Raw genomic sequence first — 144,179 nt, forward strand, 5'->3', positions numbered from 1 at the left:
GTGGGGCACACGGATGCATGATGGAAGTGGGGGGCACAGGATGCATGATAGGAATGGGGGCACAGGATGCATGATGGGAGTGAGGGGCACAGGATGCATGATTGGAGTGAGGGGCACAGGATGCATGATTGGAGTGAGGGGCACAGGATGCATGATCGCAGTGGGGCACAGAACGCATGATGGGAGTGAGGGGCACAGGATGCATGATCACAGTGGGGCACAGGACGCATGATGGGAGTGGGGCAAAGGACCCATGATGGCAGTGGGGCACAGGACCTGCTGTTTCATTAGCCACCATCCTGCTAAGATTTCCTGAGATACTGGGTGAGGGCGCTATAACAACTGCCAGGAGAGAGGTGGGAGCTCGCTGCAGAGCTGAACATTTTAAGGTGTGGTGTTTTGTGTTTCCCAGCTTGTAGGACAGGGAAGAAAACTGCTGAGTGTACTTTCTGAAACCATTTCTGGATGGCGTCCCAGCGGGAGCGTGGCACGTCCCGGGCCCCGCAGGCCTATCTGACAGTGTTGATTTCGATAAAGCAGAAACACAAGCCCCCCCCCCAATTTTCCAGATGGTCCTGTGGACGGCTGTATATCCATCCCCCCTCAAGCATGACAATATTTATTATACAATTATCTCTCTAAATCCCGTAAAAGACGAACACTAGTGCGTGAACGCTGCCAGATTCCCATTTTATTTCCCGGTTGCTGTGATCAGTCTCCCCGAATTATTTCTGTTTACTTTCCTTTGCGATGGATGGAAGGAATGCATCTCTTGTGGTTACTCTTTGATCTCCGCATAAATGTGCAAAGCGTAAAGTCCTGGTGCCAGAAGAATTCACGAGCCCCAGACGCTGCTTGTGTGACCTTAATGCCGTAATGCCGAGGTGGGTGATGGAGCCTGGGAAATGGCCTCCGAAAACAAAAGTGAGTATAGCAGCAACAATGCAATGTGGCATCTGAAAGCTGACACCAACCTGCCCGTCATACTCCTATCTGTACCACCAGATTTGCATTAGTCTGGTCTGTGGTAGGGGACAAACAACTATGGAAACCACACTGAAATCCAACATAAGTCTATGGTGGCGGTCTAGCACTGCCCTCATCATTTATGACATAACAGGTGTGAACAGAGACATAGGCCAGTCTACACAGAGACTATTACCATGTCACAATAATTGCAGCTAATAAAAGAGAATAGGGTCATGTTGCCACTTTGGAGGAATTGTGGGGCTGCAGTGGTGACCACTTACGGTCACCACTGCAAAAGTCTGTTGTTCTGTCCGCAAATGCGGGCACGCAATTGCGGACAGAACATAGAACCAATTGTATTCAATGGCCCCGTTGACACATCTGTACGTGTGTACGGGGCCATGTGTGTACGGATCGCTACACTAATGAAGTGGCAATGCAGTGCTCCGTGAGGTACAGAGCACTACAGATGCACATTTGTAGTGCGGGCCGCGGCCGCGGGTCCGCAGTCACAGGCTGCTCTACAGATGTGTAAATATAGCCTTACTCTCATTGGCTAAAATACAAAGAATAACATTTGTGTACAGCTTACTGCCTTGTGCTGAACAATACCACAGGCAGAGGAGCAGACAGGGGATGAATACAGCTGTTGCTCACCGTTCTGCAGCAGCCCTGGGCAGGGAACTGGCAGGAAAACAATGATGGATAGCAATGCACTTTGGGAGTCGTAGTAGTTAGTATAGTGAGAGCACCTTGTAGGGGACAGGACTGGATACACACAAAACAATGCGTATATGCTATATACGTCTCCTGTACCCCCATAACACTGAGGACTTGTGTCTTCCCCACACAAAAGTCTTGATTTATCTAGTTAGTCACCATGCTGTACCTAACAACACTTCTCCCCTACCAGGTCACCTGCTACGGTCACCTGACACATACACCATCTATAAACCGATCGACCACTCCATGCTAGAGGCTGAGAAAACAGCGGATAGACACAGACTACACTGAGTGAGGTACATAGTGGAAGAAGCAGGGTCTCCAGCAGTACAGAGGATTTCAGGAATAGTGTGTGCAGATGTTCTAGGAGACAGGGACCTGTACAAAAATGATTTAGCCTGGAGCATACAGAACAGAAAGGTAAGAAGACAGAAAGAGGTACACAGCAGCAGGATCAGACAGCCAGTTACACAGCGGAAGCAGCACAGAGTACTTAAGGAGATTTTATACTGATCTTCATGTCTATGCAAAATAACTATATAATATAGGGATTAGAGGGATAAAAAAAAAAAAAACATGAAGTGCAGCCACTATGAGGCAGTGGGGAGTGTGCACACCTGGTGTGTGCATCCGTCCAGCAGTCACCTTGTGAGGATCTGTATATAACACAGTCCCCAGAGAAGTGAAACAAATACAGAGAGGAATGAAAGTTACACCCTGCTCTGGGTCACCCGAGGACACGTGACTACTGCAAACTACACGGAGATCCATCCTCATACACCCCCTATCTTTATAAAGTTTATATAGATCCAGGAGCTGAAATCGTAGTTCCACACTCCAACTCCGACACACTCTGGCAAACATTGTCTCTATTCACCTGCAGCAAGCATGGGTATTGAAAATTAAACAAAGTATAATAGAAAGTGGGAAAACATTTCATAACGCAAACTACAACTCCCAGTATGCCCTGTGTCAAGTAGTGTAGCCCTACTGTATATCGGTGGCATATATATCATGTATATAGAAGGCGGTGCATTCCACCGTTACCCCCTTTCCCCCAACCTATTCCCAGATGTTGTGAAACTACAACTCTCAGCGTGTCCAATTTATTATTCTAGCGTTCCCCAGTAAGTGGTTCGCCAGCTGTTGTATCATGATGGGGCTTGTAATGTTGGGGCTTGGGGTCATGATGGGACTTGTAACACCTGGAGTACCACCATGGCCACCCTCCTAACCCCCCCAGACCCCTCCATACAGTACAAGTAAAGGCCCAGCCTGTAACCCCCCATCAGCAGACACCAGCATGGGAAGAGTTAACCGGTGGCTGTGAAAAATAGATGGGACTGGCGTGTAATGCGGCTCATTTCCCCGAACATATAACCCCGGCCTGTGAAGAACACGTAAACAGGAGCGTTACACAAGAGCGCCCTTTGTTCTCTGCGGTTGGAGAAGGATTTATTACAATCTTCATAAAATCGCTGAACATTATGTCTCCTGTGATTATGGAGGAGCTGGAGGCCTGTAAAACCTGAGATTTATAGCCCCGCCGGCAACCGGGGCAACCGTACACCGAGCCACAAGAGCAGCCACATAGGTAAGTCACTGACCACCGGGGGGGGGGGGGGGAGGCTACTGTTCTCACCAGATGTCTCTCTGCTAGGACTGTCTCATCAGATGCCCCTCTGCTAGGACTGTCTCATCATATGTCTCTCTGCTAGGAATGTTTCATCGGATGTCTCTCTGCTAGGACTGTCTCATCAGCTGTCTCCCTGCTAGGACTGTGTCATCAGATGCCCCTCTACTAGGACTGTCTCATCAGATGTCTCCCTGCCCCCATGCTTTATACTGCAGCTTTACTAGGACTGTCTCATCGGATGTCTCTCTGCCCCCCCATGCTTTATACTGCAGCTTTGCTAGGACTCTCTCATCAGATGTCTTTCTGCTAGGACTGTCTCATCAGATGCCTCTCTGCTAGGACTGTCTCATCAGATGTATCTCTGCTAGGAATGTTTCATCAGATGTCTCTCTGCTAGGACTGTCTCATCAGCTGTCTCCTTGCTAGGACTGTGTCATCAGATGTCTTTCTGCTAGGACTGTCTCATCAGACATCTCTGACTAGACATGCTAAGACTCTTATCAGATGTCTCTCTGTCTGCCATGCTTTATACTGCAGTTCTGCTAGGACTGTCATCAGACGCAGCTCTGTCCCTTATGCCCACTTTACCCACTCCTGATATTACTACTCCCGCTCCCACCACTACTGCTGCTACTACTCCCCATACTACTAATATAAAGAAAGTTTAGCATGTCGGGGAGAGAGGATAAAGTATCTTAATAGGAGGAGAAAGAGGCATTTTTTTCTGATAAGATAAATTACTGTTTCTTTTATTTGCTTACACTACTGATTTACATGACCTTTGTCAAAACAATTGACCATTTAAACAACAGTTCATTTTCTGATGACATATTTCTTTAATTATATGGATTTTCTAGGAAATACCAATACTTTGCCCTACAGCTCCGAGTGGAATAAACCACAGTTCAGTTGTCACATCTACCAATTGGCGTTGCTGTGTTGCACTTCTGACAACGTCCTGCTTAGCCAATTGCACACATAGGGGAGAGCCTGCTCTTCTATAGCTCTATACACCACCCTTAGTGGCAGCAGCACAGAGGACATTATACAGCAGTTGAGAACCTGGAAATCTTTTGAAAAAGACAGATTAACACAGGACCAGAAGATATACCAGCTGTAGGGCTGGGGACGTGGCCACTACACTGGTAAGTATATGGTTGGCACAGGGCTGAGTATTGGGCTTTCCTGTGAAACATCGTAAATGCAAACATAAAGGAGAAGTCACCCTCAGGGTAATGGATAATAAAACCAGTCAGAGATAGAAAATCACTCAGCTCAGTGCCGGGTGTTGGATGCACTTACTGTTCTACTCGGGGGGACAGTAGAGTTTAGGAAACACTTGTGTCGCTTCTGCATCTTCAAAGCTAACAGACAACAACGCCACATCCTCTCCAGGATCTTCATTAGCGTCCTGAGGAGGGAAAGATACAGAACGTCACACAGAATGCATCATGTCTGTTATTTTATATACCTGTCTATCTATATATCTATCTATCTATCTCCTATCTCACATATACGACTATCTATCTCACATATCCATCCATCCATCCATCCAAAGAATGGTGAAAAAAAGGTAGCGGGTTTTTATTTGCTCATGAAACAACAGTGCAACGTTTCAGCTCTGTCAATGAGACCTTTTTTCAACCACTGCTTAAATCGCATCTGGATTACAATTAAAGTAATATCTCAATTATAAAGCTGTGGATAGATAACACAGGATCCCATATTGACAACAGGTAATTAGAGTAACTCATATAGCACACCTCCAACACTCTTGCATAGAGGTCAGCTGTTGACAGGCACAGCTTACCTCACAGGTCACAGAGCATGCCTATAACACTCTCCTATAGAAATCAGTGTGTAATGGTGCTGCGGGGTCTACGGACCCTCCCCTCTCCTTCTCCTCCACAGAGTCTTATGTAGGTGCCCTCCTCTATCTACACTTATCTGAGCTTTCCTCCCTAATCTATAGACTTTGTGATCTGCCCTCCCTGATAACTTGGATGCATTTCCCTTTTCATTTGCTGATCTGCTTTGTATATCCCCCCCCCCCCCCCCCGCTGCTACCTCTAACAATAAGAGAAGGGAGCGGTACAGAGAGAGAGACGGCTAGGAGCAGCTATGTTAAGGTGTTACACATTTTCTACAACAGTAAAAAAAAAAAAATAATAATAATTAAAAAAAAAAATAATTATATATATATATATATATATATATATATTGTGGCATGGTGGGGCTGTAAGAGGCAGTTCTATGCCTCTGGAGGTGGGAATTGGAGTTAAGGTGGAGCTCCTGGTCCAGATACTCCACTCCAGCCCTAGAGCTAATTAGGCTCTGAAACCACCTGGTGGAGCTCTATTAGAGACTCCAGAGCTTTTCAGGTGATGGCTCCCAGGTGAAGACTCCAGGGTGGGAGAACACAGGCAGTGCTAGGCCTGTGGGAGCTGCAGACAAGTCTGGGTGAGACCAGTGGAGCTGGTGATATTGAGCATTAGGCTCATAAGTGACAGCTAGGGAAGCTGTGGTGTTAGTCAGTGGCTAGACGGCCTAGGCTTTATTTTATTGGCAGTGTTGCCTATGTCTTGTGTTTTCTTTGAACTGATAAATAAAGCTGACTTGAGGTCAGTATAAAGCATACAGCGCTGACTGGACTGCAATTTGTGATGTGCCAACCGTCTCAGGCCAGGAGATGGCGATCCCAGCAAGTGAGTAACCCCCAGATTGTCACAATATATATATATATATATATATATATATATATATATATATATATATATAAATAATATATAAAGTCCTACATGTAAAGTTATTTAGGAAGCAAATAAAAAGTAGAAAAAAAAAATTTAATTGCAATGGCGTCCATAGCCTTTACGTGTAAGAAATCAAGAGACAACTGTGACAGATCCTGCGTCAGAGGAGATGCTGTCAAACCATTTGACATAAATCCTGGAACATATGCCACTGCTGAAGACGACAACGTCAATGCCAGGAAATTATGACGGCAAAGACAGGCAGGTATAGGATGTATATGACTGCTGATGCGATATGGTGGGCTTGTGGAATGCATCCGCACATTCCCAGCAGTGCCGGCCAGACAGACGCTGCATAACTGGCTAATCCCACACAGCCGCTGTAATGTACAGGGAAATATCACTGAGGAGGATAGAAGTCCAAAAACATCAGGTCATCTACTCCAGTCACATCTAAAGCTGCGCACTGTGTTCTGATGACTGCTAAATAAAGGCAAAAGAAAAGATATGATGATTTGACTCATCTATCTATCTATCGATCTTCTATCTATCTATCTATCCATCTTATATTTGTCTCATATCTATGGGGTGTTGTATACGATAAAGCCCCACAAAGTGAGTGAACCCCTGGTGACCTGTATATTGTGCAGCGCAGGTCACAGGACAAAATCCCACCTACTGGAAGATTGCTCCTCACTTACTGGAAGCGGGGATTACTGACAGCGGCGCCTGCTCCCGGGCATAGAGCTAAAACATCTGCTCCACACAGTCACAATAGCTCTAAATCCATCCCTGACACAAAAGAGCATGACCGTCAGCGGGTATGAGGACCCCCGAGTGTGGACACTGACCAAATCCTGTATACACACTGACATAACACCACAGCTCACACTGCTGCAGGGCTGACACATACAAAAGACTTTACACCTTTAGAGGAGTCACCACACTGGACAATCACTGTTTCTTGGAAGATCCCTTAAAGGGGTACTCTGGCAAAAATCTTTTTTCTTTTAAATTAACTGGTTTCAGAAAGTTATACAGATTTTCAATTTACTTCTATTTAAAAATCTCAAGTCTTCCCATACTTATTAGCTGCTGTATGTCCTGCAGGAAGTGGTGTTTTCTTTTCAGTCTGACACTGTGAACTCTGCTGCCACCTCTGTCTGAGAGACAGGAACTGTCCAGAGCAAGAGAGGTTTTCTATGGAGATTTGCCACTACTTCAAACAGTCTCTGACTTGGACAGAGGTGGCAGCAGAGAGCACTGTGTCAGACTGGAAAGAAAACACCACTTCCTACAGGACATACAGCAGCTAATAAGTATGTAAAGGCTTAAGATTTTTAAATAGAAGTAAATGAAAAATCTATATAAAATTCTAAAACAAGTTGATATGAAAGAAAAAGTTTTTTCGCTGGATAACCCCTTTTAAATATAAAATGATCAAAAGAGTCCACCTCCCGCAAACCCCCATGCTGTGATCTTCAGCGATCATCTGTAATTTGTGGGGAAACCTGGCAGTCTCCCTGATGCGCCACCATAGGAGTGATGTAGTATTACACAGTGCGGTCTGATATCACAGTCCATAAAAGCTGAGCTGTGATTGGTTGTTATTTGTCCTCCTTGGGCCCAGAACTCCCCTAGCTGTGGTGTGTCCACCAAATCCCCCGCCACCCCAATCCCCATATATGACAGCTTGGCAATTAAAGGAAAACTCCGGCGCTGATTAAAAAAAAAAAAAAATAAATAAAAACCTGAACTAAAGCTCCGGTTGGTGGCTTCTTTTTTTTTTTCACTTCCTGGTTTGGGCTTTCCCATGATGCACTTTGTCTCCTGTGATGTCTATGACTCTGTAGAACTGTTAGATGGCTTACAGCTTGCTCAGCCAATCAGACCTAAGCAACCTGAGCCATCCGACAAAGGGAGGCTGGCCTAACAGGGTTTAGACCCGCCTCCCTCTTGATGACATCATTGTCACAAAATGGCTGCCACAGAGCAGCCTGGTGACAACAGTCATTAGGTAAGAATGAGTTTACTTCACTTCCTGGTGGCGGGTTGAGGGGGGAAAAGATAGGTGATTGAAGCATATTACAAAATTATAAAACTTTGTAATGTGTTTCAATTACTGGGGAAAAGATTTTCGCCGGAGTACCCCTTTAACTCTCGGCATCTGAAGAAGTTGGATGCTGCCCTAAGGCTGCCAGGAGACCATAGGCTGTATCCATGTTTTCTAGAACTCCCTAGAGCAGCATCCAACTTCTCCAGATGCCGGGAGTTGAATGCTAAGCATTGAGGTTCAACATGGACACTTTTCTGAAGTTCGCTGTACACTAACCAGCAGCAGAACTTGTAAGGTGTGAGGTGCGGCCTACATGGATGGGACTTGTTTTTCCAGCATATCTCACAGAAGATCAACTGGATTGACATGCCAGGATACAAGGTTTCCATCACGGTTGCCATTTTGTTTTCTTTCCATAGTGCATCCTGATGCCATCCCATCCCCAGGCCACATGATAGAGCAGTGATTTTCAACTAGTGGTGCCGCGACACATGGTCAGGTGTGCCGCGGGGAAAGCTCCCCAAACTATGGTGCCCCTGTGAAACAGGAGAAAACAATGGGGGAGAGAAGCAGGGGGGAGAGAAGTTTGGTGGAGGAGAAGTAGGGGGGAGAGAAGCACAGGAGAAGCAGGGGGGAGAAGTATGGTGGAGAGAAGCACAAGAGAGAAGCAGGGGGGAGAGAAGCAGGGGGGAGAGAAGCACAGGAGAGAAGTAGGGGGGAGAAGTATGGTGGAGAGAAGCACAGGAGAGAAGTAGGGGGGGAGAAGTATGGTGGAGAGAAGCACAGGAGAGAAGTAGGGGGGAGAAGTATGGTGGAGAGAAGCACAGGAGAGAAGTAGCGGGGAAAGTATGGTGGAGAGAAGCACAGGAGAGAAGTAGCGGGGAGAAGTATGGTGGAGAGAAGCACAGGAGAGAAGCACAGGGGGGAGAAGAAAACAGGCCCAGGTTTCACACTGAGTGAGTATAAATACATTTAGAATCTATATTATTAACTATATGTATAATATGTACTGTTTTAGTGTTATTTTGTGCCATTTTGGTTGGTGGTGTGCCCCGGGATTTTTTAAGTATAAAAAGTGTGCCGCGGCTCAAAAAAGGTTGAAAATCACTGTGATAGAGAACATGATCCATCAGACCAGATGCCTTCCTCCGTTGCTCTATACTGCATTCTGATGCCCACTCTAGACACTTTTGGGGGTGGACAGGGGTTACTTGGGTTCTGACTGGTCTCACGGGTGCAACACACTGCAAGCTGCCATGTCCTGTGTGATCTGAGGCGACCCTCATTCGCAGAGGTGGGACTGGTACCTGAAAGCTGATTATGACTTGGACTACTCCTTTAAAGGGAACCATTCACCCCGTGGCCCGGGCAGAAACTGACATAAAGGTCAATATACTTACCACATCGCTCCCGATGCCGTCCCGGATCCCGTTGTTGACACGGAGAAATCGCCGATTCTTCTTCTCGTGCCCATTATGGTAATGAGCGCCGCCGGGTCCGAAGTCCAGCCTTCTCCCGCCTCCGACACTTGATTGACGCCGGGTCCTCTTCTTCTTCGTCTTCTTTCTTTTCGCCGGATCCCGCGCAGGCGCCGTGACAGTTGTTTTCGGCGCATGCGCAGTTCACAATTGAAGCCGCTCCGCAGCCTCACTGTTTACTGTGCGTGCGCCGATTGTCTCGAACACGTATCCTGTTTACCGCGCAGGCGCAGAAGAGGTGACAAGACCATCGCAGCGGCGCCTGCGCGGGAATTCGTCAGAAGACTGAAGACGTCAATCAAGTTCCAGGAGGCGTGGATGGGCGGCGACGAGAAGAGGACCTCATGAATAAGTTGGACTCGTCCGTCGTTTCCTATGGACGTTGGACTCATCTCAGCTCATTACCATAATGGGCGGGAGAAGAAGAATCGGCAATTTCTCAGTATCAACAACAGGATCCGGGACGGGACTGGGAGCGATGTGGTAAGTATATTGACCTTTCTGTCACTGTATGTCAGTTTCTGCCGGGGCCACGGGGTGAATGGTTCCCTTTAAGGAGTGATGTCTGGGCTGTATACACACTGGCATATGAGCTAGTGGTAAAGTTGACTGCGTGGGGAGGGACATTTGCTGAAATAGCAATAAACAGCGCGCTGGGTGATATTTCAACATTCTCAGCATTAAAAACAAGTGTGCGGCCAAACCGGGCGGAGGATTTATTTACTTATTAGAGTCCTGACACATTTCCCACCTTCTCTATATTTAGACTTGGCAGCGCGTCGGTTTGTGGTTACAGCTTGGATGGGGTTATGTGGAGTTACGCTACCTGACGGGGCTCGCCATGGATGACGGTGGGGGACAGGCCAGATGGAAAGACGGGATGCCCTGGGTCAGGTTTTCAGGATTTCCTCACTGTTATAGGTCACAGGTGTTCTCGCTCTATGGGACATCCTTACATCAGGACTTTTATGGGGGGTTTTGTCACTTTTTATACAAAATGTAGCAAAAAAAAAAAAGTGATTAAAGGAGAAGTCTAAAGAAAATTTTTAGTTATACAAATCCCCAATATACACTTATTATGGGAAATGCTTCTTTCCCTGCACTTACTACTGCATCAAGGCTTCACTTTCTGGATAACATGATGATGTCACGACCCGACTCCCAGAGCTGTGCGGGCTGTGGCTGCAGGAGAGGATGATGGCAGAGGGATGCTCAGTGTCACTCCAGTGCCTTGTGTCCCTCAGTGTCCCTCTGCCATCATCCTCTGGCTTTAACCCTGACTGCTTGTGGCTCCTTTGATAGAGAAATTGAAGCTGAAAACATCAAGTTGGTAACCTTCTCAGTGATGACGGATGTACTAGAGCTGATGGAGTATTATCTGTGACTCCCATCGACCCCATCTGAGTGGACACAAGCTAGATAGTAAGTTCAGCACTGCTGCATTTGCACATTAGCTTAGCTGTGATTGTGGGGAACACCGAGAACAGGTTCATATAGGACCCCCCACCTGCACATCCGTCAAGACAACAACTCTTCTAAAGCCCCCATTCCACGGGGCGACTACGAAGCCTGTGTGTGGGGGGGGGCTGGGGTTCACAGGGAGCTGCGGGCTGCCTGGGTGATCGCTTGATCATCCGGGCAGCCCATAGCATATAGCAGCGGTCTGCTGCCGCTGCCCCTAATCCATTGAGCGACGGCAGCAGATCGTTGCTGTATGAGTCGTTTGTCTTTCAACAATGTTGAAAGACAAATGACTACAACGATCAGCCGAATACGGACGATAATCGTTCTGTGTAATAGGGTCTTAAGTTAAAGTCATTTGAGAGGTCTTAAACCCAGTGCAGTCTAAACTTGTGATATGTGCACATGATGTGTCCCAGTCCTGAGTGTTATAACCAGAGAAAGCATGTGGCCACAAGCTTCAATTCCCGGCTGGACACCATATCTGACTTGGAAGCTCGTGACTGCGCAACTTACCAGATCATGGCAGATCTCAGGACCCAATGCAATCTGGACGACATGCCAAAACACTTTGAAGGAGTCATCTACCCTACAAAAACCTATGGCCTACCCTCAAGATAGGCTATCGATATTAGATTTGAGGGTGAGCAGCACCTGACTCACTTCACATTAGCTGTCTAAGTGGGCAGGTCCCATTCAAGTAAAAGGCTGCAGTACCTTGCACTGTCACTAGGGACAGTAGGGGAACACATGGACCAGCACAAGTAAACAGTGAAGAGGCACAAAGCCCCTGAAATCCCTGATCCGTAGAAATGTCAGAATAAGGACCTTAGCTAGAAACAGGCTGGATATCCCCGAAATCATGCTTCTAGATCTTCAAACGCCCCCCTCATGAAAACACCGTATGTTACAGAATTCAGAAAGGCACAAAGTCATCAGCCTCTCCTAGTAGTGCATCTTCTCTCAGTAGTGCAGTAGTGCTTACACCCTGCAGTTTCCTACAGTAAGAAATTAAAACGAAGTCTACAACATACAATAAAAGGGGCAGTCCAGGTGAGAAGACCCAATGTCATACAACCTATTAGGGGGTCCTCTGTTCAGGATCCTCATCCATAGGTCAGAGTGGAGAGAAGTTGCAGAGATCATCTGTTTCTATGTAGGACCTATCCTGTAGTATTACACAGGCAGTGATGTCAATGGGCACGTGTAATGCTCCATTTCACCTGTGGTGGCGCTGCAGGGAACCAAACTGCCAGGTTTCCCCACAAATCACAGCTGATGTGGAGGATATCCCATGATCAGGGAAAAGTGGAGTGATTGTCCTTTAAACTGTCTCTCTCGCATTTTCTTCCGTTCGGCTCCTTTAAGACACTGGGAGGAGCTTGTCTCCAGTTGTCTGTCATCTGAGGACAGCGGCAACGGCGGGATAATAATCTGCTCTGTGATTGTATCTGACTGATAGGAGCAGATTTTTATGTGCAGCACATGAGCAAAGTGCAGCGATAAACCCTGTGCTTAAGTGTTGCTACCAGTTAACCCTTTTTCCAGGGGGATAGAAGAGGGGAATAGCACGCTTTTCACATGGGTTTCTACTGATGCACTTCTGGTTTAGTCATACACTGAACCCCATTCACTTACAGATATACTTACTATACAGATTTGTAAATTACTTCTATATAAAAATCTCCAGTCTTCCAGTCTTCAGCTACTGTATGCCCTGCAGGAAGTGGTGTATTCTTTCCAGTCTGACACAGTGCTCTCTGCTGCCACCTCTGTCCATGTCAGGAACTGTCCAGAGCAGTAGCAAATCCCCATAGAAAACCTCTCCAGCTCTGGAGAGTTCCTGACATGGACAGAGGTGGCAGCAGAAAGCAGTGTGCCAGACTGGAAAGAATACACCACTTCCTGCAGGGCATATAGCTGCTGAGAAGTACTGGAAGACTGGAGATTTTTATATAAAAGTAATGTACAAATCTGTATACCTTTCTGACACCAGTTGATTCAGAAATTTTTTTTTCGGTGGAGTACCCCTTTAATAAAAACCTTAAACCCTGCTCCTCCGCAATACGCAGAGACAAGTTAGTCAGGAGCTCCCAGACGTGACCGCCTTGTAGCAGCCTCCACAGTCAATCATTGATACATTTAATGGATCTCTCTGGGGTTACGTCTCTTGAATAATATTCCTCGTGTCGGGACAGGCATCTCCGGGACCCACCCTGTAATCTGTAAGGACGGCCGGAGCCGAGTGTTTGCTCTGCCTCTACTGAAACCTGAGAAAATCCTTCAGAAAACAATGAACTCTTCAGCTTTCTTTGAGGACATAAGATACAATTTTTTAACAAAATATTAGGTCATGGGAGGCGGTGGGAAAACATGGGAACCCTAGGAAAAGTGCCCAAATTATTCGTATTCAATGGGAATCTACACCATTGTTCACACTTTGGGATCTTCAGCAAAGAAACATTGTTCAGTAAAGTTGCATTCTTCAAGAAACAGCGCCACCCCTGTCCTCAGGTTGTGAGTGGTATTGCATTTTCTATTACATGGTTAACCAATCCTGCCTAAATCACTAGGTTAGGAAGCTAGTCATGCAATGTATATGGCCGCTTAAAATGGGTTATCCTAAGATTAATACATAGACTTTATCCACAGGAAAGGAGATAAAGAACTGATGGTTTGGAGTCCGACATCTGGGATAGTCAAGAGAATGTCCACAGAGTGAGCAGAGGGGCTTTATGGTGAATACCCTGAAAAGTAAATGTATGATTTATTGATGTACAGAACAATATGGTAGAAAGAAAAAGACCCAAATGGTGGAGAGAAAAAGACTCTGTTAACTTATAGGAAATGAATCAAGGGGATTTCTCTATCTGATAGCAGACCTTGTGTTTTATTACTACACACAATCGTTCCCTATAGGATATTAATGGAAAATTCCACTAAGCTTATCAGTGGAGCCTGGATAAATATACCTGTGTACATTACAAAAGTTACATAAGGCGGGGCTATGTACGTATCTCAGCCTGAGAATGGAGCCGCCATGATGTCATTGAGAGCCAAGGTCAGTGGAGATACCTTGGGGGATGCTGGTATATTCTGCCACGTGACATAAAGACGGACTTAGTTATCAAATGTGTGAAGTGCAAATGTATCTGTACAGGAGATGTATCTTGAATACAGCCTATCCATCACTAGAGATCAGCGATGACGTCACTGAGAATACAGCCTATCCATCACTAGAGATCAGTGACATCACTGAGAATATAGCCTATCCATCACTAGAGATCAGCAGTGATATCACTGAGAATATAGCCTATCCACCACTAGAGATCAGCAGTGACATCACTGAGAATATAGCCTATCCATCACTAGAGATCAGTGGTGATATGACTGAGAATACAGCCTATCCATCACTAGAGATCAGTGACATCACTGAGAATACAGCCTATCCATCACTAGAGATCAGCAGTGATATCACTGAGAATATAGCCTATCCATCACTAGAGATCAGCAGTGATATCACTGAGAATATAGCCTATCCACCACTAGAGATCAGCAGTGACATCACTGAGAATATAGCCTATCCATCACTAGAGAACAGCAGTGACATCACTGAGAATACAGCCTATCCATCACTAGAGATCAGAGACATTACTGAGAATACAGTCTATCCACCACTAGAGATCAGAGGTGACATCACTGAGAATACAGCATATCCATCACTAGAGATCAGCGGTGACATCACTGAGAATACAGCCTATCCATCACTAGAGATCAGTGACATCACTGAGAATACAGCCTATCCACCACTAGAGATCAGCGGTGACATCACTGAGAATAATTTTATAAGATCAGTGATGGAAATACCTATGGATGTAACCTATCCATTCACCAGCAGTGACATCACTCAGCCTATTCATTTACCAGATCTGTGACATCACTAAATACAAACTAATGAGAAAGATATCACTGCAAGAAACTATAACAGAAACATTTCAGATCTGAATATCCATTAATGGTTGTTCCCCTTTAAACCCACCTGGGAAATTATAGTGAAATGCGATGATCAGCAAATATTACAGCCCTGTGAAATAGCGACGTGATGTCATCTTTACCACCCAGGCTGCTAAGCTTCATTTACCCAAACAGAGACATGAGGAGGAAGTAACAGTATGTATGATGAGGATAGGTTTCCCTATAAGCAACAAGGGGAAGGGGAATTTTGGGAGCCTTTCAGATCAGATATTCCTCCGGTTACACAATGTCTGCTTTCTGTCTCACATCACCTGATCAGCAGGAGACACAGACACTTACCTGAGCGGGGACGAGGACAGTGAACACATTATCAGAGGTTAGGGGCTTTTATACAGTTCTGAAACGATCACTGTGAATTCATGTTCACAATGAATTTTCTCCATATTTTTTTTTAATTAAGCTGGTGGTAAGTGTCCATCACTGGAGATCAGCAGTGACATCACTAAGAATACAGCCTATCCATCACTGGAGATCAGCAGTGACATCACTGAGAATACAGCCTATCCATCACTAGAGATCAGCCGGTGACATCACTGAGAATACAGCCTATCCACCACTCGAGATCAGCGGTGACATCACTGAGAATACAGCCTATCCACCACTAGAGATCAGCGGTGACATCACTGAGAATACAGCCAATCCATCACTCGAGATCAGCGGTGACATCACTGAGAATACAGCGTATCCATCACTGGAGATCAGCAGTGACATTACTGAGAATACAGCCTATCCATCACTAGAGATTAGTGGTGACATCACTGAGAATACAGCCTATCCACCACTAGAGATCAGCGGTGACATCACTGAGAATACAGCCTATCCATCACTAGAGATCAGTGGTGACATCACTGAGAATACAGCCTATCCATCAGTAGAGATCAGCAGGGACATCACTGAGAATACAGCCTATCCATCACTAGAGATCAGCGGTGACATCACTGAGAATACAGCCTATCCATCACTAGAGATCAGCAGTGACATCACTGAGAATACAGCCTATCCATCACTAGAGATCAGCAGTGACATCAATAAAAAAGGCAGCAATTCACTAGAGATCAGCGGTGACATCACTAAAAATAAAGCTTAAAAGGGACTACCCAGTTTTTTACATAAACTTCCATGTTCAGTAATGGTGAGACCCCTAACTTACGGGCAGACTAGACTGACCCAGTGGTCTTTTTCTGCCGACAATCTTCTAGGTTTCTATTTCCATCTGATAGTAGGTAACTACAGGCCACTGCACTGTATGACACAGGCGGTGCATTATCACGCCTCAAGCATGTCAAAAGTTCACTATGAAAGGGTTATTATACCGCCACTTCTTTTCAAGTCTGTAAACAATAGTGACTGCAGAGAGGAGACATTGATGTTTACCCTGGTAATAAAGCCGCACATACTGAGACAATTACCGAGCGCCGCAAGTCAGCAAATGAGCGGCCGCCCCGGACGGGTTACTCAAACAATGCGGGATACTAATACTTCACTATAACCATGAGATCAACACCGAGCGCTCCTCATCCCCACTCACAGTGTACCAGATGTACTCAAATGGCAGAGAGTGCTTCAGGAAGATGAATGGTGGGAAACAAACAATGGGCAAGAGTCCGAAAGTCGTGTGTACTCTTATTATGTATCCAGAAAGGTGAAAAAGTTACATTAAAAAGCAAATCAGCTCGACTATAAATCATAACAAAGACCCACAGTGACTGAAGACTAAAAGATAAGGACTGTGTACACCACTTCTTCTAGAAGATATCTAACATAGTACTGCCCCCTATAGGTATCAATGTCACTTCTTTTCTTGTAGATAGGGGCACTATTATACCGTAGTAGTTATAGTCTTGTATATAGGAGCAGTATTATAGTAGTTATATTCTTGTATATAGGAACAGTATTATAGTAGTTATATTATTGTACATAGGAGCAGTAATATAGTAGTTATATTCTTGTATATAGGAGCAGTATTATAGTAGTTATATTCTTGTATATAGGAGCAGTATTATAGTAGTTATATTCTTGTATATAGGAACAGTATTATAGTAGTTATATTCTTGATTATAGGAGCAGTATTATAGTAGTTATATTCTTGATTATAGGAGCAGTATTATAGTAGTTATATTCTTGTATATAGGAGCAGTATTATAGTAGTTATATTCTTGTATATAGGAGCAGTATTATAGTAGTTATATTCTTGTATATAGGGAGCAGTATTATAGTAGTTATATTCTTGTATTTTTTTCCCATTCTGTTTGCTGCAGCTATGGTGAGCGCAATACCTTATCCAGACTTGTGCTGCTTGGGGGCGACCTTCTCCGCCGGCGGTGCTGGCCGGGTTCTGGTGTGGTGTTTTTGGGTCTGGTCCTGTGGCATGGGGGTCGCAGGGCCGTCCCATGGCCCCCGTTCCCTGGCTGTGCACGCCTGCGGGGTTGGTGGCCACTGACTGGCACGGTGTGGACTTAGTGTAGGGACCCATGTGTATCAGATACCGGCACGAGGTACATGGGGCAGTATGGCTTGATCAATTCATACACAAAATTCTGATGTGTTTTTTATTTAGCCAAGCGGCACTAGTATCAGCCATAGGTGTGATGTGCAGCACTCTGTTTCTTCCCTGAGCCACATTTTGTTTCTCTCTTTTCTCCGTGTTTTGCACTCCTCCTGGTGAGACCCACATGACCGCAATTAGCAGGAGACACCTGAGTGCACATGGTTTTAATCCCTCCTGTTTTTTTCCCATTCTGTTTGCTGCAGCTATGGTGAGCGCAATACCTTATCCAGACTTGTGCTGCTTGGGGGCGACCTTCTCCGCCGGCGGTGCTGGCCGGGTTCTGGTGTGGTGTTTTTGGGTCTGGTCCTGTGGCATGGGGGTCGCAGGGCCGTCCCATGGCCCCCGTTCCCTGGCTGTGCACGCCTGCGGGGTTGGTGGCCACTGACTGGCACGGTGTGGACTTAGTGTAGGGACCCATGTGTATCAGATACCGGCACGAGGTACATGGGGCAGTATGGCTTGATCAATTCATACACAAAATTCTGATGTGTTTTTTATTTAGCCAAGCGGCACTAGTATCAGCCATAGGTGTGATGTGCAGCACTCTGTTTCTTCCCTGAGCCACATTTTGTTTCTCTCTTTTCTCCGTGTTTTGCACTCCTCCTGGTGAGACCCACATGACCGCAATTAGCAGGAGACACCTGAGTGCACATGGTTTTAATCCCTCCTGTTTTTTTCCCATTCTGTTTGCTGCAGCTATGGTGAGCGCAATACCTTATCCAGACTTGTGCTGCTTGGGGGCGACCTTCTCCGCCGGCGGTGCTGGCCGGGTTCTGGTGTGGTGTTTTTGGGTCTGGTCCTGTGGCATGGGGGTCGCAGGGCCGTCCCATGGCCCCCGTTCCCTGGCTGTGCACGCCTGCGGGGTTGGTGGCCACTGACTGGCACGGTGTGGACTTAGTGTAGGGACCCATGTGTATCAGATACCGGCACGAGGTACATGGGGCAGTATGGCTTGATCAATTCATACACAAAATTCTGATGTGTTTTTTATTTAGCCAAGCGGCACTAGTATCAGCCATAGGTGTGATGTGCAGCACTCTGTTTCTTCCCTGAGCCACATTTTGTTTCTCTCTTTTCTCCGTGTTTTGCACTCCTCCTGGTGAGACCCACATGACCGCAATTAGCAGGAGACACCTGAGTGCACATGGTTTTAATCCCTCCTGTTTTTTTTCCCATTCTGTTTGCTGCAGCTATGGTGAGCGCAATACCTTATCCAGACTTGTGCTGCTTGGGGGCGACCTTCTCCGCCGGCGGTGCTGGCCGGGTTCTGGTGTGGTGTTTTTGGGTCTGGTCCTGTGGCATGGGGGTCGCAGGGCCGTCCCATGGCCCCCGTTCCCTGGCTGTGCACGCCTGCGGGGTTGGTGGCCACTGACTGGCACGGTGTGGACTTAGTGTAGGGACCCATGTGTATCAGATACCGGCACGAGGTACATGGGGCAGTATGGCTTGATCAATTCATACACAAAATTCTGATGTGTTTTTTATTTAGCCAAGCGGCACTAGTATCAGCCATAGGTGTGATGTGCAGCACTCTGTTTCTTCCCTGAGCCACATTTTAGTAGTTATATTCTTGTATATAGGAGCAGTATTATAGTAGTTATATTCTTGTATATAGGAGCAGTATTAAAGTAGTTATCCACCATCCCCTCCCTGCGATGTTCTATTTGGAATAAAGTTTAAAAGACGCTGACTGGTGAGTGCTGGAATCTCTTCTTTACCATTGTTCACATCTGCCTTTTCATCCAAGCACCCCATTGTCTTCATTCATCCACACCATATGCCCAACCGCTCACCTGATTAAGGGGATACTCCTGGCAGCAGTGCGGGCTAGCTATATCTGCCGTACTCCATTATAGTAGTTATATTTTTGTCTACCTGTAGGATGTGTCCGCTCCACACTCCCCCCTCCCCGCATGGTGAAGTGAACCCTCAATAAACCGATTTGAAGACACACATTGCCGTCAAGAGCCCGCTTCTGTTTTCTCCTCTCTCTCACATTGCGTTCCTTTTATTTAGTGGAGCACCGCCTGATTTAGCTGTCTCATTGGTACAACTACCTGTTTGCAGTCCATATTCCAGATGCCAGAGATTACAGTAGTTATATTCTTGGATAAAGGAGCAGTATTATAGTAGTTATATTCTTTTATATAGGAGGCAGTATTATAGTAGTTATATTCTTGTACATAGGAGTAGTATTATAGTAGTTATATTCTTGTATATAGGAGGCAGTATTATAGTAGTTATGCAGCGGTAGAGTACAGTCGGCACTGTCAGCAATGCTAGCAATTAAAGGAGGTATGATAGGGAAACCGACCTGATATGCTTGTACTTGCGGTGCCCGCTTGGACTCAATGAGCGAAATGATTATAACAACAGCCTGTCATATTATGTTTCATGTTTATCACTTTTTGTTTGCACATTGTTATTTTGTTTGGTGATGGTATTTAACACCCCCCCTCCTGAGGTCAGGTGACCTTCCCGGCAGGAAGAAGCGCCGAGTGGGCGTGAAACATCGTTCCGGGGTATAGGCGCCCGCCATTCCATTTGTCCTCCCTCCACCATGGATCTGTGTCTATCGGAATAAAGACATTAGCTTGGAGGTATCGGTGAGTGCCCTAGTCTCTACTCTCTCTCGCTGTTGCATTATAGTAGTTATATTCTTGTATATAGGAGCAGTATTATAGTAGTTTTATTCTTGTACAGTATATAGGGATCAGTATTATAGTAGTTATATTCTTGTATATAGGAGCAGTATTATAGTAGTTATATTCTTGTATATAGGAGCAGTATTATAGTAGTTATATTCTTGTATATAGGAGCAGTATTATAGGAGTTATATTCTTGTACATAGGAGTAGTATTATAGTAGTTATATTCTTGTATATAGGAGCAGTATTATAGTAGTTATATTCTTGTATATAGGAGCAGTATTATAGTAGTTATAATTTTGTATATAGGAGCAGTATTATAGTAGTTATGGTTCAGGGAAGAAAAAGTGTGCTGCACCTCACACCTATGGCTGATACTAGTAACTCTCGCTGGATAAGGTATTGCACTCACCATAGCTATCAAGGATAGAATGGGACAGACAGGAGGGATTAAAACCATGAGCACTCAGGTGTCTCCTGCTAATTGCGGTCATGTGGGTCTTACCAGGAGGAGTGCAAAACACGGAGAAAAGAGAGAAACAAAATACGGTTCATGGAAGAAAAAGAGTGCTGCACCTCACACCTATGGCTGATATTAGTACCTCTCGGCTGCATAAAAAACATCAGAATTCTGTATGTAAATTGATCAAGCCACACTGCCCCATGTACCTCGTGCAGGTATCTGATACACATGGGTCCCTACACTAAGTCCACACTGTGCCAGTCAGCGACCACCACCCCTGCAGGCATGCACAGTCAGGGAAGGGAGGCCATGGAACAGCCCTGCAACCCCCATGCCACAGGACCAGACCCTAAAATGCCACACCAAAACCCAGCCAGCACCACCGGCGGAGGAAGCTGCCCCCAAACAGCACAAGTCTGGATAAGGTATTGCACTCACCATAGCTATCAAGGATAGAATGGGACAGACAGGAGGGATTAAAACCATGAGCACTCAGGTGTCTCCTGCTAATTGCGGTCATGTGGGTCTCACCAGGAGGAGTGCAAAACACGGAGAAAAGAGAGAAACAAAATACGGTTCAGGGAAGAAAAAAGAGTGCTGCACCTCACACCTATGGCTGATATTAGTACCTCTCGGCTGCATAAAAAACATCAGAATTCTGTATGTGAATTGATCAAGCCACACTGCCCCATGTACCTCGTGCAGGTATCTGATACTCATGGGTCCCTACACTAAGTCCACACTGTGCCAGTCAGCGACCACCACCCCTGCAGGCGTGCACAGTCAGGGAAGGGAGGCCATGGAACGGCCCTGCAACCCCCATGCCACAGGACCAGACCCAAAAATGCCACACCAAAACCCAGCAAGCACCACCGGCGGAGGAAGCTGCCCCCAAGCAGCACAAGTCTGGATAAGGTATTGCACTCACCATAGCTATCAAGGATAGAATGGGACAGAAAGGAGGGATTAAAACCATGAGCACTCAGGTATCTCCTGCTAATTGCGGTCATGTGGGTCTCACCAGGAGGAGTGCAAAACACGGAGAAAAGAGAGAAACAAAATACGGTTCAGGGAAGAAAAAGAGTGCTGCACCTCACACTGGTCGGCCGGGTTTTGGTGGGGCTTTTTGGGTCTGGTCCTGTGACATTGGGGTTGCAGGGCCGTTCTATGGCCTCCCTCCCCTGCACGGGCACGCTTTGTGGGGGTGGCGGTCGCTGACCGTCACGGTGTGGAGTTAGCATAGGGACCCGTGTGGACCAGAGGACCTGCGCGGTGGTACACGGGGCAATATGGCTTGATCAATTCATATACAGACACTCTGGTGTTGATTTTTAATATAGGCCAAGCGCCATTAGTATCAGCCATAGATGGGATGTGCAGCCGTTCCATTCTCTCCAGTTTGTGTATTATAGTAGTTATATTCTTGTATATAGGAGCAGTATTATAGTAGTTATTGTATGTATGGAGCAAGAGACCTCAGCACAACCGGGTAATGAATAAACCAAACCTTAGTCAGTGTGGAGTACAGGTGTAGGTGGAGGGGGCGGTCTCCGTGGAATCAATGGCTTGTATGGGTGGTGCGCGGGCAGAAATGGAGCAGTTCAGACCATGCGTAAAGGTAGATAGAAAGTCCAGCACTCACCGATATCAGAGGTATGCAAGCTTGTATCTTTATTCCATCTTACGAAGTTGGCAGGGAGGGAGAGGGTGCGCGGCGTGACTCAAATGGCGACGGCCGTTTCTGGCCTCTGGGGCCTTTCGTCTAGCCGAGAGTATGCGCCGTGTAACAGGAAGGGGGTGTGATATAGGTAAAAGTAACACACGTGATCAGTGACAATATAAAATCATTCAAAGCAATAAAACATTACAGGAATACAGCCAAATCGTTTCTTTCGTTGAGGCCAAGGGGGCCAGTAGCTTCAAGACCTGCAATCCATAAAGACTCCCTTTTCAGTAGAGTCCGATGCTGGTCTGTACTGTTGCCTCTGGGATTAACCCGTTCCAGACCTAAAAATTTAACGCACTTTGTGTCGCCCCCGTGTTCCTTTCGGATGTGTTCTATTAAGCGTGGTACTCCCTTTCCTGTGTGAACAGAGTACATATGCTCTTTATATCGATTCCAGAGAGGGCGTTTTGTTTTGCCCACATAGAATCTTCTACATGGGCAGACCAGGGCATATACTGTGTACGTAGTTCTGCATGTGATGAAATCTTTAATGTAGCATTCTTTCCCTCCTAGATGAATATAGGAGGTACTCAACATTTGTGGGCAGTAATTACAGTGGCCGCATTTGCGGTTACCCTCGGGGAGAGATGCGTTAAGCCAGTGTGTTGTTTTCTTTTTCTTTGTGTCCTGCCTATTGTTGCTACTGAGCATATCCCCTATGGTTTTGTTTTTTCTATGGGTAATACAAGGTTTGCGACTGGCAATATCGTGTAAGTCGGGGTCGCTCTCTAAAAGGAACCAGTGGCGGTTTATGGCTTGTCTTATAGTGCCGTTGAGTGGTGAATTTTGAAAAATAAACATAAATCTTTTTTCATTCACTTTTTTAAGGGAGGAGGATTGTAATAAACTGGATCTTTCTGTATCCAGAGCACGATTGAATGCTTCTTTAACCATGGGTTTGGGGTAGCCTCTGCGTGTAAGTCTCTCCTCCAAATCACCAGCCTGTTTTTTGAAACTATCAATGTCGCTATTAACCCTTCTGAGGCGCAGCATTTGGCCATATGGTATGGCTTTTTTGACAACTGGGGGGTGCGAGCTGGTAAAATGTAGGAGAGAGTTACACGCAGTAGGTTTTCTATATACAGAGGTCTTGATACCATCATCTATTAATTCTACAGAGATATCTAGAAACTCGAGTGTGGGGCCACCGAACTTGGATGTAAAGAACATATTTCTGTTATTACAGTTGTTGAGATATAGGACAAACTCTGAGAACAGGTTCTCATTACCACCCCATGCAATAAAGATGTCGTCCACGAACCTATAATAACCCTTTATATATGGAATAAAGGGATTATTTTCTGTGTATATAAGGTCGTGTTCAAGCTTAGCCAGGAATAAATTAGCGTACGTGCAGGAGACCGGCGTGCCCATAGCAGTGCCGATCTCCTGCCGATGCCATACATCTTCAAATTTAAACACATTGCTCCTTAAAATGAACATAAGGGCCTCCTTTACAAAGTTTCGCAGGGCCACGGGATTGCCCCCTTTTTCGAGGAACCAATCTACTGCCTCTACACCCGCATCATGTGGGATGCGGGTGTAGAGGCTCTCCACGTCTATGGAGGTAAGGGCCGTTCCAGCCTCCCAATGTATATTTTTAATTGCCCCGAGGAATTCACCAGAGTCCTTAATGTACGACGAGGTGTGTTCAAGTATGGGTCTGAGGATCCATTCAATGTATTGGGATAGGCCCTCAGTAACCGAATTGATCGCTGAGACAATAGGGCGCCCAGGTGGTTTCTCCAAAGATTTGTGGATCTTGGGGAGAAAATACCACCTGGGCGCCCTAGGGGAGTCGGGTATCAGTTTCTCTGCCGTCTCTCTATCCAGAGCCCCTGCAGCTACGTGTCTATTCAGAAGTGACCTGAGATCTTCTTTAACTTTCCCTGTCGGGTCTTTGCTCAGAGTAGAATAGGTGTTGGTGTCACTAAGCTGCCTTTGGGCTTCATGTGTATAGTAGGCTTTCGACATGACTACCGCTGATCCCCCTTTATCTGCCCTCTTTACTACTAGATCTGGTCTAGATCTAAGCCAGTGTAGGGCTCGCTTCTCTTTATGTGTCAGGTTACTGACTGGCTCGGGATATGTCAATGCCTTTACGTCCCGGTTCACTAATTTATGGAAAAGATCAAGGGCACTGCCCGGTGTGACCTGGGGCGTGAAGGTAGATTTTTTGCCACCTCTGAAGTGTGCATGTTGAGGCTCATGTACGGTGGTATCTGGGGTCTGATCGTGCATTAGCAATTGGAGGCAAGCTATCTCCTGTTCATTAGAGCCCTCTGGTGGGATAAATCCTAGTGGCCCGATAGATCCTCTAGAGGCAGGTGCCTTATGCTGCAAAGATGATTTATTGATAGCGAAGTGTTTGGTAAGATTAATTTTCCTTATGGCCTTGAATAGATCTATCTCAAAGTCCGGGGGTGAAAAGCCTTCTGTAAGGCCATAGTTAAGTCCCTTTGCCAGTAGTGATTCCACGTCCTGGTCGATGGGTACCCCAGATATGTTGATCACATTTGGGGGGTAGGGTGTCTCCTCCATGAGACTTGCTTGCGCTTTCTCGGTCCTTTTGCTCCTCGATTGGTGTTTTCGGCCCCCTCTCCTGTATCCCCTCCTAAAGGGCGAGAGCTAGATGTATTTCGATCTGTAGATCCTGGTATTCCGGCCGTTGCCCCTCTGGTGGAGTCATCGGAGGCATGACATATCCCGAGCCAGTCAGTAACCTGACACATAAAGAGAAGCGAGCCCTACACTGGCTTAGATCTAGACCAGATCTAGTAGTAAAGAGGGCAGATAAAGGGGGATCAGCGGTAGTCATGTCGAAAGCCTACTATACACATGAAGCCCAAAGGCAGCTTAGTGACACCAACACCTATTCTACTCTGAGCAAAGACCCGACAGGGAAAGTTAAAGAAGATCTCAGGTCACTTCTGAATAGACACGTAGCTGCAGGGGCTCTGGATAGAGAGACGGCAGAGAAACTGATACCCGACTCCCCTAGGGCGCCCAGGTGGTATTTTCTCCCCAAGATCCACAAATCTTTGGAGAAACCACCTGGGCGCCCTATTGTCTCAGCGATCAATTCGGTTACTGAGGGCCTATCCCAATACATTGAATGGATCCTCAGACCCATACTTGAACACACCTCGTCGTACATTAAGGACTCTGGTGAATTCCTCGGGGCAATTAAAAATATACATTGGGAGGCTGGAACGGCCCTTACCTCCATAGACGTGGAGAGCCTCTACACCCGCATCCCACATGATGCGGGTGTAGAGGCAGTAGATTGGTTCCTCAAAAAAGGGGGCAATCCCGTGGCCCTGCGAAACTTTGTAAAGGAGGCCCTTATGTTCATTTTAAGGAGCAATGTGTTTAAATTTGAAGATGTATGGCATCGGCAGGAGATCGGCACTGCTATGGGCACGCCGGTCTCCTGCACGTACGCTAATTTATTCCTGGCTAAGCTTGAACACGACCTTATATACACAGAAAATAATCCCTTTATTCCATATATAAAGGGTTATTATAGGTTCGTGGACGACATCTTTATTGCATGGGGTGGTAATGAGAACCTGTTCTCAGAGTTTGTCCTATATCTCAACAACTGTAATAACAGAAATATGTTCTTTACATCCAAGTTCGGTGGCCCCACACTCGAGTTTCTAGATATCTCTGTAGAATTAATAGATGATGGTATCAAGACCTCTGTATATAGAAAACCTACTGCGTGTAACTCTCTCCTACATTTCACCAGCTCGCACCCCCCAGTTGTCAAAAAAGCCATACCATATGGCCAAATGCTGCGCCTCAGAAGGGTTAATAGCGACATTGATAGTTTCAAAAAACAGGCTGGTGATTTGGAGGAGAGACTTACACGCAGAGGCTACCCCAAACCCATGGTTAAAGAAGCATTCAATCGTGCTCTGGATACAGAAAGATCCAGTTTATTACAATCCTCCTCCCGTAAAAAAGTGAATGAAAAAAGATTTATGTTTATTTTTCAAAATTCACCACTCAACGACACTATAAGACAAGCCATAAACCGCCACTGGTTCCTTTTAGAGAGCGACCCCGACTTACACGATATTGCCAGTCGCAAACCTTGTATTACCCATAGAAAAAACAAAACCATAGGGGATATGCTCAGTAGCAACAATAGGCAGGACACAAAGAAAAAGAAAACAACACACTGGCTTAACGCATCTCTCCCCGAGGGTAACCGCAAATGCGGCCACTGTAATTACTGCCCACAAATGTTGAGTACCTCCTATATTCATCTAGGAGGGAAAGAATGCTACATTAAAGATTTCATCACATGCAGAACTACGTACACAGTATATGCCCTGGTCTGCCCATGTAGAAGATTCTATGTGGGCAAAACAAAACGCCCTCTCTGGAATCGATATAAAGAGCATATGTACTCTGTTCACACAGGAAAGGGAGTACCACGCTTAATAGAACACATCCGAAAGGAACACGGGGGCGACACAAAGTGCGTTAAATTTTTAGGTCTGGAACGGGTTAATCCCAGAGGCAACAGTACAGACCAGCATCGGACTCTACTGAAAAGGGAGTCTTTATGGATTGCAGGTCTTGAAGCTACTGGCCCCCTTGGCCTCAACGAAAGAAACGATTTGGCTGTATTCCTGTAATGTTTTATTGCTTTGAATGATTTTATATTGTCACTGATCACGTGTGTTACTTTTACCTATATCACACCCCCTTCCTGTTACACGGCGCATACTCTCGGCTAGACGAAAGGCCCCAGAGGCCAGAAACGGCCGTCGCCATTTGAGTCACGCCGCGCACCCTCTCCCTCCCTGCCAACTTCGTAAGATGGAATAAAGATACAAGCTTGCATACCTCTGATATCGGTGAGTGCTGGACTTTCTATCTACCTTTACGCATTATAGTAGTTATATTCTTGTACATAGGAGTAGTATTATAGTAGTTATAATCTTGTATATAGGAGCAGTATTATAGTAGTTATATTCTTGTATACATGAGTAGTATTATAGTAGTTATTCTTGTATATAGGAGCAGTATTATAGTAGTTATATTCTTTTACATAGGAGCAGTATTATAGTAGTTATATTCTTGTACATAGGAGCAGTATTATAGTAGTTATATTCTTGTAAATAGGAGCAGTATTATAGTAGTTATATTATTGTGTATAGAAGTAGTATCATAGTAGTTATATTTTTATACATAGGAGTACATAGCAGTATTATAGAAATTGTATTATTTTACACAGGGAGCTGTACTGTAGCACAATGGGAAACTGACAGCTCATGTAAACTTTTTAGCCTCATAGAGTTAGTACCAGTTAGACACTGGCACTTGGTTGTAACTTCCTTGTAATTCCAGGAGTCCAGCGGTGACAATGTGGCTTTCCATTGCCAAGGAAAGGATGAAAGAGCAGAGAGATGACGCTATCCTTCAATTATTCAGCGACATTCCTTGCGGTTTATCCAATCTTATGGCCCTATATTACAGTAATGATACAGATTACAAGCCACAGCAGGCGAAGAAACTGGAACCAGTCACGCAATGTCATTTAGTTGTCAAAATCCAAGCTGTGGATGGTGGGGAGGATCAATGGATCCAGTCCAGCTGTGGGGCCCAGGGACGCAGGTGTCACTGAGCTCATCACATAGGACACTGCTGTGAGGGCCCTATTACATGGGACGAATATTGTGCAAAAATCGTTATATCGTTCAAATTTAAATGATATGTGAATGCAGGCAACAATAAAAAAAATCGTTCACGTGTCATTGATTGCAAAATTTGAGTTGAGCCTAAAATCATTGGTAATCCATCGCTCTATTGATCAGATGGAGTAATCAATTGTAGTAATGATCGTAATAACTATCGTTCAGTGTAATATGGTGAACGATTTTTAAATAGCTCTTGTTTGCCAGGGGACCTGCACTTGGTACCTGAGGCAATATGGTTTGATCAAATTAGACAATTAGACATCAAATTGGTTTGAGACCTGCGCCATAGAAGTGAGGTGCAGCAGCTCCTCTCTCCATGTGCGTATTTTACTTTTCTCCCCTTTTCTGAGTCGCTAGCACTCCTCCTGGTAAGACCAATGTGACCCCAATTAGCAGGAAGCATCTATGCACACATGGCAAATACCTCCTATTCTTCCCATTCTACCTGCAAGAGCAGTGGTAAGTGGTTAGACCTTGTTCTCACGTGTGTTGCTTGGTGGCCGATTTCTTCGCCGCTGGCGCCTGCTGGGCTTGGGGGGGCCCTTGGGGATTGCTCCTGTGACAGCGGGGTTGCAGGGCCATTCCGTGGTCTCCCTTCCCTGCTTGCGCTCGCTTTGCAGGGTTGGCGATCGCTGACCGACACAGTGTTAATTTAGTGTAGGCACTCAAGTGAGCCAGGGGACCTTCACGTGGTACATGAGACAATATGGTTTGATCAAATTATATACCAACATCCTGGCGTTGGTTTGTAAATGTAGCCGAGAGGCATCAGTGTCAGCCATAGGTGTGAGGTGCAGCAGCTCCTTTCTCTCCATGTCCGTAAGTGTACTCACTGTATATGCTGTACTGACGTCAGATCCCTATGCTGTACTGACATCAGACTTCCCTCCTCCAGGCTGGGCTGCCCTGCCCTGTGGTGAGTCTGTCCATAAGATGGCCGACATGTGACCATGCCCCGGCCCCAACTGTCCACCATAGGCATATGCACCTTTTCTTTTTAGTTATCTATATTTTCCCATATAGTTCTAAGAATGGGACCTAAGCTGCAACCTGAGAACTGAGCAGAAAAAAGTTTCCAGAGCGCTCGCCTACAGGGAGAGGTGTGACCCATGGTATAGTGTTGTGTGGCAGTATAGAACGTTTCTCTGTTATTATACTATTTGTTTGGATGTTATTACAAGGGCCAATGGGGGGCCTGATAACAACTGTAAACGAGCGCCGATCTGCTAGATCGGCGCTCATTTACTGGGCCTATTAGACGGCCCGATTGTCGTTTAACAAGGGCTGCAGTGACATCTTTACCAATGTCCTTGCAGCCCTTGCTTAACTTTATACATTACCTATCCAGACTGCAGGGCTCTTCTTGTGGTCGTCTTCTCCCCGGGTCCCGCGCTCTCCAGCTTCAGAGCCAATCACTGGCCGCGGACAGGCTGCTCTGAAGCTGGAGGACGCGGGACCCGGGGAGAAGACCTCAAGAGGAGTCCTGCAGCCTGGATAGGTAATGTATATCGTCAGGCGCCGGCCACGCACCGCTATTCCACATTAAAGGTTCAAACCTATGTCAACGATCAGCTGATGATCGTTGTCATCGGCTGATCGTTGTATTTATTAACTGAGTAATAATCAGCCGAATCGTTTTGTGTAATAGTACCCTTTGAGGTACTGCTTGTTGCTTGCTTTCACATATCCCGTAAAATTGTCCGCGGTCACGGATCCGCGATCTCGGACAATTTTAGGAAATATTCAAGTGAATACAGCCATTCACATAATCCGTGCCGCTGTCCAGCAGCTACTCCCCCGTGCTGGCCAGCTTACATATTCTCCAGAAGGGGCGTGGACTATGCTGCCTTCTTCTCCTGGCAGAGTAGTCCAGGCCACTTCCGGGGAGCGTGTGTAAGCCGGCCGGCATGGGGGAGTAGGTGAGTAGTCAGATGTGATGACAAGAGCGCACAATATACCAGGCGGTGGGGGGGGGGCTGCACTGGTAGGGGATTCGTGCCGCAATCCTCCTCTGGTCATCGTGGCACGTATTGGGTGAATGACGCCTTAGTTCCGATGCTTACACCATGAATTAGGGCAGGGAAAAAAGCATTGTCATACGTAGTAGCGTACTGAAAGTGTTCAGAAAATCCCCCTATCCATTCACCAGTCATAAGTAGTGACATCATTAATCGTAGAACCCATATTATGTACAAAAGCTGCCATTTACCACAAAGCATCATGGTTCAGATCATAGCCATGGAGAATGGCACATGTCAGATTACACTGGGGTGTTAGCATGCAGAATTTAAAGTAGAAGTAATGGGTAAAAGTTCAGATCTGGCATTTTTCTGTAGGAATAACATCAGGTTTCTGTAACTTTGAGTCATGTTGACTGGATCATTACAAGAACTTACAGAACATAACTGCAAAACAAACACTGTTAAATCTCTGTCATTAGTTCTGATACTCTTCATCTCAGTTCCTGTAGTCAGTGACAGGTTTGCCGGGCGGCCGGCGTTGCCAGCAGTCTGCACTGCCACTAGTTTGCCCGTGAATCACATATAAATAACATCCAATTATCTCTTCTGCTCTGCAGAGCCGATCTCGGGCGCTGCCAGGCAGCACAGCACAAGGAATTCATTACAAACACATTTTCCAGCCACTTTTGACGCACATCATTACCATGTCACCGCACAGAATTAATACGGCTTCCTTAGATGACTCCTGAGCGATTTCACTTCTGATCCGCTCAGGTTATATTCTCCAACAAAGAACTAATAACCACAGGAGAAAAATACAGAGGCCTAAAGATCAGATCCAACCTCAGATGAGACTATGACCGCAGAAAAGGTGATAAACCGAGATCTATGTTACATAGGTAAAGAAAGCCTGAACCTAAGGAATATCCACTAACTAGAGATTAGTGGTGACATCACTGAGAATACAGCCTATCCATCAGTAGAGATCAACGGTGATATCAGTGAGAATATAGGAGTGACATTACTTAGAATACAGCCTATCCATCACTAGAGCTCAGCAGTGACATCACTGAGAATACAGTCTATCCATCACTAGAGATCAGCGGTGACATCACTGAGAATACAGCCTATCCATCAGTAGAGATCAGGAGTGACATCACTTAGATTAGAATACAGCCTATCCATTCATAAGAAAGCATCCATCAACAAAGGCTGGTGAGGAGAAGCCACTTGGGATTATCCTCGAGGTTCAGGCAGAATAAAATGATGACAGGTTTGCATCTGTGGCAAGAACAGAGGCCCCAGACCTACCTGCCTTTTTCCATATTTCCCTCAAAAGTGAATGGACATAGCCGCACATATAGGCGGACCATATGGGTCCCATATAGGTGCAGGTCCCAATGCCTTATATATGTAGAGGATTCGACTACCCTGCATCTTATAACAAGAGAATCTGCTGTGTATCTTACACCCCCCCCCCCCCCGGTTATGTGCCAGAAAGTCTCAGATACAGCACCAGGATGACTTTAACAGTGCTGGGGAGGAAGACAGGAAACAGACAAGAGAAGATCCTGCTGTTACACCGAGAGACTGAGCAAGAAACAGGAGGAACTCATTTGCCTTTAGCATGATGTCTAGACAAAAGCAATTGGGCAAAATGCCCCAAACCAAAAAGAGTCCCAAAAAGAGAGGAGAGAGGAGTCTGGTCCCAGAGCACAGATAGAGGAGATGAGTCACGTGCACCGGTTTCCACTCAGCGATCGGCAGGATCTGGGCCAGATGTGTAAGCTGCCAGAACTGGTCCTGATAGGAAATCCCAGGGATGTGCCTGCGGCGAAGATACACACCAGATCCATCACTGCACTCATGTATAGCCGGCTAGTGCCACGTGACGCTGCCAAGCTCCGGGTCACCACCGCTCACACATGTCTGTCTTATTCCAGAGATTTCACTGCAGGTTTTATAAGAAAGCCTAAGGGCTGTCAAGCGGAAGAACAGGGATTTAAAGGGATTGCACACCTTTTTGTATCTTCTGATATGTCACTCAGGTTAGGAGAAGGAAGTTGTGTCACTGGCACCAAGAGGAAGGAAATCTCCACAGCTTTAAATCAAAGTGAACTCATGGGGGTTCCGGCTAAAGGACTCACAACTAATGTGATAGCCTGACGTTCTGTACTGTTCCGTACCACACATGATGTAAAAGCTGTCCACTAAACAGACTGGCATACTACAGCATTCTATCAGTGTCAAACAGTGACTATATAATACCGCCATCTGCGTACAGGTACTATAACTATACTATGCTAAACAAACTAATACAGTCACACAGTGACCAATTAATACTGCCTTATATCATACAGGTAATATAACGATACTATGCTTAACTAATATTCTTATAGAAAGACTACACAATAACATCATAACGCCACAAAATAATGCAGCCATATAGTAATGTAATAGCATTATACAGTGACTAAACATTACCACCACAGTGACTATACACTGAAATTATACCTCTATACAGTCACCATATACTACAGCCAGGCAGTGATCCAATAATATTACCACACAGTACTATATAATACTATCTAAAGATTGTCAAGGCAGCATGGAATGAGGAGGAAGAAAGCACTGACCTGACAGGTTGGCACACGCTTCATCCTGTAGATCACTTCGCCTAAAGGCCCTATTACATGTAACGATTATCAGCCGTAGAAGGCAACAATCAGCCGACAAGAACGATATCGGCCGATCGTTGCGGTCGTTTGTCTTTGAACATGTTGAAAGACAAACAACAATGATAGCAGCGATCTGCTGCCATCGCTCTGTGAAATAGGAGCGGCAGCAGCAGACCGCCGCTATCCCCTATGGGCCGCCCGGGCGATCTAGCGATCATCCAGGCAGCCCCTTCGCACCTCCCCGTGCCCCCTCCTGCACTTACCCGCTCGATGCCGCCAAGTGTTATAGCGGCGGCAGCGAGCAAGGAACGAGGAGCAAACTCCTTATAGTCGCCCTGACTGTGCTCCTCACAGTCGCCCTGTGTAATGGGGGCTTTACAGGACCCTAAATGAACAATGAAGTCACATACAGTCACAAATAAAAACCACCACATAGTGATTTAACGCCACCATACAACACATAAGTAATATTTCTACTGTATGAGTACAGTGCATAGTAACCTCCATTACATAATACACACTATCAACCAGCAATACCACCATACAGTAATTGCTACGCAGTGACTATATAGTGTTCTATGATGCTGAACACCTGCAGCCTTTACTGTAGCAGCAAAGTGGATGAGATGTGAAAGTGGTCAAGTTATGATCTATGTACACCGCAGATTTATTAGATTTTCATTCTATAAGGAGTAGAGGCCAGATACCAGATTTATTTGTTAGACACTTGTGGTGGTTTGTTTGACAAGTGGGTGTGGCATTTTTTTGACCAGCGGCCTAGTTCCCATGCACAGTGCCGGTCTATTCCCAGGTCCTGGCCTGGCATGAAGCACTGAAGGCAGGCCTGCCTTCCCCTCTGTGACGCAGCTCCAATAGAACCAATGGAGCAGCATCACAGAGGGAAGGGGGTTTGTCACACTGGGGGAGGGAAGGCCTGCATCCACTGCTTAAGGCAGGGGCGGTGCCCAGGAATAGACTGGCGCTGTGTGTGGGAACAAGGCCGCTGTTCAAAAAAAGGATCGCAGCTGCGGCATTCCAGCACCAGTGGCAGGTCTATTGATGTAAAAATCTTAACATGATGTACCTGACAGTACATTCACTTTAATTACATCATCATGCTCTTAAAGTGTCACTGTTGTATTTTTTATTTTTTTGCAGAAATCAATAGTACAGGCGATTTTAAGTAACTTTGTAATTGGGTTTATTAGGCAAATATGCCATTATCTGCATTCAAAAAGACTTTCGCCAGGTCCCCCCCCCCCCACCACCTTCCTCTCTCTCATTGACTGCTCATTATCAGGAAATCTTGACTCTTTTACATCAGTCGAGCCCTGTGTAACCTATGGAGAGGGGAGGGGGAAGATTAGTCGGCAGCAGAGAGCAGAGAGCATAGGATTACACAGCGAGAGCTATGGGAAAGCCTCTATTCAGAGGTCAGAGAGGTCAGTGCTGACTTCAGAGGAGATAGCCCAGTGATGTAGCTGTAAATTAATTGTTTGTTGACCTGTTTTGGTGCCTCATCTCTCTCCACTCCTCCCTTCTCCATAAGAGAACCATGAAGACAGGGGGAGAGCTTCAAACTGCTTTTTCATGATAAAAATGCATTTTTCGGCTAATAAACCCAAATACAAAGTTTCTTAAAATAGCCTGTACTATTGATTTCTGCAAAAAAAAATTTAACGACAGTAACACTTTACAGCTAGACTGTGTATAGAAGTGTGACATTTATCAAACAGCCTGAGCCGCTGGTGTATTGTCACACTGTGTAGTATATGTTTGGAACCCCTATGAGGTGTCAATGTAATTTTGGAGCATGATGTTGCACCCACAATCCTCCCCCACTTGTTGAGCCCAACACATCATCACGCTTGCACTAAGCATCAGTTGCACATCACACACATGAACATAAACACTCACCTTCAGCAGGTAGATGGGGATGTTACTGAAGTCCACCGGAAGCTTCAAGAGGAATCGAGCAGAAAACTCCCCAGTCTGTGAGACAAGAACAAGACAAGATCAGGTCAGGCACCAACCAAGTTATACCCAAGAGTATCACCAAAACTAGGTGGTGAAATGGGTTTGCCTCACATGAGCTCTCCTGATGAAGATGTAATAGCTGCCATATTGGTTGTCACCTTAGAGGAGACGTGGTCTGGGGTCAGGATCGTGTACAATTTGTCAGATCATGTCCTCTGCTTGCTGTAGGATGTATAAGGCTATGTCTATGTATACAGGGCTCAGGACAGCGTATCAGCTTTCTTTCTCCTTTATACGCAGCCATGTAGCTCTGCCATGTCAACATGATCAGGGGAAAAATGTTTCCATTCACTGACTGCAAGCCGACATAATGAAGCTGGTGAAAAAAGGAAGGGAAGGTATATAGCGAAAAGTTAGAGATTGTTTCCCAAGTGATGATCACAGAAGTGGACAACTGGACAAAGAGAAAAAAAACTGGAATCTTATTACTGTAGAAAATCAGCATAAGGGGCTGTTCACACAGAATAAAATTCTCAGAATTCTGCAGCAGAGAGCTCCTGCCTGCTGTCTGTCTCAATGGGAGGGCTCGCGCACATCCGCTTCAGCCACTCTACGCTCAATTAATTGACATGTCAGTGTCATGACCTTTGCTCAGTGTGAACCACCCCTAAGAGTGAATGCACTAAGGCTATGTTCACATGTAGTAAGACACCGGCCGTTCCGTGACCAGACAGATTCCCTTTTAAGGCTATGTTCAACATCGGCCAGATCACAGAACGGCCGGTGTTTGTGAAGATCATCCCGGCCGGTACTGCAGTACTGGCCGGATGATCCTCACTGTTGCTAAACTTGAATGCGGGTGCATCCAAATTTCCAAATTATTGGATGAGTATACTTGGCCGGGCATACTGCATTGGGTTGCTCAATCGAGTCTGATACTCGTTCAAGTACCTCTGGGCACTTTTTAAATATTCACACTAATATTTTAACAGTTTCTGAGCTCCTGGCATCATCATTTATTATAGTTCTGTAACTGTTTACGGGTGCCATCACAGTCAAAAACAATAAAGCAGCCATACTTACCTGTCCCCGCTCTTCTCACTGCCGTCTGGCTCCAGTTACCCACTCAGTGACAGCCTGCTCAGCCAACCACTGCGCTGTGGCAGGACAGCGCAGTGATTGGCTCTAGTGGGTAGTCACTGAGTGGGGGACTGAAGCCAGAAGGCATCGGGAGGAGCGTAGACAGGTAAGTACTGCTGCTTTATTGTTTTTTCACTATAGCTTAGGTTTTACAAGATGTTTCTGCAAGACACATAGGAAGTCTGTCAGTATGTGTCTTGCAGAAACCTATTGCATTTTTTTTTTTTGAATTTTTGTATATTTCCTTTACACATCCCTTCAAGGGACGAAATACACAAAAATTAGAAAGAAAAAATGCAATAGGTTACTTTGAGGTAAACCAGGCACATTCTGCTCTGCAAAGCAGAGGGCGCCTAGTTAAATGCCCAAGTGTCCTATTGATTTCAGAATAGTTTGTTATTTGAGCCAAGCACCCAGGTTTTCGAGTGTTCGCTCAACACTACTCCTAGTGGATAAAATGATGTAGAGATTTTAAATATATGCATCTAGTGGATATGTTCCTGAAACCAGAATATTTCTTGAAAGGGGTATAAAGTTATATAATTCAGTGGCCAAAGCACAGTGCAGACTGACAGCTATCCCTGCTCATTCTGCTAAACTGTGCCACTAAGCTGCAGCACTAGTGACACAGACAGCTCCCCCAGTGTAATGTCTATTCCAAAGGTAAAATGTGCTATATAGACATCAGGGGAGGCTGCAGCACCAGTGACAGACAGTTCCCCTCAGTGTAATGTCTATCCCAATAGTAATTTGTGCTACATAGAGATCAGGGGAGGCTGCAGAACTAGTGACACAGACAGCTACCCCAGTGTAATGTCTATCCTGTCCATAACGTGTTATACAGACATCAGTGGAGACTGCAGTACTAGTGACACAAACAGCTTTCCCAAGTGTAATGTCTATTCTAATGATAACATACAATATATAGACATCAGGGGAGGCTGCAGCACTAGTGACACAGACAGCTTCCCCCAGTGTTATGTCTATTCCAGTGGTAACATGTCAGACACGTTCAGCCAGTCAGTGGCAGAGACCACGCTAAGGCTACTGAGGGGGCCTGACACGTCACGACCCAGGTCCCCACTCAGAACAGGAAGCGGCTAGGGGACCGGGAAACAGAGCGGAGGAGAGCGGACCCCAACCCTAGAGCCGGGGTGGTAGGTGCAAGTTCTTATGTTCAGCCACCTCCTCCCTGGCTCTTTTGAAAGAAGAAAAAAAAGTCAGAGCCCAGACTTCTTTAGGTTTCATTTACCAAAAACTATAGAGGTCCTGTTTACTGGTATAATATTAGCCCAAGATTTCCCCATCACATGACATCAGCAGAGCTGAGGACCAGGAAGCCGCACGTGCAGCACCTTCCATCATGGACTACACAAAACATCCCAGGACAGAGATTACACACTTCTGAAATTAGGAAATTGCTTACTTCCTGTAGATCAGACATGTCCAAAGTCCGTCCGGAGGGCCATTTGCGGCCCGCGTTCCGAACTTTTACGGCCCCCTAGGTATCCAGCTTGCTATTATCTGCCTGTGTTATAAAGCATATAGCATTTCACTTCATCAAATTTGGCACTCTTCGAAAAAAGTTTGGACATGCCTGCTGTAGATACAAGAAAGGAAAAGGTTCTGGGGAAGCCCCAACAAAGTGCGCCCTGGCGGATGAGGCGGGTACTTCCTGCAGTCACCACAGATCCTCAGAATCTACATACTAGACAAAGGAGAAGATCTGTGTATCCTGGAGGAGATATATGGCCGAGGAGCTGAGGTGTGTGGGGTACAGAGCTGAACCCATCACTAGAGAACCTTAGGGCCCTATTCCACCGGACGATTATCGTTTGCATAATCGTTAACGATTAACGATCTCAAACGACCGCTATTGCGAAAGACCTGAAAACGTTCAGTCATTTCCATGGAACGATAATCGTTACTTATGATCGTAATTGCGATAGTTTTTTTCTTCGCTATTTATTCGCTATTGCGTTGGTATCTATTGCGAACGACCGAACGATGTCTTATTCAATGCGAACGATTTGCAAACGTTTTGCGAACGAGCAACGATAAAAATAGGTCCAGGTCTTATAAAGCGATCAACGATTTCTCGTTCGGTCGTTAACTGCATTTCAATTTCAACCAAACGATTATCGTTTAGAATTGAACGATTTAACGATAATCTGAACGATAATCGTCCGGTGGAATAGGGCCCTAAGATATTCAGCACTGATACCCGAATATACAAATGAAGTACAGACCAGGGGTCAAAAATATTCTGACTGCAAGGTGAAAACCCGGCCATAGACTGAAACCAGCAGGAGAGAGTGTTCTACCCAACTGCAGCAAACCCAGAGGGAAAATTACATGGAGCGCATTGCAATCCATGGCCTATAATACCACATGCAGAGCGAGAGACCATGAAGAAAATCTTTGCGTGGATGGAAGTCCTAATGAAGAACGATTTTGTCAGTCCCATGTAACATTTCTATAGGCTCAGTAAGTCTAAACATGGCATCAACCATATGTCCAACAAGCCTGGCACTGCTGAGTCATGATCATTGCGGCTACCCTGAGTAGACAAGAACCATAGAGGAAAACAATCTGCCAGACTCTTATCAGGTATAACGCCAATCTGCAAATGATAAGGTATAACGCCCCCTGCAGGTGACAGAATCAGCCTATTAACCATAAATGAACATTGTGCAATACACAGCAGATAATACAAACGAGTTGTCCTCTTACCCAATTGTTCTTCTTCCCGGCGTATATTTCCATGTTCTCCCCGTACTGCGGCTCCTCCAGCAGAGTCTGATACTCAAACATGAGGCGCGAGCTCTCATTTAGGCGGCTACACTGGTACTGGTGATACTGCTGGACCAGCTCCTTCACCACCTGTAGGAGGCACTCCGGATCCAAGGGGTCCCACTCTGCCAGACTCTGCAAGCAGACACATATGACCGGTCAATGACTTCTTCAACTATATGTGTATATATGGTTTAAGAGTAACTTGGATTAGGAGCGTTTTGCAAGAAGAGCTCACAGTTTTTCAAAATTGTAACTTGGATTAAAGCATTTCTTTGGTGTAAGAGCTCCCTGTACTGGGTGAGAGGGGGAGGGGCATGGTCTGCATAGCGGGGTCTACAGCTCTGTACTCTGACCCAGGAAGTCTCCCTCACCTTCTAAATCATGGCAGATCCTCTTCAGGCTAAGGCTTGTATCAGGGGACAGGACTGTGGAGGTAATCTCTCCATAGCTGTAACCCCTCTCTCCCCGCACAGAAAGTGCTGCTATGCTGTGACCACATATGTCCTGCTCATTTCTTCCTGCAGTCTCTGTCAGCCCTTGTTTCCCATCCTATAATGTGCCCTATAATCCTATAATACCCTATAATGTGCCTGCACTTACACTCAGCTATACACACTGCTGCTATAATCTGCCTGCACTAACACTCACACTGCTGCATAGAAAAGTTTCTGTCACTGTCCTCCTGCACAGCTCTGTGATTCTCACTCCCTGATTGGTGCATGCTGAGCGCACACCCCTTCCCCATTGCTGTCATGTGACCACACAGACCTCTGCCAGCAGCCCTGCTTCTCTATTCTAGCCTGTTGCACTATGCTACTGCATTATGGGGATCTGCACCTCCATTCTGTATCTACAAACTGCTGCTATTTTTCCTGGTTTATGCAGTCACTGTACATTATACTCCACATGCTAATTGCTATACTGTACAGTAAATTATAATATCACATATTCAGCTGTTTCTCATTGTTTCTTTCATCTGTTCTACATGTTATTTAGAATAATAAATCATTATTTTTGGGGTGTGGAACCAATTGTCTGCATATCAGTGATTTCTTATGGGAAAATATGCTCTGGTTTGAGAGTGATTTGAATTACAAGCACAGTCCCGTAACGGATTATGCTCGTAATCCAAGGCACCATGTGCTCGTAATCTACAGACCCATGTAAGGGCTTGTTTTTTCAGGAATAGGTGTACTTTGTAATGGCGTCTTTTATTCTACCATAACATGTATGATGGAACCCCAAAAATATCATTTATGAAAATAAAAATTGTTGAAAACGTAAAAAAGAATGCATGATATGACATGATACCATTATTCTACAGGTCATTCAGACCACCACCATATGTAGGTTTACACAGATTCTCTTATGTTATATTTTTTTAATTAAATCCTTTTTTCTTCTGCAATTCATTATTAATAAAAATGGGCCAATTGTGACGCTTATAACGGTTTTAGTTTTTCACCTACAGGGCTGTATTAGGTGTCATTTTTTGCACCATGATCTCTTTTTTTTATTAATACCATCTCTGTGTAGCTCGGAGGTTTTTATTACTTTTTATTATTATTATTATTTTTTTTTATATATAATGTAACAATAGTAGTTATATTCTTGTATATAGGAGGCAGTATTATAGTAGTTATATCCTTGTATATAGGGGCAGTATTATAGTAGTTATATTCTTGTACATAGGAGCAGTATTATAGTAGTTATATTCCTGTATATAGGGGTAGTATTATAGTAGTTATATTCTTGTATATAGGAACAGTATTATAGTAGTTATATTCTTGTATATAGGAGGCAGTATTATAGTAGTTATATTCTTGTATATAGGAGCAGTATTATAGTAGTTATATTCCTGTATATAGGGGTAGTATTATAGTAGTTATATTCTTGTATATAGGAACAGTATTATAGTAGTTATATTCTTGTATATAGGAGGTAGCATTATAGTAGTTATATTCTTGTGTATTGGAGCAGTATTATAGTAGTTATATTCTTGTACATAGCAGGCAGTATTATGGGTGACAAACACAGAAAAAATGTCCTTCACTGAGGCAGATAGGAATGATTCAGTATTATTTTTCTATGTTATGTAACTGAGGACATCTTACATTACCTGCATATAAAAAAAATCACATGTTGGATATACAGGACATGATGCAGTGTAATAGACGTTATGATGCTCTGTGTGTTCAGTGATTCCTACACAATGTCATCTCTGGATGATGTAACTGCAGTTACCGGTGTGGATGGTGCAGAGATGGGTGAGTGGGATTACAATCTCTTACAGGCTCACTGGGGGTGTATTGCATAGAAAGCCTGGAATGTATTGAAGAATGGCAAAGTCTCTTTTCCATTCAGTCAGATAATAAAAAAGTGCCATTTCCTGCAACCAGGGACGCGCACGTCACTGTGACATCTGTCTATTTGTAGTAGTGCCGCTTGTGTTCTCAGTAAGTGCTATCACAATTACACAAGGGGTGAGTCATCCAGCAGTGATGTCATCAGCCCATGAATCACAGGGACAGAGGATCATTAACCCCATAGATGATGACATTGTACATTGCCCACATCACCAATATGTACAGTAAATAAGGAAACTGACTTGTCTCATTGCTTAAAGGGAACACAACGTCCTCTGTTTCATGCATACTTATTTTGTTATTACATTTAAATATAAATAGTTATATTAAAGGTTCATATTGCAAATATATACGGTGGGAAATACATAGTCAGGTAAACAGATGCTAGCGTAAAATAAGGCAACAGTCATCCCTTTAAGCACTTTTAATGGGCTTTATGTAATACTACTGTTTCCATGCTTACAGCCGCCCTATTAACCAATCATTGTTCAGGCTATCCAGAAGACGGCCCCCAAACAATCAGACTGATATCGGAATCACACTATAAAGATCACTGCTCTGATATACAGCAACCTCTGTAATGCTGTGCAGGCTCTGCAGAACAGGACTTGTCCTGCCCAGCCTGTCCACTGGTGCACTCCCAGTCATTACACACAGGGAAGAAACACAGCATACACACCATCACATATGATGCAACTATCAGGGTCATGTCAGATGATGTGTATACTGTACTATATGTACTATACTATGTGTCTACTATATGAATTCTCCACCTGTGAGTTGACTGAGCAAGAAGCTGAGCAGGGCAAGTTCTGTTCTACAGAGCCTGCCCAGCATTACAGAGGGTAACAGTATATCAGTACAAAGCCCTTTGTGATGTGAGGCTTCCTGACACTAAGCAGATTGTTTGGGGTAATGCCACTGTATGCTCATACCTTTTAAAGGGGTATTCAAGAGTAAAAAAAATGTTTTTAAATTAACTGGTGTCTGAACTTTATACAGATATGTAAATTTCTTCCTTTTAAAAATCTCCAGTCTTCCAGTACTTTTCAGTTGATGTATGTCCTGCAGCAAGTGGTGTATTTTCTCCAGTCTGACACAGTGCCCTCTGCTACCACCTCTGTCCATGTCAGGAACTGTCCAGAGCAGGAAAGGGTTTTCTAAGGGGAATTGCTACTGCTATGGACAGACGAGGCAGCAGAGAGCATTGTCTCAGACTGAAAATAATACACCACTTCCTGCAGGACATACTATGCAAAAGAAGAGCCTGTGGCGCCTTATTGGAGAGTCTCGAAACAAAGGACTAGCCAGATATCCCTCCGGGAAGGACCCAGCCAAGGGGGGGACCTGTAGGGAAACCACCAAAACCACCATATTAAGTGGCCCTATAAGTCAATGTAATGGCAAGGGAAAAACCAAGGCCAGATATCCATTCACATACAGCTGTTTCGGGGTGTTGCCCCTCATCTATGTGGAGCAGAATTCTGGCTTGGTGGGAGCAATGCCTAGTAGAGCCATAAGAGAAACAGATCACTGATCTCAGGGAGACCAGCCAAACTGCCGCTTGCTAGTAAAAGCGTTCAATGCAGTGAAGTCCTAGGTGCATTGCCCCCTGGGAAACATATATATGCAAAAGAAGAGTCAGTGGAGCCTCATTGAAGAGTCTCGAAACACAGGACTAGCCAGATATCCCTCCGGGAAGCAACCAGATGGGCGTCTCTGTTTCTCTGCAGGACATACTGGAAGACTTGAGATTTTTAAACAGAAGTAATTTAAAAATCTATATAACGTTCTGACACAAGTTGATTTAAATTTTTTTTTTCCTTCGGAGTACCCCTATAGAAGGATCCCGTAGACTTGCAGTGGGTTCTGCTGAAAGTATAAAGTGTATTGGGGCATCCTGACTCTCCAGCGACAGATGATGTTGATAAAGGGAATGGTTGGGTGAGCTGACAGTTGTGGAAGGTGTATAGGAACAAAAGACAGGGACTTCTAATAATCAAATAAGCACAGGGGGAGCTCACACTCCTGATAAACCAATATCCTCTGTGATGCTGTGCAGGCTATGCCAAACAGAACGTACACCGTTTCCTCTCGAGTAAATTCCCAGTGACAACGGGTAGAGAAGTAACACAACATTTAGTGACAACCACTGTCATGCTGGGCAGGCTCTGCAGAACAGGACCAGCTTCTGCTCTAGTGTACTGATTATAAGGTAGAAAGGTAACACTGCACACATGTCTCTATACAGTTTCCAGGCCTTGAAGGGAGAACGTATAAGAAGGGGAGAAGGGCTGATGGCTAGGTCTCTTCAGAGTAACAACAAAGCGATGAATCTATTGCATGATGGACCCCATTGACTTATACATTGATGCTACGGAGATGTAAAAAAAAAAAAAAAAAGATAGAATGTGTGGTGTTGGCACTTGGCAGAGGCAATGACGCACACATGTGAACACGTCTCACACTCTGCTCCCTCATTCTTTCTGTCTGACGTTCTTGGTTGGTGCCGTATGGAGCAGGTAAGTGCATGCCATGGAGACCAGCCCCTCCGGCTGCTACACTGTGGTCCTGCAGGGATTATCTGTCTGTCACTGTAACAACCTCAGGTAAGGGTCACGTGCTGGACGCCTATTACTACATCACTTATTCCTCTACCAGGAAATACTGCTCAGTCTCATTTTCCTGTGACTTTCCCAGCACCAGCCAGAGGTGACAATGAGGAAGTTGCCCGCTGAGCAGGTATAGTACCTACTAGGACTCTAATAGGGAAGCTTGTGACACTGTGAGCAATGTTCCTGTTTATTAACCCTATCTGCACTGAGAAACAGCTATGTATCCCAGTGGTAGAATAGTGGCTACGGCTTACTGTATAAAATTCTTGCTCCAAAATATTGCAAAAACATTACTGAAAGTTTATTGAAGTAAAAATAAATCATACACAGAGAATCGCTATTACGAAATCTGTAACTGAGATCCAAGGCGTCTCCACAATGTGACCATGCTTAAAGCAGAAGCAGTGGCGATGCCAGACTGAAGTATAGGACAATCTTTTTATTTTTACTACTCTTTTTCTGTTGTAGTTGTTGGAGGAGGGTTGCTTATGACAACCTTTCATAGAACCTTGTATAGCAATCTCATTATACATATTGAGGGAAAAAAAATGTTTTGTCTTAAAACCCAACAAAAACTACTAACAAGAAAACAAAAAGTTATGAATCTGCAGGAGGTAATAGCAACAATAACGCTTTGTTTCTTAAAGTGTCACTTTTGTTATAACTTTTACAATCTAAATCATCAGTAGATGTGATGACAAAAAATGAATGTAAATTGCTAATTTTATTTTATCATAGAAAAGATGGCACTACTTTTTTTTTTTTTAACCAGCACAAGACTAAAAAGCTACCTTTAAAGACTGGACCTGGATACAAGTAAGTATAGCTGTTATATAGCTGCCGTCAGAAGACTGGACCTGGATACAGTATGTATAGCTGTTATATAGCTGCCTTCAGGAGACTGGATCTGGATACAAGTAAGTATAGCTGTTATATAGCTGCCTTCAGGAGACTGGACCTGGATACAAGTAAGTATAACTGTCTTCAGGAGACTTGACCTGGATACAGTAAGTATAGCTTTTATATAGCTGCCTTCAGGAGACTGGACCTGGATACAAGTAAGTATAACTGTCTTCAGGAGACTTGACCTGGATACAGTAAGTATAGCTTTTATATAGCTGCCTTCAGGAGACTGGACCTGGATACAGTAGGTATAGCTTTGTTATATAGATGCCTTCAGGAGACTGGACCTGGATACAGTAAGTATAGCTGTTACTAAGCTGCCTTCAGGAGACTGGACCTGGATACAGTAAGTATAGCTGTTATATAGCTGCCTTCAGGAGACTGGACCTGGATACAGTAAGTATAGCTGTTACTAAGCTGCCTTCAGGAGACTGGACCTGGATACAGTAAGTATAGCTTTGTTTTAAAGCATGATAACTAAAAAATAATAATAATGTAAATTGCAAACTTGCTTTATATCACATTTCCTGCTGATTCAAATTTTGAAAGTTATACCGACCATGACACTTTAAAGTGTCCTTTCACTTAAAAATAAATGAAGTTTGGGGTCTGGGTCAGACTCTCATATGGGTTATCTAGTGTTAGTCAATTTTGTATATAATGAAGCCCTATTAAAAAAACAGAATAAACATGTTATGCTTACCCTATGCTCCCGCTATGTCCCCAACTGACTGCAGCCCCTTCACTTCCGAGACTAACTCATCTTGGAAGTAACAGCCCGCTTAGCCAATATTGGCCGAGGCAGGATATCGTTGCGAACAGTGATTAGCTGAGCGGGCTGTCACCCCAAGATGACAAGATGAGTTAGTCTCGGAAGTGTCAGGGCTGCAGTCAGCAGGGGACACTGAGGAAGCGCAGAGAGGTAAGCATAACATGATTATTATGTTCTTTAGCAAGGCAGCTTTGCAGTATATACACAATTGTCTAAAGGCCAAATAACCCCTTTAAGATGTCTATAGGAAGTCTCCATCTTGCACCAGGAGACTACACAGACTTACTTACATGGTCTTACTTTAGAACCAGTCTTCTGCAGGAAGATGGGGAGGGCTGTGCTTAGCAGAGCACTTCTACTCATTTGTTTTCAGGGATCACTGACGGTCTGGACAAACCCTGACCAATCAAAACTTTTTTCATTGCAACAATAAACCCATGTGGCTTTTTATAAATCCATATACTACAAGCAAAGCAGAAATTTTAACAACCAATCAAGATCTGAGCTCCCAATGTCTTCCCCTCCCTATTAAAAATGCCAGACTTTGTTAAAATGAGATATCCTTTACAGGGATGTTAAATATTTTTTATAATATTTTGTTTCTCCAGCTCCAGGGTTACTGATGGTGCTCAGCCAATCAGTGCACTGTCCCACCGCAACGTACTGATTGGCATAGTGTTGTCATTAACTCAGGAGCTGGAGAAACAAGCCGGAGAGTAGGCAGGTAACGTATGTACCACTTCAAGCGCCCGACATGCAGCAGACAATTAGTTTATTTTGGCAGAGGGGCTGCATTCTCACAGCGGATTGAAAATCCGCTGCAAGAATGGAGTGACCATAGGGAATAACTGTACCGTATACCGCAGCGTATTTCGCTGCGGATCTTGCAGAGTGAAATCCGCTGCGGATGCGTTACGTGTGATGCACCGTTCATGTTGATGGCCTGTCCTCAGGATATCAGATCTGGGGGGTCCGGCTGACTGAAGGGCCTGCCTCTGAAAAACAGCTCAGCTCTGTACACTGGGCCAGGGCTGTACCTGCCATTGCCTAAAGTCCTGTTTACAGTAAACTTCAGCACCAGGTATAGGTGCAACAAAGATGTATAGATGTACAGAACAGAGCACGGTAGGTGATGAGGAGGTAACAGCACCTGCACATACGGGCCTGTCGCCAGTTGATGGTGGGGGTGCTGGGAGCGAGCGCTCCACTGATCTCATATTCATGGCCTGTTCTCTAACAAAACTTACCGGGAGAGCAGAAGGTTCAGGTAGAAATTCAGCGTCTTCTCCAAAGATGAAATCCGGAGGTAATTCTGGGTATTGTGCATTAAACATGATGTCCCCTATAATACAGGAAAACGACATCTGATCAGCATAAACAATAGTGAGGACTTCATACTGCCCCCTATAGTGATCAATGTGACAACCATCTGGGATTTTGGGAATCTTCTTTTTATGAAGGGTCTATGTTATAGGCCTTTGTTCTTCATATTGTATGATCTCATCTTGGGGTAACTGTGTGATGTAAGGGTGACGCTTCATTTGCTGCATTTTTAAAAACGGCACTATTTTAGAGAGGTGTGGGTGACACCGCTATAGAGAAGGGAGGAATGGGTGACACCACTATAGAGAAGGGAGGAATGGCTGACACCGCTACAGAGAAGGGAGGAATGGGTGACACCGCTATAGAGAAGGGAGGAATGGGTGACACCGCTACAGAGAAGGGACGAATGGGTGACACCGCTACAGAGAAGGGAGGAATGGGTGACACCGCTACAGAGAAGGGAGGAATGGGTGACACACCGCTATAGAGAAGGGAGGAATGGGTGACACCGCTATAGAGAAGGGAGGAATGGGTGACACCGCTACAGAGAAGGGAGGAATGGGTGACACCGCTACAGAGAAGGGAGGAATGGGTGACACACCGCTATAGAGAAGGGAGGAATGGGTGACACCGCTACAGAGAAGGGAGGAATGGGTGACACCGCTACAGAGAAGGGACGAATGAGTGACACCGCTACAGAGAAGGGACGCATGAGTGACACCGCTACAGAGAAGGGAGGAATGGGTGACACACCGCTATAGAGAAGGGAGGAATGGGTGACACCGCTACAGAGAAGGGAGGAATGGATGACACACCGCTATGAGGAACAGAGAAATGGGTGACACTACTACAGAGAAGGGAGGAATGGGTGACACCGCTATAGAGAAGGGAGGAATGGGTGACACTGCTATAGAGAAGAGAGGAATGGGTGACAACGCTATAGAGAAGGGAGGAATGGGTGACACTGCTATAGAAAAGGAAGGAATGGGTGACACTGCTATAGAGAAGGGAGGAATGGGTGACACCGCTATAGAGAAGGGAGGAATAGGTGACACCGCTATAGAGAAGGGAGGAATGGGTGACACTGCTATAGAGAAGGGAGGAATGGGTGACACCGCTGTGAGGAACGGAGGAATTGGTGACACCGCTATGAGGAACGGAGGAATTGGTGACACCACCATGGGGAAAGGAAGGTATGGGTGACACCGCAATGGGGAAGGAAGGCATTGGTGAGAATGCTAAGGAGAAAGTGGGTAAGGGTGACACCGCTATGGAGAAGGGAGGAATGGGTGACACAGCTATGGGGAAGGGAGGTATGGGTGACACTACAATAGTGAGAGGAGGGTTTTGCATGGGTGACATTGCTTTGAAAAAAGAGGTACAGGCTTGTGCTACCATGGGGGAAGTTTCAGTGATGCAGCTATGGGCTGGAAGGCAAATGTAGAGAAGCAGGTGGCGCTGCTATGTGCGTATGAGATGTATTACCAATGCCCCTCATCGGACTCTAGAGGTTCGGGGATTGCGGGGCACAGTTGTATGGTGGACATCCGTCATACCCTGAGTCCTATAAAAAATTCTAAAAAGTAATCTTCTTATCAACAGAAACAACACAGTAAGACTGCGTACTTTATTTTTATATTATCTCAGTCCATACTTCCGCTAACCAGGCCACCATCCTCTGAGCGGTGGACGCTCTTCTCTATACTACCTCTCTACTGTGCCGTGTGGTGCTGTCGGGCGCTGACAATCAGCAGGCAGCAGATGATTTCCTGTGGCTGATCCCATGTAGATAACAGTAATGTAAGGTTGATGTCAAATATACAGCTGTGGCAGTGACTGCCGGAGCGAGCGTTATAGTACAAGGAAACCGCACAGGAAGCTGCGGACGCACATGATGGGACTGACCGCACTCACAGGCACCGGACCACAGGATGCATAACCACACAACGGAGGAAGCCGATAGCTACAGAGCAACACCAAACCAGCACCACTACACCAGGGTCTACAGCTGCACAGGGCTGCAGGGGGCAGAGAGTTCTTCCATATATAAGAAGAGGGCACAGGCACAGAATAAACATCAAACCTCATAATATAACTATACAGAACAAACTAGGAGGCTGGGAGATATCAGCCCTGAAGCATTAGTGCTGCAGCTCTGGAGTATAGAAAAGGATGTAACTCAGGATCAGTACAGGATAAGTCATGTAATGTATATACACAGTGAGCCCACCAGCAGCATAGTGAGTGCAGCTCTGGAGTATAATACAGGATGTAACTCAGGATCAGTACAGGATAAGTCATGTAATGTATGTACACAGTGACTCCACCAGAAGAATAGTGGGTGCAGCTCTGGAGTATAATACAGGATGTAACTCAGGATCAGTACAGGATAAGTAATGTAATATATGTACACAATGACCCCCGCTCTGGAGTATAATACAGGATGTAAAGTAGGACCTTCAATGTAAACTACTTAAATAGAAAAAATATAAAATATGATTGTTTGTATATATATACATATGTATCATGATATATTATGATATGTCATATATGATAATATAACATAAAACGATAGCTCTGTGTATGTTCACTATAATAGACTCAGATTGTAGAATATTTTATGTAAGAATTATTAATGCTTTAGAGGAGAATAATCCCCATTCTTGAGGTCCCTGAAGACAGGAGTGAGGAGAATGATGAGAGTAGTAGTTGGCGCAGCGCTCTATAATCTATACACTAAGCTAAATAGAGCAAGTGGCATTTACCAGGAAGCAGAGCTCACCAGGAACGGCAGAAATGTCAGACGCAGCTGGTTAATAGCACGCTCATTGTGTGCCTGGTTATTACAGCTATTCTTGGCTGCACTAAGTTTAGCCAGAGCCGTCAGCGGCTGCCAGAACATAAGAGCTTCACAGGAGGCCGACATTACATTACATCCAGAGAACATGACATTGTGTAGCATTACCATGAATAAGGTCCTGTCACCCTGTACACACCGCCTCACATACATCAGAAAACCTCCACCCTCTCACCATCGGCCAGGGTCACATACTGAAGGCTCCGCGCTGGAGACAGGTAACATGGTTATTAGGTGACTGCAAGCAAATTACCAGGAACGGACAATGCGCTAATCTGCAGAACAAACAGGCCGTTACTGTGCCATTCTGAGGGGCACTGGGGGGCCGGGCATGGTAATACAGGCCACGACCTGACTGCCCTTTTCATGCCTGCCTCTACTTTATAAATCTCTATTCACATGATATGCAGGACAACTGCTTTAACTAAAAACCTCAATCTCTGAGCTTGAGCCATACTTATAATGTGTTTATTATACCTTTTGCTCTCAAATTCTGAAATGTACAAGTACGGAGATAGAATGTAGAACACCTATTAAACAATGCTCACCATCCCTGCAAATACCCCCTTTATAACCCTGGTCTTCAAATTCTAGAAAAGCAACAAGCAGGCACTAGGACCCAGAGACAAAGGTAAATGAACAAGGATGAACCAAGAACTAGGAACAGACTGGACTAGGGCATGGCACCAAAAAACACACAAAGAATATAGGGAAAAAGTGCACTGAATAGACTGTAATCCGCACCATACTGCAAAAGATTGGGATCTGCAATAGGGTTATCCAAGATTAGAAATAACATAGCCGCTCTCTTACAAAAACAGCACCTGTCTTCAGGTTGTCTGTGGTATTACAATTCGTCTCCATTTACTTCAATGGAACTGAGCTGCAGTACCACATGCAACCTGAGGGGAAGAGTGATGCTGTTTCTGGAAGAAAGGAGCCATGTTTTTTTCTAATCCTGGATAAACTCAGGCTAAACATTCAGGAACTTTACTATAAATGAGCCCTGAGCTGAGGAGTCATGACTAGCTCATCCAGACCAGCAGATCAGCTGTGAGATTGCTGCACACAAACTGTCCGCAAACTAAAAAGAAACCTTGTAAAAATTCTACTTAACCTTTATAGGTAAGAGAAACAAACAAAAAACCTTTATAGTTCTTCTAAATCCCTTACATTCTTTTGTCTACACCCGGCATCTATGACGCATGGTGTCACATGACCTCACTGCCATATTGTTGTAGATCTCAGCGATATTGTACCCACAGTGAGGTCCAGCCGTTTAATGCGGCAGAGGCTGCTAAACTTTATTACAAAGTCTCATTTTTCTATAAATAACACAATAACCAGATATCAGATGTGACAATGACTATTTTATGCAAAAGAGGAGCCCGTGGAGCCTCATTGAAGAGTCTCAAAACACAGGACTAGCCAGATATCCCTCCGAGAAGGACCCAGCCAAGGGGCAGCTCCTGTTAGGAAACCACCAAAACCACCATATTAAGTGGCCCTATAAGTCAAGTAATGACAAGGGATAAACCAAGGCTAGGTTACCATCCACATACAGCTGTTTCGGGGTGTTGCCCCTCATCAGTGTGGAGCAGGATTCTGGCTAGGTGGGAGCAATGCCTAGTAGAGCCATAAGAGAAACAGATTGCTGAACTCAGGGAGACCAGCCAAACGACAACACTGCCGGCTGCTAGTGAAAGCGCTCAATGCAGTGAAGTCCTAGGTGCATTGCCCCCTGGGAAACATGAATATGCAAAAGAGGAGCCCGTGGAGCCTCATTGAAGAGTCTCAAAACACAGGACTAGCCAGATATCCCTCCGGGAAGGACCCAGCCAAGCCCTTGCAGCATGCGACTTGAAAAGTCTTCAGCATAGCCTCAGCATAAGGGTATGTTCAAGCGGAATCCCACAGCGGAATCCTGCCTGCCTCAGTCACTTCTTTGATCGGAGATCAGCGGCAGCAGAGACGCGCGAGCTCTCCCATAGACAGGCTATGGCACACTGAGGCAGGCAAGATTTCATAGCGGACAATTCTGCCTGATGTACTCAGTGTGAACATACCCTAACTGCGGCAGATATTTGAGTGTGCACATAGTCTAGTCTAGGGTCGGTTCTACATGGGAGGCAGCAATCATAGATTGGCACTAGTTTAAAAAGCCTTTACAAGACTCGATCAATTGTAGGGCCACTTAAAGTGGACCTGTAGTCAAACCCTAAAAAAAAATATATGTTACTATCACTAGATGGCAAAGGGTGTCCTGACAATGCACCTTTTTACAGTTTCTCCACATGCCCTTCCTTTCCGAGATATGTGGCTTTACAGTTTCTATGACAATTCTGTTAATAGTCAGATAGGTGTAAACTTAATTTTTACAACAGGGGGTTGATCAGGTGATGGGCATCAATATACAGTCGGGGGGGGTTGGTCCTAAGTGTAAGACATTAACCCCTTTTCCCAACTGTATAATCACGCCCATCCCCTGATAGCCACTTCCAATGTTAAAATTAACGCACATTTGACAACTAAATTGTCAGGAAAATTATGAACCTACACCCAAAATGAGAAAAGAATCAAAGCTCCAGCAAAAGTAGAAAAAAATATCAAAAATTCTTTATTTCCGAAGCATATTTAAAAAACACACAGGTTAAAATCAACACGTGTTGATTTTTAACCTGTGTGTTTTTTAAATATGCTTTTCTCATTTTGGATCCAGACCTGGGTGAACGGCCCACGCTATATCACCTGCTCCATTACAAGAGGGTTACCATTACATATTGGGACACATTCACATGGTGAGCTGACCTTTTTTCCTTGTTTTCATTTCACATATGAGCCTACACATCTTGGGAATGGAAAGGCAGATCTAGGAACTGTGAAAAGGTGTGAAATCAGGGCAATCTCAGCTATTTCCCGATGGTAACATCTGACTTTTAAGGGGATGGCTACAGGTCTTCTTTAAAGCGAACGTACCACTTCAATTACTATGAAAAAAAAAATCATACTAGTCGCCGCAATACGTAAATCCTAATGGGATCGCATATTTTTTTAAACACCATTGGGTTCCTGCCTTCTGCACCAGTTTCCTGAACTGCAATTCGTTCCACTCTATGTACTAAAGCCGGGCACGGCGACCTCAGAGCACTGTTATCTCCGTCTCTGGATGATGCGCCTCCATCAGTCAGTCTGGCCATGTCACAGAGGGGAGGGGACATCGGGGAACTGGGGGCGCTGGGCCCACCACCAATGCATAGAGCAGGCCGAATGGGAAACCAGCGCAGATGGCGGCAAAAATGCACCTCTCCACCGGGATCTATGTTCTGGCATTGACCAGCTAGTATAAAAAAAATTTGAGTAAGCAAAGGGCACTTTAAATGTATTATTATCGCCCACACATGCCCTGTTTAGACAATCAGATGTGTGCACGATAATGATAATTTATATGGCTGCACAAAAATTTAATCAGCCATTGAGCAAGTATTTGCTTGTTTGTCGACTGGTCGCTGGCCCTTTTAGGGTCCATTTACACAGAAGGATTATCTGCCAAAGATTTGAAGCCAAAGTCAGAACAGACTATAAACGAAGATCAGGTCATAAATTAAAGCCTGAGATTTCTCCTCTTTTCAAATCCATTCCTGGCTTTGGCTTCAAATCTTTGGCAGATAATCTGTCAAATAATCTTTCTGTGTAAATGGACCCTTATGTTATGTTTACACGGAACGATAATTCGCCCGATCGTACGAGTAACGATTTTTTTTTCATAACGATCATCGTTTAGACGGTATGATATATCGTATGGAAATTCGTTTTGCGAGCGTTGTGCGATCACTTACAGCCTATCTCACACATTGGTTGAATCGGCGATGGACTATTCACACGGAACGATCTGCGAATTTTTTGCGAACAATCAACGACGATTTGAGACCTTGTTGAAAGATCAAAATGAACGATTTCTCACTCGTCGTTTGATCGTTCGCTGCGTTTACACGTACGATTATCGTTCGAATTTGATCGTTATCGTGCAAATTCGCACAATAATCGTTCCGTGTAAACGCAGAATTAGACAAGCCTATACACAGGTAAATGAGCATTCTTATGCTGCGTTTACACGGAACAATAATTCGCCTGATCATACGATTAACAATTTCGAAGTAACAATTTTTTATAACGATCAGCGTTTAGACGGAACGATATATCGTACGGAAAATTCGTTTTGCGATCGCTTAAGCCTATCTCGCACATAGGAAAAATCGGTGAACGACTGTTTACACGGAACGATCTGCGAATTTTTTGCGAACGATGATTTTAGAACATGTTGTAAGATCAAAATGAACGATTTCTCGCTCGTCGTTTGATCGTTCGCTGCGTTTACACGTACAATTATCGTTCGAATTCGATCGTTATCGTGCAAATTTGCACGATAATCGTTCCATGTAAACGCAGCATTATGGCCACTTGTTAAAGATAATCAACCTGTGAAGAAAAAAAACCCTTAAGCCCCTATTACACGGGGTGATATTGAGGAACAAACGAGCGCTGTCAGGGTTTTTTAGCTCCTTGTTCCCACCTCCATTTAGACGATTATACACTTTAACCCCTTAGCAACCCATGACGTATCTGATACGTCATGGCGCCGCGGGTGGTGTTCAGAGCGGGGTCCCGCCGGGACCCCGCTCTGAACGGCGCTGATCCCGGCTGACACGTGCAGCCGGGCAGTGCCTCTGTTAGCCGGCGCGGGTCCCGTTGCCGCGCCGGCTAATTAAGCACTTCAATGCAGCTGTCAAACCTGACAGCTGCATTGAAGTGCTTTATGCACAACATCCCTGGTGTCTAGTGGGTCGGATCTCCCCCCCGCGATGCGATCGCGGGGGGGAGATCCGTTCTTCTGGCCGTGCCGGGCCTCAGCGTCGGAATGACGCTGATCCCGGCTCGGCAGTAGATTGCTATGGCCTACAGCAGGCCATAGCAATCTATGACCGATCTCATGGATCTTTGCTGTGTATATACACAGCATTGATCTCTATGAGAGATCAGTGCTGTCTATATACAAGTCCCCCAGGGGGGCTTCTAGTCCATGTAAAAAAAAAAAGTAAAAAAGTGTTTTTATTAATAAAAAATCCCCTCCCCTAATAAAAGTCCAAATCACCCCCCTTTTCCCATTTTATAAATATAAATTAATAAATAAATAAACATATTTAGTATCGCCGCACACGTAATCGCCCGAACTATTAATTAATCACATTCCTGATCTCGCACGGTAAACGGCGTAAGCGCAAAAAAATCCCAAAGTGCAAAATTGCGCATTTTTGGTCGCATCAAATCCAGAAAAAATGTAATAAAAAGCGATCAAAAAGTCGTATATGCGCAATCAAGGTACCGGTAGAAAGAACGCATCATGGCGCAAAAACTGACACCTCACACAGCCCCATAGACCAAAGGATAAAAGCGCTATAAGCCTGGGAATGGAGCGATTTTAAGTGACATATATTTGTTAACAATGGTTTGAATTTTTTACAGGCCATCCGATACAATATAAGTTATACATGTTATATATCATAGTAATCGTAACGACTTGAGGAACATGCAAAACAAGTCAGTTTTACCATAGGGCGAACGGCGTAAATGCAAAACTTTTTTCAATTTGACAGCGCAAATGATTTTTTTTCCGGTTTCACAACATATTTTATGGAAAAATTATGCCTGTAATTGCAAAGTACAATTGGTTTCGCAAAAAATAAGCACTCATATAAGTCTCTAGGTGAAAAAATGCAAGCGCTATGGACTTTTAAACATAAAATGGAAAAAGCAAAAGCGCAAAAACGAAAATTGGCTTGGACCTTAAGGGGTTAAAGTTAACCTGTCATTACTTTTTTTGCTTCTTAAACCATGAGGCATCAGGGTGGTTCCCATTGGCTTGATTCATAGATCGCTCCCCCATACCCAAATACTATAAAGGCAAGTTTATGGGCAAGTATATGAGCAATTTCCTCCCATCAAACCAGCCACGGTTTGATGGGAGGAAACTGCTGGGGACCGCTATCGTTCTGACGATTTATAAATCAGGCAGCAGGAATGTGATGATAGTTTACATTTAATGAAATGGTGGTCCATCTCCACAAATCTAATGATTGACAGATGCAATACAGCACCATGCCCTGGATGTCTCTCTTATATACAGAAGCTTCACTTAGATGAGACATCCATGACTGCTGTGATTAGCACAATAGATCTCACCAATGCTGAGCCAGGAAACAGTGCATCCATAATAAGCACATAAAGCTGATGCTTACATTTCAGGGTCTCCCCGGCGTATGGGATGTGAAGCTTGAAGCGGTCACAGCTGGGTCCAGGGGTAAGGGATGTGCAGCTGAAAAGAAAGTGAAAGAAAAATTCAATGATAGCAAAATCTGCGCAATCCAAACACACAGACATGAAGAGAGAAATGGCATCAAACCTCCACAGACTAAGGGTACCATTACACGGAACGATAATTGGCCGAATTGGCCCGATTCGGCCGATTATCGCTCCGTGTAATAAATGCAACGATCAGCCGATGACAACGATCATCGGCTGATCGTTGATATAGGTTAGACCCTATTTTCGTTGGGCGCCGACCGCGCACCGCTGCGTGTAATAGCGGTGCGTGGCCGGCGACTAACGATATACATTATCCATCCACGTTCCAGGGCTGCTCCTGCCGTCCGCTTCTCCCGGGGTCCCGCGCGCGCTCTAGCTTAACAGAGGCCTGTCAGCTGATAGGCCGCTCAGCCAATCACAGGCCGCGGCGGTCCAGGCCTCTGATTGGCTGAGCGGCCTACCAGCTGACAGGCCGCTGTGAAGCTAGAGCGCGCACGGGACCCCGGGAGAAGCAGCCGGCAGGAGAAGCGGCCGGCAGGAGCAGCCCTGGAACGTGGATGGGTAATGTATGCCAGTTTAGCAAGGGCTGCAAGGAAATCGGTAACGATGTCCTTGCAGCTCTTGTCAAACGATTATCGGGCCGTGTAATAGGCCCAGTAAACGAGCAACGATCTAGCAGATCGCTGCTCGTTTACAGGTATTATTGGGCTCTGCTCGGCCCGTGTAATACCACCCTAAGGCTATGTGCACACTGAGGAAAAGGCGAGGAATTCAGCTTGAAATTCTTCCTGTAAAATATGTACAGAGCAAAGTCCCATTGTGTTCAATGGGTTTTCTGCTCTGTTGTTCACACTGCAGAATTTTCGAGCAGTATTTTCTGCTGTAGATCTGCTAGAGGAATCCTATAGAAGTCAATGGAAGGCTTAAATTCTGCTTGAATTCTGCCTGAAAACTTTCTGCTTCAATTCCTCGAGAATTCCTCAGTGTGCACATACCCTAAGGGTGCCTTTACACAGAGAGATTTATCTGACCGATCTTTGAAGCCAAAGCCACAAACAGACTATACACAGAGAACAGGTCTTAAAGGAAAGACTGAGATTTCTCCTCTTTTCAAATCCATTCCTGGCTTTGGCTTCAATTATCTGTCAGATAAATCTCTCTGTGTAAAGGCAGCCTTAGGGCCCTATTACACTGGACTATTATCGTGCGGAAAATTGTTATACCGTCCAAATTTATACGATAATCGCCCTGTGTAATTGTAGGCAACGATCGAAAAATCATTTGTGGTAATTCCGCATTCGTTCTATTCTATACACTAGCGTCAGGTTCAGGCAACTTTATTATAAAGAGTGTAATAAAGAAAAAAAAAGGTTCAGGACAGGATTCAGCCCTCAATGCTGTCTGTATAACCACTGCCCACAGCACAGCTCCGGGTTACTATTAGAATAGAATAACTTTATTTGGTGCAGATTTTCAGGCTCTATGGCCCAGATTTAATAAAGGGGGTAAACTGCCCACAACAACCAATCACAGCTCAGCTTTCATTTCTTATACTGCTCTGGTAAAATAAGAGCAGAACTGTGATTGGTTGCTATGGGCAGTTTACACCCTTTGATAAATCTAGGCCTATATCGTATCTCTTCTTACAAACTCCTTTTAGTGAATTATCGGATGCCAGATTAAAGGGGAACTATCAGCAGATTAGATTAATCTAACCTGCCGATAGCCCCTTATAGCGCCCGGGAAGCTGAGGAGAAAATTGTGTGTTACCTCCCTCCTTGGCACTGGTCGCACGCTGTTAGTTGGAGTAATCTTCGCTCCGATGCACTGCCAGGAGCCGTGCCGCATCATCAGCCCACTCCTTCTAATGGTAATCAATGAAGGGGGCGGGCCGATGATACGAAGGTGCTCCTAACAGTGCATTGGAGCGATGATTACTCTGACTAACAGCGCAAACTGGCGCAGAGGAGGAAGGTGACACATAAAACTTCCCCCTAAGCATTTCAGGCGCTATATGGGGCTATTGCCAGGTTAGATTTGTCTAGCCTGCTGTTCTTTTAAAAGAACTTCATTGACAGACGTCATTCACGTACCCAGACTTCAGGTCAGTGATCCGCAGGCAGCTCGTAGAATCCAGACCAACCTTTCCATTTCTGACAACGCTGGATATGAATGGGGAGAGCGCGGGGGCTATACGGTTTAGAGTGACCTCAGGGGACATCCTGCAAATCACAACCTGGAGAGAGATCAAAGAAAATCCTAAATATTATCTAAAATGTCTATTATAAATCTATCATAATAACAGACTCACTGAATATATACAATACTGATCCTGAGTTAAGGCCCGATTACACGGGCCAACAGTGAGGAGCAAACGAGCAATGTTAGCACTCGTTTGCTCCTCATTCCCCGCTCGCTGCCGCCGCTATTGCTCGCAGCAGCAGTGAGCGAGTCCGAGCAACCCATAGGAGCCATGGCAGCAGATTGCTGCTGTATAAGTCGTTTGTCTTTCAATATGCTGAAAGACAAACGACTTCAACGATCAGCTGACATGAACGATGTTGGCTGATTGTTGCCTCCTATTCCACGGGGCGATCCATAGCGGCCAAATAGCGGACTATACATCAATTACATTACTTATCCTATACTGATCCTGAGTTATAGCCTTAAACTCAAGAGCTGTACTCACTATTCTGCTAGTAGGATGACCGTATAAATACATTACATTACTGATCCTGAGTTACATCCTGTATTATAGTCCAGAGCTGCACTCACTATTCTGCTGGTGGGGTCACTGTGTACATACACTACATTACTTATCCTGTACTGATCCTGAGTTATATCCTGTATTATACTCCAGAGCTGCACTCACTATTCTGCTGGTGGGGTCACTGTGTACATACATTACATTACTGATCCTGAGTTACATCCTGTATTATTCCCCAGAGCTGCACTCACTATTCTGCTGGTGGGGTCACTATGTACATACATTACATTACTAATACATGTTGGACATTATGTTTTATTTTGAAGACCCGATGTATAAAACCAACAATTAGCTGCACCATCTATTCCGCCCACATCGCGGTCTCCATCCTAATAACAACACAGCCCTCGCTGTCACTCACCCCCTGCAGAAGCCGAGCCCTACCAGCAGGAAACTCAGGGTCCTTCTGTCAGGACCCAACGCTGATGTGCCTTTACAATGCCTGTTATAATAATTGTAACGGACTAATTTTTTACACTTCAATAAACTTTTTTTTACATTAAAATACATGCTAAAACATAGCTATAACCAAATTTTCTTGTCTTCACATTATAAGTAGTCTCCACGTATATGTTTCTGTCAGGCATAATGTAGGACAGCCATAACCAGTGAGAGAACGTTTCCATGGAGACAGCTCCCGGTGCGGCGCTTGTGTTTCCGCGTTTGGAAACACGTGGGAACTAGAAGGCGATGTGATTGGTTGGTGGCAGTCACGAGGTGTTCCCGGCAGCCATCTACGAGCTGGCTGCGGGGACAGTAAGTGATGTGAATGGCGGGGGAGTGGTGAACATGGCGCTCTAGGAGTTCAGTTTTTAGTTAGCGGTGTTTTCTAATCCATTTAGCTTCAGCTGTTCTGAAACTACGACTTCCGGCACGCTGGGAGTTGTAGTTTTGGAACAGCTGAGAAACTGCCGCTTCTTGGAGCACAGGTCAAACTGCGGCCCTCCAGCTGTTATAAAACTACAATTCCCATCATGCCTGGAAAGCCAAAGCAATAGCTTTGGCTGTTCAGGCATGATGGGAATTGTAGTTTATCTTGGCTTAGAGGTCATTGACTCCGAGGACACAGCTTGTTGGAAGTTTCACAGTAAATAAAGTCTCCTAGCAGTAAAATCTTTATAACTCTTGAGCTTTATGTGAATAAAGATACATGAAAACTTCAACATCGAGACCATTGCTTACATCAGAGATGGGTAACCTTCGGCCCTCCAGCTGTGGCAAAACTACAATCGGCTTTGGCTGTCCAGGCATGATGGGAATTGTAGTTTTGCCACAGCTGGAGGGCCGAAGGTTACATCCAAAGGCTGCAAAAATATTCCGATTGTTGGTAAAGTCTGCAGCAAGCCCTCAGCTGTGAGAAGTATTGGGTCTGCTTGTGAGGAAAGATGGAGACCCACTAAAGTGAATGCAGCATAGGCCAAGATCATGGTGTTTTTCTGCATGTAATACACACCATGATATGTGCTGTAAAAAGTTCAGACCAGTATTGTAATTCACACTTGTCACTTCTTTCGGTGGATAGCGGAATACGCCGGCCCATAGAATGGTGTCTATGGAGCCGGCGGAAAGCCGCGCGGATGTCATCCGCGAGAATTCCTCAGTATGAACCCACCTTTAGGGTGCGTTCACACCTACAGGATCTGCAGCAGATTTGATGCTGTGTTCAGTTATTTAAATGAAATCTGCTGCGGATCCACAGCAGAAAATCAGCTGCAAATCCTGTAGGTGTGAACGCACCATTAGGGTGCCTTCACACATACCGTAACGCAGCGTTTTTGGTGCGTTTTTTACATGCGCATTTTGATTTTCACATGATTTTCATGTGAAAATAAAAACTGGCATGTAAAAATCGCACCAAAAACGCAGCGATACGGTACGTGTGAAGCTACCCTTATAGTGCGTTTACACACAGAGATTTATCTGACAGATTTTTGAAGCCAAAGCCAGGAATTGGCTCAAAAAGAAGAGAAATCTCAGTCTGTTCCTTATGACCTGTTCTCTGTTTATAGTCTGTTCCTGGCTTTGGCTTCAACAGTCTGTCAGATATTAGTCACAAGCAGGTTGCAAGTACATGCGACTTGCAATGAGATCACTGATAGCAAAGTCTTATTTTACCTATTACATGCGACCAAAACTTTGCAACACTATTCACTAATATTACATGCAGCATCATAATTCAACATTGCCATCTTCATGCCATGCAATCAAAATCATGGTCAAATGGTGTGTTTCACACACACAGATTTATCTGACAGGTTTTTGAAGCCAAAGCCAGGAATAGACTATCAACAAAGAATAGGTCATACAAGAAAGACTGAGATTTCTCTTCTTTTCAAATCCATTCCTGGCTTTGGCTTCAAAAATCTGTCAGATAAATCTCTGTGTGAACAGCTGGAGAGTCTTAGGTTTGACACACAAAATGTGAACAAGATGGCATGTTGGGAAGTGTAGTTCAGTACTGAGACTGTAGCTAATTCCTCCTCCTATAATAGGAATCAGTATAGCGGGACATGTACACTTGTAGCAGTTTTATTGTGCCTCTTGGCTGGCTCACAGAAGCCGCTCTCAGTCTTTATACCTTTGACCTTTGTTCTGGCCGCTGTATATTTACTGATTGTTCATTTTCCTCTTTCCCCAGCTCACACCATCAGCACAATGGATCCGGATAGACCTCAGGTGGTCGTGGTGGGCTCATGCATGACTGATCTTGTGAGGTGAGTGTCCTGCTCCATATATAGTCCACTCTGTACCCACACATCATTGACCTCCAACATCCAGTTCTTGTGAGACTACAACTCCCGGGACATGTTGGAAGTTATATCTTAACAACTTCTGGAAAGCTACAGTCCCTCATCCCTTCCCACTGCATGAGCTACGTGGAATGAGCTACTGCTTCTTACAACATAAACAGTACAGAATTAGTAAGAGAGATCTGTCAGCAGGAAGTCACCAGCATGGTGACAGTTTCCATCTTACAGGCTTTATTTTCTGCACTACACTTAAAGGGGTAGTGCGGTGCTACACATTTATTCACTAAATAACACACATTACAAAGTTATACAACTTTGTAATGTGTGTTATTTAAGTGAATGGCCCCCTTCCCCATGTTCCCCCCACCCCTGGAAGTGTGGTGCATTATACTCACATAATCACTGTCAGCCCGGGCCGCCATCTTGGGTCGAACATGTCATCTTCATGAGGCCAGCGGACCACTCCAGCCCTGCCGGCCCCCCTCTGGCGCGTCATCAGCTGCTCGGCCGCGATTGGCTGAGCATAGTTATGCTCAGCCAATGGCGGCTGAGCAGTTGATGACGCACTCGAGGGGTCGGCATGAGGGACGGTTGGAGCAGTCCGGCCAGCCTCCTGAAGATGGCGCGATGGACCCAAGATCGACGGGCCGGGGTCGACAGTAATTCGCTGAGTATAATGCACCACACTTCCGGGTGTTGGGGGGAACATGGGGAGAGGGGCCATTCACTTAAATAACACACATTACAAAGTTGTATAACTTTTTAATGTGTGTTATTTAGTAAATAAATGTGTAGCACCGCACTACCCCTTTAAATTCTGTCATGCACATGGACACTCTATGTTTTCATCCCTGTATAGCTCTGGGTTACAAAAAAATTCACCCTATAAAGGGGTTCTCCAGGATTAGCTGCTTTCCTCCAGAAGCAGCACCACCCTTGTCCTCAGGTTGTGTGTGGTATTGCATCTCAGTTCCATGGAGATGAATGGAGCAGAATTGTAGTATCACACCCAACCTGAGGACAGGGTGGTGCTGTTATTCAATGAAAGCAGCTGTGTTTTTCTTATCTTTTTGAATCCTCCACTGAGAGGTGGGCCACATGTGGTGGATGTGGATTTCAACTATTCTTTTACCAGCAAAGCAGTATCTGTGGTGGCTTTGCAGCAAAAAGTGCAGTGCTTGTGGCCATCCATTTGGTTTGACTGTACCCTAAGGGGGTATTTACTTGTCTGCAGAAAACTGGCCGTGCAGGGACTGTATTCTGTTGACCAAACCTCAGAGCTCCCGGGATCATGATTCATTATGATGCAAGGAGCCGCTAAAGTGTTTAAAAAGTTGTGCTACTGTACTGACATAGCTGCAAGGTCCAGTCCACAGAACACTGTCACAACAGTATTTTGCGGATGTGGGTATGCTTCTTTAGGCTCTGTTCCCACGTGTTTTTTTGCTGTTTTTCTTCATCTAAAACACAATCTCATTGTAAAAAAAAATTCTGCTTTTGGGTGTTTTTTTTAAGCCTGCTTTGCAAAGTTTTTCCTAATTTTTTTCAACTTTGGAGGATACAAAAGCAAACAGGCTAAAAATATGCATACATACAAATTATGTCATGTGTTCACTTGGCTTGGGAGCGCCTCTTGATAATTTGCTCAGGAGAATAAAATAATTTTTCTACATGTTATGGATGCCCAGACAGATCTATAATGATAATCGTGGTCTCCCCCCATGTGCCAAACAGAGGCCACAAATGTGTTTTTCCCATACAGATTTTCCCATATTTTCTGTGGAACAATCCAAAGTTTCTGCTGTTTATCTGCCCTGTGTGAACCCTAGTGTTTAGTGAGGGATTACCCCTTTAAGGCAGCCGTCTTTTTTTCTGCTCGCCATGTGTTACAAGTTTATGTAAGAGCCTAGGAGGCGTGAGGTCACTGTGGAGCGCTGTTTGTGACAGCGGTCACCATGGCCACAGACTATGAGGTCATCAGATGGATAAATAAATAGTTTGGGCCAGGAGCAGTGAGCTCAGCCTGCAGATCACATCCAGCAGCACGGAAAGATCTCTCTGTATACAGCTAAGTGATGGGGAAGGGGCACATGGACTACATCCTAGTGAAGGGTCCCCCTCCCAGCACTGACGCTCCCATCAACAGCCAGAACCCTGTTAGGGTGGGACTTCCTGGGGTCCTGACTCAAGTAATAAATACTCGGTTCCTAAAGCAGACCGCTCCTTTAGTAGGTGAATTAACACAGTACAGTAATGGAAAATCAAAGAGTATCACCATTACCGCATCTTCACTCTTATATGTACTAGCTGCAGGTGACATAATCGTCATATACTGTAATGTACAGGTGGTATAGGTGCTGTGCTCTGGTGTACATACTGCAATATACAGGTGCTGTGCTCTGGTGTACATACTGCAATATACAGGTGCCCTGCTCTGGTGTACATACTGTAATATACAGGTGGTATTACTAGGTATAGGTGCTGTTCTCTGGTGTATATACTGTAATATACAGGTGGTATTGCTGGGTATAGGTGTTGTGCTGTGGTGTACATACTGTAATATACAGGTGGTATTACTGGGTATAGGTGCTGTTCTCTGGTGTATATACTGTAATATACAGGTGGTATTGCTGGGTATAGGTGCTGTGCTCTGGTGTACATACTGTAATATACAGGCAGTATTACTGGGTATAGGTGCTGTGCTCTGGTATACATACTAATATATAGGCAGTATTGCTGGGTAAAGGTGTTGTGCTCTGATGTGCATGCTGTAATATACAGGTGGTATTACTGGGTATAGGTGCTGTGCTCTGATATACATACTGTAGTATACAGGCAGTATTACTGGGTATAGGTGCTGTGCTCTGATGTGCATACTGTTGTATACAGGCAGGCAGTATTACTGGGTATAGGTGTTGTGCTCTGATGTACATACTGTAGTATACAGGCAGTATTAGGCTATGTTCACACTGCATATGAGTCCGACCGCATTTCATATGCTGCCGTACATGTGCAGCTGAAACTACGGGCGTGGGAAAAATCGACATGCGGACGGATGCGTACAAACCGCGAACATACGCCCGTAGTAGAGTTATGCTTCCCTAGCTTGTTTCGAAGCGATCTGAAACACATCATTTACTTGGAAATCTTCGCCCAGCCCAATAAAACTCACAGAACCTTTTGGATCGAAAAATCAAGTTCAATTTTGCTGAAATAAGTACTTCGTACGGGACCACAAGGAAATCCACGGCCGTGAGTTTCAACATTTCCGTCCTCAAACAATGGTCTTGTTCATTTTTCACGGCGCCGTATACAATCTGGCCGTAAGCTCATATGTAGTGTGCACTGTGCGGGCGTATATTGTATACTTTCAAGCGAACGCATCAACCTCAAAACTATGTGCGTATATTCGCGGTTCTCACTACGTCCGGAAACATACGCAGTGTGATCATAGCCTTACTGAATATAGGTGCTGTTCTCTGGTGTATATACTGTAATATACAGGTGGTATTGCTGGGTATAGGTGTTGTGCTCTAATGTACATACTGTAATATACAGGCAGTATTACTGGGTATAGGTGCTGTTCTCTGGTGTACATACTGTAATATACAGGCGGTATTGCTGGGTATAGGTGCTGTTCTCTGGTGTACATACTGTAATATACAGGCAGTATTACTGGGTATAGGTGCTGTTCTCTGGTGTATATACTGTAATATACAGGTGGTATTGCTGGGTATAGGTGTTGTGCTCTAATGTACATACTGTAATATACAGGCAGTATTACTGGGTATAGGTGCTGTTCTCTGGTGTATATACTGTAATATACAGGCAGTATTACTGGGTATAGGTGCTGTTCTCTGGTGTACATACTGTAATATACAGGCAGTATTACTGGGTATAGGTGCTGTGCTCTGGTGTATATACTGTAATATACAGGTGGTATTGCTGGGTCTAGGTGTCATGCTCTGGCGTCAATATGCAATATACAAGAGTTCATGCTGGGAAAAGGTGGTGTACATGATTTGTCAGACATAATACCAGAGGAAAGATGTCACAGTATAGTTGTAGCCTTATATCACTGATACTGTCCATGCCCGGCTGCTGGTCTTCTCCTTTATTCTTATCAAGTGTATTCTATTCCCAATCCTGAATGCACATATAGTCATATAGATGCATACACACTGATAATCTTACATACATATAAATAAAGTGATGCACACATTTACTGTGACACACATATATATATGCTTACAGATACACACACCCTCATCTTCTTATATACACCTACATACATATAGAGGGACACACACACACACATATAGTGCCACACATACACTCATCCTCTTATATACACCTACATACATATACAGTGATACACACACATATAGTGCCATACATACACTCATCTTCTTATATACATCTACATACATATACAGTATATATAGTGCCATACATACACTCATCCTTTTATATACACATACAGTGACACATATATAGTCAAGGACAAAATCGGTATACAGACACATACAGTATACAGTCAGTGCAGTCACTGAGCTCAAGGAGATTAGGGAAAAAATTCCTCCCCATCTGGAGGCACCCCGTGGCAACAGGCTAGGGATATCTGGCTATTCCCGTGTTTTGAGACTCGCAACCGAGGCTCCACGGACTCCTTTTTTGCATATTCAATTTTCGGGGGCATCAGTGGAGACTTTATTGAGTACTTCATTGGAATTTTTTCACTGATTTCCTCGAGCTCAGTGATTATTGTGTTTTGTTGGTTGATTTGTCATTGCCCCAACTACCCAGAATCCTGCTCCACACTGACGAGGGGCAAATACCCCGAAATAGCTGTCTGTGGATGGATGCCTACCTTGGCAAGCCCTTGTCATGTCACAATACTCGCTACAGAGTTAGACTTTGACACAAAAGGGGCCACTCTGTTGTTTCCCTATTTATGTTCCAATACTCGCAACCGAGTGGGACTTAAAAGGTCATCTATCAGACACCCCGTGGCTATAGGCTAGGGATATATCTGGCTATTCCCGTGTTTTGAGACCCGCAACCGAGGCTCCACGGACTCCTTTTTTGCACATATAGAGTCAGTGACACACCCTGCCACCCAGCCATATACTACCTGAAGCACAGTATACACTGTCTATACAGTCTTGGACACATTAGTTTGTTCCATTTGCTGACCAGTGTCTGTACTGTACGTGTGCTGCCTTGGATTTCCTGTGGGGGAGAGGCTGGGTGCCACCATATTCACAGTCCGGACACAGAGCTATCCATGTGGTTCCTGCACATGCCACATTGTTATAGTACATTGGGCAGTTCTCATCATATATGAGGGAGCTTATATTTTTGAGGGGCTGATGTGGTTTTGGAGCCTTTGATGTTCTCGCTTTTTAGGCTCCCCACATTCTCAGGATTCTTTACTCTAGTGTAAAAACTATAAAACAAGGAGCAGGTGAGGCCCCTTGAAGTGCAGGCTGGGAGCTCTGAGCCCTTTATTGGGAGCAGGAGAAAGGAGTATAGAGTCTGAGGAGCTGCGGTCAGTGCGGGGTCACGGCGAGCACAAAGAGACCCCAGAGGCCACTTCTCTAGTCCTGAAGCCGGATCGCTCCTCTCCTACAGTGAGTCATTGCAGGAGAGGAATTCATTCAGCATGAAGTCAGTCGGCCCTAATCCTTGATTTCCCAGCGCTGCCCGATCCTGTCTCTGTGATGACACCAAGGAGCACCCTTTAATTCTGGAACCATGGACACTTCACAAGATGAATTAATGTCACATGGGACCAGACACCCGACCCCACTGTAGAAAGATGAAAAAAATCCCAGCTGACCAATATATGGCCTCATTCACACGCAAAAAAATTCCTCCCTAGTACATCCACAATCCGTATTTTTTCACATCTGCAAGAAATGGGAAGATGGTAGTTAAATTAGGATGATCCGTATTTTCTGCAAGCTTTACAGACGTTTAAAAAAAATTATGGACGCTCCTATTAACTTTTATAGAAATGAATGGATCCACAGTTACAGACAAATTTATGGAACGTGTTAATAAGGCCTATAACTGTAAGGCCATGTGCAGACTACGTTAGAGACAGGCTGTTCCGTGACCCGTCCAGGTCACGGAACGGTTGGTCTCTGAAAAGATCATCAGCCGGATGATCTTTAGGGCCGCAGAGTTCTGATGCGAGCGCATCCGTGCGAAGAGGCGCTCGCTCCAAAGTGTGCACTGACAGGGTATTCTGCGGCCGCTATTCAATTAATAGCAGCCGCAGAAAACTGACATGTCAGTTGTTTGCGGCGCTGCTAAGGATTCCGTCCGGAGTGTATACTATGGGGGGGATTTACAAACGGTACGGCAGAGGTGTACACCAGGGAGACACCCCTTCTCCCCGGCGTACGACTCCCGTGCACCCCGCTCGCCTGTTGGGCGGGCTGGCGGAGCTTGCGGGGGCGTGATGAGGCGGGGAGGAGGCGTGGCCTCCCCCCGCACCTCATTTATCAGGATTTATGAATGCTCGCAGGCGCTGGTACACCTCTTAGTGAATGCTGCCAGAAAAAAGGAGGCGGAGCTTAATATAAGACAATGCTCTGTGAGCTGAACAGCCTGGACTCCAGACTGATACAATGTCCTGCACCATCAGTCCAGGAGGCAGATAGGGGATGTGGATGGGTTAGCTGGAATATTCACAAACAGGAAGCAGAAACTGATGAGGAATTGAAACTTGATATGAAGCAATGTACAAAGGAAACCGGATTAGAAAAGTTTAACATTTTTGAACAGATATCATTTAGGAAAACTGCCACTTTTTAGCATTTTTGCACCACATTTACTTCATTCTAAGTGGGTGTGGCTTAGCATGACTGGGCATGGCCTCTTGCAGCCTAACCTATTTATAAAATTATATGTCCAAAATTGTTGGAAATTACAGTGAAAATTTATGTCAATTTTCATATATGGCATACAGACCGCATTTCTTAAGACGCCTGCACCTCTTAGACAGTATGTTTTACATTAAGACCGCCAGCAATTTTTTATCCAAAGTTTTTAAAGTTGTAAAACTTAAATCGCTTAGTGACAACCAATATGGCCGCATGGATGTATTACTGTATAACCACTCAGCCCTATGAATAATCTGACCGATCACTCCTGTTTCAGGCGTGAGGGTGGCAATACTGGAAAGAAGGCTCATACCTGTAGCATACTGTGATATGTAAACAAGGTGTGACGCATGATAAAAGTCCACATGTTTACTCTTAATACTGTTAATTTTTCTGCAGTTTAACCCCTCGTCTGCCCAAAGCCGGAGAGACCATACACGGGAGCAAGTTCTTCATTGGTTTCGGGGGCAAAGGAGCAAATCAGTGCATCCAAGCGTCTCGACTTGGGGCCTGCACCGCCATGGTCTGCAAGGTAACACGTATCCTGTATCTCAGCGCTGAGCTCTATGAATAATGAAACAGGAAATCCGCTTGGGACCCTTAGTGTAGGAAATATAGGAAATTCCTTGAGTTCAGAGACTAAATAAACCCCCCAGCTTGCTCATAAGTAGCTGTCTCATCCAAATTTTATTCCTGTAAATCACCGTCAGGGACTAATGAAGGAGACGCGTTCCTACGCCGTGACCTCATGTGGAATGGTGCAGTCATGTCAGGAATGTAGCTGAAAGGGTCCAGTGTCAGGAGTTATACAGGGGTTGTCTGCCGTCTGATGAAAGACTCTGCTTTTAACCATAAATAGCGCCACATCTTTCTATGGGCTGTGTCTGGTATTACAGCTCCACCCCATTCATGTAAAGGCTGCAATACCATACCCAAACTATGGACGGCGCTGGTTTTTAAAGGAAAACTCAAGCTCCCATGTTACACTAAAGACCCCCTCCGCAGGACACCATTTATGAATAAGCCTATACATGTAGAAGAAAAGTCTTTATTATTTCTCTTATATCCCATGATGCATCATTTCCAGTTAACATTTTTTACATCTCGCTATGGAGCAATGTTATAAAGGTTACACGTCTTTACATAAACGTGTAAAATAAAACATGTAGTGGTCGGCCAAACTAACTTGGCAGGCCTTAGGCTGTGTCCCTATGTGAGCATTTGGGTGCGTGCACACTACGAAATCCGCGCGTATGACACACAGTGGATTCCGTCGCTCATACCCACACGCGGCGGCGCGCATCTCTGTCCGTGCCATAGACACTATACCATGCACGGAGGGATTGCGCATTCTCCAAAAGAACTGACATGTCAATTTTTTCGGCGGAATGCGGAATTTAGAATAGTGTCTATGGCACGGACGGAGATGCGCGCTGCTGTGTGCGGGTACGAGCTACGGAATCCGTTGCGGGTCATACGCACGGATTCCATAGTGTGCACGCACCCTTAAAAAGGATATTGATTTATCCTTTCTGGTGGTGCTCACTCAGGTGAATGAAAGTCCAATGGTACAAATCAACAGAAGAAAGAAAAAATTTAGAGTGCACTCACCGATATGTAGATATTCTTTATTGCTTCATACAATACAATACTTCTTAGCGGGTACGCGTATTGGAGATGCCAACACCTCACACTGATTACCGAGTGCCCTCAGACTTTTTTCTATCTTCGGTTGATTTGTACCTTTTTACATAAGGCCCGTGGCTCCTCCTGACCTTCTTTGTGAGATAGCAATTCTGGAGCTTTCCTTAAAAAAAAATCTGCTTTGTGCCATTCCTCTGTTATTCCTCCTGAAAATGTATAAATACATTGACAAGTGAATATTACTTGCTGGGGGTGTGTCTTTACACTTTACCCTGTACAGACTCCACCTATTTGTCACAGGAGGGGTATCACCCAAATGTCAATTTATTCATACACTTCCAGGAGGAATAACAGAGAGACGGCACAATGCAGATCTCTAATGTACATGTATTTACTATGACAGACCAATCAGAAAAGCCGAAATATAGAAGACACTAGAGAGAGCGCCCTTTGTTTAGGTCATCTTAATCTAATCTAAAAGGGGCGGAGTTTGAGCATCATGGGAATAATAACCACACTGCTACAATGTAGAAGCCAGACTGGAACAGTGACTACAAGGATACACATAGGGTGAGGGTCCCTTTCAGGAATGTATACACTTATACCTATTTATAGTGGTGACCTGTATGTGCAGATTAGATCTGTGTCCCCATGGTAATATGTAACTTGAATATGGAGTGATGTGATGTCTTTCTGTTAAAAATTAACATATAATGATGTCACTTTGTTAATGTTGCTGATAGGCAGTAATGTCATTCATGTTGCAGTTACATGCTATTATTTAGCTTATATATTATAAAATATTAGATATCCTCACATGGGCTCCTCCGTGACGTGTAAGTTGTCTACATAGCAGAGAAGTGACCATATCTCCTCAGTATGGCTGACCATTTATCGTTAAGCTGCTTATTGACCTCTGACGGCATTTCTCGCTTATGTCCTGACCTCATGGTTTATTCTTGTGCTTCTTTACATATAGAAGAAATGTCATATTCTTGTAACAAAGAAAGTATTGTCAGGCGTATGAGAAACTGGCATTGTCCTAAACTACCCTGTGAATGTGAGACACTAAATATAGAACACACATACCAATCCACAAGAAGAAAGGCTTGTCAAGCAGTGCTGTCATTTGTAGTAACTTTTAACATGTCCTGAGACCCACTGTGATCCCAAGATACAGCCAGAAGGAGGGTGCAGCAGTACAATCCTCTCCCCACTTGATTTGATTGACAGGTAAAAAGAGACATGGGCTACTCCGTACTGTTCCCCGGAAGTATTTTGGGATTGTACAGGAATATGACAACTGTAATACTGGCTCCTAAGTAAAAGAATATAACTACTATAATACTGCTCCTATATACAAGAATATAACTACTATAATACTGCTCCTATATACAAGAATATGACTACTATAATAGTGCTCCTATATACAAGAATATAACTACTATAATACAGCCCCTGTATACAAAAATATAACTACTATAATAGGGACAAGGAGAGAAAGGAGCTGCTGCATATCACACCTATGGCTGACACTAATGCCTATCTGCTACATTTAAAAACCAACGCCAGGATGTTGGTATATAATTTGATCAAACCATATTGCCCTATGTACCGCGTGCAGGTCCCCTGGTTCACATGGGTCCCTACATAACTCACCACCGTGTCAGTCAGCGGCCGCCAACCCAGCAAGGCGTGCACCAACAGGAAAGGGAGGCCATAGAACGGCCCTGCAACCCCACTGTCACAGGACTAATCCCCAAGGGCCCCCACAAAAACCAGCAGGCACCACCGGCAGAGAAAGCTGTAACCAAATAACACCAATGTGAAAGAATATGGTTTGATCAAATTATATACCAACATCCTGGCGTTGGTTTTTAAATGTAGCCGATAGGCATTAGTGTCAGCCATTGGTGTAAGGTGCAGCGCTCCTTTCTCTCCCTGTCCGTATTTTACGTTTCTCTTTTTTTAAGTTTTTGCACTCCTCCTGGTAAGACCCATGTGACCGCAATCAGCAGGAGACACCTGTGTACACATGACTAGTGCCTCCTATTTTTCCTATTCTGCCTGCAGGAGCAATGGTGAGTGTTTTAGACCTTGTTCACACTGGTGCTACCTGGGGCCACTTTTCCCCGCCGCCGGTGCCTGCTGGGTTTTAGGGGGGGGGGGGCCCTTGGGGATTGGTCCTGTGAACGTGGGGTTGCAAAGCCGTTCTATGGCCTCCCTTCCCTGTTTGTGCTCGCTTTGCGGGGTTGGCGGTTGCTGACTGACACGGTGGTGAGTTAGCTTAGGAACTCATGTGAACCAGGGGACCTGCACATGGTACATGGGGCAATATGGTTTGATCAAATTATATACCAACATCCTGGCGTTGGTTTTTAAATGTAGGCATTAGTGTCAGACATAGGTGTGAGGTGCAGCGCTCCTTTCTCTCACTGTCCGTATAACTACTATAATATTGCTCCTATATACAAGAATATAACTACTATAATACTGTCCCCTAAGTACAAGAATATGACTACTATAATACTGCTCCTATGTACAGGAATATAACTACTATAATACTGCTCCTATATACAAGAATATAACTACTATAATACTGCCCCTATATACAAGAATATAACTACTATAATACTGCTCCTATATACAAGAATATAACTACTATAATACTGCTCCTATATACAAGAATATAACTACTATAATACTGCTCCTATATACAAGAATATAACTACTATAATACTGTCCCCTAAGTACAAGAATATGACTACTATAATACTGCTCCTATGTACAGGAATATAACTACTATAATACTGCTCCTATATACAAGAATATAACTACTATAATACTGCCCCTATATACAAGAATATAACTACTATAATACTGCTCCTATATACAAGAATATAACTACTATAATACTGCTCCTATATACAAGAATATAACTACTATAATACTGCTCCTATATACAAGAATATAACTACTATAATACTGCTCCTATATACAAGAATATAACTACTATAATACTGCCCCTATATACAAGAATATAACTGCTATAATACTGCTCCTATATACAGGAATATAACTACTATAATACTGCTCCTATATACAAGAATATAACTACTATAATGAAACGAGTGAGAGTAGTTCGGCCGGCACCAGCTGATGTAGACACAGATAAGGACTGAGGACTAGGGGATATGCAGTAATAGAGCGGTGTAGACAAACCACAGCAGGTCGGGTGCAAGGAACAAATACAGTCATAAATATCGAAGTGTGGAGAGAAAGAATTCCGCACTCACCGGTCAGGAAAGTAGTGGATTTATTGATTCATACACCGACGGCTTGAGCTGGGAGGGGGAAGATGTTAAGCAGGTGTACTCAGGGCAGCTACAATTGTTTCTCGCCTGCTCGGCGCTTCGTCTGGCTGTGAGCACACCGGTGAGTGCGGAATTCTCTCTCTCCACACTTCGATAACTACTATAATACTGCTCCTATATACAAGAATATAACTACTATAATACTGCTCCTATATACAAGAATATAACTACTATAATAGTGCTCCTATATACAAGAATATAACTACTATAATAGTGCTCCTATATACAAGAATATAACTACTATAATGCGGTTCAGGGAAGAAACAGAGTGCTGCACCTCACACCTATGGCTGATACTAGTGCCGCTAGGCTAAATAAAAAACACATCAGAATTTTATGTATGAATTGATCAAGCCATACTGCCCCATGTACCTCGTGCCGGTATCTGATACACATGGGTCCCTACACTAAGTCCACACCGTGCCAGTCAGTGGCCACCAACCCCGCAGGCGTGCACAGTCAGGGAACGGGGGCCATGGGACGGCCCTGCGACCCCCATGCCACAGGACCAGACCCAAAAACACCACACCAGAACCCGGCCAGCACCGCCGGCGGAGAAGGTCGCCCCCAAGCAGCACAAGTCTGGATAAGGAATTACACTCACCATAGCTGCAGCAAACAGAATGGTCTCACCAGGAGGAGTGCAATACACGGAGAAAAGAGAGAAACAAAATGCGGTTCAGGGAAGAAACAGAGTGCTGCACATCACACCTATGGCTGATACTAGTGCCGCTAGGCTAAATAAAAAAACACATCAGAATTTTGTGTATGAATTGATCAAGCCATACTGTGAGCAACCAGACGAAGTGCCGAGCAGGCTAGAAACAATTGTAGCTGCCCTGAGTACACCTGCTTAACATCTTCCCCCTCCCAGCTCAAGCCGTCGGTGTATGAATCAATAAATCCACTACTTTCCTGACCGGTGAGTGCGGAATTCTTTCTCTCCACACTTCGATAACTACTATAATACTGCTCCTATATACAAGAATATAACTACTATAATACTGCTCCTATATACAAGAATATAACTACTATAATAGTGCTCCTATATACAAGAATATAACTACTATAATAGTGCTCCTATATACAAGAATATAACTACTATAATACAGCTCCTATATACAAGAATATAACTACTATATTATTGCTCCCATGTACTATAATGCGACATGGAGAGAAGGCAGCTACTGCACATCACACTTATGGCTGACACCAATGCCGCTCGGCTAATTTTAAAAACCAACGCCAGGATTTCTGTATATAATTTGATCAAACCATACTGCCCTGTGTACCACGTGCAGATCTCCTGGTCCACACGGGTCCCTACGCTTACTCCACACTGTGTCGGTCAGCGACTGCCAACCCCGCAAAGCGTGCACAAACAGGGAAGGGAGGCCATGGAATGGCCCTGCAACCCCAATGTCACAGGACCAAACCCAAAATGCCCCACCAATACCCAGCCAGCACCACCGGCGGAGAAGGCTGCCCCAAACAACACAAGTATGAATATGGTATTACACTCACCACCACGGCTGCAGACAGAATGGGAAAAACATGGAGGTACTGACATGTGAGCACAGGTATATCCTGCTAATTTGGGTCACATGGGTCTTATGAAGGGGAGTGCCAGCCGTTCAGAAACTGCTCCTATGTAAGAGAATATAACTACTACTGTATAATACTGCCCCCTTTGTTTAGGAATTTCAGCAATGTATGTATCTGTTATACGGTATATATCAGTGATACTGGCACAGTCACATTCCTCACATATCATGTTCTCTCCTATGTCTGTACACTGTTGCCCTGCGGCTTGTCTGGTATCACAGGCCTGGCACAGTGTGGCGCTCTCTTTTTATCACCTGGCTGGGTTCATCGCTGCTCTTCCCAGAACTGTTTCTTCTTGCTAGGTTGGACGGGCTCCAGTATAGGCAGTGCAGCCTCTTCTGTTCCTGGAAGTGTTGATGAGATTTCAGTGGGTGTAATGATTGGGGCTCTTACACATTGTGGGGTATTATTAGAGTTTTTGTCCTTTCAAGTCTGTATTTATAAGGTATATGTGCCCATATAAGAGATGCAGTGTCCCATACGAATCAACTACCGCCCCTATAGTATAATAGGTGTTTACCAGCGCCCTCATAACAAGTACAATGCCCCATAACAGTGATCTGTGCTGCCATAACAAATGTAGTGCCCTATAAGAGTTATTGACCGCATAACAGATACACTGCCAGTATAGTAGATATAGTGCCCCTTTCCCCCACAACAGGTACAGTTAACCCTTCCATGCCCCAGCGGTGATGTGACTTTTGGCCTTGTCCCCACACAGTATGTTGATATGTGAGCAGACCCTTATGCTGCATTTACACAGAACGATTATCGTGCGAATTTGCACGATAACGATCGAATTCAAGCGATAATCGTAAACGCAACGAACGACGAGCGAGAAATTGTTCATTTTGATCTTTGAACATGTTCTTAAATCGTCGTTCTCAAAAAATTCGCAGATCGTTCCGTGTAAAGAGTCGTTCACCTATTTTACCTACAGTATGTTCGAGATAGGCTTAAGCGACTGCAAAATGAAATTTCCGAACGATATATCATTCCGTCTAAACGCTGATTGTTATAAAAGAAAAATCGTTACTTCGAAGTCGTTAATCGGACATTTGGGAAAATTATCGTTCCGTGTAAACGTAGCATTAGTTCTCCACTTCTCATTCACATTTCTCCGCTTTCAGGTAGGTGATGATTCTTTTGGGAACAATTACATAGAAAACTTCAAGAAGCACAACGTCTGCACAGGTAAGTGCTGATCTCAGCCCCTCCAAGGCGCCCCCTGTTTGCTGAGCCTTACACATTGTGTACAGTCAGGGTGCATGTCAGCGGCAATACTAGAAATGGTGGAGCTTGTCAGGAACTCAGAGTTACATAGCAGAAGAAGCAGGTCCCACAGCAGCACAAAGTATCTTAGGAAAGGAGTGTGTCGATTTTGTAGCATCTGAGAGTTACATTGTAGAAAAGGTGGGATTCCACAGCAACACAGAGTATTTCAGGTAAGAAGTGTTCTGATCTTATTAGAGGTTTCAGGCCTAGATGTACATAAAGCTGTGTCCTTAGCAGTGCAGAGTATTTCAGAAGTGTGTGCAGACTTACATTATAAATATTGGGCTCCACAGCAACACAAAGAGGGAGATATATCAAACATGGTGTAAAGTGAAACTGTCTCAGTTGCCCCTAGCAACCAATCAGATTCCACCTTTCATTTTCCAAAGAGTCTGTGAGGAATGAAAAGTGGAATCTGATTGGCTGCTAGGGGCAACTGAGCCAGTTTCACTTTACACCATGCCTGATAAATCTCCCCCAAAGTATTCCAGATACCCTAATTACCTTATAGTTATATAATTATGCTGAAGACTACAACCCTCATCATTTCCCAGTTCTCTTTGTGCCTCAGCTCAGACCAGTCCTCCGCTCTCAGCGCCTCCATCTGTATTTCGCCCTTTACGCCACTTTTGCCATCTGTTCTCTATAAATATAAGTGAAATTCTTTAGTTTTTGCTGGCGCGGCTCCTGTCTGATGTGGCTGCAGATTCCTGGAGCTCCCTTACATGCAGGTTTTATTATTCCTGTGATTTTCCGTAACCCGTGCGTCCATGTTACACATCACAATGGCGCATACTCTGCCATCACCGTCTCTTCTTCTCTTACAGATTATGTGTATCAGACCGGAGCAGCCGCCACTGGAGCTGCTTCCATCATCGTAAATGCAGAAGGTGAAGAGAACGTAAAGTAACACACAGTATGATGATGTTTAGCTCATAGAGCATTGTGTAGACTGGATACAATTGTACCATTTCTCAGCTGAGAGCAGGACTAGCTGTGTACAATGTATTAGTCTGAAATCCAGGATGTTTAGCTCACAGAGCATTGTCCAGCCTAGATACAGATGTATCACTTCTCAGCTGAGAGCAGGATTAGCTATGTACAATGTAGCAGTCTGGAGTCCAGGCTGTAGAGCTCACATAGCATTGTCTACACTGGATACAATTGTATCACTTCTCAGCTGAGAGCAATACTAGCTATGTACAATGTATCAGTCTGGAGTCCAGGTTGTAGAGCTCACAGAGCATTGTCTACACTGGATACAATTGTATCACTTCTCAGCTGATAGCAGGATTAGCTATGTACAATGTATCAGTCTGGAGTCCAGGCGGTTTAGCTCACAGAGCATGGTCTACACTGGATACAAGTGTATCACTTCTCAGCTGAGAGCAAGATTAGCTATGTACAATGTATCAGTCTGGAGTCACAGAGCATTGTGTAAATACAATTGTATTCAACCCTCAGCTGTGAGAAGTACTACTGTATGTCTGGTCCAACACACCGACAACAAGCAAAGCTATTGAAAACGGTGAAAAAGTGAGGCACAGGTTCAGCTGTGTATCTTTATACCCTAGCCAATGCAAAGTGGGTTGTTGGCACCCTTGGCACATGCCCCTGTTGTCTCTCAGTCATGCCAGTGGTACCCCATTATATCCCATTATACATTGTGCAGAGTACACTGGGTACAACCCTGTATGCTGCCAACCAACTTTTTTGGAGTCCCAATCAGTAGGTGACCCAGTTATAGAGATGTCACTACATTGATCAGATTACTTTTCAGGAGTCTTGGAAAGCTGGGTGATTGATCACTAATAAACAGCTGAGTACATTCTTATGTGAGGTTATGACCCTAGTGACCGTGTTCCCACAGGACAGAATGCCATCGTAATCGTTGCTGGGGCGAATCTATTACTGAACTCAGAAGATCTTACCAAAGCCTCAGCAGCTATAACCGGAGCCCGGGTGATGGTTTGTCAGCTGGAGATCAGCCCCCAAGTCTCACTAGAGGCCCTGAAAATGGCGCACAAGAGCGGAGGTGAGATGGCATTAAAATGTATAAGTCTGTAAAGAAAAACAGCAAAATCAACACGGTAGAAGACTGTAGCCTGCTGTTATGTTCCCATGGGGCCAGAGGTGCTGAGAATGATGGGAGTTTTGTTAATATGTTAATTAGGTGGTTTGGTGCCCAGGGGGCGGTATTCACCCTCAGTGCACAGACAAGCTCCGCCCTTCTCGTGAATATTCATCTAGCGCTTTGCAGCAATGAGTGACCGGCGTTACATCACCACAGTGCGATGTCTGAATATACATAGAGAGCATAGTATAGCGGTTATTCTCACATAATACAGTCTCCTTATGATGCCCACTGGTCTTTTGGTCTTGGCCTGTGTTCACATTGCTCAAGGAGGCATTTGTATTTTATTATGATTTATAATGAAGTCAGGAGGTTGTTTATAAGGAACATCAGCCGCCCTTACTCTGGATTATTAGCCCCAGCTGTAGGGTTGGGCGCAGCCAAGTTGTCAGGGAGCCACAGGCCACACGGCTGCTACGACTTATACAGATAAGCTGATTTTCATTGCGTTTTCCATGTGTCATTAGAATATCAGCCGTTCTCACTTTTTAGAAAGAATTTCTCATATTTCTTCTCATATTCAGCTCATGGTTGCCCCCAGCAGTTCTGTAATAAGAGTCTTAGTTACAGGTGGAAAGATAGAATAATATACTTTCATCATAGTCTCTTCTTATCCCTGGAAAGCTGGATGACAACCAATTTAGTTCTAGTATGGAATGTCATCAATATTAAACAACACGTCCATGTACTTGGGCACCAATGCCTGGAGGAGCTTGTGTTATCACATGTACCGTATCGCTGCGTATTAAACGCTGCGTATTTATTGCTGCGTGTTTGGTGCGATTTTTACATGCGAGTTTTGATTTTCACATGAAAATCATGTGAAAATCAAAACTCGCATGTAAAAATCGCACCAAACACGCAGCGATAAAAACGCAGCGTTAAATATGCAGCGTTAAATACACAGCGATACGGTACGTGTGAAGCTACCCTAAAGGCTAGTCTAACTCTACAGTCACCATCATAGGTGCACATGATGTCATTTTACATATGTGCCTTAGATTTGACCTTAGCCACAATACGAGTCATAAATGTGAAGAATGTATTAGTCTCGGCCAGTGGCTTTCCAGCAAAACTACAACTCCCAGCATGGCCGTACAGCCATCGGCTATCCTTAGAAAATCCCTTTCATTTCACCTAACAAGTGATAAAGCTTTAGATAAAGACTACTAGATCACTGTCCATAAGGAGGCACATTTTCACGGCGGATTGTAATCCCTTAATGCCTTAATTTACCAAATGGTTAAAATTTTACTTTTATTCTTCCTTTTAAAAATGGCACAATAACAAAATAACCAAAATAGTGAAATGTGGTTTAAAAACTGGTCACCACCCGCTAAGTACATGCGGAACCACTTGGTCACCTTTGATAGATTTGGTTATGGTATCCATTCCTCTCTCTAGTCACACATAGCTCCTTTGAGGATGCGATCAGATTCGATTTACTTATAATGGTTGGATAAAGCACAAGACATCCACCAGGATATAGAGAGCAATCACGGGATCAAAAAGGTTTGAGAATTGTATCTGGCGTCTTTTTTAGGATGGCTAATACTGCCTATGGCCCCGTTCCCACTGAGCAAAGCTAGCGGAATTCCGCGACGGAATTGTCCGCCGCGGAATGTCGTTAGCCTCCCGCTCATAATGGGAGTCTATGGGAGGCGCACGCTGCTGCTCTGTACGCGCTGAAGAATGAACATGAGCGGGAGGCTAACGGCATTCCGTGGCGGACAATTCCGTTGCGGAATTCCGCTACCTTTGCTCAGTGGGAACGGGGCCTAATGACTAGGAGCAATTTTATGCAATAAGCTCCATTATACCCCAAGGGGCTATTCTGACTGGATACTAAGGTCTCTAACCTCTCCCCAAGTATTTCAGCATGTGGTGATGAGTATTAAAGGGATTATCCAGCGCTATAAAAACATGGCCACTTTCCCCCTACTGTTGTCTCCAGTTTGGGTGGGGTTTTGAAACTCAGTTCCATTGAAGTGAATGGAGCTTAATTGCTAACTGCACCTGAACTGGAGACAACAGTAGGGGGAATCCATGCCTAGATTAATCTGATAAAGCTTTGTTACTTTTTTTTTTGTAGTAAGAACGATCTTTAACCCCGCTCCAGCCATCGCTGATCTAGACTCCTCCTTTTATACGCACTCTGACATCTTCTGCTGCAATGAGAGCGAGGTAAGGATGTGTCACTATGTGATCTCTTGTAACTAATGTTTCCTCACTCCATGGACATACATCAAAATGCATGGAGCCTTTACTATACCAAAGCCTACGCCATCTCCTGCTGGATTATGGCAGTGGGTCTGACTGCGGACAGCTCCCTACATACAGCACCCAATGTAACGTCAGTCCCTATAGATCCTATATCATCCATGTACCCCTGATCAACAAAAGTCAAAATGATTCGGGATTACAGATCCCGTAACCTCACTGCCATTCTGGCCCTGGTAACTATATCCGTTTATAATTTCCAGGCAGAGATACTAACAGGTGTGCAGGTGAGGAGCCCCTCAGATGCAGGAGCTGCAGGGTCTGTGCTGCTGGCCAGAGGTTGTCATCTCGTCCTGATAACCTTAGGAGGAGAGGGATGTGTAATCGTATCCAAAGAAGTTCCGGAACCCAAGCACATCGCGACATCCAAAGTAACATCGGTGGACACCACGGTAGGATATTATTCAGAAATATGGGGTAGTTGTTGTTGTTGTTATGTAGATAATCTGTCAGCTGCAGTGTCTGGACTGGAAATGACAGGGACACAGTCTGCTACCTATGTGTATAAATTTACAAAAATAGACTAGGAGGTAGCTCTTTATGTGTCTATGTTATATACAGGAAGAGGCCCAATGAGGCAGCACTACCTGTACCTTCATCATTTATAAGGAAAGACAAAGAAACAGAACTCTCTGTACCTACATTATATACAGAGCGACAGGGATAAATATTATCTGCAGCTACATAATTCACAGAAATGTACATCATGTAGAGAGAGACAGGAAGATAGTAATATTTGTGCCTACATCATGTACAGCCAACAAAACACAGTAATCACTGAACTCAAGGAGAACAGCGAAAAAAATTCCAATGAAGTACTCAATCAAGAGTCTCCACTGATGCCCCCAAAAATTTAAATATGCAAAACAAGAGTCCGTGGAGCCTCAGTTACGAGTCTCAAAACACGGGATAGCCAGATATCTCTAGCCTGTTGCCAACGGGGTGCCTCCATGATGGGGAGAGCACCACACCACCCTGATAAATAACCCCTTAAGTCCCACTCGGTTGCGAGTATTGGAACATAGACAGGGAAACAACAGGGTGGCCCCTTTAGTCAATGTCTAACTCAAGGTGCGAGTATTGCGATCATGACAAGGGCTTGCAAAGGCAGGCTTCCACCCACAGACAGCCGTTTCGGGGGTTTTGCCCCTCGTCAGTGTGGGGTAGGATTCTGGCTAGTTGGGGCAATGAAAAATCAACCAACAAAACACAGTAATCACTGAACTCAAGGAGAACAGCGAAAAAAATTCCAATGAAGTACTCAATCAAGAGTCTCCACTGATGCCCCCAAAAATTTAAATATGCAAAACAAGAGTCCGTGGAGCCTCAGTTACGAGTCTCAAAACACGGGATAGCCAGATATCTCTAGCCTGTTGCCAACGGGTGCCTCCATGATGGGGAGAGCACCACACCACCCTGATAAATAACCCCTTAAGTCCCACTCGGTTGCGAGTATTGGAACATAGACAGGGAAACAACAGGGTGGCCCCTTTTGTCAATGTCTAACTCAAGGTGCGAGTATTGCGATCATGACAAGGGCTTGCAAAGGCAGGCTTCCACCCACAGACAGCCGTTTCGGGGTTTTTGCCCCTCGTCAGTGTGGGGTAGGATTCTGGCTAGTTGGGGCAATGAAAAATCAACCAACAAAACACAGTAATCACTGAACTCAAGGAGAACAGCGAAAAAAATTCCAATGAAGTACTCAATCAAGAGTCTCCACTGATGCCCCCAAAAATTTAAATATGCAAACAAGAGTCCGTGGAGCCTCAGTTACGAGTCTCAAAACACGGGATAGCCAGATATCTCTAGCCTGTTGCCAACGGGGTGCCTCCATGATGGGGAGAGCACCACACCACCCTGATAAATAACCCCTTAAGTCCCACTCGGTTGCGAGTATTGGAACATAGACAGGGAAACAACAGGGTGGCCCCTTTTGTCAATGTCTAACTCAAGGTGCGAGTATTGCGATCATGACAAGGGCTTGCAAAGGCAGGCTTCCACCCACAGACAGCCGTTTCGGGGTTTTTGCCCCTCGTCAGTGTGGGGTAGGATTCTGGCTAGTTGGGGCAATGAAAAATCAACCAACAAAACACAGTAATCACTGAACTCAAGGAGAACAGCGAAAAAATTCCAATGAAGTACTCAATCAAGAGTCTCCACTGATGCCCCCAAAAATTTAAATATGCAAAACAAGAGTCCGTGGAGCCTCAGTTACGAGTCTCAAAACACGGGATAGCCAGATATCTCTAGCCTGTTGCCAACGGGGTGCCTCCATGATGGGGAGAGCACCACACCACCCTGATAAATAACCCCTTAAGTCCCACTCGGTTGCGAGTATTGGAACATAGACAGGGAAACAACAGGGTGGCCCCTTTTGTCAATGTCTAACTCAAGGTGCGAGTATTGCGATCATAACGCAATTTTTCGCTGTTCTCCTTGAGTTCAGTGATTACTGTGTTTTGTTGGTTGATTTTTCATTGCCCCAACTAGCCAGAATCCTACCCCACACTGACGAGGGGCAAAAACCCCGAAACGGCTGTCTGTGGGTGGAAGCCTGCCTTTGCAAGCCCTTGTCATGATCGCAATACTCGCACCTTGAGTTAGACATTGACAAAAGGGGCCACCCTGTTGTTTCCCTGTCTATGTTCCAATACTCGCAACCGAGTGGGACTTAAGGGGTTATTTATCAGGGTGGTGTGGTGCTCTCCCCATCATGGAGGCACCCCGTTGGCAACAGGCTAGAGATATCTGGCTATCCCGTGTTTTGAGACTCGTAACTGAGGCTCCACCGACTCTTGTTTTGCATATTTAAATTTTTGGGGGCATCAGTGGAGACTCTTGATTGAGTACTTCATTGGAATTTTTTTCGCTGTTCTCCTTGAGTTCAGTGATTACTGTGTTTTGTTGGTTGATTTTTCATTGCCCCAACTAGCCAGAATCCTACCCCACACTGACGAGGGGCAAAAACCCCGAAACGGCTGTCTGTGGGTGGAAGCCTGCCTTTGCAAGCCCTTGTCATGATCGCAATACTCGCACCTTGAGTTAGACATTGACAAAAGGGGCCACCCTGTTGTTTCCCTGTCTATGTTCCAATACTCGCAACCGAGTGGGACTTAAGGGGTTATTTATCAGGGTGGTGTGGTGCTCTCCCCATCATGGAGGCACCCCGTTGGCAACAGGCTAGAGATATCTGGCTATCCCGTGTTTTGAGACTCGTAACTGAGGCTCCACGGACTCTTGTTTTGCATATTTAAATTTTTGGGGGCATCAGTGGAGACTCTTGATTGAGTACTTCATTGGAATTTTTTTCGCTGTTCTCCTTGAGTTCAGTGATTACTGTGTTTTGTTGGTTGATTTTTCATTGCCCCAACTAGCCAGAATCCTACCCCACACTGACGAGGGGCAAAAACCCCGAAACGGCTGTCTGTGGGTGGAAGCCTGCCTTTGCAAGCCCTTGTCATGATCGCAATACTCGCACCTTGAGTTAGACATTGACAAAAGGGGCCACCCTGTTGTTTCCCTGTCTATGTTCCAATACTCGCAACCGAGTGGGACTTAAGGGGTTATTTATCAGGGTGGTGTGGTGCTCTCCCCATCATGGAGGCACCCCGTTGGCAACAGGCTAGAGATATCTGGCTATCCCGTGTTTTGAGACTCGTAACTGAGGCTCCACGGACTCTTGTTTTGCATATTTAAATTTTTGGGGGCATCAGTGGAGACTCTTGATTGAGTACTTCATTGGAATTTTTTTCGCTGTTCTCCTTGAGTTCAGTGATTACTGTGTTTTGTTGGTTGATTTTTCATTGCCCCAACTAGCCAGAATCCTACCCCACACTGACGAGGGGCAAAAACCCCGAAACGGCTGTCTGTGGGTGGAAGCCTGCCTTTGCAAGCCCTTGTCATGATCGCAATACTCGCACCTTGAGTTAGACATTGACAAAAGGGGCCACCCTGTTGTTTCCCTGTCTATGTTCCAATACTCGCAACCGAGTGGCACTTAAGGGGTTATTTATCAGGGTGGTGTGGTGCTCTCCCCATCATGGAGGCACCCCGTTGGCAACAGGCTAGAGATATCTGGCTATCCCGTGTTTTGAGACTCGTAACGAGGCTCCACGGACTCTTGTTTTGCATATTTAAATTTTTGGGGGCATCAGTGGAGACTCTTGATTGAGTACTTCATTGGAATTTTTTTCGCTGTTCTCCTTGAGTTCAGTGATTACTGTGTTTTGTTGGTTGATTTTTCATTGCCCCAACTAGCCAGAATCCTACCCCACACTGACGAGGGGCAAAAACCCCGAAACGGCTGTCTGTGGGTGGAAGCCTGCCTTTGCAAGCCCTTGTCATGATCGCAATACTCGCACCTTGAGTTAGACATTGACAAAAGGGGCCACCCTGTTGTTTCCCTGTCTATGTTCCAATACTCGCAACCGAGTGGGACTTAAGGGGTTATTTATCAGGGTGGTGTGGTGCTCTCCCCATCATGGAGGCACCCCGTTGGCAACAGGCTAGAGATATCTGGCTATCCCGTGTTTTGAGACTCGTAACTGAGGCTCCACGGACTCTTGTTTTGCATATTTAAATTTTTGGGGGCATCAGTGGAGACTCTTGATTGAGTACTTCATTGGAATTTTTTTCGCTGTTCTCCTTGAGTTCAGTGATTACTGTGTTTTGTTGGTTGATTTTTCATTGCCCCAACTAGCCAGAATCCTACCCCACACTGACGAGGGGCAAAAACCCCGAAACGGCTTTCTGTGGGTGGAAGCCTGCCTTTGCAAGCCCTTGTCATGATCGCAATACTCGCACCTTGAGTTAGACATTGACAAAAGGGGCCACCCTGTTGTTTCCCTGTCTATGTTCCAATACTCGCAACCGAGTGGGACTTAAGGGGTTATTTATCAGGGTGGTGTGGTGCTCTCCCCATCATGGAGGCACCCCGTTGGCAACAGGCTAGAGATATCTGGCTATCCCGTGTTTTGAGACTCGTAACTGAGGCTCCACGGACTCTTGTTTTGCATATTTAAATTTTTGGGGGCATCAGTGGAGACTCTTGATTGAGTACTTCATTGGAATTTTTTTCGCTGTTCTCCTTGAGTTCAGTGATTACTGTGTTTTGTTGGTTGATTTTTCATTGCCCCAACTAGCCAGAATCCTATCCCACACTGACGAGGGGCAAAACCCCCGAAACGGCTGTCTGTGGGTGGAAGCCTGCCTTTGCAAGCCCTTGTCATGATCGCAATACTCGCACCTTGAGTTAGACATTGACAAAAGGGGCCACCCTGTTGTTTCCCTGTCTATGTTCCAATACTTGCAACCGAGTGGGACTTAAGGGGTTATTTATCAGGGTGGTGTGGTGCTCTCCCCATCATGGAGGCACCCCGTTGGCAACAGGCTAGAGATATCTGGCTATCCCGTGTTTTGAGACTCGTAACTGAGGCTCCACGGACTCTTGTTTTGCATATTTACATCATGTACAGGAAGCAGTATAATCTGTACCCACATCATGTACAGTAAAAGTAAAAGGAGGCAGTACTATCTGTACATAAATAACTTACAAGGAGAGACAGGGACATAGTACTATCTGTGCTTATATCATTATAATGTAGACACAAGGAGAGAGTACTATTTGAGGAGAGGATCAGCAGAAAGACAGTGGGGCACATATATCATTATTTTTGGTTTGGGTGCAACAGATTTGGCAAATTCGTCACACTTTTTCCTATTTACATGTAACTTTGCTAGATCCCTACACCACCCACTGAGCCATTCGGGTTCCGCTCCCTGCCACCATGCTCCTGTCTGCTAATCTGCTCTGTTCCATGCTGGTCCTGGGGCCGCTCCTCCCTGTGTCTTCTGGCTTCATATTCCTCCTTCTGGCCCCTGCTGCAATGATGCCTATGGCCTCTAGGGTGTGCTTGTGACCAACTGCTCTGGATTTATTCAGGCAGCTTGTCTTTACCTGCTACTGCCTTCTGACAATCCAAAGCCACCTGCACCTATTTAAACTAGCTCCACCTGCCCCTCCTTGCCTGAGCATTGTTACATTTCAGCACACCTAGCAATGGTTTTTGCTGTTTCTGCTGAATTCCCAAGAATTCCCTGTGCCTGTTCTTCAGATTACACTTTCTACCTCAACACCATCCGTACCATGTGACCAACTTGGATTGTCTGACCTGCCTCTGAAGCCACCTGCCCTGACCCTTCGCCTGTCTGACTAAAATACCTGTTGTATCCTTGGTACTAGACTCTTCTGCTGACCACATATACTCTGCCTATTCCTCTGTGCCTTGTACAGACTCTGTCTGGTCCTTGAAAACCAGCTGTTGCTCACATCGGGACAACAGGTATAGGGCAGCCTGATGTCCTTCTAGTTGCAGAAGTCCAGCTTCTGCATCCTGGAGCAGTATAAAGGGTGAAGACCTAGTGGGCCCTTGGACTTTGCTCCCTGGTGTGGCCCAAAGCCAAACCACTTGAGCATCACAGCAGGTCCGCACTCGCTGTCCGTTACATTGTACATGTAATTAAAAGGTGAGATCTACTGCATTATATATTTTGTGCCAGCTTCCTAATGTCTAATACTTCTATACTACTAATTACAGATGGGCAATTTGTTAAATAATTTGATTAATTGCCCTCATGGTGCGTTTACACAGAGAGATTTATCTGACAGATTTTGGAAGCCAAAGCCAGGAATGGATTTGAAAAGAGGAAAAATCTGTCTTTGATTTATGACCTGTTCCCTGTTTATAGTCTGTTTCTGGCTTTGGCTTTAAAAATCTGTCAGATAAATCTCTCTGTGTAAACGCACCATTACGATGGCTCAGGATTTGATTTTTTTACAAAATCCCAAATTCAATAAAAAAAAAAAATAATAATAATAATAAATGTGCGGGATCCTGTGCAGAGGACATAGTGGCAGGAGCCAATGTCACATAAATGTAGCATCCTGCTCTTTAACCCCTTCTGTGCTGCAGCATGAGTAATTAATCAAGTGCTACAGCACAGAAAGAGTTAACTGCAGGAAAGTAACAAAATGTGCAGGGCTCTGGTGGGAAGGTTATCAGAGCAGAATCTGAAGAGACATAAATATAATGCCTGCTCTTTAACCTTTTCTGTGCTGCAGCATGTAAGTGATACAGAGCTTAATTACTCATGCTACAGCACAGAAAGTGTGGGCAGTCAAGTGCTCGGCGCCCCAGCTCTTAAGAAGCTACTATAGGTAAATACAGTGCACTGACAGAGTGAGGAGCCATTGGCCCACCACCCTGCCAGTGACCCTTGTGACCTTTCTGCCTCCAGGCAACCTCTCCCCTTAGCTCCCTGACTGCGCTTGCAGGCCTTGGAAGAGGAGACAGAGACTGCCCAGGAGCCTGGTGACTATGCGTGTTTTTTGTTTATTTATTTATTTATTTTTTATTTATTTTTTTAACAAGGTGTAGGGGAAGAACAACATGGTAAAATTATCTACAAGGGAAGGGGCTTAGTACAAAGGGGATTGCCAACAGAGGGGGAAATTATCTACAAGGGAGGTGTTAAAAGAGGGTTTACCTACAGGGGGTGCTTACTACAGTGAGGATTACCTACTGGAGGGATTGCCTGGGGGATGGCTTACTACAGTGAAGATTACCTACATGAGGGATTGCCTATGGGGGCAGGGCGGTCTGGTAGGCAGAGGAGTTACACAGAGGAGGATTACTGACATGGGAAATACATTTTACCAAGGGGGTCAAAAGGGATTGACAGAGAGGACCCAACCTACAGATGTACTTATATGTATATACTATATAGGGGCACAGAGTGCCCTGACTACTATTTGGAGGCAAATATTATACTTAACTGCTTATATGGGGGCACAGAGAGAGCACTGTTACAGTGTGAAGCGATATAGTTTCTGCCTCAAACACCATTAGGCCATGTTCACACAACATATCTTTTGCATAAATCACGGCTGTTGTAGCAATTTGCAAAAATTAATGCAAAAGATGCGTTGTATTTAAATGAATATACATTTGGAGCATATACACATAGTATACGCTTCGGCCAGGATTCCGACTGGACAATGGAGAGCGCAGCTCCAGCCGCACCCTACAGTACATTGTGTGATATGGTTAATTGGGATGCGGGCGCACACAGATGCGCCCGCATCCCAACTAAATAGAATTGAGGTTTATCCGGCCGATACCGCAGTACTGGCTGGGATAAACTGCAGTCACACCATCCGTTATGTTGACTTAGGGCCCTATTCCACCGGACGATTATCGTTAGCATAATCGTTAACGATTAACGATCTCAAACGACCGCTATTGCGAAAGACCTGAAAACGTTCACTCATTTCCATGGAACGATAATCGTTACTTATGATCGTAATTGCGATCGTTTCTTCTTCCATATTTCTTCGCTATTGCGTTCGTATCTATTGCGAACGACCGAACGATGTCTTATTCAATACGAACGATTTGCGAACGTTTTGCGAACGAGCAACGATAAAAATAGGTCCAGGTCTTATAAAGCGATCAACGATTTCTCGTTCGGTCGTTAATCGTTACTGCATTTCAACCGAACGATTATCGTTTAGATTCGAACGATTTAACGATAATCTGAACGATAATCGTCCGGTGGAATAGGGCCCTTAAAAATAGTATCAGAGGCGTCTGAAACAAAAAATCTTTAAAAAAAAGATTATTATTTATTTTTAATTTTTTTTGGGAACATAGGGGGAGATTTATCAGACATGGTGTAAAGTGAAACTGGCTCAGTTGCCCCTAGCAACCAATCAGATTCCACCTTTCATTCCTCACAGATTCTTTGAAAAATGAAAGGTGGAATCTGATTGGTTGCTAGGGGCAACTGAGCCAGTTTCACTTTATACCACGTTTGATAAATCTCCCCCATAATGCCTAGCCATACTGCTCTTATACTATTAATGTTTCTAAACTATTAATATTTTTAAACTAGAAACAGAGAAGGATATGGAAACTAATGTCCAGGCAGGGTGATGGGGTGTTCCCATGACAACCACGCAGTGGAGTGGTCTGATAGTGGGGCCGTCAGAGGGGTCTCTGCGTCTCCCGCTCCGGTCTCTGAGTCAGTGCGATAATATATGCAGTGCAGCCGTGTGACGTTATAATATGCTATTACTATGACTCCCCCCCTCCTTCTCGTGGGAAGATTTGCTATAAATACTTCACTCCTATATTTTTAGTTCCTGCGTAAATCAGTTTGCTGAAATTAGCGAATCCCACAGGTCACACGAGGCGCCGGCTGCTCAGCAGCATCCACGTCAGCAATCCTGCACCTCTGTCTACCACTTCCCACCATTTACACAATCTCTGTTTCACATCCCACCATTTACAAGATCTCTGCTTGCTGTCAGTGAATGGAAATACCCTGCTTTTCCTACACAGTTACATACAGACCTAATACTTCTGAGGTTTTGCTTCAGTTGTATCCAGTCTAAACAATATTCTTAATATGTGATCATCTGAACCTTTTCTAGCATACTGGAACTTGTAGTGTCACATGTTGCAGACTACAGGTCGACTGTATAGTGTAATGTTATACCCCTTATAGACCACAAGAATGGACATTGCTATAATATATCTTAGCATACGCCACCAGGGGCGGATTAACTTTACCATAGGCTCCGGACTGTTCACTAAGCCTGGGCCCCCCCACCCGACTGTAACTATGGCAGCACTAGCCTGGCGTTCCTAGTACAGGACAGATAATGTCATGATGTCCTGATTTGTGCAAAATTGCCATTAAAAAACTGTGATTTTTTTTGCAAATCATGGCGGAAATGTAGCCAGGAGACAGTACACCACTGAAAGTATAAGTCTTTTTGGGTGGTCATGGGCCCCCCAGAAGCTCAGGCCCCGGGCTGCCGCCCGGAGCGCCCCTATTATAATCCACTACTGTACAGGCAGATGAGCTTAAAGATCCAACTTTCCTAGGTTCCTGAAAGGCAAGTCAGTCTAGTTTATATAGCGACACATCCACTACATGGTAACAGAAGTAGTGAAAGTCTTGTGGTTCCTTATAGTTAATAGTCGGCTTAGTGTCACAGAACAAAGCAGAGAAGTTTCGGGACTGGGCACTTCTGCCTTTTTCTTAGTGTTGTGGTTGGCCATTGCTGTGTATGCGGCCCCCGACACGCTGACTAATGGATCATTTCTCCCGGTCAGCAGGATTCAGGCTTGTGGTTCAGCCCGAATTATCACATCCCTTACAGCCGATTGTGCAACGGACATAAAGGAGCTTCTGTGTAACATCCAGAGAAGACGAGGACCAGCAAAATCCTTCTGCCCCCGCACCACAAACTGCGCTCCTTATAACCCATCCTGTACTCTATTATTACTACACAAATGACTAATCTGTTCTCCACCAGTGTCATCATAGACTCAGTGTCCATAGCGCGGCATTATAATACTGTAATACTCACATCTCACTATTATAGTAGTTACTGTATATTATGCACATAGCAGCAGTATTATAGTAGTCATATTCTTATACAACGGAGCAGTATTATAGTAGTTATATTCTTGTATATAGGAGCAGTATTATAGTAGTTATATTCTTGTATATAGGAGCAGTATTATAGTAGTTATATTCTTGTATATAGGAGCAGTATTATAGTAGTTATACACGACATGGAGAGAAAGTAGCTGCTGCACATCACACCTATGGCTGATACTAATGCCACTAGGCTACATTTAAAAACCAACGCCAGGATGTTGGTGTATAATTTGATCAAACCATATTGCCTCATGTACCACGTGCCGGTCTCCTGGTTCACATGGGTCCCTACACTCCACACTGTGTCGGTCAGTGACCGCTAACCCCGCAAAGCGTGCACAAACAGGGAAGCCATAAGTGTTATGTGCAGCAGTTCCTTTCTCTCCATGTCATGTTTTATTTTTCTCCCTTTTCTGAACAGTTGGCACTCCCCTTCGTAAGACCCACATGACCCAAATTAGCAGGATACACCTGTACTCACATGTCAATACCTACTATCTTTCCCATTCTATCTGCAGCAGTAATGGTGAGTACAAGAGCCTATTCACACTTGTGTTGTTTGACGGCAGCTTTCTCTGCCGGTGGTGCCAACTGGTTTTTGGGGGGGCACTTTGGGTTTGGTCCTGTGACATTGGGGTTGCAGGGCCATTCCATGGCCTCCTTTCCCTGTTTGTGCACGCTTTGCGGGGTTAGCGGTCGCTGACCGACACAGTGTGGAGTTAGTGTAGGGACCCGTGTGAACCAGGAGACCGGCACGTGGTACATGATCTTTCCGGCCACAGTTGTCTGATGTGGGCGCATCAGCGCACGCTCGCTTCATTGTGTGAACTGACTGGTCTTTCTGCAGCCGCAATTCACTGAATTGCGGCCGCAGAAAACTGACATGTCAGTTCTTTGCGGCGCCGCGTGAGATCGCGTCCGGAGCGTATACTATGTTTATACGCTCTGACCGGGATCCCATAGAAGAATAGGCAGTGTTCCACACCGTACAAAGTATGGCCGTTGTTGCTGATGGCAACAACAGCCGTACTTTTACGCTGTGTGAACATAGCCTTATAGTAGTTATATTCTTGTACATAGGAGCAGTATTATAGTAGTTATATTCTTGTATAAAGGAGGCAGTATTATAGTAGTCATATTCTTGTATATAGGGGCAGTATTATAGTAGTTATATTCTTGTTTATAGGAACAGTATTATAGTAGTTATATTCTTGTATATAGGGAGCAGTATTATAGTAGTTATATTCTTGTATATAGGAGCAGTATTATAGTAGTTATATTCTTGTTTATAGGAACAGTATTATAGTAGTTATATTCTTGTACATTGGAGGCAGTATTATAGAAGTTATATTCTTGTATATAGGAGCAGTATTATAGTAGAAATTTTTTCCAAAACTTACGTAATTTTACTTTCTTCGAGTCTAAAGGCAGCACAACAGGGTTATTCAGCTCCTCCTTAGATCCTCCTAGGAACGCCCACCTAAAAAAACCTCATTAACCAGCACCAATACAGCTGTATGAATACCTTTAAATAACCCCCCCTCACAGTGTGAGACGTGTAATAACATAGCCTTCTAGATGCTTAATTTTTTTAATAGGGAGGGTATATTTGTGCTGCCTTTAGACTCGAAGAAAGTAAAATTACGTAAGTTTTGGAAAAAATTTCTACTTTCTTCTTCGTCTCAAGGCAGCACAACAGGGAGCTTAATAGCTACTAAAGGGTGGGTTTTACTGCTGCACTCAGAACCGCCGTGCTAAAGGCTGGACCTCCACCTTGCATGTCTAGCCGATAATGACTGATGAACGTAGATGGAGACGTCCACGATGCAGCATTACATATGTCGATTATCGGGACTTGTGCCCTTTCTGCCCATGACGTTGACATGGACCTTGTCGAATGGGCTCGAACTTCAGGAGGCGGCAGATCACGAACTCTGTAGGCTTCCAAAATAGTTGTTTTTAGCCACCTGGCCAAGGTATCTTTGGATGCCTTTTTTCCCTTGTTGCCTCCAGCAAATTGCAGGAACAGGTTTTCATCCAGCCGGAACTGAGCCACTCTCTCCAAGTAGATCTTAAGTGCTCTGGAAACATCCAGCGTGTGTAACCTGCATTCCTCTTCTGACGCCGGGTCTGCCATAAATCTTTGCAGGAAGACTTCCCTATTGATATTCTCTGTTGATGCCACTTTGGGAAGAAAGGATGGTACCGTTCGTACCAATACCCCCTCTGGGACAAACTTCAAGAACGGTTCCCTGGATGACAGCGCCTGCAATTCTCCCAATCTCTTCGCTGATGTGACGGCCGTCAAGAAGATAGTTTTACAAGAAAGCCACTTTATATCCGCTGATTGTAGAGGTTCAAAAGGTGGTCCCGACAACACATCTAGGACTACTGTTAAATCCCAGGAAGAGACTGGCGGCTTTATGACCGGCCTTAGATTCTTCAGAGCTTTGAAGAAACGGATGATTAATGGGTGACCCGCAAATTGTCCGTCCGTGTAGGAATTAATTGCGGTCATGTGGACACGGAGTGTGTTAGCTTTCAAGCCTTTTAAGTATCCGTCTTGAAGAAACTGTAATATTACTGGCAATTCAATTTCAGGAAATCCCTTTTCTTGCCTCCAGAGTGTGAATTTTTTCCATAACTTGGAATATACTTTATTGGTTGAATGCTTTCTGGCCGCCAATAAGGTGTGTATCACCTGATCTGAGAGTCCGGATCGTCTGAATTTAGATCTCTCATATTCCACGCAGTTAAGTGGAGATGGGCTAGGTGTTGGTGAAACAGACCGTCTTGTATCAGCAGATCTTGTACTTGTGGAAGCTTCCAGAAAATCCCCTTGGATAGTCGTAGTAACAAGGGGAACCACACTCTGCGAGGCCAGAACGGTGCTATTACTATGGCCTCTGGTCTGTCCATCAAAATTTTCTTCAAAACTTTGGGAATGAGCACTGGTGGAGGGAAAACGTAGATGTACTTGCCTCTCCAGGACACTGAAAATGCATCGAGAATATCCGGTTCGTCTCTGGGATTCAGTGACGCGAACCTCTGAGTTTGGCGATTTTCCCTCGTTGCCATCATGTCCCAACAAGGTTGGCCCCACTTGTGCGCTATTTCCCGGAAGTAGACCGGATTGAGTCGCCATTCGTTGGGGCTCAGAGTCCGACGACTCAGAAGATCCGCTAACGTATTGCTGGATCCTCTTATATGCAGCGCTGATATCGACATTACCGTCTCTTCTGCCCAACGCATGATGCCCCTGCATTCTCTTTCCAATCTGGGGCTTCTGGTCCCGCCCTGCTTGTTTATGTAGAACACCGTCGCTGCGTTGTCTGACTTGACAAGCACCGCCTTGTTCCTCAACTGCAGTGTAAAGTGACGCAGGGCTAACTTGACCGCCTTGAGCTCTTTCAGATTGGAAGTTAGCTTCCTGTCCATAGCTGACCAAGTTCTCTGTACCCACCGACCCCCCAGATGGGCCCCCCAACCCATTGCTGAGGCATCCGTGGTCAAGATCACCGGATCGCTCGGAAGGAAGCTGTTGCCTCTGTTCAGATTTTCTGGGATCAACCACCATCGTAATTCTCTCCTCGTCCGAGCTGAGATGGTCATTGTCATCGACAACGAAGTCGTATTCCTGTCCCAAATATCCAGGATTTCCTTCTGGAGAGATCTCATCCTTGCTCTGGCCCAAGGGACTGATTCGATGACAGATGTTAATAAGCCCAAAGTACTCATTGCATGGCGAATCGACACTGTTGGAGTCTCTATCAGAGCATGAATTTGCTCCTGAAGTGTCGTCACTTTGTCCGCTGGCAGAAAAAGTTTCATCTGAGTCGTGTCGATTATGAAGCCTAAAAACTTCTTTGTTGTAGCAGGGGAGAGATCTGATTTCTTGATGTTGATCAGAAACCCCACCGACTCCAGTAACTGGCGGGTCAGATATAGATGATGTAGGAGAAGCTGAGCCGAAGAAGCTATCAAGAGCCAGTCGTCCAGGTAGGGGACTATTTGGACGCCCTGAAGCCTCAGGTGAGCCACCAACACCACAACCACCTTGGTAAACACCCTCGGGGAGGATGTTAACCCGAAGGGAAGTGCTCTGAATTGGTAATGCATCATATTCTGCCCCACCTGAACTGCTACCCTGAGATATCTCCTGGACACCGGATGGATTGGCACATGGAGATAGGCGTCCATAAGATCTATGGACACCATCATGTCCGACTGTTGGATCAGGCTGGTCGCTGACCGAATTGAATCCATCTTGAACTTCTCCTTCTTGACGAAGTTGTTCACATAGCGGAGATCTATAATCAGTCGGGATTTCCCTTCTGGCTTGGGAACCGGGAACACACGAGAGTAAACTCCACTCCCTCTCTCCTCCTCCGGGACTTCTTCTAGAGCATGTTTCGTAAGAAATTCTTCTAGTAGGGATGGCACAAGGTTGTCGTCTGGCTGGTTGATTACAAAACGGGATCTTGGCTTGTGGGCAAAATTTATCTTGTAACCGGTTCTTACTATGTTTAGAACCCACTCGTCTGTGGTAATGTCTTCCCAGCTTTGCCAGAATCCTAAAAGCCTTGCGCCTACCGGAGGTGGATGAAGGGAGAGGCTGGCGTCAGAACTCGGTTTTTGACTGCCCTTCTCCTTGCTTTCCTTTGCTCTTGTTATAGGTTTTCTTATCAAATCTGTTTTGGACATTTCTTCTCTTGAATGCATTCCTGCCTTTGCCTCGAAAGTATTTGAAAGGCTTCTTTTTTCCTGACATGGGAAAGGAGAGTCCTTTACCTTCCTTAGCCGGTTCTAAAATCTTCTCCAACTGATCTCCGATAAGTTGGCCGGGCTCAAATGGAAGGCTGCAGAAATTATTTTTATTAGCTACGTCCCCTGGCCAAGGCTTGAGCCAGATGGCTCGTCTGACAGAGTTTACTAAAGCCATAGTCTTCGCTGAAATCTTCAGGACGTCAATGGGGAAGTCGCAAAGGAAATCTGCGCAAACTTTAAGACTTGAGACCTGCTCCAAGAGCTCCTCCCTTGGGACTCTATCTTCAATCTGCCTGCTGAGTTGACTGAGCCATACTCGTAGTGCCCTAGATACTGGGACGGTAGATAAAGCGGCTTTGCTTAGGTCTGCAGCGTTATAATGTGCCTTCTTCAACAACACATCGGACTTCCTGTCCATAGCATCTTTTAAGATGGACGAGTCTTCAGCAGGAAAAAGGGTGTTCTTTGACAGCTTAGCAACTGCAGTGTCTACTTTCCCCGGTGCTTCCCACATCTCAGATTCTGTAGGATCAAGCCGATACACAGACTTGAAACGGGAACCTAGGATAACCCTCTTATCCGGCTTCTTCCATTCTTTTTCCATAATTGTCTTGAGCACTTGGTGCCCCGACAATACACATGACTTTTTTCGTGGAAAATAGTAGAGGTTATCTTTGTCTTGAGAAGAGGATTTATCTTTTTTAACCTCCATAATCTCTTTCACTGCCTTGATTAGTTTGTCCGCGTGCTCTTTCTTGAAGAGGTAATAATCTTCAGTAGGTGGCTCCTCAGACTCTGAGGACTCACTATCAGCGGCAGAAGAGGAAGAAGACGAATAAGACGATTCTGATGAGGAGGGTTCTTTTCTTTTGCTAGATTTTTTCTTCTTTTTTGAAGAAGGTTTTGTAGACATATTTTCTTTGAACCAAGTAAAAAAAGATCTAGCCTCATTTAGGAACTCTGAGGCTTCATTTTGATTAGAAGTAGAAGCACCGCAGGCCGATGACTGCGCAGAACATTCTTTGCCTCTTTTGCGCTTAGCTGAAGGTGCCTCCCGAGATAAGCACACCTGGCAGATAGATCTTTCATAATCATCAGGTAATGGCTGTTCACAAACACGGCACAACCTGTGCTTAGCTTTACTCCTCCTCTTGCCTCTAGATGACTGGCTAGACATCTTCGCAAGGAGAGAATCCGGCTGCCCTGCACAAAGGGTACCGCTCGGCAGACTCTCCTTGCTTAAATAGCCCGGCAAAAGCCACGCACGCGTAGACGCCGGGCCCCTCTGTGACGTACATCATGCGCGCGTCATCCACATCACCTGATCTTGTTGCGTCCAATCGCACTGCAGCGCGTCACACGCTGCGCCCGATCAAGTGATCCTGAAGTTCCGGACCGGAAGTGATGCAAGCAGAGGGCGGAATCACAGTGGAACGCAGGAACCGGCCTGGAACGCACGCGCCCACACGCTGCACCAATAGGCCGTACAGAAGAGAAACGCCAGCACCTACCGGCACCTTATCCCGCACACGAGTTCTGGGACACAGGTATCTCTCTCCAGGCACCTAGGTCAGGAACTACTGACCGATGCCAGCAGGTACCCCCGATCGCCCCAGCACCTAAGGCAGGGTACCTGCAGCAGCTTAGGCTGCAGTGCTGAGGCACAACGGCCTCTCTGAAACACAAACAAACACAAAAAAAGTGTTAAAACATGGTGGGCTTATTGGCATATACTTGCCTCTTCTCCCAGGCTAGGAGGATATGAAAAAACACGTCTCACACTGTGAGGGGGGGTTATTTAAAGGTATTCATACAGCTGTATTGGTGCTGGTTAATGAGGTTTTTTTAGGTGGGCGTTCCTAGGAGGATCTAAGGAGGAGCTGAATAACCCTGTTGTGCTGCCTTGAGACGAAGAAGAAAGTAGTTATATTCTTGTATATAGGAGCAGTATTATAGTAGTTATATTCTTATGCATAGATGGCAGTGTTTTAAAGTAGTTATATTCTTGTGGAACATGGGGTGGGCAGTATTATAGTAGTTATATTCTTGTACATATGAGCAGTATTATAGTAGTTATATTCTTGTATATAGGGGCAGTTTTATAGTAGTTATATTCTTATGTATAGGGGGCAGTATTATAGTAGTCATATTCTTGCGGTACATGGGGGTGGGCAAGTATGAAATCTGTTCTCTGTACTGAGGGCCATGAGCTGTAATAAGAACTATTGTATAAATTATCTGTGCCATGTTAGTCAGACATGATGGCTGCCCCTGTGATGGTTATTAGTAATGATTGTGTATGTGGGGGGTAGAGTGTTAATCTTCCACTGAGGTTATAATTGTGATGTATCCACAGGACGCTCTTACGGGTTGAATTGTCTCAAAATAAAATGAAACTTATTAAGGAAGCAGGACTTGGGTTCCTTACTGTGCAATAAAATGTGATGTCTCTCCAGGAAAGGTGGTTGTCCCAGGACCACCCAGAAGTAATTGCAGCCTCATCCTCACCCGGGCAGCCCCTCGTTGCTGTAGATCCTCTCTCCGTGCACTTTCTGCTTCCTGATGAAAAGCCTCATTAAAATCTAGTAGGAGGCCTCACAGGACGCAGCCTGTGGTCACAGCAACATGGGCCACACAGCCGAGCTATCATGTAGAAAGGGTTAATTCTTCAGTACATTAATGCATCTGTATCCTGGATAGTCTCCCCTGATGACACGTCCACTACCGGAGAGAGATGTAGTGACCGATCATATCAGGGTATATCCTGTAATTATAACTTATGGTTACCCACATCCAGCACTGCGCAGTGTGTAGCACTTAAAATGGTTGTACAGGTTTACACAAACATGATTTCTTTCTATCAAAACAGCGCAACAGTTGTCTACAGGCTGCATCTAGTATTGCAACTCTTCGCTTTTTTTTTTTTTTTGCAGTGAATAAAGCTGAGCTTTAAAACTACATACAACTTACGACAAACGTGGCGCCATTTTAGCTCCACAGACTTTTATTTGTAAGAATGTGTTAAGTTAATTCTTTTGCAACCGTAGCGTCTGCAGTGCTTTTTTTCCAATGAAGAAATGCTGATTTATATTGTTTTTTTTCTATTAGTTCTTTTATTATTATTATTATTATTGTTCCACCTCATTTTTATCACTGATTTTTATTTTTGATGCTCAAGTTTAAAAAAAACTACTTTTTTTTCTCATTCCACAGTCTGTTTGTTTATTTTCAGCAATTTTTTTTTCATTATTTGTATCCTGCTTGTGATATTTTTCAGTATTATTTTTTTATGGTGATTTTTTTTCTTAGGAGGGGGGGGGGGTTACCAGTGACTCCTAATGACAAAATATCCTTGATGTTCGTAGCAGCCAAATTATTTTCTTGACGATTGTTTCCGGGAACCTGATATCTGTGATTTTACAGCATTTGTGATTATTATTGTAAGAACAGTTTTATCCAGGAAGGACATGTGTAAATCTGCTTCACTCCTGGAGGAAGTAGAAACCTGTCCCTCTACTGCCACCTATAGGTGTGACACTGATACATTTTCTTCCTACTGTTGGAGAGCTAATTTGCATACTTTTTTCCCCAAAAAATCATTGCCTTACACCTGTTGGATCTTCTCAATGAGAACCAGTAACCTCCAGTAATACCAGTAATACCATAACAGCATATCTATTGCATACAGCAAGAAACAACCTTTACACATTTATTTTTAATAATGTAAGTGAATAGGAAACAGAATCCATTTTCATCCTCTATTTTAATCATAAATGAGAAACTTCCGCCCATTCAGCATTCTCCTGGCTCTTATCCATCAGATACGTTACCTCCAGGCCCTGGTGGTTGTGAGGCAGATGATGCTGAGCTGGGCACGGACGCACATTGCAGAATTCCCACCATTTGACTCATCATTTCACAGATTATTTTCTCCCCCCAGGAATGATATGAAGCCAGGGAGGTGCGATGAGTAAGAAGTGAGACAGCGGCCACAAGACAGGGACCTGCCAGGGAAGTTGCTTCTGCCTGCTCTGTATATGTATAGACATGTGCACTACATTCAGTTCCATTCACCCAGCATGCATCTAATCTTATACAGATCATAAAGTGCAGATACAATGCGTGTCCCTTTAAGAGTCAGCATCCTGATAGCAGACCCATGTGTGGCTGGGCATGGGCCTAATAGTGGGGCTATCTGGTTTAGGAAACCCCTCATCTTCAACCTTATCTGTCATACAGAGCAGAGAACAGCTACAAAGAGCATCTCAATCTGGAGGGCCCAGCATGTAATGCCTTATTTAGCCCTCGGAGGCACTGTAGGGGAATTGAATGCCAGCTGCCTGGTTTCTGTAGTGATCTTGGCTGATTACTGGAGGAGATATTAAGCAGAGCGCCTCTTTAATCCACATCATGGATACATTTATGAACGATCAGTTACTTTTTGGTCAGATTAGTCACCCCGTGAGCTGAGCCAGGAGTCCGATAATAACTTACTCATTGTAAACCATTAATGATATTGGCCTGTGAAGGACATGGTGTTGTGCAGGCCCCCAGGGAGATGACAGGCTTTGGTAATAGTTACTCTTCATTTCTATCAAATACTGATGCTGTAGAGCTGCATTCATAATTCTGCCACTTACCTGTTATCTAGCTGCTGGATTTTACATCTCCGTGGTGCCCCTTGCAGGCTTGGTGTCTATACAGCTATATTGTTATGTATTGGGGGAGATGTAGTGTACACCAGGCCATGTACACCTCTGATGTTAGGCAGAAAAAAAAACAATTACATCTCTCACAGTATAGTGCAGCAGAATATGCTCTGTATAGGAATGGAACCTGCAGGGTGAAAGAATGCTGGAGGCCAGATGTATAGAGACCGGTGGGGTACCTGGAATCATGGAAGAACTATAGTGATTATATTGGGTCTGCAGATTTTGTAGTAAATTTGCCAAAATAATCCATAACTGATTATAGAAAAATCAGCAGATAATGTGCGCTGTGTGCTGAAGGTTACAGGAGTTGAGCAGATGCATTCGACGTCTATGAAATATTCCAGAGATGGACTGGTGGGAAAGAGACAACTGGCCCTAATCTCCTATACACCAGTCTTGGTGTGGAGGTGACACATGGTTCACATAGATCCGGACTCATCACTGCATAGCTATGAATACAAGCCTCCTCCATCCACATCCTGGCATGTGAAGTGTCAGCTCTTGTGTCGAGCTGCTGTACCTGCACATTTGCCCTGCAGATGTGTACATAGCAGAGTGTTTTTGGTTAACTCTAGCCATGACCTTATCCCTCACCCCTATTCCCTGAACCACAAGCCGTGCAGAGTTTTGGGAAAGAATGTGACTGTGGACGAGGGGCTTTGATCTTCCCCTGAGATGGTGAATAGACCTCGTACTGGGGATTATTAAGACTGCTTTGTCATGAGATAGGAATGCAGGGGTTAATGGCCGACCCTGACTCTCAGGGTGACTCAGGATTAGATCACTGGCAGCAATAAGGGAAACATTCGGGTTCCCACAAGGGGCGACCACCTGTGGACTGCCCACCCTAAGTCTTATCAAACCATGTGAAGACCCCACAGAACTGGCTGATAGGCCATGTCTGCCCTTAAAGGGCACTGGGTTATTGGAAAACTACAACTCCCAGCATGTCCAGACACACTTAAGGGAAGAGCTGATGATTTTTAGATTATATGTAGATCAATGATTCCCAACCTATGGTTCTCCAGCTGAAGCAAAGCTATAATTTCTAGCATGCCTTGACAGCCACAGGGCATGATGGGAATTGTAGTTTCACCACAGGTTGGGGACCATGGTTTTAGATAATCCTCCTAGACCTTGATGCAACCGCTGTACCAGCTCTTCCTCTGACTTTGGCACAGACAGGTTCCCTAAGGGCCCAGGTGCAAATAGCCCCCTCTAGTGGTTCTAGCCTGTTCTTATCCGGATCTGCATTGTTCTATTTTATGGTAATAGAGACGCATTTCCCGGTGGGATATAGACGGCACAATGGCTGACGACTTAGAAGACAATGACAATTTTCAGTGCAGATTAGATTAGGAATCAGTGATCACACAGCAGAAAAGTGAGGAACACGCCAACCTCAGCAAGTGATGATGCTGCCAAGAGGAAACCATGCTCAACAACAGAGACCAGGGGGCATGGCACGGCTGGTGGAAAATGTGCGCCTCCAAGGTGGAACCATAGCAGAAGGTCTAGACGGACATTCACTGACAGGCGGGAACAAGCCTCCCAGCTATTTATAAAATATGTGTGCATACTAATGATAGAACTGGACACGGCTCCCAGATCCTGTTATTACCCTCTCACCTGGGTCATTTTCCATCTACGACTCTCAGAGGTCAGAATAACAGGATCACAGGGACGTGAGAGGCGGCCGGCAGGAATCAACCAGGCCAAAATATAGAAGCTAAAATATTTCCGCAAAATGCAATGCCATCCTGCAATATTTAAAGGGACAGTTTATCCATGTGAATGACGCACCTCCTCATCCTACACTAATAAGATGGACAATTTTGTAGGTAATTTACTGAACCATAAAAGCTGGTTTTCTTTACAGTTAGGCTTTATGTAAACGTTTCCCTAAAAATATGAGGGGGCAGGGCTTCACATGGCGCAGCACATTACCATAATTCATGACAAGTTTGTAATGAATTATAGCAAAAAAATTACTCCAGTTAGATTGTGGAAGCCAAAGAAGCACTAAGTTTATAGAGGTTATCCAGGATTAGAAAAACATGGCTGCTTTCTTCCAAAACAGCTCCACCCTTGTCTTCAGGTTGAGTTACAACTCAGCTTCATTCACTTCAATAGTACTTAACAGCAATAGCAGCGGTTCAGGGAAGAAAAAGAGCGCTGCACCTCACACCTATGGCTGATACTAGTGCCCCTAGGCTAAATAAAAAACACATCAGAATTTTGTGTATGAATTGATCAAGCCATACTGCCCCATGTACCTCGTGCAAGTATCTGATACACATGGGTCCCTACACTAAGTCCACACCGTGCCAGTCAGTGGCTACCAACCCCACAGGCGTGCACAGTCAGGGAACGGGGGCCATGGGACGGCCCTGCAACCCCCATGCCACAGGACCAGACCCAAAAACACCACACCAGAACCCGGCCTGCACCGCCGGTGGAGAAGGTCGCCCCCAAACAGCAAAGTGATGTTTTTTGGTTAGGGACTCGTGTATCAGAAGACCTGCACGTGGTACATGAGGCAATATGGTTTGGCCAAATTATATACTAACTTCTGATGTTGGTTTTAAATGTAGCTGAATAAGCTTTCGTGTCAGCCATGGGTGCAATGTGCAGCCATTTCTGTCTTTTTGGCTAGTGCATATTTAACAGCAATACCAGATACCACCTGAGAACAGGGGTGGTGCTGTTTTAGGGAGAAAGCTGCTGTGTTTTTCTAATCCTGGATAACAGCCATTGTTTTATAATAACAGCAATTATTTGCCATTAAATGGCGGCCATTCACTAAATTTTAAGTGTGTGAGCATAGCCCTTGTGTTTTCAATCCACTCCTGGTTTTGGTTGCAAAATACTGTGTGGGAACATAGCCTTAAGCTTCCTTTATCCACAAACGGCACCAAACCCTTCCTTGGGGCATGTTTGGTATTACAACTGGGCTGTATTCATTTTAATGATGCTGAGCTGCAATACCACACCCAATCTGATGACAAGAGTGGCACTTTTATTGGGAGAAAGCAGGTTTATTTAGACTTATAAAACCACAGCTTCTTTCTCCCAGAAACAGCACCACTCTTGTCATCAGGTTAGGTGTGGTATTGCAGCTCTGTTCCATTGAATTTAATGAAGCACAGTTGTAATACCGAACACAACCTGAGGACAAGGGTGGCGCTGTGGATAAGGCCACTTCTACTGGACCGATTCACATCTTTGTTACCCAACACATTTTCCACCCAGACATCAGTAAGTGACGTCACCGATTTATTTTCTGCATAGTGGAAAAAATGTACAGTGTGAACTACAGGGTGTGTTTCCATTATAAACAAGAGGGCCACATATACTCCCATATGAATGTATGTGGTTAAATGTTCCCATTCACTGAAAACCAGCAGAGATTGTAAAAATGGCGAGAAATTGAAATGCACAATATATTAGAAAGTTACAGACGTTTTCATGATTTAACTTTAGTTACTGAGGACATCAGAAAGCAGGGGCCGGGTAGGTACAGTAGGGGCTCAGAATTGGAGTCAGGGAGATGCCATAGATGTTGTTTCTGGTATCCAGGGGCAGGGTGGCCGCTTTTTATCCCTCTTTGTATGGCAGCAGACAGTCCCTCCATTGCCCTGGCAGTGATAACACCTTTTGTCTCTTTCCTCTTAGGGCGCCGGGGACAGCTTTATTGGGGCACTGGCGTTCTTCATAGCGCATTATCCTCAGCTCAACATAGAAGAAATGGTGAAGAGGTCAAACCACATTGCGTCAGTGAGTGTCCAGGCTGCGGGGACACAGACATCCTATCCCTATAGGAAGGACCTTCCTCAGGATATCTTCTCATGAAGGAAGCCATCCCTGGAGAGCCACACCAAGCGCCAGACACTGATGTAAGGAAGCTCATAAAACCCACCATAATGTGGTGCCCTGACACGACCCGAAGAACATACAATAAAAGTGAACAATATGGTCATCAGTACTGACTGCAAACCTGCCAAGTATCATATCATTGCAGTAAATCCATTGAGAATCCAAGAAAAGCTAGGTGACAACAATAGTGGAACGTAAACTTTTCTTCCCTAGAATATAGAGGGAGTAATAGTGACACCATAAGGTCATACTGAGTATTACACCACATATCAGTATAATAAGTACACAGTGCAGAGACTGCATCATTCACATCAGTCCCATTGGGATCACAATATAAATTCCCTCACAGAGACGCTCAGTTTTTTAGCAGCCCTCCAAGTGAAGATTCTTCATACAGCAGCTCATATCTCAGCTTCTTGGACACATCTGTGTATAACTTAAGATTAAATGATCTGACACCTGGGATTTCTGTCTTTTTTTTTTATTGAAGCGTACCCAAAACTGCTCATAGATGGAACCATCGTTATGTAGAGAAGCAGAAGCTTTTCTATCACTGTATCTCTCAATCATATAATATGGAGGTGTTTAAAAAGTCCAGTGCATATAAGATGGCATCTGTCTACCGGGTTAGGCCAATTTCACACTGTTTGCAATGCACCAGGAAAGATCCCATGGTAAACGTATGCATAGAACCTCAATATAGGCGTTGTTTTCGCCTTCGTTTGGGGGATTTACATCAGGGGTTGCTGGACAGATTACAGCAGTGTTCTGTGCTATTCCATAGTGCATGACATGGTACAATAATGTATGCAGTACTGTGTATACTTTCATAACAGGGACCATCGTGTATGGCAGATACCACTGAGTAGCATGTGTCATGTCATTATACATTCCAGAGCATGTGACTGAAACATACAATACTCCATTCACATTGCATTGCTGGTGGAAAAGTAGCAGATACTGTCAGGATTTAAGAGAAGGGTTCATGCCCAAATCCTGACAGTGTGTGAACATGGCCCAGGCATTAGGCACAAAGCTGTTATAACGTAGAAACCATCCTGTAGCCACAGTCTGACAGTTTTCACAAGCCTAGGTAAATTGCAGCATCACTGTGTCATGCAATGACAGTAATACCATTGCATGACACCTATGACCTCAAGCCTTAAATATACTGAAAGATATATGTAGTTACCCAGAGCCCTACTCTCAAGATGTTTCAAAAGAACGATTTCCTGGAACGTCTATACAAAAAAAGTAGAAACATTTCCTTTATTGAGGACGAACTGCAGACGAAATACAGAACTTTTACTGATGGATTTTCAGCGAGTATCTTTCAGTTTCTACAAGATCATGATCCACGCTCAGTACAGCAGCCCTGGGTCCCCAGTCACAGGATATGGCCGCCTGTCCTCAGCAATGTTCCAGTAGCACCTCCTCACACATCCTCCACCTGAGTGTGCCCCTCCCCCTCCATAAGTCCCTTCACTCATCCATTTACAGTGCAGTCACTAGATGCTGCGGATTTTCCTCTTTTCATGGAACAGGACATGTTGTTTTACTGTAAGAAAGAAATAAAGAGTGTAAGGATTATGCAGTGATGCTATTAGGCCAAGACCTGACTCCGGATGTTACCCCTGTCCTTAGAGGCAGAACATGAGGTCATGGCCGTCTGGCTGATAAAATCGCTGGCTTGCTGTTACCAACAACCAGAATCTTATTGATGAAGACCACAGTCAGTTCCTGCTGTAGTTTTATGAAACTACTAGATCCCTTAGAAATGTATGTTCACACTTAACATATACACGGTGGATAACCTGGTAATGTGTAACCAACAACAAGTCTAAGGGCCCTATTCCACCGGACGATTATCGTTTGCATAATCGTTAACGATCTCAAACGACCACTATTGCGAAAGACTTGAAAATGTTCACTCATTTCCATGGAACGATAATCGTTACTTATGATCGTAATTGCAATTGTTTTTCTTCGCTATTGCGTTCGTATCTATTGCAAATGACCAAACAATGTCTTATTCAATGCGACCTATTTGCGAACGAGCAACGATAAAAATAGGTCCAGGTCTTATAATAATAATCGTTAACTGCATTTCAACCAAACGATTATCGTGTAGATTCGAACGATTTAACGATAATAGGAACGATAATCGTCCGGTGGAATAGGGCCCTAAAGACTTTGTTATATAATTGTATGCACTGTCCAGTGACTGAAATGTCTTTGTGTGTAATCCAAAGTATATGTTATGTGGGAATATACCCCAAAGAAGGAAATCCCCCCCCCCATAAATAAAAATAGGAAATAAACTCACCAATAGGGTCATATTTCCTCAGGACGAGCTTGTCTTTTAGTTTATTCCTTCGAGTGTTAAAGCTATAACCAGTTCCAGCTGCACTGATCATCTGTACCAAGAGCACCCTGCCCGAAAACACAGGAGAGGAGATGATAAAGCACAAATCAGTCGCTGTATAGATAGATCACTGATCCCGAGTTACATCCTGTATTATATTCCAGAGCTGCACTCACAGTTCTGCTGGTGGGGTCACTGTGTACATACATTACATTACTTATCCTGTACTGCTCCTGATTTACATCCCGTATTATACTCCAGAGCTGCACTCACTATTATGCTAGTGGGGTCACTATTTATAGATTTTACATTACATATCCGGTACTGATCTGGAGTTGCATTCTGTATTATACTCCAGAGCTGCACTCACTATTCTGCTGGTGGAGTCACTGTGTATGTAGATTACATTACTGATCCTGAGTTACACCCTGTACAATACTCCAGAGCTGCACTCACTATTCTGCTGGTGTATCTGTATAACGTGATATGTTGGATAAAGGACTTTTCCTGTCTCCAGGACTTCACCCGAGCTGCACCAGTTCTATGGAATGCATTACCCAAGACTGTCAGACTCACCTCCAATACACAAAGTTTTAAACATGCCCTCAAAACTCATCTATTCAAGCAGGCTTACCAGGTTCCCTAAATTTGACCGCTACACTCAAACCCCCCCCCCCCCCCCCCCCCACACACACACCTACCTCCGCCACACACACACACACACACCAAGCATTTAAGCACTTAGACCTGTGCATGCAGGCATTGGCTGGTGACAGGTTCATCCACCCTTACCTGCACTGCCTTATTTATAAAGATGGCCGGACCATAAGAACAATGAAGCACTTTGCCCCTCTGCCATTTTGTCTCGCACCCCCTCCTGATAGTGTGTAAGCTCATGCATGCGAGCAGGGACCTCACTCCTCATGTACGGATAGTTATATGTATCTTTCTGTAATGTCTATTTTTTGTGTATGTATGTACCCCAAAATTGTTAAGTGCTGCGGAATCTGTTGGCACTATATAAATAAAAATTATTATTATTATCATTTCCTATCTTGGGTATTTATGGAACATCCGTTGTAAATCCCATGAATATCTGATACATGAGAATTCCAGAGGGGGCTCTGCTCTGCACCAGGAAGATAGTGACCACCAATCCTTACTGCCACATTCTCCATACAATTACAGGATATACTGAGTGCTTGGTATCATCATGGTAGCAGACTGATGCCCACCATAATGACATCGGGGGTCACTGCACTCATCTATGGAGATGATGGGACTTTTATACAGATCAGTCAGCTGCACCAGGGATCGTCCATACTAAGGCTATAGAAGGACAGATGTGCGGACAGGATTCTACTTACTTGGATTTTCCCTTGGCAACTGCAAAACAAAGTACAAAAAGAGTTAATATAGAACACAGCTACAGCACAAGGGTCCCATATACCCTGCACAGGGGCTCACATACCCAACCTCACTGCTGCCTACACATTACTACTACCAACAGGTAAGTTAGCGACCAGCCCCCAACATGACTATAGCATATAATACCCCAAGTGACTGCACAATAATACCCCCACATCCCAGCAATACCCCGCTTACAGCCTTACATCTCACTAATACCCCACATACACCTTTACAGCCTCACATCTCACTAATACCCCACATACACCCTTACAGCCCACTAATACCCCACATACACCCTTACATCTCACTAATACCCCACATACACCCTCACTAATACCCCACATACACCCTTACATCTCACTAATACCCCACATACACCCTCACATCTCACTAATACCCCACATACACCCTTACATCTCACTAATACCCCACATACACCCTTACATCTCACTAATACCCCACATACACCCTTACATCTCACTAATACCCCACATACACCCTTACATCTCACTAATACCCCACATACACCCTTACATCTCACTAATACCCCACATACACCCCCACATACACCCTCACATCTCACTAATACCCTACATACACCCTTACAGACCACTAATATCCCACTAACATCCTTACACACCACTGAATCCCCCCTCACCAAACTAATACCCCACTAGCTAGCTAATAACCCTACTAATGCCCCCACATCATTCCCCCTCTCATTACACTTACAATTCACACAGGTGAGAAACATCTCAGCATATCCCGACTGCAGCACAAGGACAGGAGACACCACCGGGTCACTTCCGACTTCTCTGCTCTTTACTTCCGGGTCAAAGCTCTCAGAGCCTGAGAATACGAGTCTGGTCTACAGAAAAATGGCGGTGATCTCTGACGTCTCTACCCTCTAGCGGCTTTAGGGAACTGCAGGTAAGAGATGAGCAAGAGGGAAGAGAGAAGAGGGAAAACAAGTGCATTTTGGGAGAGGTGAAAATGTCTGCAGGTCATGGCAGGTTATCATAGTAAGAGATGTGGGCTTTTCATTAGACCGAGAATATTCTTATTAGCTTCGGAGTAGATGAGAATTTTGACCATTTTTTCCATGTTTTTGTAGTTTTTCTCCCTCCCATTTATGGCGTTCACCTCTTGAAATCTATAAGATCACATTTGAATAGTTTTGGATATTTCTGCACACTGCTATACCATATTAATATAATTCTATAACTTTTCTTTTTTTTAATTGATTTTTAAAAACTTTAAATTAGTTTTCTCGTCACACCAGAAGATAACTGATCGCTTGTACAAGACATTGCAATATTGATGTATATTAAGCGTATGCTGACTCAAGAGATTGCAGGGGGGCAGCACTCGGCCCCCCTATTATTTTACACCTGTGGATAGGGGATGTGAGAATACCCCTTTAACTCCTTCCTGACATTTGCTCCATACACATATCACGTCAGGTGAGGAGGTATGCAGCAGGCTCAGGAGCTCAGCCCTGCTCAATACATTATGGCTGTGGCCGCCACAGGAGAGCAGTCCGATGCCCGTCATTTAATCCTCCATAAGCTGTGGTTACATGACAGGTCATCTGCAAAGCCGCCATTTTGGATTCCCTTTTTTTAATGGGAAGGGGGTCATGTAACACATCAAACACATAAAGAATTGCACAAAGAAAACAATGGTGTGCTCATTTATATTGTAGCTTTATTCATTCACGTTTGTGACATGGAGCAATGACAGTAACCCACTAAAGGGTGTGCTCAAAGTGCTGCCCATTGTGTTGAATTGTCAAAGTAATTCTCTTCTCCCACTCTTGACACACCAAGAGCAATACCACAGAAGAAATTCTACCACAGGCAGGGCTGTATTTACCACTAGACACTCGTGATCAGGGGGTCAACACCAGGGGGCAGAGGGAAGGAAAGAACTTTTTTTTGTTTTTATTTTCTTATTCTCCCACCTCCCATTCAGACTTGGCAGTAAATCTGCTGTCTTTTTTAAGGGGGGGGGGGGGGGATATGGTCATATTGGTCAGGTCTGGAATGAAGATGTTATACAGTCACAGTATGGTGGTATTGGTCACACATCGAGTGCTTCGCTGTGGGCTCTTGGTAAATGCTGCCAGGACAGCCACTGATGTTTGGTCATTGGTGACAGTTTTCATACATCCAGATTTAGGCTTATCAAACACCGAACCAGTAGCATAATATATGGCGAGCAGTTTTCTAACTGTGGCATGGGAGATGGGTGGTCTCGTAGGGTATCTTGCTTTGAAGTCTGCCGCAATGATCCGGGTACTGCGTTTACCAGACATCAACACAATGTCTGTCCGCTACTCGTTGGTTAACCTCTGCGACATGTCAATGGTTGTAACAGTAAGAAACTTGTCAATTACTCAATAATGAATAAAGCTATATTAAAAATGAGCAACCATTGTTTATCTTGTGCAATTCTCTATCGAGGAAGCTCTAAAAATCTACAACTCATCTGGTTCTGTTAATAGAAAAATACAAGCGTTATCAAGCGTAAAAGAAGGAGTGGAAAAATGGGGTGAAAAAATTAAAATCATTGGAGAGGGAAGAGGTTACTAGTGATTGTTGTGTCCTGTGTTTACATTGACCTGCTATCACAGCCTACTATGGCAGGGTATAATAGGAGTATAATCATGGCATCTAGTCACTAGGTTCGGCTCCTGAAACAACCCAACAGCTCCCTACAATTCTGTTCCAGCACAAGTGTATGTTTTTCACCACGGAAATCGCACTGCAATTTGAGGTTCCGCCTGTCTCATAGACTCAATGATATTCTGAAGCTCAATCCAGTGTCTGCCCAAAGAATTGACAGGTGCGGACTCCGCTTGAAATTTTGATGCATGTTCTGAGCCTGCGCCATATTTTCCCAATAACTCTTACGCTATGTACGGCAATTGTCACCAAAGGGTTAAAAAAGTAATTTTTCAGTCAGTGTTCTTTTAATATTTTTCTTTAGTCTCATTTGTCTTTTTCTCATTCTTACAGCTGAATTCATCTTGGGATGGGCGCTCGCTGCTGACTCATCGCTTCCTTGATATTTGCATCATCTGATGTCACCTCCTGCATAAAGTGAGAAGTGATCCAGCAAAGCTGTGACGTCACTCAACGGAATACAGCGAGTAAAGGAGAAGGTAAATGGAGTGAGCGCACATCCAGTTCCCTCATAGTGGAGCATGTGGTAACAGTCAGCTCGTGGGCTCCGTCCTCTGACGTATTGGGGGGGGGGGGGGTGACCTTTCCGGCATATTCCCCCCTTCTTTCTCGTTCTTTCTGCTTCATCACATTTTATGTTTCACAATGAAGAACCTGAGCAATGATGACGGCTTCAGGCCGCAATACTATACGCGGGCTGTGGAAAAGTGTAAACCTCAACTTTAACCCTTCAAACTCCAGCACGTTATCTATCTATCTGTATATACAGTATGGTGCCCAGTAATCTGGCACTGCATAGAACAGGGTTACATGAAATTTCACATACCCCAGAGAGGAAAACTGCTGAAAAAAAGGTGAAGAAACAGATCAACCCCAATGCTACAAAATTCTGTCGTTTTATCTTTGTAGTTGTAGTTGACTTCATGATCTTTGCAAAAAGTCCTCGCTGGTTGCATAGGGGCTTCGTATCCAAGAATTATATAGAAAAAAAAACATTCTAGTATCTAGTAATCAAGTTTGTTATCTTTTTTTTTTATATGTTTTCGCTTATGGTGCGTTTACACAGAGAGATTTATCTCACAGATTTTTTAAGCCAAAGCCAGGAATAGACTATAAACAGAGAACATGTCATAAAGGAAAGACTGAGATATCACCTCTTTTCAAATCCATTCCTGGTTTTGGCTTTCAAAATCTGTCAGATAAATCTGTGTAAACGCACCATGACTCTTTTGGATCTGCGCAATGGAAGAAACAGTCAACAGGCTGCTCTTCATGCTCTTCTTCTTGTATTTATATTCCTGATTTTCAAGCTAAAAATAAGACGCTGAATCCGCTTCTGAAATCAGGGTCGATTTTCAAAGTTAGATGTGGATATTGAAGCAGAAATCACACAGATTTTCGTGCGGATTGATGAAGTCTCGTAGGAACAGACCGAAAATTTTCTTGTTCATCCATTCAGTGCTTGTAAAATCTGCATGACTGTTGTCAACATAAAGAAGTGCTTGAATATAAGGGAAAACATAGGAATTACCATATGTAACATGTACATGGATATAGCAATATGCCTGAAGCTAGCCTACTTTTTGATGGTTCTTGAGGAGAAACAGATCTCTGAAAACTGGGATAGACAAGGGCAACAGTGACAACTATAGTCTAAAGGGGGTATTACACTTAATTAATGGGAAAACATTGATTTATATCCATGTAATAAAGGGCAGGTCTGCTGCTAGGGGCCAACACCTGTCAGCCATACCTGGAGGCCACCACCTGTCAGTCACAGCTGGGGGCCACAACCTATTTTCACACTTTGGAGAACTTTGAGAATTTTAAATTTGTGTATCACGAATAATAGATGCAGGGATATGCACTACAGGTATACTGGTTGTCATTACAGTAAATTAAAGCCGTGCCCCTGTTATCTGATCTGCTGATCTTGCGGAAGGTTGCAGCTTTGCAGAGTAGGGTCCTCCCAGCAGCACAGAGTACTTCAGCAAAAAATTTGATGATATTATGGGAGGTTACTGATCGATAGTTACATAATGGGAAAAGCATTGTCCTCCAAGCAGCACAGAGTATTTCAGTAGATGAGTGTGGTGAGAGGTCCCAGACTGAGGGTTGTATAAAAGTAGAAGGTGCATACAACAGCACAGAGAACTTAAGGGGGAAATAAGTACTGATTATGGAGAAGTTACAGCCTGATAGGTACGTAATGGAAGAAGCAAGGTCCTCTTAGCAGCACAGAGTATTTCAGGAGGATAATTTGGTCATCTTATGGCAGGTCACAGACTGATGGAGCAGTATTTTCTTGGCCGCACAGAGTATTTGAGGGGAAGAACGTGATAGTCTTCTGATAAATATATAATGAGAGAATCAGAATCTACTCAGCAGCACAGAGTATTTCAGGAGATAAGAGTACTGCAGGGGGTACTAATCATTGCTCATATGACTACAAGTATAAGGATCCAGTGTGAGAAGAAGCATTGTCCACAGCAGCACAGAGTATTTCTGCAATGGATTGAGATGCTAGGGAGCCTTGGTGTAATTTAGTAATTCATCTGCATCAGTCGGCAACAGTGAGATCTGAGAGCTACATGTGGGATCCTCCCCAAATTCCCATTGACAGAAGGCAGTTGTGACTAAAAACATAAGGCAGCAACAAATGTAGCAGAGCTGAGTTTATGAGATGTAGCACTGCTTGGGTTTGTCACAAACTATAATTTATCCTGGTACTTTTGGTTCTATATGTACTTCTCAATGACACCACCGACACCTCTGGCACAAGGTCAATGGATTCTCTCAGATTGGTTTTACTCCGGGAAATAATCCTGAGCTCCCAGCTGCACTGTGTGGGATGCAGGTACCGGTGTTTCCATGACATCACACAGTGCTTAGAATAGCCTCAGCCCATTCATAAGAACAGAGAGATCAGCAATGGCAGATGTGCGCTGCAGCCTGTTTACACACATAGATAATGGAGCTCACATCAAACTGCTCCTATGTACATTTACAACCTTACTCGCAGGGCTGTATTAACAGCTGCTGCTGCCCTAGGCACTAAACCTGAAGACGCCCCATCTTCACGCACCTATTGGCGATATCAGACCTGACCAATACCACCATACCCCCCCACCCCCCTGGAAAAGACACCAGATTTACTGGCAAGTCTGAACAGGAGGAGGGAAACTAAAAAAATAAAAAAAAATAAAAAAAAAATTTTCTGTCCCCCTGCTCCAAGGTGCTGCCCTAGGCACCGGACCACGGGTGCCTAGTGGTAAATACGGCCCTGCTTACTCGTAGTAGGGCACATGGTTTTTTTATGCAGGGGGGTCAGTCGTTCATATTCTACGGTTTTTAACTTCAGGGTGGCATCTCTGTCTTTTTTTATTCTTGAAGCTAACTTAATGAGCGTACCCCTGATCGCGGCCTTATGGGCCTCCCAATTGACAGCTGGAAAGGTATCTTGGGGCAAATTGATAGCCAAGTAATCTTGAAGGCCAGTAAGAACCTCCGCGCAAGAAATCGGGTTGGTCAATAAGGTCTCATTTAATTTCCAAGGCAAGAATGCAGGAGCTACCCAAAAGGGATTTAGCACCACCGAGACCGGATCATGAGACGGAAATAGTAGCCTTAGAGAGATTAAAGGAGAGCTGCGAGGAGAGAAGTACGTGGTCTATGTGAGAGTAGGATGAATGAGCTACAGAGAAGTATGAGTAGTCTTTAGCAGTTGGGTTCGCTGCCCGCCAGGCATCAATCAAATCATATGCATGAAACAATTTGGCCAGCAACAGGCCTAGTTTAGATGGGGCTCTGGATTTGGAAAGTTCTCCAGGTTTTTTGTCCAGAGAAGCATCCAAGGCCAAATTGGAGTCACCAGCAAAAATCAAATGACCCATAAAGTGAGGTGCTAACGATTTGAGCATGTTTTGGAAAAATTGTACCTGTCCCGTGTTGGGTAAGATAAGAAAGAGACACCTTGTAAAGTACCCATCAGTAATAGGTAACGTCCTTCGGGATCACTGTGAGAACCGGACAACGTAAAGTCAACCGATTTGGAGAAAAAGATGCCCACTCCTTTCTTTTTCTCGTCCACCAGAGCTAGAAAGAACACAGGAAAATGTTTATGCATAAATTTTGGAGCAGATTGCACAGAAAAATGAAGTTCTTGCAAGAAAACTACATCAGCCTTCATAGAGTGATACAACTGAAACGCTTTTTTTCTCTTAATTGGCTATTCAGGCCCTGGACATTGTGCGTAATCACCTTAAAGGGGTGCTCCAGCGTGGGGGCACTTTTTTGGGGGGACTGGGGAGGAGGTGGCTGAAATAAAAGACGTCTACTTACCTCCCCGGTTCCAGCGGCGGGTCCCGCATCACGGCGCTCCGGTGCCCGGCTGTTTCCGCGTGTCTGACGCTGCCCGAGACGCTACGTCTCAGGGCCGCTCAGCCACTCAGTGATGGAGGCGGCATCCGTTTGAAGTCCGCCTCCCGCCTCCTTCAATGAGTGGCTGAGCGGCCCTGAGAAGTAGCGTCTCGGGCGGCGTCAGACACCCGGAAGCGGCCGGGAACCGGGCACCAGAGTGCCGTGATGCGGGACCCACCGCTGGAACCGGGGAGGTAAGTGGACGTCTTTTATTTCAGCCACCTCCTCCCCGGGCCCCCCCAAAAAGTTCCCCCACGCTGGAGCACCCCTTTAAGCTCAGATCTATGGGACGCCATAATGTTCAAACCGAAACACTCTTAGGGCCAAAATAAGGAGGAGCGAGGGACAAAGGAACAAACAAAAGGAAAGAGAGAGAAAGAAGGAAAAGAAAGGAAAAGATGTAGAGAAAAACACTTCAAGGGACCAATTCCCCCATGACAGGACCTCAAGAGATCGCCACCCCATAATTAGGGAAGCAAACTCTGAAGGTAAGGGAGAGCACAAGGGCAAAACCCCACCAGCTCACAGGAGCTTTTATGAGGCCGGGCTCCTATCATTAAAGGAGTAGTGCGGCGCTAAACAATTATTCAGTAAATAACACAGATTACAAAGTTATACAACTTTGTAATGCATGTTATGTTAGTGAATGGCCCCCTTCCCCGTGTTTCCCCCCACCCACGCTATACCCCGAAGTGTAGTACTCTATGCTCACCTGATCCGTGTCGACCCCTGTCCGCCATCTTGCGACAATGATGTAATCTTTGGGTGGCTGTCCGAACCGCTCCGACCGTCCCTCGTGCCGGCCGGGTCATCAGCTGCCCAGCTGCGATTGGCTGAGCATAACTGTGCTCAGCCAATCGCGGCTGAGCAGCTGATGACGCGTGCTGTGTCATCAGCTGCTCTGCCGCGATTGGCTGAGCATAACTGTGCTCAGCCAATCGCGCTGAGCAGCTGATGACGCAGCAGAGAGAGCCGGCACGAGGGACGGTCGGAGCGGTTCGGCCGACCGCCCAAAGATTACATCATTGTCACAACATGGCGGACAGGGGTCGACACAGATCAGGTGAGTATAGAGTACTACACTTCCGGGGGTGGCGTGGGTGGGGGGAACACGGGGAATGGGGGCCATTCACTAAAATAACTTACATTACAAAGTTCGAGCGAAAAGTTCAAAACTGGACTGGACTGCTGACAATGAAATCCCATGGGCAATATGAAGGCGTTTTGATATTGTTTTTACTTTTTTGATTGCTCTCCCCCCCCCTCCTTTGCCGTGGAGAGCGTCAGTGCTGTCTTGGCAACGGCCACATGACCGAGACCGTGTCAGCTGGTTGCTCTACGATTGGTTTGATCGCACGCATGCGCACTAGCATCGGGAAGACGCCAATGCAGCTGCACGTGTGTCTCGAACGGAGCTGGGTGTACATAAGATCTGGTAATTATTCTCTTGCTGTTTTATATGTGTTGTATTGAGTTTGTATGCATTTAAGGCTATGTTCACACTACGTATATTTGAGGCTGTATAGCAACCAAAACAAGGAGTGGATTGAAAACACAGAAAGGCTCTGTTCACATAATGTTGTAATTGAGTGGATGGCCGTCATTCAATGGCAAATATTTGCAGTTATTTTAAAACAATGGCTGTTATATTGAAATAATGGAAGTTGTTTACTGTTATATTGCGGCCATCCACTCAATTTCAACATTGTGTGGACAGAGCCTTTCTGTGTTTTTAATCCACTCCTGGTTTTGGTTGCTATGAGGACCTGACTTGAGGACCACATACTGCCTGAAATATACTGTGTGTGAACCAAGCGCTGGGTTCACACTACGTATATTTCAGTCAGTATTGTGGTCCTCATATTGCAACCAAAACCAGGAGTGGATTAAAAACACAGAAAGGCTCTGTCCACACAATGTTGAAATTGAGTGGATGGCCGCAATATAACAGTAAATAACGGCCATTATTTCAATATAACAGCCGTTGTTCTAAAATAACAGCAAATATTTGCCATTAAATGGCGGCTATCCACTCAATTTCAACATTGTGTGAACAGATCCTTTCTGTGTTTTTAATCCACTCCTGGTTTTGGTTGCAATATGAGGACCACAATACTGACTGAAATATACGTAGTGTGAACCCAGTAAGTTGTATAACTTTGTAATGTGTGTTACTTAGTGAATAATTGTTTAAAGGGGTATTCCCCCCAAAATTATTTTTGCATTAATACGTTGCCCACCCGTAGCTTTCCATCTTTCCAATATAAATTTATTACGGATTCTGCACAGTTTTGCTGTTATCTAGGTACATCCACCCCCACGGATTGCATAGAATCATAGCTCTCAGTCCACTCCGACACGCTCCCTGCTCCTGGCCCGCACCCTCCGAGACGGCATCACGTGTCCTCAGTCTCTTCAATGGGCCGGGTTAGCGCTTCTACCCAGCACACTGAAGAGAGGAAGGACACTGACACAGTGACAGCAGCTGCCGCTGCTGAGCACTGTCACCCTCTCTGATAGCAGAGAGTACCCCCCCCCCCCAAGCTCACCCCACTGTGTGCCCCCTTCATCCCTGGAGCTCATCTGCCCCACAACCTGTATCCCCCACGCCCCGGTGGCTGACCGCGAGCCCCCTGTGATCTCCGGTGGCCGTCCGCCCAGCCACATGACCCCCCCAACTGCCCGGAGCTCATCCGTGAGTGTGCAGCTGCACCACCTCCCGATCTCTGGGCTCTGCAGCTGACCCCCATCACCACCCGGCCACAGCTCACCTGGTCAGTGCAGCCCCCCTCCCCCACTGCGATCCTTTGGCGGCGTTCGCCCCCCCCGCTCGCCCTGGAAGTCCTGTGAGTGCAGCCACCGCAAGATCTCCCGGTGCCGCCCGCCCCCCGCTCAGGGCTCACCCGGTATCCAGCAGCCCCGTATCCAGCCCCCAGGTGCACGATCTTCCGCCCGGCCCCGCAGCCACCACCCGCCCAGTGAGCGAAGTTCCCCCCTTCCCCCAGCACGATCTCTTGTCCGTGTCCGTCCACCCGCGGTCCCCTCGTCCCCCCATTGTAGAGCCCACGGCAGCCGGCGCTCACCCACCTGCCCACAACTAACCCAGTGAGCGCAGCCCCCCCGCCCGATCTCCCAGTGCCGCCCGCCCCCCGCTCAGAGCTCACCCGATATCCAGCAGCCCCGTATCCAGCCCCCAGGTGCACGATCTTCCACCCGGCCCTGCAGCCGCCACCCGCCCGGTGAGCGAAGTTCCCCCCTTCCCCCAGCACGATCTCTTGTCCGTGTCCGTCCACCCGCGGTCCCCTCGTCCCCCCATTGTAGAGCCCACGGCAGCCGGCGCTCACCCACCTGCCCACAACTAACCCAGTGAGCGCAGCCCCCCCCGCCCGATCTCCCAGTGCCGCCCGCCCCCCGCTCAGAGCTCACCCGGTATCCAGCAGCCCCGTATCCAGCCCCCAGGTGCACGATCTTCCACCCGGCCCTGCAGCCGCCACCCGCCCGGTGAGCGAAGTTCCCCCCGTCCCCCAGAACGATCTCTTGTCTGTCTGCCCGCGGTCCCCCCGTCCCCCCATTGTAGAGCCCACCGCAGCCGGCGCTCAGCCACCTGCCCACAACTAACCCGGTGAGCACAGCCCCCCCGCGTGATCTCCTGGCGGCCCGACCAATATAAATCGGCTCAAACCCCCCCACCCCCACGCAGCTCACCCGGTGACTGTAGCCCCCCCCAAGTAGAGCGCCGGGCCACTCGACATCCGCACCCCCTCTGAGCTCTGCTACATCTCTCTCTCAGCTCTGCTACATCTCTCTCTCAGCTCTGCTACATTGCCATCTCAGCTCTGCTACATTGCCATCTCAGCTCTGCTACATTGCCATTTCAGCTCTGCTACATCTTCCTCTCAGCTCTGCTACATTGCCATCTCAGCTCTGCTACATTGCCATCTCAGCTCTGCTACATCTCTCTCTCAGCTCTGCTACATTGCCATCTCAGCTCTGCTACATTGCCATCTCAGCTCTGCTACATCTCTCTCTCAGCTCTGCTACATTGCCATCTCAGCTCTGCTACATCTCTCTCTCAGCTCTGCTACATTGCCATCTCAGCTCTGCTACATTGCCATCTCAGCTCTGCTACATCTCTCTCTCAGCTCTGCTACATTTCTCTCTCAGCTCTGCTACATTGCCATCTCAGTTCTGCTACATTGCCATCTCAGCTCTGCTACATCGCCATCATCAGGCAGAAGCATTGCATGATGGGAAATGTAGTTTCCTATCTTGAATATAGAACGTCTTTTAGAAAAACTTGTAACTCAGGAACGGAAGCAGCTAGAAAGATGGGAGACGGCTCAAAATACTAAGGGGGGCTTGGTGAGTAAGACCAGCTAGGTTTGGGAGCATTTCATTTTTTTAGCCCTTGGGGGGAATACCCCTTTAACGCCGCACTAACCCTTTAAGGAAAATAAATCAAGGAAAATAAAAAACATTAGAAAACATAAACAGTATTATCACAGCAGCAGTCCAGTGCATATCTCGCACTAAGTAAGGTGTGATCAAACCATCACTTAGGGGACGATCTTGACACCCCTTTCCACAGTGGAGAGAGAGGAGGCCTTTTCCTCCAATCGGTAGCAGACGAAGAGCTTGGTGGAGAGCCTTGGGGGATCCTTTGTCAGAAATCCCAGGGAAACGAAGACGGATTCTCCTTCATGCAGAGATGCAAAGCTGTTGAAGACCAAACGAAAGGGGAAGGCCCATCTATAGCGAATATCCTTTTTCTGTAGAATTTGTAATAAAGGTTTCAATGTGCGTCGTTTTTAATCGTGTTGGGTGCCAGATCAGCATATATCTGGATGGGGGTCTCACGAAGCAGCAATTCCGGATTATCTCGTGCTGCTCTCAGCAATTTCTCCTTTGCCATATAGTAGTGAGGTTTGACCACAATGTCTCTCGGCAGGCCATCAGCCCTAGGCGCAGTCAGAGCCCGGTGAACCCTATCCAAATCTTAATAGCCTTTAGGAATAAGGAGATGAAAGAGTTCTTTAACCATTTCCTCCAGATCTGCAACAGTCTCAGGCAAGCCTCTAATACGAAATTTTTGCAGCGAGACCTATTTTTAAGGTCTTCTATCTTTGCATACACCTTATCAAGCTGATCATAAAGTTTTGCAAAACAAGATGAATGCTGATTAACTGTATTCAGAGTGGCATCTATTTTAGACTCCATTGCATCCAAACGTACACCCAGTTCCTGGAAGTCGGATTTCAAGTCAGCAGTAATCTTAGAACAGGCTTTCCCCAATTCTTGTTGTAAAAGTAATGAAAATCTGGACAGGAGAACTTTATCAGGGGAATAGTCTGCCATAAGTTCAGAGTCTCTGTCCTCCATGTTAAATCCATCCCCTTCTTGTTGCTGTGGGCTGGGCTGGCTAAGTGCAAAATCTGAACTAGACTGACTGAGGGCTATGTCCGCCATTACTTTATCCAAGGATGAGCCCTGTGTGCCCTGTTCCCCAAATAAATCAGATGTAGGGCTGGGGGATCTGGGGTGGGAGGATGCCATGGGAGACCGGGCTGGTGTTACCTCCTTCCTGGGAGAAGCCTGTGATGCCGCACTACTCCTGGGAGAAGCCTGTGAGGCTGCGCGCTGAGCTAAGATGGAGCCTTTCAGAGCCTGCTGTGGGGAGGGCCGTCGCTGCGCAGCTATTTGTGATGCCACTGTGTGGCCGAGACCCTTGCCCCTTCTGGCTGATTTGGACGCCATACGCTTCCCCGGACTGTCGCACAGCTGCCTGGGGAGAAGAGGAGCCGGTCCAGAGCGAGTAATCGCTGGTAAGCGCAGCAGAGGCTGGTGGGACTGCGGAGCTCAGCAGGACGCGTCCGCCATGGACTCCACGCGCATGCGCTCTCCGCTGGGACCGCTGGGTTTGAACAAAAGAAACAATCTTATTGTCTTTCTGTAAGGTTTTTTGTATTTTGTACTAATGTACTTGTTTGTATGCTAATTATGTCGCCTGCAGCTATCTTGTCCCAACTTCACACCCCTTCCGCCTGCAGTGAGCGTACTCTTAGGCTAGAAGATAGACTGTAGGAGCCAGAAACGGCTGTCGCCGCCAGAGGCACGCTGAGCACCCTATTCAGGGGCGTAGCTAGGGGTTCAGCCTAGGGGGGGCGAGTGAGTCTGAGTGGGCCCCCAACCTATTATGTTACCCATAGGGAACCTCAGTAGACCCCAAACAAATAGAGGTGTAAGTAAAGTGCAGACACATCCAGTGACTCACAGGTGACGTCTTCTCTGATGAGAGTGGGTCAGGTTTCCTTTTCTTTTTTTTTGTGAAGACTCTTCTAACCACAAATCATCACAGCAGTATCTGCCAGACAAACATCTTCAGCACCTTACTTTTACAGCACCTTTAACCACCTCTATACAAACTCTCCATCATAGTGCCCTTAAACAGTAACAGAGACTTCTTTGAAGACCAATCTGTAGTCATTTTTCCTTTTCTGTGCTTCTTTCTATACTTAGATCCCTTCTTTATGCCTGTGTCTGTAGTTAGGATCCATCATTGTGTCCTCATCTGTAGTAAGACATCCTCTTCATGCCCCATCTGTAGTTGTGTTCCCTCTCTTTGCCCTCTGTAGTTAGCCCCCCCCCCCCCTTATGCCCTCAACACTAGTTGGGCCCCCACTTTGTGCCTCCATCTGCAGTTAGCCCCCCCCCCTTTGTGCTTAATAAATGGTACCCCTTTGTCCTAATGAACTGTACCACCGCCCCCCTGTATAAACTGTGCCTCTTATGAACTGTTTTTATATTAGATAGTGCCACTGTCCCCGTATTATACTGTGCCCACAATGTAGTTTGCCACTGCCTACCTAATAAACTATATTACTACTGCCCTCCAATGTACTGTACCACTGTCCTCTAATGTACTGTACCACTGTCCTCTCTAATGTTCTGTACCACTGTCCTCTCTAATGTACTATCCCACTGTGCTCTCTAATGTACTGTACCACTGTCCTCCAATGTACTGTACCACTGTCCTTCCCTAATGTATTGTACCACTGTCCCCTCTAATGTACTGTACCACTGTCCCCTCTAATGTACTGTACCACTGTCCTCTCTAATGTACTGTACCACTGTCCTCCAATGTACTGTACCACTGTCCCCTCTAATGTACTGTACCACTGTCCTCCAATGTACTGTACCACTGTCCTCTCTAATGTACTGTACCACTGTCCCCTCTAATGTACTGTACCACTGTCCTCTCTAATGTACTGTACCACTGTCCTCTCTAATGTACTGTACCACTGTCCTCTCTAATGTACTGTACCACTGTCCTCTCTAATGTACTGTACCACTGTCCTCTCTAATGTACTGTACCACTGTCCCTCTCTAATGTACTGTACCACTGTCCTCTCTAATGTACTGTACCACTGTCCTCTCTAATGTACTGTACCACTGTCCTCTCTAATGTACTGTACCACTGTCCTCTCTAATGTACTGTACCACTGTCCTCTCTAATGTACTGTACCACTGTCCTCTCTAATGTACTGTACCACTGTCCTCTCTAATGTACTGTACCACTGTCCCCTCTAATGTACTGTACCACTGTCCCCTCTAATGTACTGTACCACTGTCCCCTCTAATGTACTGTACCACTGTCCTCTCTAATGTACTGTACCACTGTCCTCTAATATACTGTACCACTGTCCTCTCTAATGTACTGTACCACTGTTCCCTCTAATGTACTGTACCACTGTCCCCTCTAATGTACTGTACCACTGTCCTCTAATGTACTGTACCACTATCCTCTAATGTACTGTACCACTATCCTCTAATGTACTGTACCACTGTCCTCTCTAATGAACTGTACCACTGTCCTCTCTAATGTACTGTACCACTGTCCTCTCTAATGTACTGTACCACTGTCCTCTCTAATGTACTGTACCGCTGTCCCCTCTAATGTACTGTACCACTGTCCCCTCTAATGTACTGTACCACTGTCCCCTCTAATGTACTGTACCACTGTCCCCTCTAATGTACTGTACCACTGTCCCCTCTAATGTACTGTACCACTGTCCCCTCTAATGTACTGTACCACTGTCCCCTCTAATGTACTGTACCACTGTCCCCTCTAATAGACTGTACCACTGTCCCCTCTAATGTACTGTACCACTGTCCCCTCTAATGTACTGTACCACTGTCCTCTCTAATGTACTGTACCACTGTCCTCTAATGTACTGTACCACTGTCCTCTAATGTACTGTACCACTGTCCTCTCTAATGTACTGTACCACTGTCCTTCCCTAATGTACTGTACCACTGTCCCCTCTAATGTACTGTACCACTGTCCCCTCTAATGTACTGTACCACTGTCCTAATGTACTGTACCACTGTCCCCTCTAATGTACTGTACCACTGTCCTCTTATGTACTGTACCACTGTCCTCTAATGTACTGTACCACTGTCCTCTAATGTACTGTACCACTGTCCCCTCTAATGTACTGTACCACTGTCCTCTAATGTACTGTACCACTGCCCTCTAATGTACTGTACCACTGCCCTCTAATGTACTGTACCACTGCCCCCTCTAATGCACTGTACCACTGTCCCCTCTAATGTACTGTACCACTGTCCCCTCTAATGTACTTTACTACTGACCTCCTAAATCATTGTTTTCCAACCAGTGTCTCCTCAGCTGTTCCTTAACTACAACCTCCATTATGTCAGGACATGATGGGAGTTCTAGTCTTGTAGCGACTGAAGGGTCACATGTTGGAGAACACTATACTAAATAAACCTCCCTCCTAAATTATGGTTTCCCTACCAGTGGCAAAACTACAACTCCCATTGTACCCTGGTGGCAGGACATGATGAGAGTTTTAGTTTGGTAACAGCTCAGGAGTAACTGTTAGGAAGCAATCATTTAGGGGTACAGTTTATTTAGTAAAGTGTTCTCCAACATGTGACCCTCCTGCTGTTCCTAAACTACAATCCCCACTATCTCCTGCCAGAAGGGCATGATGGGAGCTGTAGTTTTGTCACAGGTTTGAGAACACTACTAAATAAACTCTACCTATGTGTATACACTCCAGCCGGGATTCTTCAGAAGGCAGTACTACATAAGTTCCGTAGAAATCACGGCCATTGTTACAACGCCCATGATTACTACGGAACTTACTGTATGTAGTGTGAACATAGCCTTAAACACTAAGTTTTACTTATCTCTCCTTACATCACATTACATACACCCAGGGACACACACACACACACATCCCATACACCCAGGACACACACACATCCCATGCACCCAGGACACACACACATCCCATGCACCCAGGACACACACACATCCCATGCACCCAGGACACACACACATCCCATGCACCCAGGACACACACATCCCATGCACCCAGGACACACACACATCCCATGCACCCAGGATACACACACATCTCATGCACCCAGGACACACACACATCCCATGCACCCAGGGCACACACATCACATGCACCCAGGACACACACACACACATCCCATGCACCCAGGACACACACACACACATCTCATGCACCCAGGACACACACACATCTCATGCAGCCAGGACACACACATCCCATGCACCCAGGACACACACACATCCCATGCACCCAGGGCACACACATCACATGCACCCAGGACACACACACACACACACACACACACACATCCCATGCACCCAGGACACACACACACACACACACACACACACACACACACACACACATCCCATGCACCCAGGACACACACACACATCCCATGCACCCAGGACACACACATCTCATGCACCCAGGACACACACACATCTCATGCACCCAGGACAAACACACATCTCATGCACCCAGGACACACACACATCCCATGCACCCAGGACACACACACATCCCATGCACCCAGGACACACACACATCCCATGCACCCAGGACACACACACATCCCATGCACCCAGGACACACACACATCCCATGCACCCAGGACACACACACATCCCATGCACCCAGGGACACACACACACATCCCATGCACTCAGGGACACACACACACACATCCCATGCACCCAGGGACACACACACATCCCATGCACCCAGGACACACACACACATCCCATGCACCCAGGACACACACATCACATGCACCCAGGACACACACACATCCCATGCACCCAGGACACACACATCCCATGCACCCAGGACACACACACACACACACACACACATCTCATGCACCCAGGACACACACACACATCCCATGCACCCAGGACACACACACACACACACACACACACATCCCATGCACCCAGGACACACACACACACACACACACACACACACACACACACACACACACACACACATCCCATGCACCCAGGACACACACACATCTCATGCACCCAGGACACACACACATCCCATGCACCCAGGACACACACACATCCCATGCACCCAGGGACACACACACACATCCCATGCACCAGGGACACACACACACATCCCATGCACCCAGGACACACACACACACATCCCATGCACCCAGGACACACACACACACACACACATCCCATGCACCCAGGACACACACACACACACACACATCCCATGCACCCAGGACACACACATCCCATGCACCCAGGACACACACATCCCATGCACCCAGGACACACACATCCCATGCACCCAGGACACACACATCCCATGCACCCAGGACACACACATCCCATGCACCCAGGACACACACATCCCATGCACCCAGGACACACACATCCCATGCACCCAGGACACACACATCCCATGCACCCAGGACACACACATCCCATGCACCCAGGAACACACACACATCCCATGCACCCAGGACACACACACATCCCATGCACCCAGGACACACACACATCTCATGCACCCAGGACACACACACACACATCTCATGCACCCAGGACACACACATCCCATGCACCCAGGACACACACATCCCATGCACCCAGGACACACACATCCCATGCACCCAGGACACACACATCCCATGCACCCAGGACACACAGCACTTACTGTAATTGCAGGGAAGCTCTGAGGGGGCCATGTGGTGCAGATCTCTGATCTTCTCCTCACAGTCGGACTCTGGGCCCCTCCTCTTCTTCTGTCCCGACATCCAGGAGAGCAGGAAGCAGCCGGAGGAGGTAGTGAGGGAGTGGGGGAGGGGCCCGGGCTGTGAGGAGGGGGTCCTGTCTGTGTCTCTTCTGCCCTGGTATAGAGTGAGCAGACACACAGACAGGAAGCTGCAGTGTCTGCCCTGAGTGCAGCGGCCGCTACTTCCGGGCAGCCTTAAAGTGGCAGAGCAGCCTAATTAACATCCGGCCTCTGCGGCTCTTAAGTGTACTGGGGGGGATCGGCCCGGGGGGCCCCCAGCCTTGGTGGGCCCGGGGGCGACCGCCCCCTTTGCCCCCCTCTAATTTCGCCACTGACCCCTATTCCATCCCCCCGCTGTTTGTATGAAGATACAGTAAAGGACTGCCTTTTTTCACTAGACCCGATAAGTGCGGGATTACATTTCTACCATTGTACCATTGGATATACTTTGTCTCTATTACAAGCACCGCTGGATTGTGGCACCTTCGTACATAGACTTCCTACCTGTGACGTATCCATCTCCATACCGCAGATACAATAGCCCCTTGGTGGTGGTTTTCTTTTTCTAAGTGCTGCATAACTACTATAATACTGCCCCCTATACACAAGAATATAAATACCATAATACTGCCCCTATGTACTAAAATATAACTACTATAATACACGACATGGAGATAAAAGGAACAGCTGCATATCCCATCTATGGCTGACACCCTGGTGTTGAATTTTAAAATAATAACTAACCCTATATGTGCCTAAAAGGAATCCATACCGATGGAATTATACCCATATCCAAAAATGAAGGGCCAAAAGCCCAAACCACATCGGACTGGATTCCCACTAATAAAATATAACTTTTATTGGCTCAAACTAAAATATATAATCTAAGGTGCAGTTAAAAAGTACGCACTCCTATAAACCCTGTTCTAAGTGAATCCCACTTAGGGTATCTCTCCTAGCTACGTAGCTGCAGACTACTAGCTATCACAGAGTATATTCTATCTCTATATTATATTTAGGGTAAAGGAGTGTGCTTATAAAAACAAAGAACGCATAGCCCCTCTATGGCTGGGTTCTGGTGGGGCATTTTGGGTTTGGTCCTATGACATTGGGGTTGCAGGGCCATTCCATGGCCTCCCTTCCCTGCATGTGCACGCTTTGCAGGGTCGGCGGTCGCTGACCGACACGGTGTGGAGTTAGCGTAGGGACCCGCGTGAACCAGGGGACCTGCACGTGGTACACGGGGCTATTATGGTTTGATCAAATTATATACAGACACCCTGGTGTTGAATTTTAAAATAGGCCTAGCGGCACTAGTATCAGCCATAGATGGGATGTGCAGCTGTTCCTTTCTCTTCATGTCGAGTATAACTACTATAATACGGTTCAGGGGAGAAAAAGAGTGCTGCACCTCACACCTATGGCTGATACTAGTACCTCTCGGCTGCATAAAAAACATCAGAATTCTGTATGTGAATTGATCAAGCCACACTGCCCCATGTACCTCGTGCAGGTATCTGATACACATGGGTCCCTACACTAAGTCCACACTGTGCCAGTCAGCGACCACCACCCCCGCAGGCGTGCACAGTCAGGGAAGGGAGGCCATGGAACGACCCTGCAACCCCCATGCCACAGGACCAGACCCAAAAATGCCACACCAAAACCCAGCCAGCACCACCGGCGGAGGAAGCTGCCCCCAAACAGCACAAGTCTGGATAAGGTATTGCACTCACCATAGCTATCAAAGATAGAATGGGACAGACAGGAGGGATTAAAACCATGAGCACTCAGATGTCTCCTGCTAATTGCGGTCATGTGGGTTTCATCAGGAGGAGTGCAAAACACGGAGAAAAGAGAGAAACAAAATACGGTTCAGGGGAGAAAAAGAGTGCTGCACCTCACACCTATGGCTGATACTAGTACCTCTCGGCTGCATAAAAAACATCAGAATTCTGTATGTGAATTGATCAAGCCACACTGCCCCATGTACCTCGTGCAGGTATCTGATACACATGGGTCCCTACACTAAGTCCACACTGTGCCAGTCAGCGACCACCACCCCCGCAGGCGTGCACAGTCAGGGAAGGGAGGCCATGGAACGGCCCTGCAACCCCCATGCCACAGGCTTGATCAATTCACATACAGAATTCTGATGTTTTTTATGCAGCCGAGAGGTACTAGTATCAGCCATAGGTGTGAGGTGCAGCACTCTTTTTCTTCCCTGAACCGTATTTTGTTTCTCTCTTTTCTCCGTGTTTTGCACTCCTCCTGGTGAGACCCACATGACCGCAATTAGCAGGAGACACCTGAGTGCTCATGGTTTTAATCCCTCCTGTCTGTCCCATTCTATCTTTGATAGCTATGGTGAGTGCAATACCTTATCCAGACTTGTGCTGCTTGGGGGCAGCTTCCTCCGCCGGTGGTGCTGGCTGGGTTTTGGTGTGGCATTTTTGGGTCTGGTCCTGTGGCATGGGGGTTGCAGGGCCGTTCCATGGCCTCCCTTCCCTGACTGTGCACGCCTGCGGGGGTGGTGGTCGCTGACTGGCACAGTGTGGACTTAGTGTAGGGACCCATGTGTATCAGATACCTGCACGCGGTACATGGGGCAGTGTGGCTTGATCAATTCACATACAGAATTCTGATGTTTTTTATGCAGCCGAGAGGTACTAGTATCAGCCATAGGTGTGAGGTGCAGCACTCTTTTTCTTCCCTGAACCGTATTTTGTTTCTCTCTTTTCTCCGTGTTTTGCACTCCTCCTGGTGAGACCCACATGACCGCAATTAGCAGGAGACACCTGAGTGCTCATGGTTTTAATCCCTCCTGTCTGTCCCATTCTATCTTTGATAGCTATGGTGTGTGCAATACCTTATCCAGACTTGTGCTGCTTGGGGGCAGCTTCCTCCGCCGGTGGTGCTGGCTGGGTTTTGGTGTGGCATTTTTGGGTCTGGTCCTGTGGCATGGGGGTTGCAGGGCCATTCCATGGCCTCCCTTCCCTGACTGTGCACGCCTGCGGGGGTGGTGGTCGCTGACTGGCACAGTGTGGACTTAGTGTAGGGACCCATGTGTATCAGATACCTGCACGCGGTACATGGGGCAGTGTGGCTTGATCAATTCACATACAGAATTCTGATGTTTTTTATGCAGCCGAGAGGTACTAGTATCAGCCATAGGTGTGAGGTGCAGCACTCTTTTTCTTCCCTGAACCGTATTTTGTTTCTCTCTTTTCTCCGTGTTTTGCACTCCTCCTGGTGAGACCCACATGACCGCAATTAGCAGGAGACACCTGAGTGCTCATGGTTTTAATCCCTCCTGTCTGTCCCATTCTATCTTTGATAGCTATGGTGAGTGCAATACCTTATCCAGACTTGTGCTGCTTGGGGGCAGCTTCCTCCGCCGGTGGTGCTGGCTGGGTTTTGGTGTGGCATTTTTGGGTCTGGTCCTGTGGCATGGGGGTTGCAGGGCCGTTCCATGGCCTCCCTTCCCTGACTGTGCACGGCCTGCGGGGGTGGTGGTCGCTGACTGGCACAGTGTGGACTTAGTGTAGGGACCCATGTGTATCAGATACCTGCACGCGGTACATGGGGCAGTGTGGCTTGATCAATTCACATACAGAATTCTGATGTTTTTTATGCAGCCGAGAGGTACTAGTATCAGCCATAGGTGTGAGGTGCAGCACTCTTTTTCTTCCCTGAACCGTATTTTGTTTCTCTCTTTTCTCCGTGTTTTGCACTCCTCCTGGTGAGACCCACATGACCGCAATTAGCAGGAGACACCTGAGTGCTCATGGTTTTAATCCCTCCTGTCTGTCCCATTCTATCTTTGATAGCTATGGTGAGTGCAATACCTTATCCAGACTTGTGCTGCTTGGGGGCAGCTTCCTCCGCCGGTGGTGCTGGCTGGGTTTTGGTGTGGCATTTTTGGGTCTGGTCCTGTGGCATGGGGGTTGCAGGGCCGTTCCATGGCCTCCCTTCCCTGACTGTGCACGCCTGCGGGGGTGGTGGTCGCTGACTGGCACAGTGTGGACTTAGTGTAGGGACCCATGTGTATCAGATACCTGCACGCAGGTACATGGGGCAGTGTGGCTTGATCAATTCACATACAGAATTCTGATGTTTTTTATGCAGCCGAGAGGTACTAGTATCAGCCATAGGTGTGAGGTGCAGCACTCTTTTTCTTCCCTGAACCGTATTTTGTTTCTCTCTTTTCTCCGTGTTTTGCACTCCTCCTGGTGAGACCCACATGACCGCAATTAGCAGGAGACACCTGAGTGCTCATGGTTTTAATCCCTCCTGTCTGTCCCATTCTATCTTTAATAGCTATGGTGAGTGCAATACCTTATCCAGACTTGTGCTGCTTGGGGGCAGCTTCCTCCGCCGGTGGTGCTGGCTGGGTTTTGGTGTGGCATTTTGGGTCTGGTCCTGTGGCATGGGGGTTGCAGGGCCGTTCCATGGCCTCCCTTCCCTGACTGTGCACGCCTGCGGGGGTGGTGGTCGCTGACTGGCACAGTGTGGACTTAGTGTAGGGACCCATGTGTATCAGATACCTGCACGCGGTACATGGGGCAGTGTGGCTTGATCAATTCACATACAGAATTCTGATGTTTTTTATGCAGCCGAGAGGTACTAGTATCAGCCATAGGTGTGAGGTGCAGCACTCTTTTTCTTCCCTGAACCGTATTTTGTTTCTCTCTTTTCTCCGTGTTTTGCACTCCTCCTGGTGAGACCCACATGACCGCAATTAGCAGGAGACATCTGAGTGCTCATGGTTTTAATCCCTCCTGTCTGTCCCATTCTATCTTTGATAGCTATGGTGAGTGCAATACCTTATCCAGACTTGTGCTGCTTGGGGGCAGCTTCCTCCGCCGGTGGTGCTGGCTGGGTTTTGGTGTGGCATTTTTTGGGTCTGGTCCTGTGGCATGGGGGTTGCAGGGCCGTTCCATGGCCTCCCTTCCCTGACTGTGCACGCCTGCGGGGGTGGTGGTCGCTGACTGGCACAGTGTGGACTTAGTGTAGGGACCCATGTGTATCAGATACCTGCACGCGGTACATGGGGCAGTGTGGCTTGATCAATTTACATACAGAATTCTGATGTTTTTTATGCAGCCGAGAGGTACTAGTATCAGCCATAGGTGTGAGGTGCAGCACTCTTTTTCTTCCCTGAACCATAACTACTATAATACTGCTCCTATATACAAGAATATAAATAGTATAATACTGTCCCCTATGTACAAGAATATGACTACTATAATACTGCCTCCTATGACAGAAATATAATTGCTATAATACTGCTCCTATATACAAGAATATAAATACTATAATACTGCTCTCTATGTACTAAAATATAACTACTATAATAATGCTCCTATATACAAGAATATAATTACTATAATACTTCCTCCCAAGACAGGAATATAACTGCTATAATACTGTCCCCTATATAGACGAATATAACTACTATAATACTGCTCCTATATACAAGAATACAACTACTATAATACTTCCTCCTATATACAAGAATATAACTACTATAATATTGCTCCCATGTACTAGAATATAACTACCATAATACTGCTCCTATATAGATGAATATAACTACTATAATACTGCTCCTATGTACAAGAATATAACTACTACAATACTGCCCCTATATACAAGAATATAACTACTATAATACTGCTCCTATATACAAGAATATAACTACTATAAAACTGCTCCTTTGTACAAGAATATAACTACTAGCAATGGTAAGTGTAATACCATATCCATACTTGTGTCGTTTGGGGGCAGCCTTCCCCGGTGGTGGTGCTGGCTGGGTTTTGGTGGGGCTTTTTGGGTCTGGTCCTGTGACATTGGGGTTGCAGGGCCGTTCCATGGCCTCCCTTCCCTGCATGTGCACGCTTTGCGGGGTTGGCGGTCGCTGACCGACACGGTGTGGAGTTAGCGTAGGGACCCGTGTGGACCAGAGGACCTGCGCGGTGGTACACGGGGCAATATGGCTTGATCAATTCATATACAGACACTCTGGTGTTGATTTTTAATATAGGCCTAGCGGCATTAGTATCAGCCATAGATGGGATGTGCAGCCGTTCCACTCTCTCCAGTTCGTGTTTCACAGTTCTCCCTCTCTGAACAGCTAGCACTCCTTTATAAGACCCACATGACCAAAATTAGCAGGATATGCCTGTGCTCACATGTCTGGACCCTATGTCTTCCCCATTCTGTGAGAGCAGCAATGGTAAGTGTAATACCATATCCATACTTGTGTCGTTTGGGGGCAGCCTTCCCCGCCGGTGGTGCTGGCTGGGTTTTGGTAGGGCTTTTTGGGTCTGGTCCTGTGACATTGGGGTTGCAGGGCCGTTCCATGGCCTCCCTTCCCTGCATGTGCACGCTTTGCGGGGTTGGCGGTCGCTGACCGACACGGTGTGGAGTTAGCGTAGGGACCCGTGTGGACCAGAGGACCCGCGCGGTGGTACACGGGGCAATATGGCTTGATCAATTCATATACAGACACTCTGGTGTTGATTTTTAATATAGGCCTAGCGGCATTAGTATCAGCCATAGATGGGATGTGCAGCCGTTCCACTCTCTCCAGTTCGTGTATAACTACTATAATACTGCCCCCTATATACAAGAATATAACTATAAAACTGCTCCTATGTACAAGAATATAACTACTATGATACTGCTCCCATGTACTAGAATATAATACTGGCTCACATTCAGAGTATGACAAAGATAACCAGTCAACAGCTGTACAATATGCATCTCTCGGATTCTGGGTTATTGGGGTATTATATAGGTGTGCACTAATCTTTCTTTGTTGGCAGATTTATTATATATTCTAGGGAATACACTCAGGAATCTCTGGGATTTATCTCATTATACAGATGGTTCCAGTATTTGCAGCCATCAGTTTCTCACTTTCTTGTTACATGTAGCTGTTCTGTAGACACTGGCATAAATAGAGTAGAGTGAAGCCGCCAAGTTTCCTCCCTGGGTGTATCTGGCATGTGACCGTTGCTGATGTCATCAGTGGAGGATGTGGGTAACCCTGCGGGCTCATGTTTATGGGCTGTTGACCTCCATTACTGTAGGTGCTGACGTCATCTACTGGGACTGAAGTATATTGCACTTGGATGTGAGTCTTTTGGATTGTCCTGGAGCTGGTGGTGGTCTTGGTTCGCCTTGTGATGGGGGTTAAGTAAGTGTCTGGAAGTGTTTAGTTACTTCCCATAATCCTCTTTGGTTACATAAGAACGTCATGGAGCCAGACGCCAAAGAGCTGGGAATTTCACAGGCAAATGCAAGGTATAAAGCCAGGGACTTGTAGGAAAAGTTTTTGTTTCATGTTATTCTATTTCCTTTAGTTTTTGTCATATATGTTCATAAAGGGTTAATGGAAAGGCCTTGTATGTTTGGCCCAGTTCACAAATATTTTTCTATCTATTTGGATTACATTTTTAAACATAGAAATGAAAGGTACAAGAGGTAAGAGATAAAAGTCTCTCTGTCTGCAGCCACCTGTAGGAGGCGCTCAGGAGATACTGGTCATACATTAAAGGGAACCTGTCAACCCCCCTGTGCCAGGGCAGAGCCCGGCCAACCCCCCGCTACAGACCCTTATACTTACTTGGAAAACGAAGTCCCGCTCCTGGAGCCGCTCCCGCTGCCGAGATTTTACCGCCGGAAAGCCCGGCGTGCGCGCGTCAGAGATGAGTCCGATGCCCATAGACAATGACAGCTCCGTTCATTTTCTATGGGTATCGGACTCGGCAGCGGGACTTTGTTTTCCGGGGTAAGTATAAGGGTCTCTACCGGGGGGTCGTCCGGGCTCTGTCCCGGCACAGGGGGCGGGGGGGGGGGGGGGGTGACAGGTTCCCTTTAAGATCAATTACAGATCAGTATATAGTAATAGGGTTGTATGGCAAAGTTCTGGTTGGATGAACTGGCGGACGCCTGGGTGTGGTGGGTGTAAGCTGTACCCCCCAAAAAATATAGCTAAAGAATATAGTTAGATATATCCACCATACCTGCTGAACAAACTGTAAATCCTATTTAAGCACCCTGGGGGAGATTTATCAAACATGGTGTAAAGTGAAACTGGCTCAGTTGCCCCTAGCAACCAATCAGATTCCACCTTCCATTTTCCAAAGAGTCTGTGAGGAATGAAAGGTGGGATCTGATTGGGTGCTAGGGGCAACTTTGCCAGTTTCACTTTACACCATGTTTGATAAATCTCCCCCACTGTGTCCATGGGGAGTAATTCATATAAAGAAGATGGTGTGAATATTCTCAATAAACATCCTGGTGACATTAAGATTTACAGGACTGTTTCTTAAGAATCTTTGGTGGGAAGTATGTTGTAATGGTGACTGTTTCCTCCCGTACACTGCAGAATCACTTCCCATCAGGGGGTCACGGACAGCAGTGTGAACTGAGCCTGACCTCTATAGGATGAGTAGTATGAGGATAATATCATATTACAGAGGGATTTGGAGAAGCTAGAGGCTTGGGCGGTGAAATGGCAAATGAAGTTTAATGTGGATAAATGTAAAGTTATGCATTTGAGCCGTAGAAATAATGAGTAGAGTTATGTGCTAAATAATAAAACACTGGGTAAAACTACTTCCGAAAAGGACCTGGGGGTATTGGTGGACAGTAAACTCAACTTTAGTGATCAGTGCCAGGCAGCAGCTGCCAAGGCTAATAACATCATAGGATGCATCAAAAGAGGTATAGATGCTAAAGATATGAGCATAGTTTTCCCTCTTTATAAATCACTGGTCAGACCACACAAGGAATACTGTGTACAGTTTTGGGCACCGGTATATAAGAAGGACACAGCTGAACTGGAGCACGTGCAGAGGAGGGCAACAAAGGTCATTAAGGGAATGGGTGGGGTACAGTACCAGGACAGGTTATCAAGCTTGGGGTTATTTACGCTAGAAAAAAAGACGTCTTAGGGGCGATCTGATCACAATGTACAAATATATGAATGGACAGTACAGAGATCTTTGTAGAGGTCTTTTTACTCCTAGGTCTGTAACCATGACAAGGGGACATCCTCTACGTCTAGAGGAAAGAAGATTTCACCATCAGCATCAACGCGGGTTCTTTACTGTACGAGCGGTAAGACGGTGGAACTCTCTGCCACATGATGTTGTCATGGCCGATTCATTAAATAAGTTCAATGGAGGCCTGGATGCTTTTCTTGAAAAATATAATATTACAAGTTATGGGCATTAGGTTTCCAGTGATACGTTGATCCAGGGATTATTCTGGTTGCCATTGGAGTCGGGGGGGGGGGGGGGGAGTTTTTTCCCTGTGGTGGGGCTATTGTCGTCTGCCTCGTGGGGGGGTTGCCTTCCCCTGGATCAACACAGTACGGTTTTCCTAGGTTGAACCTGATGGACTCTTTCAACCTTATTTGCTATGTTACTATGTTACTATGAGGTTGGTGGCCTATACAGTAAGACAGTAACATGCAGTGTCAGGAGGAGTGGCTGCAGTATGGGCGGAGCTTAGAGTGCCTATAGCTGTTAGTCTATAAACTCTAGCATCTCACTCCTATAAATAATCCATAATGTGTGGCCAGTGAATAATTTTGATCTGTGCCACAGTCTGTGCCGCGATGACCACAGGAAGATCGTGGCATGGATTCCCCAAAATGCAGCCCTCCTGCTGCCCAGCAGCAGAGATGACAGCAGCGCAGAAGACAACTACTCGCCTACTCCCTCCGTGCTGGCCTGTTCACATGTTCACCAGCACAGGGGGAGTAGGCGAGTAGTTGTCTTCTTTGCTCCTGTCATCTCTGCCGGGTGGTGGGGGGATCCGTGCCGCAATCCTCACTAGGACATGTACTACTATTTTGCGGTGGGGGTCGCAGCACAGATCATGTAAACGGCTGAATTTGTTTGAATAGTTCCAAAAATTGTCCGTGGTCACGGACAATTTTACGGGACGTGTGAATGCAGTCTTAAAGGGGTTATTCCGCTTTAGAAAAACACGGCCACTTTCTTCCAGATACAACATGACTCTTGTCTCCAGTTTGGGTGCAGGTTTTGCAACTCAGTTCCATTAAAGTGAATGAAGCCTAATTACAAACCACACCTGGACTGGAGACAAGATTGGTGCTGTCTCTGGAAGAAAGTGGCCATGTTTTTCTGGAGAACCCCTTTAAGCCAAAATGATTCCATTATTAAAGCATTCTATTTGTAGGTATGGGAGTGTGTTTAGTCTATCATGGAGTAGCTGTAACTCAGCTTTCTGTATAAATAAATCTGCAGTGTGTGTCTGTATTCACCCTAGTTATAGTATTCTCTATAGGAACCAGGGAGCGCAGGATGAGCAGAGCTATACACAGCACAGAACGGTTGGATGACGCACCAGTAACCACTGATGAATCTATAGCATTAATCCCAGGTAATCCTGGAGCTGGTAGCGTACAGCACAGATGGGGTTAACCGTAGCGTTCCTGCTCAGTTTTTCCACCTCCTGCTCGCTGGCTGATGATGAGACGCTGCTATTTCTGGAAACACGTTATTTCTTGCTGTGATTTTATTTCTTTCCTTTCTATTTTAGTCTCTGAGGTAAATTGTGACATAGATCCCCCCCGCAACGACAGATGTCGTACTCCTCAGATTGTTGCACCCCGTAATCGGGCCCGGTGAGGTAATCGGGATGTAACGCTCCTTGCCGTCCCCTACACAACAAGGACGGATAGAGAAGAAGGTGGTGGTGGTGGTGGTGGAATAATTGACTGTGATTGTGTTTATTTTTCATTAAGCTTCAATTTGAGGAAATGTTGATAGAACTGCAGTGATCTCGCTTTTACCTGTGGTTTTCCGGTTCCTCAATAAAGTCCAGTGAGCCCTTAAACGCACAGCGGGAATTTATTAAGATTTGCGCTTCATATATTGGACCTAATGAAAACTTTGGTGGAGTAAAGTGCGACAAACCACAAACTACGACATTGTGAGGTGGAACCTATAACCTGTTGGGCCCTGGGAGGCCACACCCATCGTGTCATGTCCCACCCACATTTACACAAAAAGTGCTGCTAGTGGTGCAAAATTGTAAAGACTCAAATTATTACAAAAATTGCAACCAGAACATTGCAGTATATGGTATCATAATTCCCCCTCACAGATCATACACGGATGGGGGCGAGGGTCTGAGGTCTTCTGTATGAGACATTTCACTGTCAATGTCACTGCCGCAGTCAGACGATGAAATGCTTGTTTGTTGGCTGATTGACTGTTTTGTGCAGACTTATAAATTATCGGTATTGGCTGTCTAGACAGGGATGTGCGGCCCATAACAAAGCATTTGATTGAATGGCTGCACAAATAATCTTTGCAATTGATCATTAAGTCTTGTGAAGTCTTCAAACATGCGCTGATCTCACTGATTGGAGCTCGTCTGATGGGATCAGGGTGGGGGAGGGAGTGAGACAGTATGAGAGGAGATGGGAAGGGGAGAGAGTATGAGAGGGGTGGGAAGGGGAGAGTCAGTTTGAAAGGAGATAGGTAGAGAAAAGAGATCAGAGGAAGTGAGAAAAGAGAGAGAGTGAGCATCTGAGGAAGTGGGGAAGGTATAGAGAGAGTATGATAGGAGGTGGGAAGGGGAGAGAGTATGAGAGGAGATGACTAGGGAAAACAAATTATGAGTGGAGGTGGGGAAAGTAGAGAGATCATTAGAGGTGGTAGAGAGAGAGTATAAAAGGAGGTGGGAAGGGGAGAGAGTATAAAGAGTTAGGGATGGGAGAAGGAGCATGAGAGGACATGTAAACAGGCATATGTGACCGACTAAGATGAAGTTAATAGACTGTATGAACCATGTTCGTTTGTGCAGAGCGGACACATGATTGGTTGAGCTTTGTGAAGACTCTGCAAATGAGTGCCAATAACGCTGATCAGCGCATATTTTCAGAGCTGCATTGGGCCATGTAAGAAAGGAAGCAGCAAAGGAAGAGAGACAAGGAGTACTAGAAGGAGCAGGGAAGATAGAAAGAGAGAGTACTAGAGGGAGCAGGGAAGGTAGAAAGAGAGAGTACTGGAGGGAGCAGGGAAGGTAGAGAGTATGAGAGGGAGCAGGAAAGCAAGAAAGAGTACGAGAGGGAGCGGGGAAGGAAGAGAGACTATGATGGAGCTGAAAAAAAAAGAGTACTAAAGGGAACAGGGAAGGAAGAGAGAGTACTAGAGGGAGCAGGTAATGAAGAGAGTCCTAGATGGAGCATTAAAGAAAGAGATTACTAGAGGGAACAGGGAAGGAAGAGAGAGTACTAGAGAGAGCAGGGAAGGGACAGAGAGTACTAGAGGGAGCAGGTAATGAAGAGATTACTACACGGAGCATGAAAGAAAGAGAGTACTAGAGGGAACAGGGAAGGAAGAAAAGAAGGAAGAAAGAGTAATAGAGAGAGCAGGGAAAGAAGAGAGAGTACTAGAGGGAGGAAGGAAGAGAGAGTACTAGAGAGAGCAGGTAAAGAAGAGACTACTATGGGGCAGGAAAATGAAAGTACTATAGGGCGCAAGAAAGGAAGAGAGTACAAGGGGTGCAGGAGAAGAAGAGTACTATAGGGCGCAAGAAAGGAAGAGAGTACAAGGGGGGGGGGCAGGAGAAAAAGAGTACTAGAGGGAACAAGAAAGGAAGATAGTACAAGGGGGGCAGGAGAAGAAGAGTACTATAGGGCGCAAGAAAGGAAGAGAGTACAAGGGGGGCAGGAGAAGAAGAGTACTAGAGGGAACAAGAAAGGAAGATAGTACAAGGGGGGCAGGAGAAGAAGAGTACTAGAGGGAGCAAGAAAGGAAGAGAAAGAAAAGCAGAGAGAAAGAAAGAGGGGAAAAACTTTGTGAGGGAAGAAGCATAGGAAGAATGAGGGGAAGCAAGGCCGTGAGAGAGAATACTAGAGGGCTTTGAAGGGAAATTGAGAGGGTATAGGAGAGTGGGACTGATAGGAGACTCAGAGGAAGGGAAGAAGTGGGAGAGAGCGAAATAAGAGGGAGCAAGGGAATAAGAGGGAAAAGAACAGAGGGAAAGATACAAAAAGCAGGGAGAAGGGAGAGGGAGTGGTAATGGGTGGGCAGGGGAGGTATTAGGGGGTACATTGATGGCTTAATCTCATTAACATTTTCAAACAAAGTATTTTTTTAAAAACAGCATGATAATGATAATCAGTGCGTAAACCTAATTATATGACGATATTATTCACTCACTATATGGAGGTATCATGCAGTCACTATACGGTGGTATTACTCAGTACTCTGTTCAGGGCAGATCTCTTTCAGTCTAGTTTATTACCGATTTTATTTTTTTTATTTATTACAAAATTTATGTTTTTTACTGGAACTTAAGCCTAGAATAATTTGTCATTTTCCAGTGAAATTTTTGTCAACTTTATGGTTTCCTCAGAAATACAAAAATAGGGCGACATTTCAAATTACTGACATAGTCCGGAGAGTCTGCTCAATATTATAAGCTGAGTGACAGAGCCATCTGGTGGTGACATTGTAGCATTACATCATGACACTTATTTATTACCACAGTTTTGGACAACCCTCTGATATAGTGCTCTTTGGAAGTGTTGCATCTAAGATTGTCTTCTGTGATACAGTATGCCCAGTCAGGTATCTAAGCTCACCATGTGTTATACTGTCTGTTGAGCCACTGTATTATAGACCATCAGGTGTGATGCTGTCTGCTGAGATGGTTTATCCTAGCCTTATCATTTGCAATCCTGTCATGTGTGATACTGTTTGCTGAGTTGTGTATCTAAGCCTATTATTTGTAATACTGTCATGTGTGATATTGTCTACAGAGTTGTGTATCTTAGACTGTTGGTTTACTATCTCTACTACCTTGTTATCTAAACCATGTGTGATACTACCTGCTGACTATGTATCTAAACCTGTTACATGACCAGATACTGCCCGCTTAACCATGTATCTAAGCCTCTCATGTGTCATGCAGAACTCCTCATGCAATGTTGCTGAGCTATTATAAGGTACAGATGCTGGAGAAAATGTTATATGTACTGCTGAATCTCTGCTGCCACCATGTGGTTATCTGTGACATTGCCTCCTGACTACAGAGACCTGCCCGGTGGGGATCGAACAGATGGATGAGGCAACTACTAACAGGTTATGGTGCGTTTACACAGAGAGATTTATCTGACAGATTTTTTAAGCCAAAGCCAGGAACAGACTATAAACAGGGTGCAGGTCATAAAGGAAAGACTGAGATTCCCTGTCTTTTCAAGTCCATTCCTGACTTTGGCTTCCAAAATTGGTCAGATAAATCTGCCTGTGTAAACGCACCATTAGACTAGCAGGATCAGGTGTTTTTCTTCTGCCAACAATCTTTTATGTTTTTTTTTAAATTGTGGGTCAAAAACATACCATACCATACCATTCGGGGGCATAGCCTACTAGAATGATCAAAATCTTATTGAGATCAATAAAAGTTACACAGCATCGGCTGATACCAGAGAACAGTGCCAGAGCCCTAAACTGGGGGAGAAAAATCAAGGGGTTATATTCATTTGGGATATTTGATCCTAAGGGTAGTGGATCTGTAACATGATGATTATTATGACAGTGATGAAGTTTATAGAAGTCGAGGATGATGGTAAGGAGGATGATAGAGAAGAGAAAGATGATGATGATGAAGAGCAGACATGTCAAACTCTGGCCCGTGGGCCAAATCTGGCCCGCAGAGCCATTTTTTTTGGCCCGCCTGAGAAATCTCTGATTACTATGCAGTTGGCCCGCCAAAGTAAATTATTGGCCCGTTCAGAATGTGAAGAAAAGATCCTGTGCTGCCATTAGAGCATGTCCTGAACTGAGCCCGCCTTCCCTGCGCAGCAACTCACCATTCCCGGGTCGTGGCCGCCAGGGGTCCAGCACAAGTATGTCTCCCTCCTCACAGACCGCCCGGAGATCGCCTGATGTGCATGAGGGGGGAGAAGTCCCAGGGGGACTTCTAATTACTGTGGATGTGTTATAAAAAAAGTGTTTTCATTAATAAAAAAAAACCCTCCCCTAATAAACGTCAGAATCACCCCCCTTTTCCCATTTTATAAATAAAATAAATTAATAAATAAATAAACATGTTTGGTATCGCCGCGTGTGTAATCACGCGAACTATTAATTTATCACATTTTTATTATTTATTTTATTATTATTTATATTTTTGGTCGCATCAAATCCAGACAAATTGTAATGAAAGCGATCAGAAAGTCGCATATACGCAATCAAGGTACCGATAGAAAGAACACATCATGGCGCGAAAAATGACACACATCCCTATAAACCAAAGGATAAAAGCGGTATAAGCATGGTAACAGAGCAATTTTAAGGAACTTTTTTTTTCTGTAGAAAGTTTTATTTTTTTAAAAGCCATCAAATAATATAGAAAGTTATGCAAGTTGAAAATCGTTTTAGTCATACCGACTTGAGGAACATATATAACATGTCAGTTTTTCCATAGGATGAAGGCGTAAAAACGAAGCCCCCTCAAAGAAAAAAAATAGTTTTTTTTTTCAATTTTACCGCACATATAATTTTTTTTGGGTTTCGCAGCATATTTTATGCAAAAATTAAGTCTGCCATTGCAAACTACAATTAGTGACGCAAAACAAAAGGGCTCATGTGGGTTTCTAGGTGAAAAAAATGCAAGTGCTATGGCCTTTTAAACACAAGGAGAAAAAAACGAAAATTGGCTCTGTCCTTAAGATGCTAATACAGGTAATCAGAGTAGGAGGAGCTTCTTAAAGGGGTTATCTGAAAAAATAAAAAATATTCCAAAAGCACACTGATGCACTAACCAACCCTTTTATACTGTATGTCTGTGCCAGAAATGGACTTTCCCTGCTGCTCCATTGGCCAGTGTAAACTTTTTCTTTAGCTGTATCTTCTCCCCGTATTGGGCGCCACCAGGAAACTGCAGCTCCCAGCACTCCAGGCTGCCTACGCCACATTCTGGTAACTGCCCTCTCCACACAGCGCATCTCCTTGAGAGCAGTGACATCAGCGGGGAACCTGACTTTCTATTACAAGCCATAGCAAGCCAGGCCCATTTAGGAAACAGAGATCATGGGTTCCTGGGAGAGGAGGAGTGTGAGACGGAGTAGTATGGATGTGACTGCATTTCCATCACTTCAGGGGGTGAGTGCCATATGGCTGCACGCAAATACTGCAGATATTACTACACCACATTACAATCCCATATAATTTGCAATGTTAGATTCAGCGCCCCACAATTTTATATATTTGGATAATTCCTTTAAATAAAAACTACCAGGTCTGTGAGAGAGAGAATCCCTGCTGGTTGGTCAGTGATCAAATACCCATTTCATACAGTAAAATGCAAAATAGGGATTAACCTCTTAACGTCATATGATGTAAATGTATGACAATATGCCGTTAAGAGGGAGTAGCCTGGACCACGACTAATAATAGTCAATGCGAATTGATTGTTTGCGCCAGCTATTTAACCTTTTAAATGCCAGTTAGACTTGACAGGGGCATTTAAATGCTGTTAAAACACTATCCGTGGTGTTCCAGTAACTGTATAGATGACACCATTATGGGCGATCTGTAAATGACACTGTTATGGGGGATCTGTAGATGACATTGTAATGGGGTGGTCTGTAAATTACACTGTTATGGGGGATCTGTAGATGACACCATTATGGAGGATGTGTAGATGACACTGTTATAGGGCATCTGTAGATAACACTGTTATGAGGGATGTGTAGATTACACTGTTATGGGGGATCTGTATATGTGTAAATGACACTGTTATGGGGGATCTGTAGATGACACTGTTATTGGGGATCTGTAGAAGACACTGTTATGGGGGATGTGTAGAAGACACTGTTATGGGAGATCTGTAGATGACACTGTTATGGGAGATCTGTAGATAACACTGTTATGGGGGGGGGGTCTGTAGATGACATTGTAATGGGGTGGTCTGTAAATGACACTGTTATGGGGGATGTGTAGATGACACCATTATGGAGGATGTGTAGATGACACTGTTATAGGGGATCTGTAGATGACACTGTTATGGGAGATCTGTATATGACACTGTTATGGGGGATGTGTAGATGACACTGTTATGGGGGATGTATAGATGACACTGTTATAGGGGATGTGTAGATGACACTGTTATGGGGGATGTGTAGATGACACTGTTATGAGGGATGTGTAGATGACACTGTTATAGGGGATGTGTAGATGACACTGTTTTGGGGGATGTGTAGATGACACTGTTATGGGGGATGTGTAGATGACACTGTTATGGGGGATCTGTAGATGACACTGTTATGGGAGATCTGTAGATAACACTGTTATGAGGGATGTGTAGATTACACTGTTATGGGGGATCTGTATATGTGTAAATGACACTGTTATGGGGGATCTCTAGATGACACTGTTATTGGGGATCTGTAGAAGACACTGTTATGGGGATATGTAGATGACACTATTATGGGGGATGTGTAGATTACATTGTTATGGGGGATGTGTAGATGACACTATTATGGGGGATGTGTAGATTACATTGTTATGGGGGATGTGTAGATGACACTGTTATGGGG

The 144,179-nt window shown here is 45.4% G+C and overlaps 2 protein-coding genes and 1 pseudogene across 5 annotated transcripts; 1 reads left to right on the forward strand and 2 right to left on the reverse strand.

Annotated features, from left to right (window-relative positions):
- Window positions 1-4,630: 4,630 nt before the first annotated feature.
- LOC138775893 (BRISC and BRCA1-A complex member 2-like) lies at window positions 4,631-69,999 on the reverse strand (annotated as a pseudogene).
- Window positions 43,629-105,011, forward strand: LOC138775890 (ribokinase-like). Of its 4 annotated transcripts, none has more exons than XM_069956074.1 (9): window positions 43,629-43,649; window positions 61,363-61,438; window positions 68,767-68,899; window positions 76,121-76,184; window positions 77,093-77,155; window positions 78,136-78,300; window positions 80,492-80,583; window positions 80,883-81,071; window positions 104,346-105,011. In XM_069956074.1, exons 2-9 carry the CDS (start codon window positions 61,380-61,382, stop codon window positions 104,520-104,522), a joined length of 942 nt encoding a protein of 313 aa, XP_069812175.1. In that variant the 5' UTR covers window positions 43,629-43,649; window positions 61,363-61,379; the 3' UTR covers window positions 104,523-105,011. The 4 variants fall into 4 exon arrangements, with proteins under 4 accessions (XP_069812175.1, XP_069812173.1, XP_069812176.1 ...); XM_069956072.1 differs by lacking the exon at window positions 43,629-43,649 and adding an exon at window positions 59,324-59,364; XM_069956075.1 differs by lacking the exons at window positions 43,629-43,649; window positions 104,346-105,011 and adding exons at window positions 59,324-59,364; window positions 91,613-91,657.
- Window positions 105,012-105,786: 775 nt separating this feature from the next.
- MRPL33 (mitochondrial ribosomal protein L33) lies at window positions 105,787-109,151 on the reverse strand. The gene is made up of 4 exons (XM_069956076.1): window positions 109,054-109,151; window positions 108,279-108,297; window positions 106,873-106,979; window positions 105,787-106,104 (listed from the first exon to the last, which is right to left on the reverse strand). The coding sequence occupies exons 1-4, from the start codon at window positions 109,073-109,075 to the stop codon at window positions 106,055-106,057; spliced, it is 198 nt and encodes a 65-aa protein (XP_069812177.1). The 5' UTR covers window positions 109,076-109,151; the 3' UTR covers window positions 105,787-106,054.
- Between the last annotated feature and the right edge of the window lie 35,028 nt (window positions 109,152-144,179).

Source organism: Dendropsophus ebraccatus, unplaced genomic scaffold, assembly GCF_027789765.1.
Source record: "Dendropsophus ebraccatus isolate aDenEbr1 unplaced genomic scaffold, aDenEbr1.pat pat_scaffold_318_ctg1, whole genome shotgun sequence".
In the NCBI taxonomy this organism is placed as follows: Eukaryota; Metazoa; Chordata; class Amphibia; order Anura; family Hylidae; genus Dendropsophus; species Dendropsophus ebraccatus.

Coding starts and splice junctions, on each gene's coding strand:
- LOC138775890 (XM_069956072.1), top strand. Junction 68,900..76,120: donor GCACCGCCATGGTCTGCAAG/GTAACACGTATC, acceptor CTCCGCTTTCAG/GTAGGTGATGATTCTTTTGG. Junction 77,156..78,135: donor CATCATCGTAAATGCAGAAG/GTGAAGAGAACG, acceptor GTGTTCCCACAG/GACAGAATGCCATCGTAATC.
- MRPL33 (XM_069956076.1), bottom strand. CDS start 109,075: ATGTTTCTCACCTGTGTGAATT. Junction 106,105..106,872: donor GAGGAAATATGACCCTATTG/GTGAGTTTATTT, acceptor TCTTTCTTACAG/TAAAACAACATGTCCTGTTC.